Source organism: Lepidochelys olivacea (assembly GCF_965140295.1).
Source record: "Lepidochelys olivacea isolate rLepOli2 genome assembly, chromosome: 7".
Lineage (NCBI taxonomy): Eukaryota > Metazoa > Chordata > Testudines > Cheloniidae > Lepidochelys > Lepidochelys olivacea.
Window position 1 is genome coordinate 77,427,303 of NC_140417.1, and position 144,179 is coordinate 77,571,481.

The window sequence follows — 144,179 nt, forward strand, 5'->3', positions numbered from 1 at the left end:
AAAGAGAGCTATGAGAGATTGAAGTAGTGTGGAGTTGTCATTTGTATTCAGAGCTGTTGCATGGCAGGAGTGTGAGCTGTTTGAACTGCATATCTGGCATTGTCATTTCAACTGGCAGGGCACTCAGAACCTGGGCATGGGGCTTTTTATTGTTCAAAATAATTTCACCTGTATCACGTAGGACGATGGCCACATGGTCTTTCTACAAAAGCGACTGAAATGCTACACTATATAAAGGAAAAAGCAAATTTTCTATCAGAAACCAAACTAACCTCTTTCCCTGAATCTCAGGGAAAGATTGAAATTTGTCAGTGAGATTTTCTACACAGCTTTACAGTCCTTGGGTTTACTGACAATCCTCTTCCATCTTCTGATGTTCACATTTTCTTCTTAGCCTCCTGCAGTGTGGATCCAAAGTCTTTGAGATTTCTTCCAGAATGTAAGGTATTATGGAAGGAGTAGTAAGTAGTGAGTGGACTGAAGTGCAGGTATTAATATGCCAGAGCCTCCACCACTGCGGTTTCCAGTGCAAAGCAATCTGTGACACGAGCTATGTGATCTTAGCAGAAGGCAAAGGCACATACAGTGAATTATATCACGACAGAGCCTGACTGTTGCTGGTACAACACTGTCTCTCATCCTGGACTCCGTACACAGACTAAACTTCTGTTAACAGATTTGCATCAGATTGTGATATGTTAATGTTGTTCCTGGCCAAAAGGATTGGGCATGATCAATTTCAATGGGAATTGTGTCTGTATGAGGACTGGGCCCATTAAAACAAAAAATTACCAAATCATTTTTAGTAAGTGAAAAAAGTTAAGAGCCATGAGGGATACTGAGCCATTGTTAATGTGATTACATAGGACATATGCATTGCAACCCACAGGAAATAAACATTGACCATTCGCTTATGAAGTTGAAATATGGGCAGACAGCATAGGTCTGAGGCTTGCTCTTTCATCTGAAAGCAAGGCAGCAACTTCCTCAGGAGCCCACGGTTTCTAAGGCATCCTGAGAGGACCTGAAGTATTCGTCATCATAGAGTGTAGGCAATAAAGCAGACATAATTCAGTATGTTATATCGCTACTTAATGCTATGAGCTGGAAGGAGGAAGAGCTGATTTACAGGCCAAGATTTTGCAAGCTCTCTCAGTCTAACTCCACAACTCTCGAACAATGAGAAACGCTCATTTTACAAACAGGATGCGTTGTTTCTAATTTAGGAAAGCGTTGTTTCTAATTCAGACGGAAACACAAAACCTTAACACTTTGGTAACTTGTTTGAACAGTATGGTAAACATCGCTGTGCCTCCCCACCCCCTTTTATTCTGCAGGCACCTCCCCTTCCCCCTGCACATTAAGTTTTTGATCAGCCATGCTACTTAAATCAAGCAATAAGACTGGGAGCCCAGATTACTCTCCCCTCCGATGTAACCTTTATAGTAAATCTACATATTTAATATGCTGTCAGCTGCCTTTATTAACATGGGGCCTGATCCAATTCCCATTAAAGTCAATGGGGCTCTGAATTTAATGGACATGGAGGATTAGGCCCACAAGGAACAAAGGAAATAAAGTAGACTTGTAGCTGTGGCACTGTAGTCTAGTTCTTCCTCACAAAGGGCCTACTGCTCACATTGAAGCTGTGGCAAAACTCCTATTGACCACAGTGGGAGCAGGACTAGCTCCAAAGTGCTGATTTCTAAGTCACAATGAGTTTTCTCAAAATTATTTCTATATTTTACAACACTAATAGGTAACCCCCCTTCTGTTTTACGGTGAGTCACATCCAGATTATTTACCAGGAATCTAAATGGCCGTGAATTATTAAAAACAATCAGCAACAACAGGAGCACACTTCAGTGGTTTTGTCTACACATTACTATTTTAGCATAATCAGAGTGGCATTGTTTCTGTTGCTACATTATTCTTCTCTTACTGAATATATTACCTAAATTCTAATAGCAAATTCAAGGGAAAAAATTCTTGCTTCATAAATCAAATTATTATGATATGTAGTATTCATAAATTAGCACTTTCGCTAAGAACACTGAGTGCTGAAAGTGCTTATTTTCAATGCCCTTGGTATTGTCTAATAGCTTTAAACAAAATATGAACAAGGCACCCTTCACGCATCATCTTGCAAGTTCTCTAAAAAAAACAACTTTTTAGCTTTGTCAATTTAACTGCATAGATCTATCAAGAGGAATTGTTGCTACCAGTTCACTAACTTGTAATTAGAGGTTTTGCTTGTTGAAGAATATCTGCTAGTGGAAACTAACTAAAGAAAAGTAGTCAATTTAGCAAGCTCATAGTATACATAATAAAACAAAACACCAACCAACCAAAATCCCTATAAGAACTGCTGGTGACTCTTCCTGTTTTTTGTCACGTAGAGTTTCTTTCTCATCACACAGGTGACAGCCTGGTGATTAAGAATTAGGAACAGTGTGAAAAAGTGACAGGAAAGTTTGGTTTGTAGCTTTACATTAAATGACAAGCACCTACCATATTCTTTTTTCCAATCAATAAATACAAATGCAAGTGGCTCTCCTATAACATTCTGAACTGTAAGTTTTGATATGCCATGTGATCACAAATTCAATACACTGTTTTGTTAAACATATTTTACTACTATTGAGTGTTGACAAACACCATAAAAAGTGAAGCGCTTTATACAATATTTAGAAAGCTGATTCAAAGAACTAGGAGACATTTTATAGCTAAACAGTTTTATTGACTTTTTTTTCCAAAATAAAAAACACAAATAACCACCAAGATTAAAGGCCATAGATGGCATTAACCAAATGAACCAGCCACTTGGTTATAGTAGCTGACAACTAATACAACTGGATATTATTGCATATACCCCCAGGTTCATTTATCTATCCATTACAGTTTGGCAAAATTACAATCATACAGAAGCTTTGGTTATGTAAAACCTAGTAGCAATAGTTATTAAACATGATCTGTTAACATTTTATGACTGAACAGATGTTAATTCCATCCTAGTCTTGATATTTATTCCCTCATTTTTTCATCCCTCCACAATTCACAATACTACTGGCCAGGAATTAATGCGGATACACTCGCAGCCATCCTTTCTCTATAGCCCTTCTTTATCACTGTACAGTGATAAATCTTGTAGGTGATGGAGTCTGTCACCTGTTTTCTTTACAGGAGTCTCTTCAGCACCCATGCTAAGCAGCTTCCACCACCCTAGGGTGGCATCTCCCAAGAACAAGCTCTGACTTGAAGCTGAGTATTTGGAAGTGTGTATGGCTTTCAGTCTGAAACCTTTCCTGACTCGCAGCACTGGGGTTTGAACTTACTGCCTTGTCTATGAATACAGGAAAAATAAAAATCAAAAGCTTTTCACATTAGTATGCTGAGCTGCCTGCAGAAAACAGCATTAACAAAACTGATAACATAATACTACCTCAATTACAGAACGGTGCCTGAGACACTTCATAGGCCTGCATATGCTCTATAGTATAATTTTAGAAGTGTTTTAGTTTGGTCTTTTTAAAGCACACCCAGCCTTATATTTTTCTAGTGCAACACTGCAAGTTCAGAGTGACAGTTATTAGAAAATCATAAACCCAAAGGAAATTTCAAAACACTGGAGGTTTTTTCCCCTCCTATCATTTAAACAATGCTGGGATTTTTATTCACTGAGATTCCAGCTTTGTGCTTTCTTGGATATCTGCTTCCAGAAGGAATGTATAATCTAATTTAAAATATCATTCTTCATTTGCAAGCTGCTACATCAACAATAGAGGAATGTATCTATTTGTTTCAGCAGCATTTCATTTGCATAACTCCTGTAGAAGCAAAAAGGAGTTTTGAAAGAGGACTGACTGCAGAATTAGGCCCTCAAAGAGTAACCAACTATAATACAGTAATTCCAATACTACCAGCATATCTGCTTTTTGAATTCAGATCCATACTGAGTTTGCCCTGGATAAAGATATAAATTAATAAGCCCTTCTGATGATTTTAAAATTATCCTCTTCAATCTAGACCTTTAAAACCTCTGAATACTTAGAATCACTAGATTTCACATGGCCCATATAACCAAAATTATATGCACTCACATGGCAAATATTAGAAATACATGTTCCTGCAGTTGAACAGGTAATTATACTGCCTATTATTCAGCTGAACAAAGATTAAATGCTCTATAACTTGCAGTTATTTGATCTTATTATAACCCTTTACTTTAGAAAGAAGGAATAGCCATCTATATATGTTATGAGTGCATGGAATGTAGGGACAAAAACTGGTTTCCTAGTAGAAGCTTTTTTTTAACTAAGATGATAATTTGCATGGGGTAGTTTTAAACCAGTCACTTAAGACAGAAGGTTATCTATTAAGAGGGGGTGTTAGTTTATATTTCACTTTACACACATAAGAAAAATAGTTAAAATCTAATTACAAAGCTGCTATGTGGTTATTTTGTGGTTTGTAAAATAAAGTTATACCCAGAATTTTTATTTAAACAAAATACACAAGACAGTATAAAAATATTTCCCAATTTGGAGTTTGAAACATTAATGCTGGATTTGTTTTTGTATAAAAAGAAATGTAATAATGGTAGATGCTGATTTTGCTTACTAAGCAAAAATATACATATCAGGAACTATTCCAGGCTCACTATAGCTGAGCTTGTGCTTTTGACCCTAACAATGATAAATGCAAAACATGGAATAAAATCAGTGTCAGGAACCTGAACTACATCTTATTTCTGACAATAAGACTAATTTTAAAGCAGTGTTATAATTACACCGTTGAAGTGTTTACATGTATTTGCTTCGCTCAGGCAACTAGAGCGGAGGAATTCCAGAAGCACCACTTCCGTTTTGAATGATGTTTATTCAGTGCAATATCTTCCTTTTCTCTTTCCTTTTTAGCACGCTGGTAGTGATCTTCTTCCTTTAAGTACCATACAGGAGGCCAGCGATGTCTCTCAAAATATTCTTGATTATCTGATTAAAAAAAGAGAAGTAATAAGATACTTAGATACTAAAACTGCAACACAAATAAAGTAGGGCATGTAAGACATGTATTTACCCTGGTAAACTCACTATCCTTTCTGTGCCTCAGTTTAACCACCAACAAAATGGACAGAAGGATACTCACCTGTCTCAATGCAATAATGTTATGAATTAACTAAATGTTTGTAAAGTGCCTAGAGGCTCAAATGAAAGCAACTTAAGCAAAGCACACTGTTTACTGTTCTATGACAAAATAATGTAAAATACAGTCAGACACCGAATATATTTTTCGAGGTGAAGCACAGGGAGTCATTCACGCCATTCTTAGTTCAGTTGATAGGAGTTATATGTGTAACTCTTGGTCCGTGAGGCAGAGGAAGAATTCTAACTCTTTGGTTACCTGATCAGAAGAACTCAGGATGGAGAGAACACAGGGTTTCCATCATAGTTTAGTTGAGCTAATTCACTTGTTCATGTTCCAAGGACAGAAAGAAAAAGGTCAAGAAAAGATGGGGGGAAAGTTGAAGATGGTCTTACCTGAAGACTTAGCTTTTATTTCTTTGCGGAATTTGGAGCAAACACTGTTGTAGTTGGTGCAGATGTAGTGCAAGCACCACGCTGCCAGCTGATTAGCATTGTGAAACTACAAGCAAAGACAGTCAGTTTACATTTCCTGATACTACTGGTCATCTTGCACAAAAGCTACAAGTTAAGGCAAGCGTGATCCCTAAATGAATCTATCCTGTCATGCTTTCAGCATTGGGGATTATTGCATAACACTCAGCAGAGACTGAGCAGCTGCTCAGAGGATGCTTCTAGTGGCACCATGTGGATTTAGAGTTACTGTTCCTTTTACACAAAAATCCACTGGCACTCTCAGTGGCCAAAATGGGATTGTCAGTGGGAGTAGCTGAGTTAGGGTTCTTACTCTTTCTGCAATGTGCTGAGCACCTCCTGAGAGGTGTGAACAACTCCAACTTTATTTCACTTCAATGGGAGTTTAAGGCCCTTACCATCTGGCAGGAGGGGAGAGATAGCTCAGTGGTTTGAGCATTGGCCTGCGAAACCCAGGGTTTGAGTTCAATCCTTGAGGGGGCCATTTAGGGATCTGGGGCAAAAATTGGGAATTGGTCCTGCTTTGACCAGGGGGTTGGACTAGATGACCTCCTGAGGTCTCTTCCAACCCTGATATTCTATGATTCATAGGATTGGGTTCTAACTGTGATCCTATGCACTTAAATCTAGGTTTGCAGCTGCCATCAAGTTATTACAAATCTTACCCTGTAGTAACTCACTCCCCAGAGAAGTGTTCTCAATGAAAGAGCTTAAGGCACTGTTGAAAGCATAGTACAAAACTTGGGACAGGCAGTCTGCTCAGAGGAAAGTATAGCTATTATGTGAGTCAGATTGGTAAAGTATGTGCATCTATTTGGCATTCTGATTGTTTAAAACCTTAATAGGACACAGATCAAATCATAACAGGATTTGAACTTAGACTTCTATACCCAACCACCACCCCAACAACCCCCACAGTTTAGCAGAACTAGCATTCTTTTATCGGAAGAGATTCAGAACTGGGTTAGTAAGGGTGTTATGGGTCCCGACAGAGCTGAAAGCAGATGATGGGAAGCTTGCAGTGGACAGTAGGCGCTACATGCCAGTCATGAAAGCAAGGGTCTAACAGCACAGGCAGAAGCCAGATCTAGTCATTAGGGTGTTTTGAAGAATCATTTGTGGACTGTAATATTTTTTCTAACTTTGCCTAGGTGATGTTACAAGGCCTGTGATATACAGGAGGTCAGCCTAGATGATCTGATGGTCCCTTCTGGCCTTAAACTCTAACTCAATTTCTCATATAACAAGCAAAATATCTTGTACTACCGCATCCCTAAAGAAACCATATTGCAAATTCCTTTAGGGAAAACTCAATCACATATTTAAAAACAAAGAGTCAACTTTGGACTCTGTCTCTCAGGGTCTCTGGAGCTCAGACAGAAAAGTGATGTGCATGAAAGTAAGGTAGCACGATAGGCAATTCACTCAGTCACAAAGGAATGGCTGGGTGTTGCAGAGATGTCCCCCTTGAGGGTGGCCAATTAGGCCAGGCCTACACTGCACTTTTGTCGTTAAAACTTTTGTCATTCAGAGGTTTGTTTTTTTTTTTCACACCCCTGCACGACAAAAGTTTTGATGACGAAAAACATGGGTGTAGACAGTGCTTTGTCGGCTCCCACTGACAAAGCTGCCACTCCTTGTTGGAGGTGGTTTTATTTTGTCACCGGGAGAGCTTTCTCCAGCTGACAAAGAGCAGCTACACTGCGCACGTTACAATGGCATGACTGCAGCGGCACAGCCATACTGCTGTAAGGTGCGCAGTGTAGACATAGCCTAACTCTGCCCTCCCAATGCTGGACAGGTACTACTTCGTCCCTAGCAACCTAATGGAGAAAGATTTAAGGGGCACATGGGCATACAATGGTGACACCCACGGAGAATGCCCGAGTGTGAGAAAGCTAAAGAACTTTACTTCATGGCGTTAGACACAAGGCCGGAGGCGCTAGGCTCTGCCACCTTACAGAAGCTTCCCCACAAGTAAAAACTGAAATATGTATTTGATAGACACAAAACTAAGCCTCAATATAGAGAGCCTGATTTCTCAACTGATGTGGAGAAGATAAATCTGTTCTGCAAAGGACATTAAACATTTTAAAAGATAGTGTTATTATCACAGCAATTAAGTTTTAAAAATTAAGATGCAGAAGTCTTAGTACAGTATGATAACTGTGGTCCCTCAATTCTTTGCAATGGAAACAAGGGGTCCTTTGTTTGAAAGGCTTTATTTATGCAGGTATAATGCTCAACACCATCATTTTTCAGAGTACTGCAGGTGGGCAGAATGCCTTTAAAAAGGTTAAAAATCAGTCACTACTAACCTGGGCCAATTCCAAATAGGAGAGTACTTCACCATCTATGCCAATGCCATTCCCTGAGGCTTTAGTCAGCTCCTGCACAGCATGCTGCTCTGTTAAAGTAGAAAACTAATAACCGACACTGTAAAAATACATATTTCAGGGTAACATTTATAAATGCAGTTCATTTAGGGAATCAAGAACCAAAGAATTTATGTGTTAGCATGAAAGATAAATACAGCAACTACTGCACCAGCAGCAGATCCATTCAGACTTCTGATCAGAGTCAGAGCTGGCGTATGCAAGTGCAGCTTCATTGTGGTCTCTTGAGTTGCCCTCATACATCTAGGAGCAGATCCCCAGCCAAGAGCGCTAGGACAGTTTACACTAGCTGAGGATCTGCCCCCTATGTGTGTCCCTTTGTACACACAGATCTTGCATGTGCTTATGTTTATGCAATAATCACTCCTGATTCCCTAGTAGTTACAACCCTTGGATTCCCTACAATGGATACCTCTGAGTAAGTGTTGTTCCCAACCTGCCCTAGAACAGAGTCCAGGTACTACACAGAATCAAAACATTGCCACCATCCCCATTGTTATGGTTTGGCTCTATTAATGAAGAAATGCATGACGACAGCAAAGTTCACTTTGAGTCTTCTCAGGAGTGGCTGCTCCTATGGTTCCCCCCTTAGGGATGCTCCTCCTCCAGAATACACCCTCTCTCCTCAGAGAGCCACCTCTGGTTTCTTGTATCTAGGTGAGATAAGCCACCTGCCTCCGTAAGTCAGCAGAACTCACTTAGCCCTTTCCTAGAAGGATCAACATCGATAACAGGATGGAGTGTGCGACTGGCCCCTCTAAGATATATCGGGGTCCAGTGCACCATTAATGAGAGGTGTCTAGGCCTTATAAAAGGGTGTGGGTACAGCTGCAGGTGGTTCTTTGCAGATGCCTGCAGACACTTCAGGGAGTAAGAAGGCTCCTTCTGGCCCTGAATTAGCAGGGGAAAGGGCTGTGGAAAATGCCAAACTCCAGGCAAGAGGTGCTGGGAGAGCAGGAAGACAGACCCTAAGGAGAAGGGGGTATGCCCAGCATGGGAGTGGGTTGAAAGAAAGGAACTTTAAGGAGAGGACTGACCCGGGGGCGAGGGGGGAGAGGACTGGGCGCTCTGTGATGAAACTGTGTTGATGACTTTGTAAGTTTGAATTCTGTTTTGAAAGACTTTGTGCAGAACTTAATAAATGAGACCCCAGAAGGGGGAGTGGTTTGAATATCTCAACAGCTTCTAAAAGGAGCCTGAGTGAACAGGGAACTGAGACAGGCCTCAGCAGAGCCACACTTGGCCAGAAGACAGTGCAACAGAGCAGACATTCCTTTTGACAGAATGTTAGAGACAACCAAAGGTGGCCTAATTCAACTCCATTATGTGCAATCAAAGCAACGGGACAAAAAGCAGCCTTTGAGTTCACAATAAATATTTCACTAAATGAGACAGAATAAGATGTTCTTACCATTAAAAGCACATTTGTTCCACAAATGCTGAGAAGGATATCTGTATAAGGCCCCACAAAAACTTTGGTTGGAGCAGGGCCTAAGTTAGTTCTGTAATGCTGTCAACAATCGAATGTCTTGTTGCACAACTTAAAGCTACCTGAGGGCTTGGGTAAATGACACTCATGGAAATGACTAAAATTTATCTTGTGAATTTGTTCAACTTGGTCGTCCCATCTCTCAGAATCTCCACCCTACAGTATTTTGGTACGATACTAGGGAACAGAAAAAAACCCACTATCTAGAAGTTTGGTGCATGTGGATTTAGTATTAAAGTATCCCATGCTGCTGTTCTGGTCTAACTTAAAGATGGAAAAGTTGATTTTCTTGAAATCAACATCCCCCACATCTATAGCAGAATAACTAATGGACTCTAGTTTGGGCAATAAAAATAGGTTTGAACAGCACTTCTACAAAGAGTTTGAATCAGATCAATTTTAAACTGGCTCAGTTATTATGCTCTCTAGATGGATTTTATCATGGAAAGCCTAGTTCATTATAATTGAAAGCTTAGTGTCCCTACTGTTTTGCTGTAAGTTAAGAATAATCAAATGGACATTATGAATTGCGACATTATATTAATGCTGAAGAGAAGGTTTTCACTTCCTATTTCTAAAGTATGGAACATTTTAAAAGGACTGCATTAATTTAGCACAAGTCCTAGAGAGTGGAAAGAAAAAGGCAAGTACATTTTTTAAAAGTGAAAATACCACATTGTAATACAATTTGTCTTTATATAAAGGAATGGCATTTCTTTCCCTCAGCATTCACGGCAAAAAAATGGTATATGTTCAAAAAAAATCACTAAGAAGCAATACAGCAGTCCATGAAAGCATTGCACCTGTAAAGAGTCAGAATCCTTACCTGCCAGTGCAACCAAGTGTGGGAGGCAAAATCTGTTTGCCAGTGCAATTAATTCAAGCATGTCCAACTCCTGACTTGATGATAATTGCTTGGTATACAAATAATCCAGAACTGCCTGCATAGAAATCTTGTTTATGTTGGGAAGAACAACCTGAAAAAAGGTATTTTAAAAAATGTGCTCTAGTGAAAGATATGTAGTCAAGCACTTAACGCAGGCCATATGCTTCCTCTCCCACCTTGCTATCCTTTCCCCTTCTGTCATGTTTTAGCAATATAGTAAAATATTAAAGAGAGACTCCACATTAAATCTAAAAAGCTGAAGAGCTACCAACAAATCTGTCAGATTCTAGTTATGTATGTACATGAACTCAGCCAGTTTAAAATGTATGCAGCTCTACCTAAATTAATGTAAGTGCAATATAAATTGAACCAGCAGATGATCTGGGCCACACTTTTAAAAAGTGGGACTGTTTGATGTCAGAGCAGTTACCAGTGAAGATCAATGGCTGGTATGGTAATATTTCATGGCTATCAATAAAGCAACCACTTTTTCCTTTATAAACAGTGCAGCTGGCACTGCTGTTTTGAATACTGTTTGGAATATTAGAATTGTTTCTTACTTGTATAGACTCAAGTGTTCAGGGGCAGTCAGTGGGTTATGGCCAAGTAAGTCCCAGAGCTGCATCCCCATAGTCAATTGTGAAAACACATACACCTTGAATAATGAAGCCTAACTCTCCTTTCAATAGCAATCAGATAATAGCAATAAAAAAAGAAATGCCAATGCTTTGGGCAGAGATATTTTGGAGAACATGCAGTAAGTCAACTAACAGGTAGAAAAAATCAGTAATACAAAAAATAGTTACAAACAGGCATTAATGTACTTCAGTCTGATTGATCAGAAGTGATCCTGGCTTATGGTTATATTTGTATAATCAACAGTGGTTAAAGCTTTCTATTTTCCTATCCAAAGTCACATACGCCAAGGCACTCCATAAAAGACTCAAATATTGGTTAGCCTAGAGGATGGAGAAAAATACACAGAAGCCTTATGAGTAGGTTGTTCCTTTATGGCTTTGTACCACTTGTCAGTATTAGCTAATTGGTGCTCCTAATATAAATACTATTGAGCTAAAAACAATTCAGAAAATATTCTTCCACTGCTAATTATTTTTCAGTAGCTAGCAGTACTTCTTTTTCTACAGGGATTGCTTTCGATAGCTCTAATTTGCATCTCCATTGCTCTTAACACTTTCAGTTAATTAATAATGAATGAAAGCAGAGAACAGCAAGGGTGTGGCTGATGCAATACTGATGAATGTAGCCATAGCAGGTATCAAAAAGGAAGAAAGCCCAACTCCTCCCCCAATTAACATAAACATAGGCTGGAATTTTTAAGGGGTTTAAGTGATTTGGGTGCCCAATTCCCTATCAAGTCAATGGGAGTTGTGTGCCTAATTCCCTTACTTTCCTTTAAAAATCCCAGCAGTACACTTAAACAGGCATTGAGAAATGTGTTTACTATTCCAACCTTTGTTAGTGATGGCATCCAAACCTTCTCACATAAAAGGGACTAAGATAAATTATAGAATAGGGCAAAGATTTTCACAAAATGACTAGTGATTTTGGGCACCTCAATTTTTAAGAGCTCCACTTGCAACACTTTAAGGGATCTGGTTTTCAGAAGGTGAGTGATGGGCATTTTCTGAAATTCAGGTACCTTCAAGGGTGTCTTAAGTTAGGCAACCAAAATGACACACACACAGAATCACTAGTTACCTGGAAAACATTAGTCCATGATTTTTTGTTTTTAAAGTAGCAAAACAAAATTAATTTCCCTTGTTTTGCTGTAGGTGAAGAAGAAAATACTCCTTTTCTATTTACTGGAGTAGATTATTTTGTGTACTTATGGCACCTTAGAGACTAACAATTTATTTGAGCATAAGCTTTCGTGAGCTATAGCTCACTTCATTGGATGCATCGTGAGCTGTAGCTCACGAAAGCTTATGCTCAAATAAATTTGTTAGTCTCTAAGGTGCCACAAGTACTCCTTTTCTTTTTGTGAATACAGACTAACACGGCTGCTACTCTTACAATAGTGACAAACTTAATATGTCTGACCCTGCAGCCACTGGATCCAAAATTCACTGAAGTCAGCTTCAGCCTTTCAATAATTTCAATAGGGTTTGGATCAGACCCTTTATCATGTGTCATTTGACGAAGCATCTGCAACATTGGATCTACAGTAGTCACTTGTCAGTCCAAATGCAAGTTACACTAAGAAGAGTTGGTTTTGTAACATAGATGATTTTTTTGTTAACTTGCATATTGACCATTTAGTGCTTATGTTATAAAAATGTGTTCTACCTACAGAATTCAGACAAATTTCATTGAGAAGCAAATCATTATGTTTCTGTAAACTAGACTGAGGTCATATGCTATATACACACATTCCAATTTATACTTTTAAAGCTCTCAGATCCAAGTACTGTATTTCACAAACTCCAGAAAACTAATGTTTAGTACATTTAAAATATTAAATTGCAAAAGATGAGCTAAGACTATTACATTTATCATTAGAAATAGGCTTGTGTAAAATGAATATATATTCTTATTGCTATGTATTGCTTACTACAATTGAGGTATGTATTTTTAATGACCAACTTGCTGAGTGTGCCTCTGGGGAGGGAACTGTGCTTACTGCTATATTAAAAGTAATGAGAACAATTTAAATAGGACACAGTCTTCTAGAATATTAAATACAAAAAAGTACAGTTATAACAACACTAAGGGGCATATTTTCCCCTTGACATTAATGCAAGTCTCATTAATATTAAAGATGACAACAACATGACAAAAATCAGAAAATCCATAAATTTGAAAAAAGAACTCTGCAAAGACTGATCCAAACAATCAGCTTAATGCACACACATCCCTTCCCACGTTACTGGACTGCCTAAAAGAGGCCTTTGCCATGATCTACTCCACTGTTGTGAAAGTTTACACAGCATCTCATACATGCCCTACACAAGAGAACAAGGAGACTGCGTCAGTATTAAGTCCCTAGTTTTTGTTGATGTACTGTATGCCAGGTCCATTCTATTAGTTTAACACATTGGGTTGCATATATAGTCTTGTGACACTGACAAACTAGCCGAACTGTGTATGACCCATAACAACTTAACAGGCAGTATTACAATTGTAATCAAGACAATTTACTTGAATGTGACAGATGCTAAGAGTATTTCTCTGTGTTTACAAATATCCTGTTAGAAGTTTAACAACGTAACCAAATTAGCTTGTAGATACTAATTCACTTTACTGTCTTAATTGCCTTATGTTACGTATGCAAATGGTTCAGTTAACCTTAATATCAAAAATGTGAGATATTGCAGGAAAACTAATAATATCATCTACATTATCTTCAGCTTAACTATCTACATTATAATGGAGGACCTGCTAATTGCCTTATGTGAATAAATGTACTAGTTTAGCTGTGTATGCATAGGAAATAGAAGGTTAGCTTCAAAGCAAAGGTGATCTGCATTGCCTATTCCTCCTTGGGGAAAGGCACTACTATTAGGAATGTAATTAACTGGTAAGCATTGGGCTTACTAGTTAACCTGCCTTAACTGTTAACCCCCGGGCTGGCCGGCTATGCTGGCCCCAGCTGGATCGGCCCCAGCCCTGGCCCTTTAATAGGTTAACCGTTTAAATGAAATATTTTTAATCGTTTAAATGGTTAACTTTTTAAATGATATTTACATCCCTACCTGCTATGACAATTTCTGTGAGGAGCCTTGTCAGTCTGCTAGAGAGCTATAAAAGAGAAGCCTCAGGCCAGATCCTGTCATCTCAAGTCTGCTGAACTTTGAACAGGGAAAGTTTATGCCTTGAGACTGAGATCTTCCAAATAGTTATTTGGAATATTCTGGGAAATACATGGAAAGGCTTTACATCTAAGCTGCCTTTGGATTCTGACTTGTTGGGATGATTCCAGAGAGACTTTTATAAGCCAGCAGTTTATTCTATCATTGCTATGATCCTGACTATGAACACCGACAATCACTTGTATGTATATGATCCTTTAACCATTCAATAACTCTCTTCTTTTCTTTCTTTTTTATATTATTAAACCTTTAGTTTTTAGTTACTTAAGGATTGGCATCAGCGTGATTATTGGGTAGGATCTAAGACTCTCATTAACCTGTGGATAAGTGCCCGGTCCTTTGGGTTTGGTGAGCTTCACATATGGTGAATCAGGTTTTCAGTAACCTCTCACTGTATTAGACTCGGCTGTCTAGGTGGGAGCCAAGGGCTGGAATGCCTAAAGGGGACTGTGCTTGGTTCCTTGTTAACCAGTGTGGGATTGCAGAAGCTCCTTTGTTACTGGCTTGGTGAATCTTATTATAGAAGAAACCACCAGTTTGGGGGAATTGTCTGCCCTATTTCTTGCAGTCTGCTCTGACTGTGGCATTCTCAGTGTGGCCCATCCAGGCACCCGGCCATAAGTCTATTGCCTTTTTTTAAACCGAACCCCATAAACCCTCTCAAAAGGGCTAGCAGAATGATTTAATTTGTAATGGCCCTGATTATGCAAATATATATTTACCCAACTTTTTGAAACACTTTTAAAGAAACCCACAACACTGACTACTTGGGAGCTGTTATGCCGTCATATAAACACTTACACAGTTTGGAGAAAAATATTCCTCCTGAAAAGCAGTTATGTGGGCCCAGGAGCTGTTCCTTAATTGGCAATGAAACACTTTTTGAAGGGAGGCACTAAAGGAAAGATGGAGCAAACCCATTTAAAACAGGGCAACCAGATAGAACTTTTGCTTGGGGTGGGAGGGGAGGGAGATAAAGGCTTATATTTAAGTTGTTTCCCTCTCTTATAAGTTGACCTACATTTATTTCCCCCTCTCTTTTTAAAAATACTAGAAGTGATTAGATCATGGAAAAATAACTTAAAAATTTAATTTTGAACTCAAAGTTGTTCTCAGGTAACTGGATATAAGTCAAGAAGCCTCAAGACAGTTTTTTACATGCCTAACTTTTAAAAAAAAAGTTTTATTAAAAGTAGAGATCCATAAAACATTTTGCAGTTGCTGACACAGCAAGCAGTGGTGGCAACGTAACAGTACTGCTGAGGACAAGCTATTGTTCAACGTATTCTAACTTAATGTCCCAATAAATAAAGGACACTTCTGGTCTAAACATAAACACACAAAAGACTGCTAAGTCTTGAATAAATAATTGTTTCAGGAAATACCACAATGATTAAAATAGCAACCCCTAAAACATACATGAAATACAATGATCAGAGTGGACAAATACCTCACTGTTTGAGCTTTCAACAAATGATCCTCCAAACATCGCAGACATCCATTCACAGCTACATATCAGCAGTGGCTTGTGGGCATTTATGCTTCCATCATCCACCTTAAATGTCACATCTGCCATGGAATCAAGAAACAATCATAACTACAACAGTCAGTGCTTGAAGTGGAACCTATTACTAGGTCAAGACATAGAAAGGAGCACATACTTGTTAGTAAGGAATTGCTTCCTTTATGTTTCTCAGATTTTATAGAGGTAAGTGAAGAGCAATTATGAAATCTCATAGGAGACGATGGGAGCTCAGCACTTTTGAGAATCTGGCCCCTTATTTAGCAGTCTAAATGTGGATTTTAGGAGCCTAACTTTAGGTTCCCATTGTCGAAAATGTTGGCTTTCAGTTTATAGTAAACTTTGGGCCCATTGCCCCTCTCACACTGACTTAAGTCAGGAATAACTATTGAAGTGGGTGGAGTTACACTGGTATAAGTGAGAGGAGAATTGTGGCCTTTTCTATGAGAGTTTATTTACTCACCAGAAAATGTCCCTTTGCAAAGACACTCTTTTATCCGGTTAGCTTTCCTGACATGAAAGGCTTTAGTAATCTCTTGATTCATGAAGGCTTCTTTATTCATAATATTTTCCACCATCATCCGCAAGTCAAATACCTCCAAGATTTCAGCAATCTGTGCTAATCTTGTCAAATCTTTTTCATTTTCATCCAGTTGCCCAGCATATAGAAATTGTAAAACAGTTTTAAAAGGCCCAGGCTGAACAGAGGAATCCATTTTGACCACAGTTACAGAACATTTCCGATTAGATACAGGGTTGATTTGTATTTCCTTATGCATACTAACAAACCCTTTGCCCAAGGAGGACAAAGCTCCCCTTGTAGAACTAGTTTCTTCAGTTTCAAGTTCTAGCATCTTTAAAGTCCCATCAGTTTCTAGTGTTGGAAGTTTGGCATCAGAGGTTTTTAAATTTGCTTCATCACTGTCACCATCTGTTTCAAGTTGACTTGATCTAGACAGGAAGTCCCTACTGGTCTTTTCTGTACTACACTGTATTTCACTGAAGTCTGGAGATTCTTCACATTCCATTAAAAAAAGGTCATAAAACTTTGAAGAGGAGGTAGCTAGGTAAATCTTGTGAGCAAAAATGTGATTCTGCTCCTGAAGAACAAACATAACATCTGCACACAATGGATTGTCTAACAAATATTCAGCCTCATTCATACTGGTTACAGGACACTCTGGAATTTTAATAACTGGAGGAGGTGCCTTTGGAGGTAGGAATGGAGCCTGAAGTAAAGGTTTTTGGACCTTCTTTAAATGTGACTTCCAGAACTGCAGGTGTCTCCTGGATATTAGTGCAGCCCTGATCGCATTATCAAAAACATCCTTAATTCCAAACTGGTCAAATACACTAGTTTCATAATATGGTAACCCAAGTTCCTTGGCAACCTCTCTGCCTCTTTCTGGTGGTAAAATATCTCCCCTTTTTATAGGCCTAGGATTAAAATAAAATACAATTCAAACAAACAACAAAAACAAAAAATCACACACAAAGCAGGGCTGTCATTAACCACAGTCCAGAAAATCTAGAGCACAAAGAAGAACATGTATTATCCATATTATTCAGTTCATAAAAATAAAAATGGTAGCTGGCATGGCTCATGGAGACCCCTAAAAATCTGCAACCATTGTACTATACACTTCAAAAATATTACCTAATAGATGGGCTGGTAATAATGTTTATATTTGGTAGATACTTTGTAATATAACCCTATTACTTAAATATAGGTAGGCAATATTTCACAATGTGAAGCAAACCTTCAAATCCCATTTACATTTATCTGAATTATGAACTGTTTAAAAATCACTGTTCCCCTTCTGTCACTTATGCTTCACAAAAAAACCTGGCAGCCTGCTAAAATAATAGCTGAACATGGACATTCTGAGGAGCCAGGCGCATGACATTGCCAAAAACAGCAGCATCAGCATATACATTGACTGCCTGAGAACTGGCCGCACAGCTACAGGAAAGAAAGGGAGGGAAAAAGAGAAGAAAGCTGGGCTTGGGTCCACTCCACCTGGCCGCATCCCCTTTCCCCAGACTCAGCATACAATACTAGCAGGTTACTCCCATTCCCGTGGGGCACATGGGGCAGGAGTGAACTGGACCACTCAAATGACCCCAGGGCTCATTCCCGCTCTGGTTTAAGAGCCTTCTCCTGTTGCCAGCTAATGTAGTTAGCCCCATAAGTCACGCAGTAAAAGTCTGTGCTACAGGTTCAGGGTTCAAATCCTGTTGATGATGCAATGGTGACGGAGGGCTGTTATACTTTAAAAAAAAATTCTTTAAAAAAATCAGATTATTAGGAAATAATATTACAGATGTGAAGAGGCTATTGTTTAGATTGGACAGTCAAGCATTTGAAAGTTAGGGAGTGACGGGATTTACAGGTGCTCATGAAACCTTAATTCAGACCCCCATGCATTATGGCAGGTTTCAGAGTAACAGCCGTGTTAGTCTGTATTCACAAAAAGAAAAGGAGTACTTGTGGCACCTTAGAGACTAACCAATTTATTTGAGCATAAGCTTTCGTGAGCTACAGCTCACTTCATCTGATGCATCCGTGCTTGACTTCGCAACATAAATAACTTTCTTTTAATGTGTTTTTTCCCCATGTAAAATATATACCCACTTTGCTCTGTGCTGTGCTCTAGGGTTACATTTCCAAAAACCAAACTAACCCCCAAATGCCAAAGTGACAATTGGCAGGAATAATACATTATGGCATGATGCATATGTGTTTTGCCACTGGAATCAATGTCAAATCTCTGCTGCTCACTATTTAAATATTACTGTAATGCCCAGATGGCTCAACCAATATCAGGCTCTATTGTACTAGGCACTTTAGAAAATGCATTGTCAAACAGCATTTCACTTATTAAGAGCTTACAGTATGAACAGATAAGAGAACAGACAGGATGTGAAACAGTGTTATTTATCTTCATTTTATAAGATGGAAAACTAAGGCAAACAGACCATACTGGGTGATAATATAATTTCTTTTCAGAAAAATAGTATATTTGATTAAAACCCAGAACCTTTTAAAATGTGAATTTTTTAAAAACTTTACCTTGCTAAAGGCCGTCTGGCTCGATTAACAGCTTCAAGATCAGCGTAACGAAGATCCAGCTGGCAGCCAACCAAAATAACAGGTGTGCGAGGACAAAAGTGCTTGATTTCTTGATACCACATTGTTTTCACATGATTCAAGGAATTAGGATTAGCAATTGAAAAACACAGAACAACTACATCAGACCTAAAATGAAATCAAGAAGGAAAAAAAAAAAATATATATATATATATACACACACACACACGTAATCAAAATCAATCTTTCCATTGTAGCTTCATGATTTTCATTAATACTAACTGACACTGCTCAACCACACTTTCAAAAACACACTAAATCCCTGATATTAGGATACATCTTATTCATAAGATTGATAAAAGTTACACAGTCCATCACAACAGCATGTGAACACAAAATATCAGACACAGAAAGCTTCTTAATTCCAGATTCAATGTAAGTTATGTGCATGTACAAGCAGAGTGTTCGTCTATTCTGCAGAAGTTTACAGTAGCTAGAGTTTGCTATTCTCTATTCTGACTCTGCGGGATTGTCATCACCTGCAAAAACATTTCTGGTCACTGACACCAAAATTTCATATTATCAAGTCACTGTCACCCTAAGGGCATCCCAATGCCAGTTGGCACACTGTGGTCTTGATATATACTCAAAAGCTGGCATGCAGTATATCACTAGAAAACTAATAATTCACTGATCATTAATCTTCTTGCATGATGTATGTATGGTAAACCCACAAAACGGCTTCACAGAGATGTAATGGAAATATGCTCTTAACATGTATTTGGCAACAAGTGCCTAAGCCACGCCTGTTCCAGATAAAGGAATATTGCTCTACCTGCCTGAAGGTGTCTCCAATGTAAATTAAGCAAGGTGTGACCAAGGACAAAGAAAAGCACATTTACCCGCAAGGTAAGCAAAGCCCACAGGAGAGCAAGTGGGGAAATATGACCACTTAATCTTGATTGGGTGGTGGAGACTTCATCCTCAGGAAGCCTTCCTGACTCTTGAAGCAGGATCAGCAAACTTTGGCAGATATAAGCAGAGAGAAGAAAAAGCCATTTTGGCATCCTTCACCTAAAGAGATGAAGGAACCAAGCACTTTGAGCTTTGTGCAGGGTCCAGGCCAGAAAGTCTGGTCAGCCATGTTGGAAAAGAGACTTGGTGAAAAACACTTTGAACAACAGACTGTAATCTGTTAAGTCATGCTGTGAGAGCATGCTGTTGGTGTTAGGCACTCGATACCATTCAGCTCTGTATTTTTGGGGAACCAGGGCGCAGTATCTAGCCTGTCTGACTCATGAAAGATACCCACCCCACACACACACCAATCTCTGCTTGAACCAAAACTGATCAGAGAAAAGGCTTGCAGAGAGCAGTGAAGGGCGTTGGGAGACACACCTAGACCCCTTCTGACAAGGGTGACAAGATTAAGACATCTCCATTAGCATACAGAATGAAGAACAGAGACAACTCCCCTAGCCTCATCTCCATGAAAGATGGGACAGGGATTAGCATAAAGAATGAAGAACAGAGAACCGCACTGAACTCTGGGACCAGAAAAGCAGGGACGCACTGCATCATGGGAATCTCTGCTCCAGATGTTAATGAATGTATGCCTGCACACACCCAGCTCAGCAATTATCAGACCAATTCTAGTAATAAATTCTTGATAGATATCCAAAATACTGAAGGAGCCTAATTGAATTGTGAGCTCCCTGGAAGAAAACACCACCCATAGCCAAGAGTGATCAGCTCCTATTGTCTAGCCTAAAGAAAACCCTTAAGCCATCAGTTTACCCATAAACAAATCTAGTGTTCTCCCTTGAAGCACTGTATTTTCTCTACAAAAACCCCTACCTATGCCCAAGTAAGTGTTCTGATGCATAGACTCAAACTCTGCATCAGTGCCACTGGGACTCCATCTCCTGACTGATCGTGTTGGGGTCTCTGCCTGTCTCTTGCACTCAGGACCCAGAGCTACCACCATCACCTGGGAATCCCGACCAGTTCATGCTTCAGGGTGCGGTGAGATCCTTTTTTCCCCCCCTCTCTCTGTTTTCCTTTCTACCTCAGGTATTAACTTTTAAAAATGTATGTTATGTTGGTTTAGGCTCTCCTTGTGTAGTTATCACTATTATTCAATAAATAACTTTTATGGTTAAGCTGGTTGCTTCTTTCTCTCTCTCTGAACTTTACTCTTTTGTGTTTTTAGCTTCCACCATTTACTCTGCAGCAACACTTTTTTTACCTAAGCTAAAGATCCCTATAGTGCCCAAAAATACTGTGGGGTTTGCTCATCAAGTGGGTTACTACCAGTACAATTGTGACGTGAAAGCGGGATAGGGACGTGTTAAACCTGTGGCACATCGGGGGGTGGGCAGGGAGGAGGGGGGGCAGCTGACAGTGCTGCTCAGCCCAGCCTACTGAGACCAGGGGCACACAAGGGTGACAGCTTGAAGGTTCGGCTTAACCCAGCCCATTGAGTACAGAGACATATGAGGGGATCAGCTTGAGGGTGCTGATTGACCCGGTCCACTCAGATTTGCTCTGTTAGTGTGTGTGTGGGTGTGTGTGCGCGCGTGCACACACGCTCATCGAGTTCTAGGGCTGGAGGAACCCAGTCCCTAGGTCCTTCAGGATAGCCCCATTGGGAGGGGACTTGCGGAAGGAAGGAATAGAGCTCCATATGAACACACAAGTGACATAAGCAGTACATTAATAGAATTACAGAACCCCCTCTCCCCCACAGAAGAGTAACCCTAATAAACGAGCATACCCCAAAGTAACGGGCATATTTGGTAACACTCTGAAACAAGGCTGCACAGCATAGAGATGTCAGGGGTACAGGGCACAGCCCCTTACTGGTCTGGGTTGAACCCCAAAGCATCACCTAGCAGTTGAGTAAAAATGTGAAAGGCTTCAGGATAGCCAAATGAACACACAGGTCACATTTCTGAAACTGTAATGAAGAAATACAACTACCACACACCTCTATACAATGATAAAATATTTGTTGTGTGGAGTGACTGCAAGGCAGTACCTCCAAGATCTTAATTAAAGTCTTCAAAATTGTAATTGATGAAGAATTTCCAGTATTGACCATTTCTTTAATATGGACTAAACACCTCTCACCCCCCAAACGATATAATGGAACAGGTAAATAAAAAACCAAAACAAAAACAACAGTGTTGGAAAACAATTAACAACTAAAATGAGATCTGATAAAATTCATTGACATTTGTAGCTATGAGGAAAAATACTTTATCATAAGACATTAAATTAGGCTTGAATAAAGTGGGAGTGGATGGGTCATTACACAAACTAAACCTATTCCCCCCCCCCGTTACTCTCACCTTCCTGTCAACCACTGGAAATGGGACATCCTGATCATCATTGCAAAAGTTTTTTTTTCCTCCTGCTGATTATACCCCACCTTAATTGATCACACATTACAGTGTGTAATGGGTGGGAAACACCCATTTTTTCATGTTCTGTGTGTGTATATCTATCTATCTACCTACTGTATTTTCCACAGCATGCATCCGATGAAGTGGGTTTTAGCCCACGAAAGCTTATGCTCAAATAAATTTGTTAGTCTCTTAAGGTGCCACAAGTACTCCTCATTCTTTTATCGTAAGAGATTGTCAGTGTGCGTGTATGGGTCCATGAGCATGCAATTGTAAGGATCAAGATAATTTTTTGTAGCAAACAATTATCTATACAACTGTTTTGTTTCATGTACCACTCTTCTGCCAAAAACTAGGGGACCAACTCAGGAAAACATGTAAAGCACAATTTTAAGTATGCACTTAAGTATTTTCCTGAATTGGGCCTAAATCATTGTTCTGTTATTTGAGAGAGTGCTATTAGAAACTGGCTCCCAGCTCTTGGTCCCTCAGCTGATAAATGCTTGAAGCATCATGAATGTAATATAAGTTGCATACCCCTCTTAGGGAAAGTAAAGTGCTGAATAATAGCTTTAAGAAGAATTGAGAGAAAGGGGACTCATTTTTTTAAAAACAAAGAGTTATCCCTAAAGAGTCATCAACAGAATAGTAGCAGCTAAACTCAGCAATAAGCTTCTCGTCTCATTTCTATTAAACTTTAATTTAGCACAAATTTATTGTGTATGCAGTTTGTGTAATGAATAGATAAAGCAAGACCTGTGAATCTCAACAGTGGCCTTTTAAATCATTAATGAAACTGTTCAGTACTGCTGCTTTCTTCATTTCATTGAGGACACATATCTAGCAAGACTTACAGTTTCTAAAAATAGCCACATGCAATGCAGATACTGCTGAGAGCTTACATTTAAAACAACAGAAGTGCTCTTGCTCTGAATTTATACCTTATATAAACTACAGCATATCCATAATATCTAGAGGAAAGGCATTCTACATTTTTTAAAAAAAGTTATCAGTTAAACAAAGAGGGGTAGGTGGCATATACTCTACCTTTCCATATACTTTTGGGCGCTTGCTCCAAATTCAGATGGTCTCACGTGCAATAAGTTTGACAGAGCCAACCTAGTCCCTAGTGGGCATTTGTCCAGGTCTCAAAACCATCATACAGTTTGGCAGTTGACAATGAAAATAGTAAGGTGAAGTGATGGGGGCTGAGGAACATTGACAAAGTGAGAGAAAGGGGGAAAACTGTGTAGTGCATACTCATGAAATGCCTGGCTTCAATCTCTGCTATGACTGTTTAAATTCAAATTCATTACTGTTGCCAGACAGAAAAGTGTATCTTACTGTATGAATATCTGACAGCTGAATCATGCTAACTGTAACTAAACATCTAACAGATTTTATAGTGAAACAGGACAGAACGTAAAGTCAGTCTCGGCTTGATTATCAGAGGTTACTAGAGCTGTTGATTAATCGCAGTTAACTCATGCGATTAACTAAAAAAAAATTAATCGCAATTAATCACAGTTTTAATCTCACTGTTAAACAATAGAATACCAATTGAAATGTATTAATATTTTTGCACGTTTTTCTACATTTTCAAATACATTGATTTCACTTACAACACAGTATACAAAGTTGACAGTGGTCACTTTATATTATTGTTTTTGATTACAAATATTTGCACTGTAAAAATGATAAACAAAAATAGTATTTTTTAAATTCACCTCATACAAGTACTGTAGTGCATCTCTTTATTGTGTAAGTGCTCCTTACAAATGTAGATTTTTTTTGTTACATAACTGCACTCAAAACAATGTAAACATTTAGGAGCCTACAGGTCCACTCAGTCCTACTTGTCTGTCTGAGTGACTGGCTGACCAAGAAGTTCATTTACATTTACGGGAGATTATGCTGCCTGCTTCTTATTTACAATGTCACCTAAAAGTGAGAAGAGACGTTCGCATGGTATTTTTGTAGCCAGCATTGCAATGCATTTATGTGCCAGTTACGTTAAACATTTGTATGCCCCTTCATGCTTCGGCCACCACTCCAGAGGATATGCTTCCATGCTTCCATATCCAGAGGATATGCTTCCATGCTTCCATATCCAGAGGATATGCTTCCAGGATGTAGACCTGAGGTTGAAAAGGATTCTAAAGGGAGCAGGAAAGAATCCCCTAATTATCCTTCATGTGGGAACAAATGATACGGCTAGATTCTCGCTGGAAAGTATTAAGGGAGACTATGCTAGGCTGGGGAAGACGCTTAAGGATATCGAGGCTCAGGTGATCTTTAGTGGGATTCTGCCTGTTCCTAGAGAAGGGCAACAAAGGTGTGACAAGATTATGACTATCAACAGATGGCTTAGGCAGTGGTGCTATGAGGAGGGCTTTGGGATGTATGGCCACTGGGAGGCATTCATGGACAGAGGACAGTTCTCTCGGGACGGACTTCATCTCAGTAGGGAAGGAAATAGACTTCTAGGATGGAGGCTGGCAAAACTGATTAAGAGAGCTTTAAACTAGGAATCTGGGGGAGATGGTTGGGAGCTGTCCAGGTAATCTCCACGCCAGATTCTAGCATTGAGAGGAAAGAAAACGAAGTAAGAGAGGACACAGCCATGGGTAGGAGGACGGGCAGTGTAGATACCAGTCTAATAGGTTATACTGGCTGTAGAATGACCGTGCCTAATAGGGTACAGAATGTGAGCGAGGCCAAACAGCAAAAATTAAGATGTTTGTACACTAATGCAAGGAGCCTAGGTAACAAAATGGAGGAACTAGAGCTACTGGTGCAGGAAGTGAAACCAGATATTATAGGGATAACGGAAACATGATGGAATAGTAGTCATGACTGGACTACAGGTATTGAGGGGTATGTGCTGTTTAGGAAAGACCGAAGTAAAGGTAAAGGTCGTGGAGTAGCATTGTATATCAATGATGAGGTACAATGTAAAGAAATAAGAAGCAATGAAATGGACATGACTAAGTCCGTCTGGGCAAAAATTACACTGGGGAAGAAAACTATTAGAGCCTCCCCTGGGATAGTGCTTGGAGTGTGCTATAGACCACCAGGATCTAATTTGGATATGGATAGAGCCCTTTTCAATATTTTTAATAAAGTAAATACTAATGGAAACTGTTTGATCATGGGAGACTTTAACTTCCCAGATATAGACTGGAGGACAAGTGCGATTCCTAGATGCGATAGCTGATGGATTCCTTCAGCAAGTAGTTGCTGAACCGACTAGAGGGGATGCCATTTTAGATTTGTTTTTGGTGAATAGTGAGGACCTCATAGAAGAAATGGTTGTAGGGGATAGTCTTGGCTCAAGTGATCATGAATTAATTCAGTTCAAACTGAACGGAAGGATGAACAAAAATAAATCTGCAACTAGGGTTTTTGATTTCAAAAGGGCTGACTTTCAAAAATTAAGGAAATTAGTTAGGGAAGTGGATTGGATTGAAGAATTTATAGATCTAAAGGTAGGAGGAGGCCTGGGATTATTTTAAATCAAAGTTGCAGAAGCTATCGGAAGCCTGCATCCCAAGAAAGGGGAAAAAATTCATAGGCAGGAGTTGTAGACCAAGCTGGATGAGCAAGCATCTCAGAGAGGTGATTAAGAAAAAGCAGAAAGCATACAGGGAGTGGAAACAGGGAGAGATCAGCAAGGAAAGCTACCTTGTTGAGGTCAGAACATTTAGGGATAAAGTGAGACAGGCTAAAAGTCAAGTAGAGCTGGACCTTGCAAAGGGAATTAAAACCAATAGTAAAATGTTCTATAGTCATATAAATAAGAAGAAAACAAAGAAAGAAGAAGTGGGACCGCTAAACACGGAGGATGGAGTGGAGATCAAGGATAATCTAGGCATGGCCCAATATCTAAACAAATGCTTTGCCTCAGTCTTTAATAAGACTCAAGAGGATCTTAGGGATAATGGTAGCATGACGAATGAGGATATGGAAGTAGACATTACCATATTCGAGGTAGAAGCGAAACTCAAACAGCTTAATGGGACTAAATCGGGGAGCCCAGATAATCCTCATCCAAGAATATTAAAGGAACTGGCACATGAAATTGCAAGCCCATTAGCAAGAATTTTTAATTAATCTGTAAACTCAGGGGATTGTACCGTATGATTGGAGAATTGCTAACATAGTTCCTATTTTTAAGAAAGGGAAAAAAAGTGATCTGGGTAATTATAGGCCTGTTAGTTTGACATCTGTAGTATGCAAGGTCTTGGAAAAAATTTTGAAGGAGAAGGTAGTTCATGACATTGAAGTCAATAGTAAATGGACAAAATACAACATGGTTTTACAAAAGGTAGATCGTGCCAAACCAACCTGATCTCCTTCTTTGAGAAAGTAACAGATTTTTTAGACAAAGGAAACACAGTGGATCTAATTTACCTAGATTTTAGTAAGGCATTTGATACTGTGCCACATGGGGAATTATTAAGCAAATTGGATAAGATGGGGATCAATAGGAAAATTGAAAGGTGGATAAGGAATTGGTTAAAGGGGAGACTACAACGGGTCCTACTGAAAGGTGAACTGTCAGGCTGGAGGGAGGTTACCAGTGGAGTTCCTCAAGGATCAGTTTTGGGACCAATCTCATTTAATCTTTTTATAACTGACCTTGGCACAAAAAGTGGGAGTGTGCTAATAAAGTTTGCGGATGATACAAAGCTGGGAGGTATTGCCAATTTAGAGAAGGACAGGGATATTCTACAGGAGGATCTGGATGACCTTGTAAACTGGAGTAACAGTAATAGGATAAAATTGAATAGTGAGAAGTGTAAGATCATGCATTTAGGGATTAATAACAAGAATTTTAGTTATAAGCTAGGGACGCATCAATTAGAAGTAACGGAGGAGGAAAAGGACCTTGGACTATTGGTTGATCATAGGATGACTATGAGCTGCCAATGTGATATGGCCATGAAAAAAGTTAATGCGGTCTTGGGATGCATCAGGAGAGGTATTTCCAGTAGGGATAAGGAGGTTTTAGTACCATTATACAAGGCACTGGTGAGACCTCACCTGAAATACTGTGTGCAGTTCTGGTCTCCCATATTTAAGAAGGATGAATTCAAACTGGAACAGGTACAGAGAAGGGCTACTAGGATGATCCGAGGAATGGAAAACTTGTCTTATGAAGGGAGACTCAAGGAGCTTGGCTTGTTTAGCCTAACCCAAAAGAAAGTTGAGGGGAGATATGACTGCTCTCTATAAATATATCAGAGGGATAAATACCAGAGAGGGAGAGGAACTTTTTAAGCTCAGTACCAATGTGGACACAAGAACAAATGGATATAAACTGGCCACCAGGAAATTTAGACTAGAAATTAGACTAAGGTTTCTAACCATCAGAGGAGTGAAGTTTTGGAATAGCCTTCCAAGGGAAGCAGTGGGAGCAAAAGATCTATCTGGTTTTAAGATTAAACTCGATAAGTTTATGGAGGAGATGGTATGATGGAATAAGATGGTTTTGGTAATTAAATATTCATGGTAAAATAGGCCCAATGGCCTGTGATGGGATATTAGATGGGGTGGGATCCGAGTTACCCAGGAAAGAATTTTCTGTAGTATCTGGCTGATGAATTTTGCCCATCTGCTCAGGGTTTAGCTGATCACCATATTTGGGGTCGGAAAGGAATTTTCCTCCAGGGCACATTGGAAGAGGCCCTGGAGGTTTTTCACTTTCCTCTGTAGCATGGGGCACGAGTCACTTGCTGGAGGATTCTCTGCTCCTTGAAGTCTTTAAACTATGATTTGAGGACTTCAATAGCACAGATATAGGTGTGAGGTTTTTTGCAGGAGTGGTGGGTGAAATTCTGTGGCCTGTGTTGTGCAGGAGGTCAGACTAGATGATCATAATGGTCCCTTCTGACCTAAATATCTACGAATCTATGATTATGCTCGTTAAAAAAAAAAAGCATTAATTAAATATATGACTGAACTCCTTGAGGGAGAACTGTAGGTCTCCTACTCTGTTTTACTCACATTCTGCCATATGTTTCATGTTACAGCAGTCTTGGATGATGACCCAGCACGCTGTTCGTTTTAAAAATACTTTCACTGCAGATTTGAAAAAAACCAAAGAAGGTACCAATGTGAGATTTCTAAAGATAGCTACAGCACTTGACCCAAGGTTTAAGAATCTGAAGTGCAGTCCAAAATCTGAGAGGGAAGGAAGTGTGGAGCATGCTTTCAGAAGTCTTAAAAGAGCATTACTCCAATACAGAAACTACAGAACTCCAGCCACCAAAAAAGAAAATCAACCTTCTGCTAGTGTCATCTGACTCAGATAATGAAAATGAACATGCATCGGTCTGCATTGCTTTGGATTGCTACTGAGCAGAACCCATCATCAGCATCATTTAATCCCCTGGAATTGGTTGAAACATGAAGGGACATATGAATCTTTAGCACATCTGGCACGTAAGTATCTTGCAATGCCAGCTACAACAGTGCTATGTGAACACCTGTTCTCACTTTCAGGTGATATTGTAAACAAGAAGCTGGCAGCATGATCTCCTGCAAATGTAGACAAACTTGTTTGTCTGAGTGATTGGCTGACCAAGAAGTAGGACTGAGTGGACTTGTAGGCGCTAAATGTTTACATTGTTTTGTTTTTGAGTGTAGTTATTTTTTGTACATAAGTCTATATTTGTAAGTTTAACTTTCATGATAAAGAGCTTGCACTACAGTACTTTTATTTGGTGAATTGAAAAATAATTCTTTTGTTTCTTTTTTATAGTACAAATATTGTAATAAAAAAATAACAATATCAAGTGAGCACTGTACACTTAGTATTCTGTGCTGTAGTTGAAATCAATATATTTGAAAATGTAGAAAACATACAAAAATATTTAAATAAATGGTATTCTATTATTAATTGTTCTATTAATCTTTTTAATCGCATGATTAATCTTTTTTAATCACTTGACAGCCCCAGAGGTTACCATTTAAAACTTAATATATAGCTGGATGAACCACCCAAGTAGTACAAGCATAATGTTGAGGTGTGGGGGAAGTTGGTTCCTTCAACTATATCAGTATGATACTATGTTTGTTGGGAATTATGGGATCTAACATTTTCTGTTGTATTTCTAGTGGAGTGCAAAAAAAGCATGAAGGAAAATACATATGTTACAGATTTATTCTTTATATTGCCTTACGGGCTAGTGTCACCAAGATTGGATCTCTGTTGTGCTTGGTGCTGTGCAAACACATAGTAAAAAACAGTCCTCGTTATAAAGAGCTTAAAAGCTAAACAGAGAAGATAGATAAAGGACAGGAACAGAAACAGAGGCACAAGAGAGTTGCTCATGCCACACAACAGGCCAGTGGTGGTAGAGCTGGGAATAGGACTCGGGTCTGCTGGTTCCCAAGCAGACAGACAAATCTTGCTTACCATACTCATATGCAAGCAGCTTCACGGAAGTCAGTTAGACTGGGAGGATTTCGACCACCAAAATAGATTTGTTGGGGTAAAATGCAGGGAAGAGGAATTGTCAACATAAGCAGAACATTGTTTGGGCACTTATTTTAAATGGGCAACTCTTCTTTTAACATAGGGGCTACACAAATTTACTCATTTATTTATACACTGAAGTGCAACACACAGCGTAATTTTTGTTAATTAAAAGGGAAACTGGTTGAAAGCCATGCATTAACATTCCCAAACATTAAAATCCTTACCAAAGTTATTAAAACCACCTCAGACAATTAAAATGGAAAAAAAACATTTCCAAAGAGAAGTTAGATTTTATGTGGTTTGTTTACTTTGGCATCACTCTCAGCTTGGACAAAGAAAAAGGACTAGTCAGTTCCACTTTTATTTACAATCAAGTTTTATTCTACTTTCTATTGATGCAGCAGTGTGTGGATTTTAAACATTGTAGGTAAAATTTTATTTAAGACAAATAAGAGGGAAAATCTTTCAACTTTAATTTAAGAATTATCAATAGAAGCATTTCTATTTCCTTTAGCATTAAGGGCTAGTTTAGAACTTCTATTATGGAGCATTCTTCAAAGTGCATCATAAAATTTAGCTGGGTAACAAGTAACCAGATTTTTGTCAACTACTAATGATGATGTATAATTAGACTTATTACATATACTGAGATTCAGTGGCAAAGACCACTGATACAAAGTTAAGTGATGTCATTGACTCAAATATGAAATCCTTATTTTCTGGTGCTGTGGATATATCAAAAGTAAGAGATAAATTATTAATAAAAACCAAAACTATATTAAATATGGATCTGAAATCCTCATCTGCCTTATGGTTTGGAATGTCTCAACCACATTAAATATTAGCCTAAACCATCCACACTGGCTATGGGTAGCACTAATAATTGCAAAATAACTGACATACTATGGTTGAAGGAAGGGTTTTGTACCTCCAAAAGAGGCAAAACAACTTAGTTCCCCCCCCCCCCCCCACTCAGGCTGTTGAACAGGAGAGAATGGAACATAAATCTGAAAAAATTGATAGATCGAAATTATGAACATTTCTTTTAGATGGAGATCCAGCTACCATGTCACCTCCTCACTGGATGACTGCAAGGCATGCTACATGAGGCAACACATTAAAATTCTCTCTTCCTCTGCAGTCCCCTCAGTCTGAAATATCCCAATTTGTTGTTCATCAGGGCATGTTGAAAGGCCCATCTCTTTCCCCTGACTTGGGGGGTGGGGGAGAAGAGGGACATGCTAAAAACTATCTGTGGATTAGACAGGCTGCTGTTTAGGTTTGATTTCATTGTGTTACTTTGTTTTTTAAGTGTGGGCTGCTGCTTTATTTTTTAAAGTTACTGTACTTTTAATTGTGTCAGAGGCAATTAGAGCTCTGGATAGGAGCTTTTCAAATACTGACTATGAAATGAGAGAAATCATTTTTAAGAGCAAAATGGGCATGTCTTAGCCTGTCTTTCTGACCCTAACCACAATCATGGACACACAAGATGTTGCCATGGACAAAGAATATACTTACTGAACTTTTAAAATACAAAATCCACTAATTTACATGGTTATTATATCAGTGTGTTTAGTGACAAAAGCACAGTATTATTTCTGGAGAACAATTTGCTCTTTCTAGAATGCAAAGAAGTTTTTCCTTCGACAATCGAACAGGTCCCGCAGCTATAAAATACTGTTATGGCGCCAGATGGTGCTGTTACACAGTCTTACCAAGTTGTTCCCAGCATGCAAGCCATGTTCAATCTTAGGGTAGATCTACAGTTCAAGCTGGGAGTGTGATTCCCAGTTCAGGGAGATGTACTCGTGCTAGCCCTCATTCGGCTAGTGCGATAAAAATAGAGTGTGGCCGCAGCCGTGTGAGGGCTAGCTGCCTCAAGTATGCACCTAGAGTCTCAGTTTGGCACACACTCAGGGCCTCAGCCCCTCCCGTTGTCTGTGCTGACACTTCTACGCTGCATTTTTCGCTTGCTACTGCTTCAAGTGAAGGCCTACCCTTAAAAGAAATGCTGTACTGTTATTCTGTGATGTGTATTATTTCAGGGGGAGGTACTGCAAATAGGAGAGCATCCTCTTTGTATTAATCTAACTAGAGTCCATCCCTGAGACAGAGTTGCCTCTGTAAAACTGAGCATTATTTTTGGGACTCAGATTTTTTAAAGAGACATTTGCTTGCATGCCATTTGTGACCACCTTTGTTCATGAACTGGCATAACAACTTGTACTAAAAATATACCCGGACTCCCCATCACTGATTTCTCTTCCAAAGGGAAACCAACTGCAAGGCCCAGACATCTGCTAGTGACACAGAAGCAACACTATCGCCATTTGAGGCAGAATTTCAAGAAAACAGAGACATTCAATAATTTGTCATTAGACACGGTCATAAATATAAAGGGAAGGGTAAACACCTTTAAAATCTCTGCTAGCCAGAGGAAAAATCCTTTCACCTGTAAAGGGTTAAGAAGATAGGATAACCTCACTGGCACCTGACCAAAATGACCCATGAGGAGACAAGATACTTTCAAAGCTGGATGGGGGGGAGAAACAAAGGTTCTTGGTCTCTGTGTTGCTTTTGCCAGGAACAGAAAAGGAATGGAGTCTCAGAACTTAGTAAGTAATCCAGTTAGATATGCGTTCGATTCCGTTTTGTTTAAATGGCTGAGAAAATAAGCTGTGCTGAATGGAATGTATATTCCTGTTTTTGTGTCTTTTTGTAACTTAAGGTTTTGCCTAGAGGGATTCTCTATGTTTTGAATCTGGTTAGCCTGTAAGGTATTTACCATCCTGATTTTACAGAGGTGATTCTTTTACTTTTTCTTCAATTAAAGTCCTTCTTTTAAGAACCTGATTGTTTTTTCATTGTTCTTAAGATCCAAGGGTTTGGATCTGTGTTCACCTATGCAAATTGGTGAAGATTTTTATCAAGCCTTCCCCAGGAAAGGGGGTATAGGGTTTGGGAGGATTTTGGGGGGGGAAAGACGTTTCCAAGCAGGCTCTTTCCCTGTTATATATTTGTTAGACGCTTGGTGGTGGCAGCAATAAAGTCCAAGGGCAAAAGGTAAAATAGTTTGTACCTTGGGGAAGTTTTAACCTAAGCTGGTAAAAATAAGCTTAGGGGGTTTTTCATGCAGGTCCCCACATCTGTACCCTAGAGTTCAGAGTGGGGAAGAGACATTGACAGACACACTGCATGGAGACTTTGTGAAAGGGCTAAAACTGTACATGACTCTCAACTGCAAGGTCCTGGTCCCGTAGGTCAGACATTTCCTAATGTTTGTAGATGCTTTGATTTGGGTCGATTTCTACCTAAAAGACTGGCTGAATTTGGAAATATACCTGTTGTAGAAATTAAAAGAAAAACATGTTTAAGTATTTCTGCTTCATCACTTCAGCATTTAATTTATGGTCTCAAGACATTTTGGGGGGAATAAATGAAAGTGGTACATGCAAGACTTTGTTCACCTTGACAAAGCCGTGGCTGGGATGATTTAGTTGGGGATTGGTCCTGCTTTGAGCAGGGGGTTGGACTAGATGACCTCCTGAGGTCTCTTCCAACCCTCATCTTCTATGATTCTAGGTGATTTAGCCCCAAGCAAGGGGGCCTTGTATTGCTCTCTAGAGTCACCTGCCAACCAACCAAAAAGAAATATTGATGGGTTTGGAAGGGAGTCCTTTCAAGCAGAAGGCAGAGCTGTGATGCAGGAAAGGGGCAGAGAACTTGCAAGGCAGTAAAACGAGGAGGATCTGCCTGAGAAAAAGCCCTGCCTCTGTGGTACTCACTGATCTGGAAATCAATGCTGACACCACACTGGTGAAAAAAAAGAGAAAAAGTCTAGCACTACTGTCCTATTATCTTCTTTCCTTTTAGAAGGACAAGCCAAAAATGCCAATTGTTTTTAGATGGCTTATAAAGAGATCCAAAAGCCAAATCTGACAGAATAATTTTATGGGTAGCTGAACTAAATCAGAAACATTTCAGTTTAACACAAAAAGTTATTGTACAAATTTACCCACAGCAAATGTTTTTTAGAATACATTTGACAAAAAGTTCAGGTAATTTCCCGTCCTTTTATTTTTTTTAAATTTAATTATTTATTTAAATTTCCCTACTTCTGAGCTTTCCCTGCAAGCAGAAACAGAAATGCCAGATTTCAGCGAAGGAGGATGTTTTGTGAAACAGAGAATTCTGAGTAATTTCAAACAAACATTCACATTCCTTAGAATTTATCTGAACTACTGAACCCTTTGAAGTCCATTAATCACCAATAGTTTTCCTTCCATTCCCTGGATCATTTTAGTGCCATATATAGAAATATCCCCACAAATGTCCCCCTCAGTTTTACCACATCCTTTGAAACCTGCATGTCAGCTGCAATTCTTCTGGCTGAAGTGGGACTGGAGGAGAATTATCCAAATAACACTTAACCATCTGAAAGGGTCTCGTTTTAATTCAAATTAAGTCTTTCCCTCAGCCTGGATTTAGCACACTAGCTGTACAAGACTCCCAAGCCTTGACAGTTCATGCACTGACAGACTGAATCCAAGAATTAAACCCAAGATCTCCTTTGTGGCAGCATAAAACATACTGCTATCAACTCAACTATGTAAAAGAAATTTTTATTCAGTTATAAAGGTATCTTTCATGCATGCATTTCAAAGAGCTGGAAAAAAACCCCTACAGATAGATATAAGCAAGACAGAGTTTTAAGTGGACTCAGAGTTTAGTAAATGCAATAGCAGCCTTCATATGAGATGGAAAGGAATTATAAGTGACAAGTAAGCATAACAAAATGACCCAAAGATGAAGGACCTGTCTGCACACGGACAACAGATGGAAGGCCTGATTAACTAAAATACAAGGAGTGCCCTGACGTGAAGAACTAAAGGTTTCCAAGTAAGGTAGGGCAAGACAATGCAGTGTCTTACAGGTGAGTGGGAGAATCAATTAATTCTATACTTTACTGATAGCAGTGAAGCTTCTTAAGTACAGGTGTTATGTGCGAAACTGTCAAAATACCCTGAAATATATTCACATTTTGTAGTGAGTAGCATGCAGACCTATTTCTAAAAATTCTGTAACTTCAGGTTTTCATAGAATCATAGAATATCAGGGTTGGAAGGGACCCCAGAAGGTCATCTAGTCCAACCCCCTGCTCGAAGCAGGACCAATTCCCAGTTAAATCATCCCAGCCAGGGCTTTGTCAAGCCTGACCTTAAAAACCTCTAAGGAAGGAGATTCTACCACCTCCCTAGGTAACGCATTCCAGTGTTTCACCACCCTCTTAGTGAAAAAGTTTTTCCTAATATCCAATCTAAACCTCCCCCACTGCAACTTGAGACCATTACTCCTCGTTCTGTCATCTGCTACCATTGAGAACAGTCTAGAGCCATCCTCTTTGGAACCCCCTTTCAGGTAGTTGAAAGCAGCTATCAAATCCCCCCTCATTCTTCTCTTCTGCAGGCTAAACAATCCCAGCTCCCTCAGCCTCTCCTCATAACTCATGTGTTCCAGTCCCCTAATCATTTTTGTTGCCCTTCGCTGGACTCTCTCCAATTTATCCACATCCTTCTTGACGTGTGGGGCCCAAAACTGGACACAGTACTCCAGATGAGGCCTCACCAATGTCGAATAGAGGGGAACGATCACGTCCCTCGATCTGCTCACTAAGCCCCTATTTATACATCCCAAAATGCCATTGGCCTTCTTGGCAACAAGGGCACACTGCTGACTCATATCCAGCTTCTCGTCCACTGTCACCCCTAGGTCCTTTTCCGCAGAACTGCTGCCTAGCCATTCGGTCCCTAGTCTGTAGCTGTGCATTGGGTTCTTCCGTCCTAAGTGCAGGACCCTGCACTTAACCTTATTGAACCTCATCAGATTTCTTTTGGCCCAATCCTCCAATTTGTCTAGGTCCTTCTGTATCCTATCCCTCCCATTTTGTACAACACACCACCACCAAAAGAGTATCAACTATCTTTTAAAAATTATAATGATCACATATTTCAAGACTATGTTTAAAAAGTGGAAAGAGCTTTATTGCTCATTCATTACCAACTATGAACACCACTTCATAAAATTACATGTTTTAAGCCTTTTCTATGTTTCTTCTGATGTACTCACGGTACATATAGAGAGAACCAAAGAGGACGGCTGTATCATAAAAATGACAAAAATATCTCATTTCCCACTGCAAAAGCCTGGAAATCTATTCTCCCTGCAGTTCAAATAACCAACCAGATACAGCACTAATGGCAACTGGAAAGTTGTCTGGAACAAAATATCAAGGCAAAGCTATTTCTTAAAGTTTAAATAGACTGCTTACATAGTCATGGTATATGGTTAATTTTACTTCTGACTCTAAGAATTAGGTTTACTCATTAATACATCTTAGTCATTTACATAAGGATGAGATCATTTTAGCACCGAACACAGAGCATAGAAATGAACCAATTCACCTGGAAACTGCTTTAACTTTTCTCTCGGGCTGAATTCTACAGCCCTGAATTGAGTAAAACTTCCACTGAAGTCAGTGGGCATTTTGCACAATTCAGTTCCACAGAACTGGGCTCAATCTATCTTTCTTTTTAAGGAACACAGAGCTTGTGTGGTCCGTTCCTAATTTAGGAACAGAGATGCTGTGCTACATATAATTCCATATAGTAGGAGTGCTTTGACACTAAAGAATATTTACAGGATCTGTACACCATGCAGAAAGAAAGATTGGGCCTTCTGTTTCAACACAGAATGAAAAGGTGAGGAACCAAGAACAAATGGCAACCAGGAAGACAGTGGTTTCAACTCTTGATGCAACAGACCATCTGAACAACTTACAACAAACTCCAAAACTCAGGATGTGTTGGGAAGAGTCTGGTAAATACTCAGATAATGTTTGTTTAAAGGTGTATTGTAATGGGGTGGCTTGTTCACTTTAAACAGGAGTGGGGCATAAAGCCTTGGACTGGCCAGCCCTGTTTCATGACACATCCCCTTTAAGGAAACAAGTGTTCAAGAGAGCAACCGACAACCTTGGAAATGGGACCAGGTATTGGTCTGGGAGCTACTTCCTGAGCATGATAAAAAACAGCAGTTGGGGAACTCCCAAAAGGAGAGAGAGCAGACAGCCTGGAGAATGAGCACTTTTAGACTAATTTTGTTACATTTGCAAGCAGTTGATTCATGGATAGGAACAATATTTCAAAAGTCTCTCTCTAGATTTAATAGACTTTAATCAAATGCACAGGAGGAAGAGTAACAGAAAGACTCAGCAATAAATACACCAAAAAACCCAAGTCCACAAGCAGTGATCCACAGTAAACAAAATATTCATTTTTCAAGAGATGAAGAAGAGATTAAATGTCAAATCATTTGAAGCAACAGTATTAAGAAAGGGAAAAGAACATTTTAAGATAGGGTCTGCAATGATGAGGAAAGTCAGGGAAGCAAAGAGAAACGGGAGTTCCAAAGATGTGGGAGTACAACAGAGTAAAGCATGATCTTTGTAAATGGCAACAGAATAATGAATTACACAGCTAGCCACAGTAGGAAGATTGCGAGAAGACAAAGAGGCCAGGATGTTGGAGATTAAAGGGAATAATGACTGGCTTCGGCACAATCACTGAGTGTAAGAGTGTGATTTTTACACAGGGATAGGAAGCCATTAAAAATGAAATTGGGGAAGACTTGAAAGCAAAGCAAAGCAAAATTAGATGAATTTAGTGGTAAGAAACCCTCATGTGACTGCATCACAGAACTTTATCTTTCTTCAATAATGAAAAATCTTATTGTCTGGGCTATTGCAAACAATAGCTTTCTGAATTATTTATGACAGCTGAAGCCATGAAATTTCAAATGGTGCACTGGTATCAAATAGCAATGGACTTGTGCACTCAGTCTGAGGTAGATAGTTGTGTCCATATATATTTCTACTACCCTATACACCTCTGAAGAAATCTAGACCCAGAATCTTGGAGTCTTAGATGTCTAGTGGGTTCAACAGATCCTAATATTGCATCTTATCAATTCAGAGCTACTTATGGTGGCCAAAGTTATCTCTGATGTCCCTTCTCCGGTTTAGCATATTCAAAAGATATTTTTATCTCTGCTATAAATGAAGGCTTTTAGAATAAACCACTTTTATAAGAGCAAGAATGGAAGAGATGTACTAGCATAAACAAAGAAGGGCGTGTATGTGTGTGTGTATTTTATGTATATAAACATTTTCATTGCAGTCAAAGAAGCTCTGCACTATTGCAACAGAGCCTCTCTATTCTAGCTATGTTATACAGGTCTCAAGATAAGCCACATCATACACTACTGACATTCATTTGGCACCAGGTCTTTTAAAAGGAGAAAGAATTGCTGATCTCTAATAGGAATTCCATAACAGATTTTCATAAAAATTCACTACTTACAGTAAGATAAGACACAGGTGTAATGTGGGGAGGACAAATAACTGGACTTCACCAATTTGAATGGTCTAGGTATTCAAACATTTCAGTGGACAGGTTGAGACCCTCCAATTCTAATACATGTGATGACAGAAAAGACTTTAATGAGTGTGTGCTTGTATGTACACACACAATATGAGACACAAAGACATAAACGAAAAATAAAATTTGATTTCAGAAGCTCATTTGAATGTCATCGCCACTAAACTTGATCTGTCTACTATGCAATCTTCCTTGGGTCCAAACTGAGCCCAATTAAAATAGTACAAAAAAGGATGACTGTCTCAAATGTTAAACACTTCTCTGTAGGTCTCCTCCAAGACTACCTGATGAAGAACTTGAATGGCCTATAAAACACAGCCCTCTATATTTGGGTATTTTTAGTTTTTAAAATAGATTAGAGTAGAAGGGGAAGTTCACCAATTTTGTTGGCTGTCATCACATCTTAACATGATACAGTGATGCTGCGCAACATCATTTGTGGTGACGAGACATAGCAAGAGGAAAAGAATGGGAACAAAAGATTAAATAGATCTGAAAGTAGTTTCTGTCCCCAGTAGCTGGCCCACTGCCAGACAAGCAAAAGAGTATCTGCTTGTGTGAAGCATTTACTGCTTTGAAGACGATCCCCAATTCCTCTAAAAAGACATATGGTATATATACCTGTATGTAGTGTACTTGTAGCCATGTTGGTCCCAGGATATTAGAGAGACAAGGTGTGTGAGGTAATATCTTTTATTGGACCAAATTCTGTTGGTGAAAGAGACAAGCTTTAATAGCTCTGTGTGGCTTGAAACCTTCTCTCTCTCACCAACAGAAGTTGGTCCAATAAACGATATTACCTCACACACCTCGTCTCTCACATTTATACTTGATCAGTATACTGACGCAGAAATAAATATAGCTGGTCTGAGGTGCAGGAAGAGGCCTTAGCTCAGAGCATCTGAGAAACTCTGATAAAACTTCTCAGACTGCAGGCTGTTGCAAGACATTTTAAAACATACAGTAGAGTTTTAAGCAAAGTATAGATTTGTGGATCTGTCTTTCTTCCCCCTGAAAGGTGAAAGGGAGCTGGTGGCAGGGTTTCCCTCTTCCACCTTCCTCTGTGGGGGATAAGGAGCCAGAAGGAAGGATGTGAGACAGAGCTTCCTTCAGAGGAGGTGGAAGATGTGAACTCCCAGCTGGTCATTCACTCTTCTCAGGTGCTGCTACTGCTCTATTTACAGCTGGGAAGGCAGAGGGCCCCAGAAGCAACTCAGCCAGTCACCAGGTCTTGCTCACCTCACCAGCCAAGGTGGAGGGGATGTTGTAAGAGAGTAGTATGTATTAAAACAAGGAAATCGAGAGGATGTTGAGCCCTCCATCTCCTTGAAGCAGAGACAATGGAGCTGCTCTCCCTCTGACTTTAAGCATGGGTAGGATATAATAGAGGGCAGTGATCAAACTAAAACACACTGAACCAAGATTCTGTGAAGGTGTTGGAGTGTTTATGGCAGTAACCTTTGCTCATTGCATGGGAGTGAAAAATTGTGGATTTGATAGCAACCACCACCACTTCCTTTATTTAAAGTCCCTCAGAACTAAAGAGATTGTTGGTGATGAATTCATCTGCCAAGGAATACAGACTTACAATGCCAATGAGATATGTTTCTATGGATTCAATTATGTTGAACTTAGTGGTAAAGGGAATCTTAAGCACCTAAGAGTTGAGTGAATGTGCTCCTATGACTGATTACATTCCAGACTTGGAAGACAGATGAAATCAGGTCACAGAGGAGGCAATATTGTCAACATATGTTTAAAAAGGTCCTGTCAGCAGCCTTGTAGTGGCCCATCCACATGTTCATAAATAAGTGATGTGGGAAAAGATGATTTCCCACCATATGGTTTGAACAGATTTTGTTTGGTCTAGAACTTATACTTAAGTTTCATTAAATAAATTATCATGATTGAACTAGTTTACAGACCACATACTCATATGAAAGTAAATATCTGATTGAAATGGAATTAACTCCTTGCAGATGTGCATGTGCACACATGCTTTAGTGTTGTCTACATCAAATAACTGCAGGAAATTAACTGAATTTTAGTCAAATATGTTTCCCCCCCCCAAAAAAAAATCTGGCAAACCAATTCTTTTTCCATTTTCACTTCCAGCACTCTTTTTCAAAACTAGACTCGATAAGAGGCTATAGAGTTATGAATGATGCCAAATTAAAAACAGTGTACATTACTTTATTGTTATGCCTACATAAAATGAGTTAGGTATGTTTTAGGGACATTTGTACGTGGTTGCAGCTTGAGCTTTATCCATTTCTCCCATCCAGGCTGCAATCTTAGGTGACAGTACAGTACTGAGACAGAATCGTTGTTGGATGAAAAAGTGACACAGATCTGGATATCAAAGTTTCTATGTTTATACCAAAGGAGTACTTGTGGCACCTTAGAGACTAACCAATTTATTTGAGCATGAGCTTTCGTGAGCTACAGCTCACTTCATCGGATGCATACCGTGGAAACTGCAGCAGACTTTATATACACACAGAGATCATTAAACAATACCTCCTCCCACCCCACATATCTATTCAGGGGACACCATCACAGGGCCTAATAACATCAGCCACACTATCAGAGGCTCGTTCACCTGCACATCCACCAATGTGATATATGCCATCATGTGCCAGCAATGCCCCTCTGCCATTTACATTGGTCAAACTGGACAGTCTCTACGTAAAAGTATAAATGGACACAAATCAGATGTCAAGAATTATAACATTCATAAACCAGTCGGAGAACACTTCAATCTCTCTAGTCACGCAATCACAGACATGAAGGTCGCTATCTTAAAACAAAAAAACTTCAAATCCAGACTACAGCGAGAAACTGCTGAATTGGAATTCATTTGCAAATTGGATACTATTAATTTAGGCTTAAATAGAGACTGGGAGCAGCTAAGTCATTATGCAAGGTAGCCTATTTCCTCTTGTTTTTTCCTAACACCCCCACCCCCCGGCGTTCTGGTTAAACTTGGATTTAAACTTGGAGAGTGGTCAGTTTGGATGAGCTATTGCCAGCAGGAGAGTGAGTCTGTGTGTGTGTGTCCCCGGGAAAAGTGGGGGTGGGTGAGAAAGCCTGGATTTGTGCTGGACATGGCCCACCTTGATTACCATGCACATTGTAGGGAGAGTGGTCACTTTGGATGAGCTGTTACCAGCAGGAGAGTGAGTTTGTGTGTGTATGGGGGTGGGGGGGTGAGAGAACCTGGATTTGTGCTGGAAATGGCCTACCTTGATTATCATGCACATTGTGTAGAGAGCTGTCACTTTGGATGAGCTATTACCAGCAGGATAGTGAGTTTGTGTGTGGGGGGGTGGAGGGTGAGAAAACCTGGATTTGTGCTGGAAATGGCCCAACTTGATGATCACTTTAGATAAGCTATTACCAGCAGGACAGTGGGGTGGGAGGAGGTATTGTTTCATGATCTCTGTGTGTATATAAAGTCTGCTGCAGTTTCCACAGTATGCATCCGATGAAGTGAGCTGTAGCTCACGAAAGCTCATGCTCAAATAAATTGGTTAGTCTCTAAGGTGCCACAAGTACTCCTTTTCTTTTTGCGAATACAGACTAACACGGCTGTTACTCTGAAACCTATGTTTATACCATACCTGGTGTGGTCTGCTTATACCTCAGACCATACCATCTTACCATTTCTTCATCAGATTTTGCATAAAATTGAATCCTTCAGGACAATAGGAATTAATGAGTATCCATCACCACAAACTGGAACCTACTTGAAATGAAAGAACAGAAGCACCCCAGAGAAAACCCACCTATCCAGAGTTAAGAAATAAAGAACATTTTTAGAAATCTTTCCAACCAAGTTTTGTTCTCAGTCTTTTTTTCTTAATATTTCTGTCAGTTTCCCTTTCCCCCTCCCAATGTCCTGTATGATTTTGATCTGTAATTAAACAACATGCAGTAAAATACAGGCTAGGATTGATACTCTGCCCCCTAACCCCTCATCTTTAAAAAAAAAAAAAAAGGGATTAACTGTTCCATCTTTTTACTCATCTCAATGAAAAATGAAACAGCAGGAAGAAATTCTCCCCAAGATAAATCCTATCACTTGTTCATCATGTCACCTACAGCATAACCTATTTATATATAATTCTGCAAAATTAATGGAGCAGTCTTCCCCAAAGAGAGGCAGATACACTGAGAACTTGATAGCGCTTGTTATGCCACAGTTAGGACAATTAAAGGTCTCGGCTGATAGATTCAGACCTCTCCATGCACCACGAGCATAACAGAATCTACTTTGCATAAAACAACAACAATTTTGAAGGGTATTTGAAGGGACATCTCATTAAACAATCTTCCAGGCAGAGAAGACTGGACACCTTTAGGTTTAGTATTAAGTGTTCTCGAACTAGCCAGCTTTTCACTGTTCTGCAAGGTTTGACTTAATTATGAGAACACACTTCAAAGTACAGAATATAATTTGAAAACAAATTCTGTAAATGAATATAAGCAATAAACTCATCTGCAATTTATAAAGGCTCCTAGTTGTAAAAAATATTAAAAGAAACATACTAAATATGTTAACACTGTATTAAATCATTTTAGAACAGAATAGAAATGAACAGGGTAAGCAGAGCCTGCTATTATAAAATTTGACCAGTGAAATTCCATTAATAAAATGGATCCCAAATGGTTTTCTTAAGATACACCAGTTTGCTATTACACACAAATGCATTAAGAGACTTGGCAGAAGGAACGCTACTGCCAGCATGATAGGTTTCTAAGGCCTTGTCTACACTACGAAAAGTCGATATAAGCTACACAATTTGAGTTACGTGAATAGCGTAACTCAAGTCAACGTAGTTTAGATCTACTTACTGCGGGGTCCACACTACGCGATATCAACAGGAGATGCTCTCCCGTCTATTCCTGTTACTCTTCTTGATCCGGTGGAGTACAGGAGTCGATGGGAGAGGGATCTGCGGTTGATTTAGTAGGTCTTCACTAGACCCGATAAATTGACTGCCAATGTATCGATTGCCATGCATCGATCCCCTGTTAAATGTAGACAAGCCCTAAAACAGTTTCTTTCGGAGCTAAACTCTTTTCAGCAAACCTTGTTCCCATGTGTCTCACACGACGGGCCCAATCCTGCAAACATATGTGAGAGTCATTTTACTCATGTAACTAGCCCCACTGAACTCAAGGTACTCAAGTCCCTTTGTGCGTGAAAGATTAGAAGTTAAGTATGAAGAAGTTAAGATTAGAAGTGGTTTTCCCCATTCACTCAGTAAACGTTGGATCACAGTTCAGAAGATGCCTGATTTTGTTCTGCTAGTCTCTAGTAATTTGTTCAGTGACAAAGTGTCTGCTACAGAATATCACGTCGGTACTTCAGGGAGGAAGAGGAAACGCGAGGTACAACCATATTTACAAAGTCAGGCTTCATAAAGTTCTAAATATTAAAATAAAAATTGTTTATACCTGAAACCTTCATAAACACTTGAATGAGTTTGGAAAGTAAGGTCAATTTTATCTTAAATCAATAACTTATTGTTAAAATGGGCACCTTATATAATCAAGACATGCTATACTTTAGGTTCTGATTCAGCAGAGCACTTAAACACATGTTTAAGTACTTTGTTGAAATGGGAACTTAACTGTCTTTCAAAAATCACACTGCTGGCCAAAGGACAACGTCTCTGCAATAGAAAGCACTTTTTACTTCACAGCTCTTGATAAAACATTCCTTTAAGATGACACTGGATATAAAGAAGGATTTACATACATAAAACTATAAACTTGCATATGGAGCTTTACAATGTGAAAATTTCAAGGGATGTTACCATTACTCAGCTGATTCAGCTGATAGACAATCTTGTTATGAAGAGAGAGAGACAAACACACACACACACCAGAGTAGGCTAACTCCCTTGAAAGTTACTCATTTTATCTAACACTGATTCACACAACTCTGGCTTCTCTATACTTCAGGTGCATTGAAAACGGAGCCACAAAGAAAGAACTATTTACAGACATGAAGTGCAAAACTGGTGCAGATACTATACATATAACATTTTTAACTGGAGAAAAGAGGTCTTTTGAAAAATATCAGCTGAAATAAGATAGGAGCAGATGTGACAGGGAAAAGAAAAAGGAAGTTTCAGAAGGAAAAGAAATACTGACAGTTCGTGCAAAAAATAAGGCCTTGTATGTGTCTCAATCACAAAAAAAAAGTTTATGACATCCATTTTTAGTTTTATATGCCTTTTATATGCCTATTTCAGGTAGCTGATTCACATTATAATATACTGAATTTCCTGCTACTCAGCAGCGCTTCTGCTTGCATTGATCAAGGGCCAGATTCAACTCCCTCTGAATTAAATGGAAAGACTGTCAGAGACATTAGAATTAGGCCACATTTTGCACTTTGATAAAACCCTACTGATAAATTCTCAACATTTACAAGATTATTGTGTCAATGAGAACTCTGTGTAGACTTTGGTGTTCATGTAAGAGAACACTTCCCTTTTATTTTAATTAAGAAAACAGCAAAAAAAAAAAAAAAGACTCCTATCTTTTAGCGATTTGGGATTTAAATCCGGTCCTAAGAGAATGACCCACCCAACTCGGCAGATCAGTTGTTTATATATATATTTTGCAACACAAGAGATTATGTTTTCCCAACAAACCTGTTTGTTAGCTCAGTAATAAGTGAATTGATTATACTTCATGATGCTTACTTAAGCAAGGAAAACTGGTGTTCATTTTCATAAAATCACAGCCTCATTTTTGTGAACACAATAGTCTGAAACATTACAGTATTTGTTAATATTTTTGTTAACAGGCCTTAACATTTTTCTTAAGTAAATGCAGAAGAGTAAAACTGTACTGCCTTTTAAATATGCGTATCTGTTTAATCCTTACAGTTATCGTCCTTGTAATAGGCAGAAATAGGAATACCCATGATGGTTATAAGGCCTCATGTTTCAAAATTCAGAGCTGCAAATTTCTCTCTACTAAATATTACTGCACCTATTATTTAAAAGTTAGACTTGGCTCATTTTACCTTCCATAAGCAAATCGTCTGTCTTTGTGATGGTCACCAAAAGTATCCCAGAGTCTGAGAGAAACACTCACTTCATCAACAACATCCCGGGAGCGTTCAAGGACCTAAAATAGAATAGACATTATATTTTCCTCCCTCAATTAAAAAACTCACTACAGGTAAAATTGCTACTCTCCTTGTAAAAAAGATATGATGCATGCTACACCAAACTAGCACAGTGTTAAACTTTATAATATGTAAGCACAATATGAGTATTTTAAATATGTTCTTGTCACAAAAAAATTCGGAATGTAATTGTGGGCTTAGAGAAAAAGTGGATGCCTTGCATGTTAGATGGTATCTTCAAATACTTTTTATTTTTGAGTTGCCCATTACCATATCTTGACCATTAAAGAGCTGATCAATAACAATCAAACTTATTGTGTGCACTACACATTTAATAAACTGGAAAATCCTTACCTCTTGGCAGACACGGTACTGATCAATTGCCCAGACGGTTGGTACGTGAGTTGCCAGGAGCTGATACTGTGTCAAAGTGGTATTGCATGCCCTTGCGCAAATTAAGCGAGTCTTCCCCACTGCATTATCGCCAACTACCACACATTTTATGGTTTCAACGTTGGGTCTTTCGTAGTCCATGTCAGTGTCCATTTATCAAGAACTGCAACACAATAGTTACATTTGTTTTCTAATATAACAGAAGTTGTGTTATTTACAATAAGATCCTTCCACTTGCTAAAGACAAGAATGAAGTCTTAAGACAAAGCTTATGCAAGTTGTACTAAAGTTGATGAACAGTTCCTTCATATAGGACACACAGTTACTGAAACATTTTTTACCTTGAATGGCTTATTCCAGTTAGCATGTTATTATCTCCTTGGTTTTCTGTAAACACAGACCTGCTTGCTCAAGATAAATCTTGGTGAAGCTAGGTCTGCTAGCACAAACTTACATCTCACTAACTACTTTTTATGTTGAGAAGCGGAGGAGACTAGACTTCAGTGGGTTTGACCTTAGGAATTATGGCATAAACCTTTTTTTGTACTACAAGTTTTGCCTTGCATTCTGTCCTTTCAAGTTTTGGATTATGAGAGTCAACCTAAAAAGACAAGTTCTAACTATATTCTGAAGTACGTAAAGCACGATGAAAACTGAATCACCCAGATATATACACAATATAAATTACAACTAAAAATGTACAAATATCTTACTTGTGAGATGACAGAAGAGCTCTGACTTTCTGCACCCCATAATTTATATTGATCCAATTCAACTCAGTGATTACTGTATCCTGCATATGTCATATATCCTCTCTCTGTTTTTATAAGATATATTTCTACAGTCAAAAATTTTTCTTTTATGAAAGTAAACAATTACAAAAAACATTTTAGAATGTTTACAAACCAGATTAAAGTCTATATTAAAATCAAGCAGTCTAACTAGAACTTGTACATCTCATTAGAAAAATCTGTTTGTAAGATACTGGAATTGTTTTGCTAAAAAGCAGAAATATATTATTTGTTTTTTAAAAACACTGTCCTTGTGGAAAGTTGAAAATGGACAGATTTCCTTAATAAACATTTGTGTGTGTGTTAAATTAGTGAGTGGGTGGGAATATTGCCGGGACGGTGAGGGGGAGTGCGGGTTGGGGGGGGGGATCAGAAGGGGAGATGCTATTTTTTAAAATGAAGTCCAATATGTCCCTTGAAAAATCTGCCATTTTTCCCTCTGAGAGATATAAATGAAGGATCATCGTTCAGAGTACCTGATTTTGCTCTCCTAATCTCTAGTAATCTGTTTACTGACACAGTGTCTGCTGCTGAATATCAATAAGGAAGGAGAATAAGAGAAAATACAAGGCACAACCATATTTAGTAGGGGTTGCCGAACAGATTTAAACAAACAAACAAACGAGGAACCTACATGCAGATTTCATTAATTGCCAAAATACAGGTAATCTTTTATTGAGAGAATATTTTTTCCTCACAAGAAAGCATTTAAAATTAAGGAACAGATATAATTAAGATAGTGAATGATTCTACTTTACATGTTCTTTTTTCTAAACCACAGTTCATTCAGCCAACATTAAATCATAATGCCAATTAAAAAAATAAATGCTATTTTGCTGTTCTTTCTTTGCAGTCTCAAATCCATTATTTTCTATGACACTTAAGAATAAGTACAACTTTTCAGTAACTATTGGACTGTGACTAATTTTAACTGTGCTTTTTCATTACTTCAGCTGATATGACCTACAGCAACAAAAGTCAGTGTTGGGACTAAATATTACCCAACCAATTAAGATACTGGATGTGCACTGTGGAGGCAGAATTTAAATAATGGTTACATTTTTTACCATATTTGTGTGTGGGGGGGCGAGGGAAATAAAGGGATCTTCTGAAGCACAGACATTTATTACCAGACTAGAGTGAGGCTGTGTCACTCTTCTGTCACATTGATCTATTGATGTAGCTATTACACTTTGGAAGACATTTCGTATAGGGTAACTTGTCAAAATATTTTGATATTGCACCAGCATATAGATGGTTTTCTCACAGTGAGGACACAATTTAGGCCCTCATCTCACACCTGAATGTGCACAGGCAGAGGCGGATTAATCTTTCGTGGGTCCCTGGGCCAGAGCAAGTGGGGACCTGTCCACACCCCTTCCGCCTGCAGCCCCCCTCCTCCCCCACCCCCCCAGCCCAGCCACTCCTGCCGGGGAACTGGGGCTTGCCCTGCCACACCTTTTCAGTGCTCCTGCCAGGGAGCTTCCTCCGCCCGCCCAGTACTCCTGCTGGGGAGTGGGGTCAGGGCATGGGGGCTTCCCCTGCTTCCCGGCAGGAGCACCGGGTGGGCAGAGCGGGTCAGGGCATATGGGTGCCCATTTTTCCTGGGACCCCCAATTGGCTGGGGACCCTGGGCACAGGTGCCGTAGGCCCAGTGACTAACCTGCCACTGGCTGAGGGTTCTATATGGGGACAGGAATCTGTCTGAAAAGACAGTTGCAAGATTGGGGCCTTTGAGTCCAATAAGTTATTTGGGGCAGGGAACATGCTTTCATAGGTGTTTCTGCAGCACCTAGCACAATGGGGTGTCTTGGCACAACTTTAACAACAGGTCTCCAGGGAATGAAAGAAAATGACACAGCATATGCACAGTTTGTACATTAGAGAAAATTAAGCCATCAGAGTAAGTCCTAACAAGCGTGATCTGAATTCGAACCTACATTCCACCTCCATAAGTAGTAGGAAAGCAGCCATCTTAGGGAGAGTGACAGGGACTTTTGGCTAACTGGCCAATTGTGCCCAAGTTAACACTACAAGCCATACTATCCGTCTGTTGCCCCACACACTTGAAAGAGTGCTTGCCTATTGGCTGCTTGGCCATTGAGCAAATCCCATACAAGACTCTGATCCTTTGCGTGAAGCCTTGAACCAAAGGGGCTCCACCAGTTGCTAGGCTCTGCTTAAATGGATCTAAATGTAGGATCAAGGCCACAGTAAATAGCACTGGGAACAACGGGTCATTCAGTTCCTCAGCTGCCTCACTCTCCAGCTGTAGGGCTTATCTGCAAAGGAACCAATGGTTACCACCTTATCTACCCAAAATTACAGACAATAAGCCATTTTTTCTTGGAATTATGTGTCCCAGCCTGAAAGACAGACCCAGGGCACTGATGAGTTTAGAAAAAGCAAGCTAAAAAAAGTACAGTATACGATTTACTTGGAAACATTTAAAAATACCTTTTCTTGCAGGTCTCAGTATAAGCAGTAACTCCTGACATCACAAGAAGTATTAAATTACTTCATATTTTATTCATGCATGGATGAGGCGTCACAGATGAAATGTAGAAATGTCTAAAGTGCTGGAAAGGAAACTGAAGAAGAACAGCTAGCCAGTGTGTTTTGTTGGTTAAAACTACAAACAGGGGTCTGTGATAAAACAATGTTTCTCATACTGAAAATTTTATCTCAAATGCTGTTATTTGGATCACTTTTACTATAACATAATTTATTAAAAATGTAAATGACTGGTTTGGTGAGAATAAGCTAGAGCCTGTCACAAAATAGATGTTAAGTAAAAAAAGAGCCTATGATGTTAAAAAAAACAAAACAAAATAATTACAAGGTAGGTTTAAAATGAATAGGCAAGTCTAGATAAAAAATAATAAACCTACAAAGCAAAAGAGAAATCTGAGAATCCTAAAAAGGAATATATGGGAAGAACATCAATTAAATGAAAAAGTTCTTTTTATTTTTTGATATTTTTACTAACTTAATTAAAGCAAAGGTATCAGAGATTGGTCCCAGAAAACCTGAATTCTATGTAGTAGATCAACAGTAGTCTAGTGAAGACATTTTTAACTTGACTCAATACTGTACAAAACTGAGATTAAAATAAATCAGAAAAAATTTGCAGCTCTTTTAAATTCACTCCAGACTTCACTCAAGATGTATGAAGAAATGCAGACCATCTATAATGGCTATTCTCTAGATTTTAAAAAGGAATTTTTAAAAGGTTCCTAATTATTGGAAAGTTTTCAACAACCAGAAGTCTGAACAAACACTTAGAAACCTCCAATAAAAATAGGCTCCAGTGTTCAATTATACCATCCACAGTTACCAAAAGGTGTGGATTCACTACTTATAAATGCAACCCAAAGAATTTAAGGCACAGCTTTGACTAAAGCCAGGAGTATGTACAAGACATGAGATTTTGAAATTGTATTGTCACGGCTACACTCTGTTTCAGGTAAGGTTTTCACCAGTTTAAACTTCAGATACAATTGTTACAGTGTAATAAATTATGTAACTATTGATATTCCTGTCAAGGTTCCTTCCCCACTCTGAACTCTAGAGTACAGATGTGGGGATCTTCATGAAAGACCCCCTAAGCTTATTCTTACCAGCATAGGTTAAAACATTCCCAAGGTACAAACTTTGCCTTGTCCTTGAACCGTATGCTGCCACCACCAAGCATTTTAAGCAAAGAACAGGGAAAGAGCCCACTTAGAGACGTCTTCCCATAAATATCCCCCCAAACCCTACACCCCCTTTCCTGGGGAAGGCTTGATAAGAACCCTCACCAATTTGTACAGGTGAACACAGACCCAAACCCTTGGATCTTAAGAACAATGAAAAATCAATCAGGTTCTTAAAAGGAGAATTTTAATTAAAGAAAAGGTAAAAGAATCACCTCTGTAAAATCAGGATGGCAAATACCTTGCAGGGTAATCAGATTCAAAACACAGAGATTCCTCTAGGCAAAATCTTAAATTACAAAAAGACACAAAAACAGAAATATACATTCCATCCAGCACAGCTTATTTTACCAGCCATTAAACAAAACGAAATCTAACGCATTTCTAGCTAGATTACTTACTAATCTAACAGAAGTTCTGAGGCTGCCTTCCTGATCTCTTCCTGGCAAAAGCATCACACAGACAGAAAAGCCCTTTGTTCCCGCCCCCCTCCCCCAGATTTGAAAGTATCTTGCCCTCTCATTGGTCATTTGGGTCAGGTGCCAGCGAGGTTACCATAGCTTCGTAACCCTTTACAGGTGAAAGGGTTTTGCCTCTGGCCAGGAGGGATTTTATAGCACTGTATACAGAAAGGTGGTTACCCTTCTCTTTATATTTATGAAAATGCCAAACAAAAAGAAAACAGGAAAGTGTCTAGATTTGAGTGTAGAAAGGTTGGTAATATCTGGGAATATAAACTGGAGTTAGGATAACTAGTTATGGCTGACTTAGAACAACGCTTCCTTAGCTCTCGTCACTTAACACCCCTACTCTACTTGTGCTACATTGATGACATCTTCATCATCTGGACCCACGGAAAAGAAGCCCTTGAAGAATTCCACCATGATTTCAACAATTTCCATCCCACCATCAACCTCAGCCTGGACCAATCCACACAAGCGGTCCATTTGCTGGACACTACTGTGCTAATAAACGATGGTCACATAAACACCACCCTATACCGGAAACCTACTGACCACTATACTTACCTACATGCCTCCAGCTTCCATCCAGGACACACCACACAATCCATTGTCCACAGCCAAGCTCTAAGATACAACCGCATTTGCTCCAATCCCTCAGACAGAGACAAACACCTACAAGATCTCTATCAAGCATTCTTAAAACTACAGTACCCACCGCTGAAGTGAAAAAACAGACTGACAGAGCCAGAAGGGTACCCAGAAGTCATCTACTACAGGACAGGCCCAACAAAAAAAATAACAGAACACCACTAGCTGTCACCTTCAGCCCCCAACTAAAACCTCTCCAGTGCAACATCAAGGATCTACAACCTATCCTGAAGGATGATCCCTCACTCTCACAGATCTTGGGAGACAGACCAGTCCTCGCTTACAGACAGCCACCCAACCTGAAGCGAATACTCACCAGCAACCACACAACAAAAACACTAACCCAGGAACCTATCCTTGCAACAAAGCCTGATGCCAACTCTGTCCACATATTTATTCAAGTGACACCATCATAGGATCTAATCACATTAGCCACGCCATCAGGGTCTTGTTCACCTCACATCTACCAATGTGATATATGCCATCATGTGCCAGCAATGCCCCTCTGCCATGTACATTGGCCAAACCGGACAGTCTCTACGCAAAAGAATAAATGGACACAAATCTGACATCAGGAATCATAACATTCAAAAACCGGTAGGAGAACACTTCAACCTCTCTGGCCACTCAGTAACAGACTTAAAGGTGGCAATTTTGCAACAGAAAAGCTTCAAAAACAGACTCCAATGAGAAACTGCTGAGCTTGAATTAATATGCAAACTAGACACCACTGACTTGGGTTTGAATAGAGACTGGGAGTGGCTGGGTCGTTACACTTATTGAATCTATTTCCTTAAGTTAAGTATCCTCACACATTCTTGTCAACTGTCTAAATGGGCCATCTTGATTATCACTACAAAAGCTTTTTTCTCCTGCTGATAATAGCTCATCTTAACTAATTAGCTTCTCAGAGTTTTTATGGTAACTTCCAACTGTGTGTGTGTGTGTTCCATTCTATGCATCCGATGAAGTGGGCTGTAGCCCATGAAAGCTTATGCTCTAATAAATTTGTTAGTCTCTAAGGTGCCACAAGTACTCCTGTTCTTTTTAGTTAGGGCTAGATGAGAAAGCAAATGACATGGCAGAAAGTGGCATGCAAAAAAATTCCAGGACCAAGAAATAAACTATGCTTCAATGCTATCTAGAAAGAAAATAGGGTTGAACAAAACAAAAACCCCCAAAGTTGTTGAAATGTGCCCAGTGGCAATGACAAAGGACAGAGATCACTTGACAGAAAAACTAGCATAAAGTGTAACTGTGATCAAACAAGTAGCATTTAAAAATTTATCAGAAGTAAGATACAGTGTCAGACTGGATAAAGATAGCTCTTTGCAAAGGACACAATTTAGAATTCATCTGGCTAGTACATTTCTGAGGACAATGAAGCAGACTGATATCAATGATGAAAATATTGGGAAGGATCTTAGACACCACTTCGGATGTTTATATTTTCAAATCACCATCTGGGATTATTGGAAAATTAAGAGGAAACAGGAGAGGAGAGAGCGCCAAGTTCCTAGATAAATCTATTTGACTTGAAGTATGGTATGTAAAGCAGGTAGTGTCCAATAAAGTGTAAGGTTATAACTCCAGTTCATGGGCTGCACTAATGCTTATGGCTACCTGTTTCTTTCTCCTCTTCTATCTCCATTTGCTGATGGGGTTTTTCTTACTTTTTCTCATTGTTGAATGAGTATCCTTTATTATCATGGAAACCAGAGCTGTTGCTACAACATGCAGATTCTTCCAACCAACTGGCCTTAATAATAATAATAATAATAATACAAGTTTACATTTCTAAAGCACTTTTATCCAAAAGCCTGTTAAAGAAACATTATCTTAAAATCTAGTCAAGAAAAAAGAAAACTTAAGCAGTTCCAGTTCCTACCCATGAACCCGCCTGCCAACAGCTGTGATTTTACAAGTGAAATTTCTTCTTTTAAAAAGTTATTCTCTCTCTCCTGTCACTGGGTAAAGGACCCACACAAACAATAGAGGAGATGTACTACGGCCATGATCCTGCAAGAAGATCCCGGCAGGTGTGCTGCTATCCCCATGTGATGCACTACATGGGCACAGGAATTTGCCTCCATAGATCTCACTGCAGGATCAGGGATTGATTGGCTAACTTCATGGGAAGAAATGCACGTTGTACACAATCTATAGAGCTAGTTATTTTTTTCCATTTGAAAACTTTTTCCTAAAACACAAGAATGGCCTTTATTTAAAGTGAATATTTTTGTGGAAAATTTTCATTTCTTTCCAAATTTTCTCTTTTTAAAAAAATACATATTTTCAGTTTTCAGAAACCAAAAACAACCATTTTTTTCATTTCTTCTGAAACTTTTCACAGAAAATATTTACCATTTTCCAACCAGAAATAATAACTAGTTTCCCTATCAAGTACACAAAATAGATGAACGAAAGAAAGGGGGGAAAAAATCTCTAAGCAATTTAATTTATAGTCATCTTAAACCATACGTGAATCAACAGGACAAAAAAAATCAGATTGCAGTGGTTTTAACACTGATAGCATATCTTTAACTATGGGGAGGAAGTGTGGCCTAGAGGATAGGCACTGGACAGGGACTCAGGAGACCTGGTGCTGTGTCTGCTTTGCTGAATGACCTCGCAAAGCCACTTCCCCCTCTGTTCCTCAGTTTCCCCCATCTGTAAAATGGAGGTAATGATACTGATCTCCTTTGTAAAATGTTTTGAGATCTGTGACCAGTTTATGATGATTATAAAGCATAAGTTAACCAATAAAGAACATACCCCAATTTTTCTTACAGCAGTAGCCAAATATGAACCCCCCCGCACCAGCATAGAATACTCACCAACAGTCTAGAGTAGCGGTTCTCAACCTTTTCCTTTCTGAGCCCCTCCCTGCCCAACATACTATAAAGACTCCATGGCCCATCTGTGCCCCAACTGTTTTTCTGCATGTAAAAGCCAGGACCGACATTAGGGGGTAGCAAGAAGGGCAATTGCCCGTGGCCCCACGTTACTGGGGGGACCCTACAAAGCTAAGTTGCTCAGGCTTTAGCTTGAGTTTTCTGCCCTGGGCCCCAGCAAGTCTAACTCTGGCCCTGCTTGAAATCTGCTTGTGGCCCCCGAATTGAGAACCCCGGTCTCAAGCATCAACTCAGTGATTTATGTCGGATCCTGGCAACACTTACTAGTAGGGTTCGTACTTATTACTGTGAGGAGTTCAGTTGACTTCACCAGGCTGCTTCATGGCATAGTAATTACTAGGCTTAGTACTACGGACTTGCAGGATTGAGTCCTTGAGCTGAAGATTGCGAGTGAGGATTTGAAAGCCTCAGATGCTCATCAAAGAAGGCCCTGCCTTCCTCTCTCCCAAAGGTGAACTGTCAATAGTTCCAACCCTGTCTGACTCAACTTACAATTTTGGACACGGGGGACAGGGATACGCTTGAGCAAACAGATCCTCCATTACTGAGACTAGTGCTGGCATTTTCATAGAAATCTAATGGAGAGCAACACCGGAATGTATGCAATTCAATGGGAGATGGGTGCTTCACTTCCTCAGATGCCTTTGAAAATCCTAGCATAAGAAACAAACAAACAAAAAAAAGAAACCACCACAAAACCTATTGATGAGACCTTGAAAAGCACTCACTGAGAAACAGATACCTGGAAATATGTGAAGTGGCTTTATTTGTGGTTTCTCCCCCAGCAAGGCTGTACTATCTATTTTAAGGGTGTACTTTTCTTACTATGAGTCCTTTACAGAAGCAATATATAACTTGGTACCACAAATGGTGATTAGGAAGTGCAGCAGAGTGTATATATTAGGGTGACCAGACAGCAAATGTGAAAAACCGGGACAAAGTGTGGGGGGTAATAAGAGCCTATATAAGAAAAAGACCCAAAAATCGGGACTGTCCCTATAAAATCGGGACATCTGGTTACCCTAATATATGCATACCAAAGTGCAAACACAGAAGCTGGAGATTTAGAATCAATGCAAAAGCGTTAAATTCTACGGGAACTGAAGTCATTGCATTAGATTGAAAACTGTTAGGGTATCAGAAGACTGGCAAAAGCCTAAGCAGATATGCAATAGAGCCAGGGAAGCAAAGGAGTTGTTTTCACTTTGAAATATAAAACAAACCCTTTTTTGTTTTAGAAACTAAATGGATTTATAAGCATATGTGAAAGGAGAAAAAGAAACTTATAGATATGGTACATCTGTTTAAAAGGCAGAAATCACAGGCATCTTCGATTCAAGGGGAGGAGCGGGAAGGAAGGGGCCATAAAACCAATTGCAATCTGAGAAACCTGATACAATTCAGTTAATGATTTCAGAACTACAAATACATTGGTGAAAGAAACCACAGCAGGGTATCAAGTACCTGACAGACGGCAGCAGCTGGTGAAAGACTGTCACAAAACCTTTTCATGAGGTGTAACCTAGAAGAGGAAAATTATCAAATGGCAGAGGGCAAAAGGGGAAGTAATAACAAATTTACTTTGTTAGCATCAATGAATCAGCCAGTACCAAACACAGGCAACAAGGGATAGGTGTAATGAGGGTTAAATCACATGACAAGATAAGGCAAACAGTAATTTTGGGGCAGATCCTCAGTTGGTATAAATTGGAATAGCTCCACTGGCTTCAATGGAGTTATACCAATTTACACCAAAGTAGGATCTGATTCATTTTGTACTGAGAAAAGGAGTACTTGTGGCACGTTAGAGACTAACACATTTATTAGAGCATAAGCTTTCGTGAGCTACAGCTCACTTCATCGGATGCAAGTCAGCTGTAGCTCACAAAAGCTTATGCTCTAATAAACATGTTAGTCTCTAAGGTGCCACAAGTACTCCTTTTCTTTTTACGGATACAGTCTAACACAGCTGCTACTCTGAAACCTGTCATTTTGTACTGAAGAAGAGACCAGTTAGAAGATATTAAATTAGGCTGTTGGGAAGATATGTTAGATTAATAATGGAATGTTTTATCTTATATCAACCCCTTCTAATTGGCCCCTGTTAATACAACAGAGGATAGCAGTAGCCAAAGCATGGAGTTTCTGAAGATCCTCAGCAGATTTTGAGCAAAATTCTGTTCTCAAATGCTAATTCACCCTTGTTGCTGAGCTCTAAGTGACATTTCTCATATTTTTCCTTTTGTTTTATAAGTAATGTTTTGGAAAAACCTTAGCTACTGTTTTATTCACTCCTGTTTTTAAGTGTATAAGAGAAATATAAATAATGAGCAATGCACCTAAATGATGGCAGGAATAACCCAATAGACCTGCGTAGTCATTGGAATATTTAGCACTTGGAGGGGTTTGTGATGGCTGACTTTAGGTCAATCATATTACCAGGCTCAGGGCTACGTTGTGCACTTACACCCTGTGCAAACCCAGCAACGAAAGTCAGTGGACAATTTTGCTTGTAATGTCTAGTACAGTAACTCCTCGCTTAACACTGTAGTTATGTCCCTGAAAAATGCGACTTTAAGCAAAACGATGTTAAGCGAATCCAACTTCCCCATAAGAATGAATGTAAACTGGAGGGGGAGGGGGGAAAGGTTCCAAGGAAATTTTTTTTACCAGATATATATATACACACACACACACACACACACACACACACAGAGTATAAAGTTTTAAACAAACGATTTAATACTGTACACAGCGATGATGATTGTGAAGCTTGGTTGAGGTGGTGAAGTCAGAGGGTGGGATATTTCTTAGGGGATGTCTTATTGCTAAATGATGAACTAGCAATTGGCTGAGTCCTCAAGGGTTAACTCGTTGTTAATGTAGCCTCACACTCTACAAGGCAGCACGAATAGAGGGAGGGAAGACAGCATGGCAGACAGACAGCATGGCAGGTGTCCCATCTACCACCCCCTGCTCCCCGCCCCGACTGCCCCCTGCCATCCCACCCAACTCCCCCCGCCCATTCCTGACTGTCCACCCAGAACCCCTACTCCATCCAACCCCCCCTTCTCCCTGTCCCCTGATCACCCCTGGAACCCCTGCCCGACTGTCCCCCGCCGCCCCATCCAACCCCCCCTCTTCCTGACCCGACCCCAGCCCCCATTCAACCCCCCTGTTCCCCGCCCTCTGATCGCTGAGCTGAGGCTGCGTAGGATGGGGAAACAGTGAGGGAGGGACTGGGGGCTAGCCTCCCAGGCCAGGAGCTCAGGGGCCGAGCAGGTGGGCCAGATGTGGCCCGTGGGCCGTAGTTTACCCACCTCTGTACTATTGCAGTGGATCTCAACCTTTCTAGACTACTGTACCCCTTTCAGGAGTCTGATTTGACTTGCTTAATCCCAAGTTTCATCTCACTTAAAAACTACTTGCTTACAAAATCAGACAAATATACAAAAGTGCCACAGCACACTATTACTGAAAAATTTATTTTCTAATTTTTACCATACAATTCAAAAATAAATCAATTAAAATATAGTACTTAAAGCAGTATAAACAAGTCATTGTCTGTATGCAATTTTAGTTTGTACTGACTCTGCTAGTGATTTTTATGTAGCCTGTTGTAAAACTTGGCAAATATCTAGATGAGTTGATCTACCCCCTGGAAGACTTCTGTGTACCCCCGGGGCATGTAGTGTACCCATGGTTGAGAACCATTGTACTATAGCAAAGTTTGGGGTATTAACATGGCAGGAGTTTTACAAAACTCACTGAGGTGGGGCTAATTTCTCTTGAGATATCTATTTCTTTTTATATTAGTACTTTGCTGTATCTCTACAGGACCCTGTGACAATTTGGGGAATCTACCTCTGTACAATTTATGAATTCCAGTTTGATATCATGCATATATATTTCCTTAACTACAAACTCAATTTTGAATGAGGAGCTTATCTGCTTGTCTTTTTACCTCCATGTTTGACTGAAACTACAAGGGATAGTAAAAAACAATGAGGAGTCCTTGTGGCACCTTAGAGACTAACAAATTTATTTGGGCATAAGCTTTCGTGGGCTAAAACCCACTTCATAAGATGCATGGAGTGAAAACTACAGTAAGCAGTATATACAGGAACTCCTCACTTAACGATGTAGTTATGTTCCTGAAAAATGTGACTTTAAGCGAAACAAACAATGTTAAGCAAATCCAATTTCCCCATAAGAATTAAAGTAAGTACAGGGGGGTCAGGTTCCAGGCAAACTTTTTTCACCAGACAAAAAACTATATATATATCTCAAACACACACACACACACACACACACACAGTATAAGTTTTAAACAAACAATTTAATACTGTACACAGCAATGATGATTGTGAAGCTCGGTTGAGGTGGTGAAGTTAGAGGGTGGGATATTTCCCAGGGGATGCCTTACTGCTAAATGATGAACTAGCATTCGTCTGAGCCCTCAAAGGTTAACACATTGTTGTTAATGTAGCCTCACACTCTACAAGGCAGCACAAATGGAGGGAGGGGAGACAGCATGGCAGACAGAGATACACACCCTGTGTGTGGGAGAGAGAGCGAGAGAGGTGCATTGCGCCTTTAAAAAAAAAATCAGGAAGTTGAGACAGCAGCTGCGGCCAGCAGCATCTCTCCATCCTGAGCCCTGTCCTTTCCCCACCCTGCTCTAGGAAGGGGTAAGCGGGGGGCAGGAATGGGGGAGGGGGACACCCTGACATTAGCCCCCTTCTTCCCCCCTCCCTGCACAGCAAGCAGGAGGCTCCCGGGAGCAGCTCTAAGACAGAGGGCAGGAGCAGCCCATGGCAGTGGGGAGAGGGGCAGTTGAACTGCCAGCAACTGGTAGCCTGCTGGGCGGCTGCTGTACAGGGAACTTAGGGGAGTGGGGAGCTGCTGGTCCACCCTGGTTCCAAGCCCCCACCAGCTCGCTGCAACGGGCTGCTCTTCCTGCAAGCAGTGGACAAAGCAGGTGGCTGCCAAACAACGTTATAAGGGAGCATTGCAGAACTTTAAATGAGCATGTTTCCTAATTGATAAGCAACTTAACAAAGAAACAAAGTCAACCGGGATGACTTTAAGTGAGGAGTTACTGTATATACAGTACATGAAAAGATGGGACTTGCCCTACCAACTGGTGGGTCAGTGCTAACGAGGCCAATTCAATTGAGGTGGAAGTGGCCTATTCTCAACAGCTGACAAGAAGGTGCTAGTATTAGCAGAGGGAAAATTACTTTTCGTAGTGACCCATCCACTCCCAGTCTTTATTAAAGGCCTAATTTGATGGTGTCCAGTTTGCAAATTAATTCCAGTTCTGGAGTTTCTCATTGAAGTCTGTTTTTGAAGTTTTTTTTGTTGAAGAGCTGCCACTTTTAAGTCTGTTATTGAGTGTCCAGGGAGATTGAAGTGCTCTCCTACTGGTTTTTGAACGTTACAATTATTGATGTCCGATTTGTGTCCATTTATTCTTGTGTAGAGACTGTCCAGTTTAGCCAATGTACATGACAGAGGGGCATTGCTGGCACATGATGGCATATATCACATTGGTAGATATGCAGGTGAACGAGCTCCGATGGTGTGGCTGATGTGGTTAGGTCCTATGATGGTGTCCCTTGAATAAATATGTGGACAAAGGTGGTAATGGGGTTTGTTGTAGGGATTGGTTCTTGGGTTAGTGTTTTTGTTGTGTGGTGTGTGGTTGCTGGTGAGTATTTGCTTCAGGTTGGGGGGCTGTCTGTAAGCGAGGACTAGCCTGTCTCCCAAGGTCTGTGAGAGTGAGGGATCGTCCTTCAGGATAGATTGTAGATCCTTGATGATGCGCCAGAGAGGTTTAGTTGGGGGCTCTAGGTGATGGCTAGTGGCGTTCTGTTACTTTCTTTGTTGGGCCTGTCCTGTAGTAGGTACCCTTCTGGTTCTGTCCATCTGTTTCTTCATTTCACCAGGCAGGTATTGTAGTTTTTAAAACGCTTGATAGAGATCTTGCAGGTGTTTGTCTCTGTCTGAGGGACTGGAGGAAATGTGGTTGTATATTAGAGCTTGGCTGTAGACAATGGATCATGTGGTGTGGTCTGGATGAAAGCTGGAGGCATGGAGGTAAGTATAGTGGTCAGTAGGTTTCAGGTCCAGAAAGTGGATCTCTTATGTGGACTGATCCAGGCTGAGGTTGATGGTGGGGTGGAAATTGTTGAAATCCTGGTGGAATTCCTCAAGGACCTCCTTCCCATGGGTAGAGATTTTGAAGATTTCATCAGTGTAGCGCAAGTAGAGTAGGGGGGCTAGGGGATGAAAGCTGAGGAAGCATTGTTCTAAGTCAGCCATAAAAATGTTGGCATACCACAAGGACTCCTGGTTGTTTTTGCTGATACAGACTAACATGGCTACCACTCTGAAACCTACAAGGGATAATGACACTGTGCTAAAAATGGAGGGCTGTTAAACCTTCATGGTCCTCTATTCACACAGAGCACCTTTGGACAAAGAGTTGGCTACTACTCAGAAGAAACAGTTAGCCAGGTGAGCTGGTACCTAAGCAACAGATCACTTCTGGAAGACTCTGATCACGAGGAGGTGATTATATGACAAAGTGGAGCAGAGGCCCTTGCCTCACTCCACACAAAATGGCTGGAGGAGAAACGCTGTCCACCCGATAACCTTTAATTCTGTGGTTAGAGCTCTTACACCGGATGTGGGAAACCCAGGTTCAATTCCCCCCTCTCTGCCAGATATGGAGAAGGGATATGAACAGGGGTCTCCCACCTCTCAGGAGAGTGATCTAACCACTGAGCCACGGGATATTCTGATGTGGTGCTCCCTCAATCTCTCCAGCTGAAATTGTTGCACTCCGTATAAAGAAAGAGTGACTGGAGCAGGGGGACTAGATCCTGGGTCTCCCCCTCTCTGGTATGTGCACCGGACTATAAATCATTTCCATTCTGGGATCCAAACACAGTACCCTGAAGCAGCAAAAGGAACTTTACCAGAGCTAGTAGAGGGCCCCAAGTTGATTTTCCCCCCAAAAATATTTACTATCATTGGGAACTCCGCTATATGAATTCACTCAGTTCACCAAATAATCATTTTAAAAAAGTTAATAGGCCCATTTCTGCATCCCTAGCATGAGTGTAATTCCTGATGAGGTAACTGGCAATTTGCATGTACAATGACTGCAGAACCAGGCATACAGGAAGTGCAGAAAATATAAAGCAGAAATTAACCAATTCTCTTTCCATGGGTAATACTGTATGTCCACCAGCATCCCTTCCCCCCCCCCCCGCAATGTAACTCACATTTAATATGCTCTGTTCTACTAATCTTTATACTGAAAATAGTCCATGCTCATTTTCCAGACCTCACACTATTTGGCAGGATTCTCCCCAAAAGCCTTTTTCCTAGAAAGAGTTCTGAACCTGATAAATATCTGAGAGCTTGCTGAACAAAGTAATTTCCACCTCAGGCTGAATGGTTGGCTTTGATTCAGCTGAATGTCCAGGAATTGTACACAAGCTGAGGATGAACAGAGCCATTGAGAAGACTTTGGGGTCACTTTGTAGTTCTCTCTGTAACCATATGTAGAACTTCAAGGATATTGTTGTTTAATAAGCAGTTGTGTAAGGCCAGCTCCAAAGACACAGCTGGTGTTTTGACCAGTGAAAGTCAAGTCTGAACTCTCAGCGTGTCTACCCTGCACCAGTTCAATAACTGGACATTTCTTTAGTCTGGATGTTTGCTGCCAGGCTAGGGAGACAAACTGCCATAATGTTAACCTAATAATCAGTTTATAGCGGTACCTTTCCCCAGACCAGGCTCTGCCAGATCAGACACCAAATAATCTGTGCCGTGCAAGCCCCTCATGGCAGCCTCCAGCTGTTGTCACAGCAACCCACAACAGACTCCGCAGACACAGCAGGACAAAACCACCCTTCAGCCCCTAGGCTGCTTAGCAAGCTACAGTTCATGTGCCAAGTGCAAGCAGGTGTTGCCCGCACTGCACCCCTCTGCCTATGCTTGGCACGTTCACTGGCGGGAAAACGAGCCCCGCCGAGCCCTTCCTGCTCAACAGCAGGACCCTCTGCTATGGGGCAGCGCCTCCACTTCAAGCTGCCCGGAGGCCGTGCACCTGCGGGGGGCTCCCTCCCGGCGCCGGCCTGCCCCCGCCCCAGCCGGCTGTCGTGGGCAGGCTCAGGGGGCGACGAAGAGCGAGCCAGCCCTGCAGCCGAGGCTCCGTTACGCCGAGCCAGCCAGGGCTGTGCCCGCACACGCCGGGGTGGGCGGCCGGGGAGGCTCCGCGTGCCGAGAAGTTTAGGGCAACCGCGCACGGGGCGACTCGGCACCTACCCGGGAGGGGCCGCGCTGCCTCGCCGCCCGCAGGCTGGGCAGGGGGGACGGACGGACCCAGCGGCGGCTGTTCCTCAGGCGGGGCGCGCCGGGCGAGGGGCCACCGCGGCGTTGCAAGGAGGCAGCATGGCGCTGTCGCGCCCCTTTGTACCGCTGCTGCTGTCCGGCCAGGGCGCGCGCCGCTTCCCGCCCCGCTCCTCCCTCCCCAGCCCGCCCCACGAGGAGGCTGAGGCAGGAGCGAAGCTCCTCGCTCCGCGGCGGGAGCCGCTGCCACTCTCCGCCTGGTGACGTCTGTCCCCTCCGTGCTATTTATAGCGGAGCATTGGATTTCATTCATGAAAACAGGGCCGGGTGTCTGTGTGTAAGGGAGGAGGGAGGCTGGAGGCGTTCCAGAGACCACTGGCCACCACCGTGCACAGCAGCCCCTCAACTCCCGGGCGCCTGCAGCCACACCACCGAGCAACAGTCCGCACCCCGAAGGGCACCGTGCAAAGAACGGGGGCACCCCCAGGCTCGCCTGGGTGCTGCAAGCACGGATCATTGTGCAGCCGCATCTCGCAACCAGCGCGCGCACAACTGCACAGCCCGTTCCAGCTTAGTGAGCCCGCAACACCGCTGATTGTGCGGGCTCTAGTCTGCGTAACACCGCCCCTGTGAGCGCTGCACGCGCCCCTCCTTCTTAAATACAAGGAGGTGATCTTGTTTATAGTTTTATGCCCCGGTTCCTGACTAACCAGGGGAGGTCGCGCTATGTCCTTTCCCCACACGTGAGTTGAAAAGGTCAAGTATTGTCAGGCACAAACACGTAAGTAAAAAAAGAGTACAAGTCCCCGTGCTCTTTGGACCGGCCCTAGCTCTCACCCGATCATTTCATAGCAGTACTCACCCTGTCTTAGTATTTGAATTTACCAGTATCGGGTGCGATGTTTTGGCCACATCTCTCCCCTTTAATTTTTATTAACACGTCACTTCTGCATTAAAAGTCTACAGTAAATTGTTCGCACTGTTAGTCGCAGCATATTAGAGAGCCAAGGTAGAGGAGATGAAAAACAAAAGCTTTTGAACTACACCAAGCTCGCTGTAGCTTAAAGTTTGTCTTTCACTAGACAGAGGTTGGTCCAAAGAAAGATAATACCTCACCCACTTTGTCTCTATAGTAAAGTGGTTAGTTTAAATTTGAGGCTTTCTATCCAAATGAATAATATAAATGTAGGGCTGGAAGTGACCTCTTAAGGTCATCTAGTCCATTTCCAGTCCAGAAGGAGGACCAAATACACCTCTAAATGAGGCAATTTAATGAACTCAGGAAGAACCTGTTAATGGGAAATGATTGCTGTTACAAAACTAAGAGGCACCATGCTAATATGTGGCCCTCACACCTAATGGCTAATCATTTGCTCTCCACAAGCATGCAGCTAACACTTTCCCCTAGAGTAACAGGCATATGCACAACTATTGTGGCTAAATAACACTTTCTCTATGTTGATGCAAATTTTACTAGAGGGAAGGAAACAATCTATTACAGCAAATTGGAGATTAATAGAAATGGAGTGCCCTCTAATAATGATACAATCAGTTTTAGAGAACAGCTTCTAAACTCCTTTTACAAAGACTCTTCACCTTAATAGATTAACAATACCTGCATTTGGCTTTAGTCAACTACATTTTTCAAATGCTCAGAAGCCAAACTCACATTAACCAGGTCAGGCTATAATGCTTTTGGACAGAGCACAGTTATGTCAAGCAGCTTTATAGTCTGCAATTCCATACCACAGGAGGCTGTAGTCCTAACCTAGAATGAAATGTTACAAATATTAATTATGTATTTACTGAAGGCTTGTCTACACATGGAGTTATTTAGGAATCACCACTGTGATTTCATTTCACACACTAAAACTTTCAAGTGTAGACAAGCCCCAACTCAGTAACTGACACAAATAGTAAAGAAAGATCCTTATGAATTAAAAAGAGGTCTAAATCCTACGTACGATCTTGCAAATCTGAACAAATATAATGGACTTGCAGTCAACTCCAAATGGTAAATCATGAGTCATAATAAAAAAAAAATCAAGAAATTGGTTTAAAAATGAGATTTAAATTAAATTTTTGCCTTTGAGTAATAGGGTTTACATTAAAAGAAAAGGAGTACTTGTGGCACCTTAGAGACTAACCAACTTATTTGAGCATAAGCTTTCGTGAACTACAGCTCACTTCATCGGATGCAGGGTTTACATTTGCAACCTTTTCTCTGCAAATGTAAGGGCTAGACAGTTACTGGTTTGAAATAAAATCTGAAGTTATCACATAGTCATACTATTCTGGGAGCTGGGACTTGAAGAAAAAACACTGAGGCCCCAATCCATGAAGGGACTTTGGTGTTGCAGTGCTGAGCATTGCAGCACTTAATTTTTAGGTGCCTAGAAAAATCACAGGAAAAACACTGCAATCCATAAAGTCTGGGTATAGGAGCTGAGGTGCCTAACTATGAATGGGGAAGAAATACATGCCTTGGACTGCAATCTACAAAGCCAGCATATGAGGTGGGGAACCACCTAACCTAGCCTATAGCAGATGCCATCCAGGCGGGAGTGTGCTAAACTCCAACCCTCTCATGGAAATAGGTGCCTACCTTTGCTTGTGATCCACAAATTTGGGGAAGATTGGCATTCAACCACCTAAGTTGTGTGTAGGGGCCAAAATGAAGAGCTCCCCTTATAACCTTTAGCCTACTGGGTAGGGTTCTCACCCAGGATGCGAGACACCCACTCTTCAAATCCCACCTCCTTCTGAAGAAGAGAAGGGATCTGAACAGGGCTCTGCCACCTCTCAGGTGAATGCCCTAATCACTAGGCTACACAGTCATAGTAACTCTTTCACTGTCCCAATTATTTAATTATTCAATTATTGAAGTATTAAAGTGAAACAACTTCAATAGGAGAGATTGAGGGGAGCCTACCTCAGAATGTTCCAAAGCCTAGGAGCACTCACCTGAGAGGTGGCAGAGCCCTGTTCAAATCCCTTCTCCCCCTCAGGAAAACAGTGGGGGGAATCTGTTCTACATCTTAGATGTCTATTCACAAATACGAGGGGTATGGGGAATGAACAGGAAGTCTTAGTACATGAGCAAAATTACTTAATTGGCATCACAGAGACTTGGTGTGATAAATCTCATGACCAGAATATTGGTATAAGTGGGGTACAGCTTGTTCAGGAAGGACAGACAGAAAAAAAGGGAGGAGCATTTTATATTAAGAATGTCTACACTTGTTCTGAGGTCCAGAGGAAGTGAGAGACAAACACGTTGAAAATCTCTGGGTGAAAATTAAAAAAAAACCCCACCAAAACTACCAGTAATGTCATGGTAAGGGGGTCTAATATGGGAGGAGGTAGTCGATGAGGCATTTCTAGAACAAATAGAAATATCCAAAACACAAGACCTGGTAGTAATGATAGGGACTTTAACTCCCAGACACTTTTGGAAAAGTAACATGGCAAAACACAAAATGTCTAACAAGTTCCTGGAATGTGGTAGGGACAACTTCTTGTTTGAGAAGACAAAGCAAGTAACCAGGGGAACAGCCATTTTAGACTTGATTCTGACTAACAGAGAGGAATTGGTTGTGAATCTAAAAGTGGAAGAGAATGTGGATGGAAGTGATCACAAAATGATAGATTTCATGATTCTAAGGAAAGGAAGGAGTGAGACTTGCAGAATAAGGACAATGGACTTCAAAAAAAGCAGACTAAAACTTAGAACTGGTAGGTACAGTCCCACGGGAAGAAATGAGAATATCACTTGTGAAATTCACTGCTGTTCAGTATTGTAAGAGTTGAAATTCCTGTGAATATAAGGAGCATCTGCAGTGAAGTTAACAAAGATAAAAATGACAATGTGCTTCTGTGCATAAACATCAGAACTGGGAATTTTCCCTTTTGTTACCATGTGGTAGGATCAGCCAGTGCATTATATGGGGTTTTAATCTCCCTTTGATAAATCTGGAATAAAGCCAGTGTGGTAGGCATGATACTGGATTAGGTGGACCATTGGTCTGATCAATCTTACCTTATGGGTGACCCCCATTTACGCTCTAACACCTATTCCCCACAGTCAGGGCTAGTTCTCGGGTTGGGCACACAGGGCAGTAGCCCTGGATATCAGTTTCCAGGAGATGCAATAGCAGGGTGGTGTACTGTTTTGTTTTTTTTCCTCTTCATTGTGATTGCCCAAATGTTTCTGCTCTTTAAGTGCCCTCCCTCCTCCTCCTTTTTTTTAAGCTAGGGTGTGGGGAGGTGCTGAAAACCTTTTCCACCCTGGCTGGTGAAACTGCTTGGGCTGCTCCTGCCCACAGTCTTGAGCAAAAAGTGATTGAGATAGAAAGGAACAGCGGACAAAAGAAAACCCTGGCTATTGGTTAAAACACTCCGAGGTTATCACCGCTGGAATCAATGTGAGCCTTGGTCCTGTCAGCAGGTTAGATATCAGGATGTAGGTCTGCAGTGCTCAGTGGTGGTGTCCTAATGGCTGAACTGTGACTGAAGCACCTACCCATTCTAACGGAGATTAATTTTGGAGCCGTTTGTAAGCTTGTTATGATGCCCTCCTAGAGGCATAAGGGGAAATAAAAACCATTTATAAGGCACTAGAGCAGAGCCAGCTTTGACTGAATGTAACCATATGAGGAATTGGTAGGGGTACTGTTTTGCTTTCTTGGAAAAGGATAAGGAATTTGTGAACCGCAAGCTCCCCCACTTCCCCGTTCCTGCTACATCAAACTTTTATTGCAGCAAAGGGGACCAAATATGTAAGTACTTCTGTGGCTGTGAAGTAGCTGCACATTTCTCTGTAATGCTGTGGTTTTTTGTATTATCATCTGAAGTGACTATTACCATTCAATACTGCATAAAAACATTATTCCATCACAACTGGATAACTGCTTATCATACATGTCAATGGACGGCCTCTACAACTGAGCAAAAAATATAATTCCAGGACAGCAGGAGTCCCTAATGAAGTCACTACAAGTTTAGTCTTTCAGTGAATCCTAATGTACAGTATTTACATTGAACACTCAGACTTTCATATGACAGCACTGTTTTATCATGACCTGAGCAGCATACTTTTTGAGAAGGTAGAATGAGACTCAAATATTATACTGAATAGTTTCTAGGCCCTGAGCCAACAAAGCATATAAATAACTTTAAGAGCACAAGTAGTCTCATTGAGTTCACATGCTTAAACACACGTGCTTAAGTGCTTTGCTAGATTGCAGGTCTAGATATTAGTGGTAGATGGTTTATTAGGTTTTTTTGGGGGGTGGGGGCAGAGATTCCATTAGTACATATAGTCCCAAAAGCCTAGGTATTGGACTGAGCTTCATATTTAACTCCAGAGCCTGATTCTACCAAATTTTTATAGACTTCCAAAACAGTACTCATTGTACATTGCCACAAGTGTGAAAGTGCCATAATTCCTTCAGTATGCACTTGTAACAGGCTGTTAAAAAGTCAAATGATCTGTCCAGGCACCATTATCTTACTAGAATAAATACTGATTTTCAGAGAATCGAAGGTTTGAATGCACGCCCACAGAGAATTCCAATTGTCTGCAAAGGATTTTTTGGTATACAGTTCCCATTCAAACAACTTTTTAAAAATATCATCCTATGTGGAAAGCTCTGTAAATATTTCCCAATATCTCTTTTGTGACTTTGGTGCTAAATGTAGACTCTTTGAGACCATGGAGTTCTTTGGGCAATTAAAAATCCCAAGAATTTCAGGTACACCTGAGTTATGCATGGCTCGTAGAGTGAAGGGGGAAGGTGGTTTTCCATAACCTTTTTGCCCCTCCCAGATCTGGGGGGCCAGTTTAGCCCAAGGCTGCTCTAATTTGCATTGGCTGGAAGGGCCCATCCTACCAACCCAAAATCACTGGAACACAGTGCACTCTGGCCATGCCCTCTCCTCTACTGCTCAGGCTTTCTTCACACTCTTGACATGCCTTCCATGCTGAGGGGCAGGGCTAGAAGCAGGTGACATAGAACTAGCCATGCAGGCGTAATGCCACCCAGAGATAAAAGCAGGTGGTTGATAAGAGGGGACCACAAGGATTTAGCCCACCAGCTTTGTCAGCGGCAAAACTCTTCAAGGAAACAAATATCCTCATTCTCTGTCTGGCAACAGTGAGACTGGTTTATGCTGCCAAACTCCAAGGCACTGGTGCTCCTTCATGAATCATAAGGGACTCCACCGATGCTAATTATTATTCATGCTACAGAGCATCTTACCAACCAGAAAGTCTGTAGTGCTAACTTGATGCCACTAGGAAATCAGGATCTCCTCATCTTTATCACACATCTGGCTGGCATTTATCACTGATTCCTCCTATTTGGTTAACAGAAAACATCCATCTGCTTTGGCCCTAGCCCCCTCCACTAACCCTACCTCCAGTTCTGGACACCTCAGAGGGCCTGAGATTACAACTTCAAAGTGAAGGATGGGTTGGGGTCCCTCTTTTCCCAGTACCAGGAGGCCATGGGGAAGAGATCTTCCTGTAAAAGCCCTGAAAAAGTCAGTCTAAATTACAAGAGTTCTACAAGCCATGCTAACTTTGTGTGCATGGAAACAGTAAGTTAAAATAAATTTACCTGCAAGTTCTGTCTAGTATAGATAAAAGTCAAGATTCTGTGCTCCGCCTCAGTCTCATAATGATCGAATGTACCTACTGGGTTAACTGAAACCCACTCTCAGTGAAGATGATGGAATGAGATGCCTGTGAACATATTAGAATGATATGCAGCTACATATATCTTTAGGTTGTGATACTTAAGGACTTCATCATCATACTGTATATATGATCACATAGCTTCAGCCAACTGCCAGTTTGTCAATTAAATAATCAGGCTGTTAAATATTTTAAATGAGCTGCGTAATTTTACTTACTTTTTTTTTGCAATTTGGCATTGAGGCTTTAACTATGTGGGTAGATCAAAATCATTATTAACTACATCTCTTCTTCCTGTGTTCAGGTAGTAGGTTGATATATTCTCCATTAGACTTTACCCATTAAAAAAATTATAAAGAGAATGAAAGCCCTAGATTTTGTTTAAATGTGTTTAATATATGTGTTTACATACATCCTTCAAGACTTTTCCTACCAATACACCTTTTGTATCAATTGGTTTGTATTCAGAACTCTGCCTTTCCTACAGCAAATGCTTACACATTCACAGTTAGCCTTCTTTGCAAAACAGTTCTATATTGCATGCAGTCTGAATTTTCTCCTTTATTGGAGTCATAAGGACAGAGCTCAGCATCTGATCTAAGGACACTGTTTTTGTTCAGTGACATCAATAGCTATTCTAAACTGATTACAAAACGAAGTAACCTGGTTAGATACAGTTGTATCCATTGTCCGAGTATAACATGAAATTCTCCTTCAATTATCAGAGACATCAAAATGTGTGATACATACAATGTCTTTTCCATTTATGCCAAGCTGCATAAATGGAAAAGACATTCTGAAAGAATAGTACATTTTGCAATTTATGGATTAGCAATTACCATATTATTTTTAGGAATTACTCAGTAAATTCTAAATAGAGTCCAAGATTGTGATGACTTGATTTAGAATTCAATAGTTCCTCAGACTCGTACTGGAACTGTAGTATCAATGACACAAAGTGCCACTGTTTTCCTCTGAAGAGACTTTCATATTCCTTTCCACTGGTTTTCCATTCCAATCACCACATTATCTTGATAAGGGAGACTACTGGAGCTATAGTTTATACTTAGAATGTGCATGCTGCAGTTTTGAACCTGTAGCAAAGGGCTGTGCTTTAATAAAGCCTTAAATGTTAGTCTATTCACCTCTAGCATGCCAGCTTTGAATTTTTTCTTATTTAATCAACAGCTTTTAAAGGTGGGGCACTACATCCTCATTCCGCTTACTCACATCTTTTATGCCATTAGAACTTCTCCTGCCATCTACTCTTCTACATTCCAGTTCTTAAGTACCCCCTACTGTTTTATTTCTAAATAAAGACTGGGATTCAAAGTAAGCCTGAGACTGTATTATGAGTAGGGCTTGCCAGGCAAGGGCTAAGTAGTTAGCCCTGGAAAGTCCACCCCATACAGAGCTGGCAGATTTAACCACTTATCCAGGGCCCAAATGTCCAGTCTGTACATTGGGGCATTCTTACTTGCCCCAGTCCCATTTATTTCTGAGGGGGTTGCACAACCTGCTGCCAAGAAGGAAGTGGAGTAGTTTAAAGTGGTCCGAGTATAAACTAGGAAGAACAGAATGAATTAAGCAAAAGACATTTTTGGCTGAATATCAGGAACAGCAAGAGGAACAGCTGAATGCATTATGTAATAGTCTCCCAAGAGAAGCAATGGAAGAGCCATTGCTCATCTCATTTAAAAACTAGACTGGATAAAGCACTGGAGAGAATACACTGTATGACCAAGTCTTGCATTAGTATTGGGTGTTTTGGGTAACAGGCAGTGGTGAGCTGGAGCCGGTTCGCACGACAGCTGTTAAATTTTGAAACAGTTTTAGAACCGGTTAACCCGCTTCCCTGCAGGGGGCGCTGAGGCCTTCATGGGCTCCTGCTGGGAAGTGATGCAATTTCTCCTCCGGCCTCTGGGGGTGCTGCGCTGCGGGAGCCATGTGGGTCCTGGGCACGAGCCCTGTTGCTGCTCCCCTGGCCCTGGGGCTCCCGCTGCTGCCTGGTGGGTCCCCGGCTGCTCTGCTGGGCCTGGACTGCGTCCTGCTGCCTGGGCTGCTCTGAGCCGCTCTGCCCGTGAGCGCCCACCACCCTGCCCTCAGCCAGCCCGTGTCTCCAGCCACCCCCTGCCCTGCCTGCAGCCAGCCCCTGCCGCACCCCTGGTACCCCCTGCCCACACCAGCCCGTCTCCAGCCACCCCTGCACCCCTTGCCTGCGGCCAGCCCCTGCCGCACCCCCTGCCCTGCCTCCAGCCACCCCCTGCCTGCAGCCAGCCCCCCGCCTCCAGCCAGCCCTGTGCCCCCTGCCTGCAGCCAGCCCCTGTCACTCCCCCTGCCCTGCCTGCAAAAAGACCCCAAAAGGGACCTATAAAATCGGGACATCTGGTCACCCTAGCACCCTCCCGGGGACCCACACATGTGAAATGGAGCTCATTTCTAGTTCAGGCCCATCTTTTTAAACAAGAACTTTAGGCAGGGTTAACATACATCCGTATTTTCCCGGACAGGACAGGCTTTTTGGTTCTTAAATCACTGTCCGGGAGGAATTTTTAAATTTTAAAAATTCCTCCCGGGGAAAATACAGACGTATGTAACCCTGTTGGTACAAAAAATACATACTGGGGCACATCCCTTAAATTGGAACTTTTATAGGGAACCAGTTGTTAAGATTTTGGCAGCTCATCACTGGTAACAGGTGAGCATTGTCTTTAATTTCTATTATTTTAAGTGATTAAGATGGAGACCATGCTGTACTAAATCAATTGTACATCTGCGATATATCATAATAAAATACTATTTATCTTACACTGCACTATTACTTGATAATTCAAATATCTGCAGTTTTTAAACTGCAAAACACACTTGTATATTTTGTAATTATTAAACAAAATCTCTAGTATCACAGTTAAAAATTTCTGTGTTCATGCCATGGCCATTTAGTACGTAAAGCATGACACTGGATGATTGCAAACATCATTAGTTGATGGATCACGTTAGTTCAAGTTCTGAGTAACAAGTATCAGGTTAGTTTGAGTGTTTTCCACTCAAACATTTGTCATTTTGCCATTTGCCTGGGAGCAAGGTTGAAAGTGGTTCCACCAAAGCATAGGGAGGCCATTCTAAATTTTCCAAGGGATGTCTATTGTATTTGTTTTCAACAGTTTCAGCGACTTTTCATTGTGTGAGAATGTCAGATTGTGTTAATATTTTTATTACTGTATTGTGAAATAAAAAACTGCTGGAATACTGTATGCCTTGTTACATTAACTAAAAATAAGTCTAATAATATGCTTAACACAATAAATGAAGTTTGCCAGCATGAGAAGAATTAAATTAAATTCACAGAACTTTTTTCTTTTACCCAGTCTGTCTTTCAGCACTGTTCTTGTCCAGGGAATGATGTTTACAGCACTGAAGCATTATAATAATTCTCTATTACCATTTCACAGGAAAACATACACTTCTAATGGCTACATACATGTGAAATTATGATCCCAGTGACAATTTCTTACTCAGGCAGGATTTCCACTGACTTTGTATCTAAACTGTTATCCATTCATCTATCCCATATGTAGTGCTGGTAAGAAATAGCATTTATCATATACTTTACCATCTACCCTAAACTTTGTTCACTCATCCATCTCTGTCAGGATCTCTTCTAAACATTCCACACTTCGAAGCAATTTCTAATAGGTGTCTTCTTAAAGAAAAGAACAACAAAGAACAATCTCTTAGAGAAGCACTTCCTTCTCCTTTGACATCCTTTATGTGGGCTGTCCCCACATAATTACACTAGCCAGGGGTGCTGGTAGGTCAAAATTCAACTCCATACCAGTGGCAAGTTTAAAGGGCTGATATCTTGGTATCACTTTGGGCTGGAATTGGGAGTTTTTATATTACTGGAGAGGAGGAGCTTCCCAGTGGGCAACACTGTCCTTCTTCTAGCTCTTGATTCAAGATATTGTACTTTAAAACAACAATATTATGACTGGAAAAGCTCTTTCAGATAATTTTTTAGAGATAAGAAAATGAGTGAATTTTAAGTCTTCTTCAGACCTGCATACATGAATGCCTCATACTAAGAGAGCCTAGCCTTACAGGTGGATGGATATGAAATACTGTCAATACAACATTTAAAAACTGAAATATTTCTTGAAAAGTGTTCCTAGTAAACTGTGTGTGCATGTATGCACACATGGATCTAGATAGTAATCTCTCTATACATTCCATATACATGTAGAAATCTCTACATGTACATCCTGCCCAGGACTTGCTAGTATTCAGGTGCTGTATACAGATCACTAGCACAAATCTCCCATATAACTCTTTATATGAAAGGGAGGGAGGTGGGAGTGAATGGTCTGTGAAAACTAATTTTGTGGGCTCTGTAACATTGTTTAAGAGTAAGATGTGGGGAAATATTAACTTAAAATCAAGGATGCCATCTTTTATGGCAAACATAATGTATTGTTATGCTGGAAAATGTTCATGGATGCCATCAAGTGGGTTGTTGATCTATAGGCTTGCTGAAAGCGGATGGGTAGTCTCGCTACCCTTCTTTTCAATCTAAATGGACAAAGCAATTAAGCCCATTAATGGGGAGAGATAGTAGGAGACAACTGAAGCTACTGCCCAAGGCAACTGACTGCAAGACAAAGCTTTAGCAGGGCTAAACTGTGTGGTTTAAGGTGTTTCCCTGGGACTGGTTGCAAATGCAGGGACTAAGGGTATGTCTACACTTGTAGAGTTTTTGCGCTGTGATAGGGAACTGCTGAAAGTAAAGCGCTGGTTTGTGTACTCACTCAATTCCTCAGGCGTCAGAGAGTGTTTACACTACTAGCACTTCCATCGCCGACGAGAACAGCGCTGTAGGGCAGCTATCCCACAGCGCAGCTCTCCCGATAGGTCTTGTGGGAAGGGGGGGCAGGGTGAGCAGAAGACATTCTGGATCCCTGCTAAGTGCACTGTGCTGCCCTGCTTCATGTCCCAGCAGCCCCATTACTTCTTTGTTTCTTTCATGGTATTTTTTTAAAAAAAAAAAACAACCCTGCTGTCTGGCTGCTCTCTCTGCCACATCCACAAACAAAGGGAAAGGGAGCGTCAAACTTCCTGGGGTTTACAGGGGGAGGGGCAGACGTCCGTTTATCTTGCATCAGAGCAGCCAAGATGCTGGCCAGAGTGGTCACTTTTGGAACTGTGGGATATCCTTCAGAGGCCAAAAGGAATTTACACTGGTAGAACGTGTCTTCACTTTCACAAGAGTGCAAAAAGAACAGCAATAAGAGCTGTATGCCTCTCGTGAAGGTGGTTTTCTTTTTGTGGTGAAACTTCTGAATTTCACTGCAAAAAGTCGTTAACAATTATAGACGCTCCCGCGATTTTAGTGCAAAAAAAAAAAAAAAGGGGGGGGGGCTTTTTGCGCTTTAAATGGTAAGTGTAAACATAGCCTAAGATTGCTTGGCAAGCTGTATGTGTGTGAGAGGAAAAAGACAGCAAGAGAAACCAATCATGAGCTCCTTGTGGCACAGGACTCACTGGAAAGGCAGACTTGGAAGTTGTGAATAAAAACAGTTGCACCTAAGAAATGCCTAACTTGTACCAATTTCTTCTCCTCATGGAAGCAAGGCTCCAAATAGTAGCTTACCACTCAGGCCAAAGGGACAACAGTATGAAAGAAAAACTGCTCAAGCCAATTGGTCAGGTCAGACAAGTTTTAGATGTCTAGATCTGATTTTAATTTAAGGCAGCTGGTTATAGTGTATTGTCAAGGCAGCTATTCTACAACTACTGTATATACATCTAAATCAGGGTCTTAAAATACAGACTTAGTCCTCAGCTTATGAGGTAGGGATCTGACATACAGCCAACGTGGTGGAAGTGCTGTGTACCTGTAATAAAACTGGGAGCTGTGGAGATGGTTGGGGAGCTCATGCAAGTGACTTACCTTATTCTGAGCCATTCTTGCACCTGTGGCATGAGCTATAGAGGTTATTACATTCTTGGGGCTGCAGTAATACCCATGGAACTGCTGCAGGAAGAGAGGAGGAGACTAGGGTGGGTTTCTAAGTTCCGTGCACAGAGAATGTACCTTATGCGCACATGGTCTTCCTCCCCTTCTGATAACTATGGGTGGGTAATAATTACTGGAAAGGGTACGGTTTCTCTCCCACATTGATGCTGCCATTTTGTAGCCATCAGCCAAGTGCATTTCTCTTCCACTGTGCACATATATGTAGTCTCCCAGCTTACTGAGAGCTGGCTGGAGACCCCACTGCTCTGTAGTGCTGCCTTCATCATCATCTCAAAAGTGGGGGAAATGCAGATTAGGCAAGTGACTGAGTTTGAGAAGTACACTGCTACTTTGTGCATGTGGATGGCTGGGGTGTGGGGGCAGGGCTGGGAAAGGAAAGTTATCCGTAATTGGGTAGCTCCATCCTTAGCTCCACATTATTTAAGGCATGAAGCGTTACTGCAGCAACTATAGTCTGCTATTTAATTGTGTACTTAGGGACCTTTAACCAAATCACAATAAGTGCTCTAGCACCATTTCTCCTTTACTAATCAGTCCTTGGAAGTCCCACTGACACATTACTGTGCATTATGCTAGTTATTTACTCCTAAAGTTACAGAATTTATAAAAATAAGCCCATTACAGTAGTCTCCAAGTTCAGTATAAAAAAACCCCCAAAAGTAAACCAAAAATAAGTTAGCTACATTGAAAATATTTTTAAAAAAATACTCTTAATAGCACCATCTGCCCCACACCCGCGGGCAAAAATGCCAGAGAACAGGTATGTTTTATAATGTGTTTTAAAAAAAAATCTCAAGAATGTTACTAGGTGCTTTTCTTTACAAAAAAGATGTATTTGGACAAAAAATGCAAACAAACAGTTAATAGTAGTAATTGCCTGCAAAATTTTACTAAGCTATATTTGAGTCACAAGAGCAAACCAAACACTCTCCTTCCTCTCCACCCCCCGGCCCCCCACTGCTCTCTGACTTAAAATACTTGAAATGAATTTATTTTTCACATTAGGTTTCTAGCTGCAATTCATGTCTGTGGCTGAAACACTATTGTACTGTTATTGTAAGAGAAATTTTGATAGTCCTTTATAGTGTTGCTAGTGGAAACCACTATTGTAAACACACAAAGAAAGGGGGATTAAAGGAGTCAAATTCATCCCTGGTGTATTTCCAGTGGAGACAGTGTTGTTGCCCCACAGATAAATTTGGTCCAGTGTCACTTTCCAAAGAGGACTGAAAAGGATTTATTGAAATGTTTCCATGGATTCCTCTTTATTTAGGGCCAAATTCTGCATAAAAATGTGTGTGCATGTGACACAGCCAGGAAGACGGATCTCCGATCGAAGACCCAAGCCTGGGGTGTGTCACTATTGCGAGGAACTTGTGAAATCACAAGAACTGCAACAAGCGGCAGTATGAGAGGGCCACAGGACTGCAGCAAAGTGTGAGCTATCTTCCTTTCAGACTGAAGAGAAATTGAAGGAAGCAATCAAGCATGCATGTGTGGCTGTAAGTCTTGAGTTGGACTTTTCAGGAGGTGCCATCCAGGTGAAAGCTATGAGCATCTGATTCTGGGCTCTTTTGGAGGTATGCCCGGCCTCTGGAATAAATGGTTAAGTCTGGGACCAAGAAGAAATGAGTCCTGTGTCATGCCAGCCCAGCAATGTAAACCAAGGCTTTCAGAGATCTCCATTAACTGTGTGCTCCTCTTATTGTGAGTACCAAACTTGAGATTGCTAGTGTCTCATTTTTACAAGTGTTGAGTACTAACAATTCCAGTTAAAAATCAATGAGAGCTCTGGATATACTGTATCTTGGGGGGAAGGGAGGGGATATCAGTTGCTGGGTGTCTTGAGTTAGGCTTCCAGTTATTCAGATACTCAGAGTTAGTGGGACACTTAAAACTTGTAACCTTAGTCTCTCAGTGCCTCAATTCCACATGTTTCAGAGTGGTAGCCATGTTAGTCTATATCAGCAAAAACAACGAAGAGTCCTTTGGGGTTAGTCTTGTTCCCCTACCTATCAGTGGTGTTGTGAAGGTAAAATTCAGTCTTGTTTGTGAGCTCAGATACTACAAGCATCATAGAAAAACCCATGAAGAAGTTAATTCTGTATTCAGTGCAGGGTTTGGATAGCCTGCAGTAAGGAAGGCCTGGGGCTATCCATCCAATGATGGGCATAAAGAAAAATACTGAACAACTTCACAAGCTGTCCTGTACACATAAGGAAGCAAAGGTCCCATATAACATAGAATGTGATCATGTAATTAAAGACTACATCATAATGCATGCCTACAAAGGGCCAGAAATAAGGTTGCACAAAAAACCATTGTTCTGATATTTCCTGACTTGAATTTGTATTTCTAACGTTCTGTACAAAATGTAATATTTGAGATATGCTCTACAAACAGTAAAATCCAAAGATATGAATGAGCAAATGGACTATTTCTGCTCTCTGAGAGACAAGCAGTTCATGAGAACATACTGCTTAAATATTCTTCTGCATTTTGTGCAGCTAACCAAGGAGTCCTTTCAAGACAGAAAATGAGGATGGAGTGGATGAGGATGGAGCCATGAGTATGTATCCAGTAAGGTCCCTTGAGCCGCAGAAGAATTTTATTGGAAGGAAGAAATTACTACAAATTAAGTCTCCCTTGCAGCACTATAATAACTAACCTGGTATTATTAGTTGAACCATTTGCCTTAATTTACCTTGATAACTAATTCCATAACATTGAGAAGGCTCTTATGATATTTTAATAATAATTCATACTATCATGTTATACATCTATAAAAATACATATTGTTTGCAGGAACTTCAAAACATACAGTAAGACTATTACACATTTATATTTTCTAACTATAAAAATGTCACCACGGATGTGCTGGGAGGGGCTCTCCGGGGCTTTAAGGTTAGATTTTAGCTACTGATTTGAGAGTTGAGCCAATGCATATTGATGACAATGAAAAGAATTCCATTTACTTTAGTAGGCCCTGAATCAGGCCCTGAATGCTGGATTTCCCGGCTTCTGGTAGCGTGCACCTTGAGGGTGGCCAGGCGTCTGGTTTTCAATCAGAATGTCTAGTTGAAAAGGGGACCTGACAGTGTTCAGTCAGATCTACTGGTCAGACACCCACAGTCCGATTACTGCTGGTGGGGAGGCACTGGGTCATCACTGGCCCCAGCTCCTACTCAGACGGGGCTCTCTACCTGCCTCCTACCTGCGTCGGGTGGTTGCAGCTCCTAGCCCTGGCAAAGCAGGCAAGTCCCTTCTGACCTGGAAGGGGGGGTAGAGGAGTAGATGGGGGAGGAGCCTTGGGGGAAGAGGTGGGGAAGGGGTGGGGCCTGAGAGGGGAAAGGCAGGGTAGGAGAGGTTCTGGCACTCCTGCTGGAGTGTCCAGTTTTTAAATATTACCAGGTTGGCAACCCTATATTGCTTCATCATTTCTGCCAGAGACCATTTATTCCTAGGGCTCATAAAAATACTGAAAAGCAGTTTTTTTTGCCTTGGGAACACATCAAGTGTTATGTGTGTCTGTGTAAAATGCCATGAAGGTAATAACCCGCAGACACATTCCTGTGCTGGATGCCCTGTGGAGGTTTTTCCACTTACAAAAAAAGTGATATAAATACATAACAAAGTTAATTTTCTTGGTTCTATTGCACAGAATTCTTTTACAGTCTTTTATGAATTCCAATATTTTCCCTCCTGATATGTTTTAGTAATGTATGTTCTATTCATATCTGTTGTGCTCAAATATACAATAGAATATGATTTAAATCTCTTTATTACTATATATTTGTTTATTCTTTCTGAACATATAACAAATTGAGAGGACTGAGGGACTGAAAATGATCTCGTTTTTTAAGTTTTGGGAACAGAAGAGGGTGGTTTTGGTTGACTAGCTCACAGACTGTATAAACACAGAGTGAACAATGTGCCAACTACTGGCTCAGTACGCAAATGATCCCTATTCAGGAATGTATCTTGTGCAGAAGAGCATTAATCTGCTTCTGTGTGTGGATTTAGATACCACGCTTGTCCTGACCCTGGGGCCCTCCCCATCACATGCCTCTGCAGATTTTTGCAAGGAAGCAAGTATTTCAGTGGACAACCCCACCCTGCACTACTTTCAAAAATGGGACTTAGGACCTTTTGAAAATTTTACCCTAGGTCAAAAGCCACTCAATTTGGGAAGCTGTTTATTGTGCTAACTTCACAATAATGCAGAACTCTTACTTATTTTTTTGTTCATTTAATGAAGAATTTAGAATGATACCAGTTTCTGATTTTTTGTTTTTTTAAACTGAAAGCATGATTGATTCTGGGGTTGTTTTTTTTTTTTCAGTTAAACTTTTCAGTATAAGCAGCTTTCCAACATAGGATCTATCTGTGTTTAAGACATCTGAACAAGGATTTGCTGGACCTAAATCTAATTGTAACAGACAGTGATAAATGAAATGAGAAGTTACTTTTTTCTAGTAACAAGTCTATACTCACCTCACCAGAAGAGAAAAAAGTGTTCATATCCATTGTTAAGAGCTTGGTCAAAAGACAACTTTTCCTGTGTTTCTTTACTGTAGTTCCCCTAGGAAAAAAACAAATGCCATAACTTTTACCATGATCACACTAAAATAATAATATTCATATACTATACCAATAACCTTTCTTATGGTTAATTTTATCTTAGAAAAATGTCTGGTCACTCCTCTAGGTGAATAAACAGTCTTTCAAACACATTCAGTATTACAGGTTGACCCAATGTTAATGTTAAAGCACTTTAACCACTCACTCCACCTGCTCTGAATAAACCAGGGGTAAACAGATGGGCTTTGGAATGTGACCTGAGGGTTTACACACTCAAGCTCTGTTGAAACAAATTTGTTTTCTTTGGGAACTAAGTAATGAAGTGAGCATCTAGACTCTGGAGTATATGTTTCTCTGGATTTGCCTCTGGAATATTTATTGATATTAAAGCACTAAGAAGAGGCTAGACAATGTAAATTAGTGACATTACATTGCATTTCTAAATCAAATCAAAAGAAAGGTATATGTACTCCATCTTAGCATTTTCTATGGAATCCATCACTGTAGCATCAAAGTGCTACATAGGTAATTAGATCTTTATAGGCCAATCTGTAGTGGACTTCATGGAGTTTTCTGTGCTTTATCCACATCTTTGTAAGGTGCATATATATTTAACTCAAAGAGGAGGTCTGGTATCATGCCCCAAAGGTAGCAAGGCACCATATTAGTCTCGTCTTCTCTGAAATTTGGCTCTGAGGAGGTAGGCTGCTGACTGTTCACAAGCTCTTAGAGCATCTGTGTTTCCTCCACCCTTAGCCCTAGTTGCAGTGAATCACAGAAATGTAACCGAGAGGCAATAAACATATGGATTACTGTCGCCAGAACCTCATCCAGGAAGAAGAATTGAAATCTGTTAGACTAAATATAGAAGACATTTTTCACTCCAATGCTACCCAGTTATGAAGGTTCAATGGGTCAGCCAGAGGCTTCGTACCAGTTTGATAAATGGAGGTAAAGGGCAGACCTCTTTAATGGAAGGAGAGGACAGAGGCCTGCTTAATACTTCTAATCATTTCAACTATCTAATCTGCAACATTTCAATCTAGGTGAAGTTTGAGTCAGCTGTTTCTGATCCAAACGCTCATCTTCTGTAGGCAATGTCACATGCTTGTGATGGCATTGGTTGTGTCCATGGAAAGTTAGATATATAGCTGGATGTCCCTGGTGTATTATTGGCAGTGGAGCTAGTGGCATCCCACCACTCCTCCAAATAATCTCATGTATACCAACTGTGCAGCGTACTGCAACCTCTCCTTCTCATGCCTCCTTGACTTTAACTTTCAATCCTGCCATCTCTCCAAAGCTCTACTCAAAATTTGCTCTCACATGCTTCTGTGAGGTGCATATCTGGCCCCTCTTAAACCCTCCACTGATACCTATTGTCTACAGATCAAGTTCCTCCATGTCTTACTCCTGAGGGAATTCTGCGCCAAAAATTAAAAATTATGTGCACAATATTTAAAAATTCTACAAAATTCTGCAAATTTTGTCAATAAATAAATGTGGCTCCAGCATGGCAGTGGGGAGCACAGACCATTGGCTGCACTGAGGTAGGAGATCACCCTGAAGCCCCCACCTCCCCCAGTATAGGGATTCGGCAGTGAGGCTGCACCTGACCCTGACACAGTGCAAGGGCTGGGCCTGCCCCAGAAACACCCTGAGACCCTGCCCCTCTGCACCAGGTGTGGATGGACAGGCTCAGCCCAGCAGGATCCAAGTGTGGAGGGATCCAGGTGTGGGATGAGAGGTTTCAGTGTGGTGCAATCTGGGGGCAGGCAGTTCAGTGGGAAATCTGGATGCATAGAGGCTCATTGAGGGGTTCTGGGTGCAGGGGCAATGGGACTCTGTTGGGGATCCAGGTGAAGTTGGTTGGGGCTCAGTAGGCGGGTTTCGGTGTGGAGAGACGGGGCTCGGCAGGGAGTTCTGGGTGTGAGGGGCTCAGTGGGGGGGGTACGGGTGCTGAGGGGAGTAGAGCTTGATGGGGTGGGGGTTCAGGTGCAGCTGGTTGGGGATTAGTGGGGTGAGGGTCTGGGGGGCTCATTGGAGGGGTCCAGATGTACGGGGGTAGGGCTTGTCAGGGTGAGGGTTTGATGGACCTGCTTAATGGAGGACCCCTGCTGCTGCTAAGGGGATGCTGCATGCTGGGCTCCCATTTCTCCTGTGAGTCCCCATCCCCTTTTTCTTTTCCATCCCACCCCCACATGCCTCTCCCCCTGCCCTATTCCACCTCCTCTTCCCCCCACCCCTCACCCACTCTTCTCTCGTTTCCCCACCCCACCTTAGCCAGCCCCACCACGGGCACTCACTGTTGCACAGAATAGAAAACAGGAAGGCTTCCAGCACACAGAAGGGGAACACGACTGGTACTAGGACCCAGGAGGCGGTGTTCAGCTACAGAGTCAGGGGAGCAGAGACACAGAGCCTCCATCAGTGGGGCAGCTCTCCACTTGCAGAACAAGAGGGGGCAGTGGCATGTAACCCCATGTGCCCCCCATGCTTTGCCTCTGTTTGGAGCAGGGCAAAAAAACTGCACCCATGGTTCCCCCCAGCTTCTCTTTGCTTCCCTGCCGTTTTCTGCAAGGAAACATAGGAAATCTGCAGGGGGTGGGGGTGTTTTCTGTGGGTATGCAGTCCTGCAGAATCCCCCCTGGAGTAATATCTTAGCTCTCTTCTACTCTTCTGCACTCATCTCCTTTTGCTCCCTCTACCACCCAGGACACTCCTCTGACATGCTTTTTATATCCTTCCCCCACCGCTGCCTTCTTTCAGGTGGCTCCATTTGCCCAGAACCCCCATACTCTGGCAGCTACACTTCACCCTAGGTTTCTTTAAGTTCCTTCTCCAAACATGCTTCCCTTATTTAAAAACCAACCAAAGACAAACAACAAAAACAAGGCACAAAACACTTGTGCATGCATCAGTACCTCAGCAACTGAATTATCAGACAGTTGTCACACGTAGTCAACTGCCCTTTTGTAAATGCATCTTTAAGCTATGAATATTTTTCCCCTTAATATAGATGTCAGACTTGCAGGTCTAATTTTCAGTCTCATAGAGCTTCCCTTTTAAGAAGGGATTGTTATTGATTCATCTCAATCCTGAATGCATATCACCTGTAGACTAACCCAGTGTGTCATCTGCTTTTATCTTATCCAAATACGTGCTTATCACTGTTTCAACAATCTTTTCTCCAATTTGACCTCATTAGCACCCATAAACACATCCTTCATAGAAGCATTATCAAGGTTCTACGGACCCAAATAGAACTGCAAAGTCCACCCTCTTAAAACAATTAGCTAATTCATAATTTCTTTTTCAGGAAATCAATAATTATTTACACTGTTGCCCTCTGATTTTTCTCATTCACAACTCTACGCATAAATACTCTTGTCTTAATATTATACCTCATGCTGCTTCCAAGATCCACAGATATTCCCTTCCTGTATGGAAACAGTGGCTCTGCCCCTCTGTGGTAGCAATACCTGTGGACCCCGTGGAGGGTTCTCTGCAGTCTGGGAATCAGCATGAGGAAAGGAGGTAGGCTGGACAATGGAGTGGGTAGGCAGGCATGGAATTTACACTCCCCTTCCCCCTTGCTCTGTAGAGCTCAGGATGGGAAATAATTCAGCTAGGGATGTGTTAAGTGGCCCACTTGTCCCTAGGGAATCTTCTTTTAATTGGGGAATCTCGTGCCAGCTAGGTTGAGGCAGCCACTGCCAAGGCAAATAGGACCAGAACTGATGCAGAGGATCTCTGTACAGAATGCCTGGCCTCTGTAAGATTCCTCAGTCAATGTGTAATCTAGGAGACCTGCTGGGTTTGTGGGCAGGCCCCCAGCCTCTTATGCAGTGGGCAATCTATTCCCTTGATGGAAGAATAGTAAACTTCACAAGGAAAGCCTCAATGTGATTTTTCTCCTCTAATTTTCCTCCCCCTGCCGGATGCGGTGACAGGGTCTATTTTTCCTCCACAAAATACCATTTACATTTCCCATGTTCTTCCTCTTAGCAAACTAAAAATTCTGCAGAATTTTACTCTATGACTCCATAGGATCTGCTTTTTACTCCAAATTTAAAAAAAAAAAAAAAAACCACAAACACACAATGTGGATAGGTGACAAGTTAAAGTTTTCTGGAACATTACACATGCGCTCTGTGCCATCTCTCATACCTCTTCAATAAGCTTTAGTCAATTTTCATCTATAGCAACCCTTACTTATAAACAATTATCAATTTTGCTTAATACTTTTATTTTTATCAAATTTTGCCTTTAAAGTTAATTTAACCTAAAATTCCTCCAATGATGGAAATGTGGAACCTTATTAAAAAGTGATCACTATCTCCCAAGCGATCCTTAATAAAGACCTCACTTATTAAATTCTTCATACTGGACAATAGCTTGTCGTCCTCTAATTGTGTATACTGAATGAAAAAGTGATCCTTCACTAAAGTCAATGAAGCCCCTTCCTCTGGCACTTCCTTTAAAAAAATACAAAATTTATGCTTTAATATTCCAGACCTGTGGTAAATTAAAATCTGTGATTATCACTGTAGTGCTTAATCTAATGGTTACCTACTGCATCTCTCCCCTAAAATTTCAAAGAATAGTTCGTTATCCTGATCCAGAAGGGGATAACTACTTCCTGCAAAAAATACTTGGCTCCTTGCCACTCAGCATTTCAATTTTAACAATTTGTGCCCATAACTGAAGATCCCTTTTCAAATAAAATGTAAAAAGAATCCCCAAATCCACATATTTGATTACATGTAATGTAGAGGTTCCTAATACCCACTAACAAGGTCCTACAACAATCCTTTGCAACTCCCCTGCAACCAGTTACTTGGAAACAGGAAGGTGTTGGGATTTCTACCAATTGCTGTTCCTGCACAGTGACTCAGTCTTTCATATCCACATCTGGCTATTTAGCATTTTATAAATTTGAAGCTCCACCCCCCCTCAGCTCCTGTAAGAAGGTGCTTTGCCTCTTTATTCTGCTACCTACTGACAGCTGCAAAAGGAGAGAATATACACTACATTTCTCCTTCCTCATAGCTTCCTAAGAATAGGAGAGGGAGAAGAGAAGGTCTCGGTCTCTCTCTCTCAAGAGCAGAGTAGTAGAGAGAGAGAGATCCTCCTTAGTCAATAACTCTGCAGCTCATAACTTTCCTAAGAATCAGCAGCATTAAACAGATATGATTCACGATAGTTTCTTTGCCAACAGGATTCAGAACAGCAATGGTCAAACTGACCAAAGTCTTGTAGATTTCACGCTGCAGTTTCCTGAAAAGCTGTGAGCTGCAACTGCTGATTTGGAGCAGTCTGTTTGCAAACTCAGGAAGACAGCAGTGCGCCAGTTTGAATTTGAGAGATTATTGTCACAACTGTAAGTGGTAGAGGGTGGGGGTGTGTGTGTGTGTGTATGTATAAAATGAAAACTCAGATTCTGTAGCAGTTGATGGTACAGATCCTTTCACTCACCAGGACAAGGCTTCTCCTCATCCAGAGCAAATGAACTTTCTACTCTATACTCATAGGCGTAACCCTGGATCTCCACTAACTCATCCATGCATTCTATTTGGGGGCAGCACAAAGATCTCTTGTGCACTTGCTCTGTCAACTACTCACCTTTCCCCCAGATTCTCTGAGTGGTATTATTGAAAGTTTTGAGCCAGCCCTCTACACCCATGGGATCTTTCATTCATATAGTGCAGTGATCCACCAACAGTTTTAGGCTTTGAACATTTTTTTTTCTAAACATCAGAAACAGACCTTTGTTTATGCAATGAATGCTATTCCAGTAGTGTGTAAACTCGCATTATCTTTGTGCATGCTAAGTTAAAACAATTTACTGAGTTTCACACAAAGTGCATTTTGTAAGTGTCTGAGGACCAACAGGAGTGCTTAGTTTCCATTATGAGGTCTCTTGACTAATATGGTGAAACAAAATAGGAAGAGGTTTAAGTTTTGATAATAGAGTTTGCAAGACATTTGTACTAGCTAAAAAAAATAGAATATGGAAGTGCCCCCCACAAACCATTCCCTTTTCCTAATCAAGTCATATGTCAGGGTAATTAATAATTTTTAATATATACAATTTAAACAATGTTTAACTGGAATAACTAAAACTACTTAAGACAAATTCAAATGTGCAGTTTTATAGTAGAATAATTATTAGTGCAATTTTATAGTGGAATTACAGTTCTGCCACATTGTTTGATTTGTTGGCTTTACCGCTGAAAGGAACCTTGACAATTAAGTCACAACCTCATAGTAAAAGGCATACTTTGTTCTTTGAGCAAGATGTATATTTACACTAAATTCCTAGAATGTTTATTGATTTTCTCAGCTGACTTACCAAAGTTTGCCAACTTCTCAATAATGTGAATACAGTTTTGTCCAGAACCAGAAGTTAAACTGTGACATAGTCTCCCCAGTGCACAGGGATACTTTTTCACTAAACACCATGTTTCACTACAAATTCAATATACATTACTTCAGTAGAGTTAATTTAGCTTAAGCCAGTTTTAGAATAGTAAACTGGAAAACAAACTGTAAAAGGTTAATTCAAAAAATTTAAGTTACCATTTTTTCGTTTTTCATATTTCACACTGGTGTCTGCTTATGCCTGCTATTGATACTTTCAAAACGTGTTTTTTAGAGTCATGCTTTAACTTTTCCTGTTTAAAAAACAACAACAGCCTGTTCTGAAGCCACTGACTTCTAGAGACTGCAGAAAGCATTAAGGAAGAGTAGAAAACAGTGGGAAAGTGGAACTAAATAAATACATTTCTTTTTCGGAGACAGGTCACCTACTGTATACTAGATACATACTAAATAAATGGAAAATATTCCTGAAGTCTGTTTTATATTTTCTCTTTGCCCATTTAAGACAAGAAGTTATTTCCTAGATTCCTAGCTATTACCTACCACAGCTGGTTACATCCATTCTTACTAGTGGTCTTCAATACATTTTTGAACCGTTTTTAAGATACACTACCTATTGCAGATGAATATAGGGCACAATGGAGCAAATCAGATTTTTTGAGACAAAAATAAAGAAGGGCTCAAGGGACTTTGTGCAAGTACGAAAACACCCAGCCAGCCTGGGCTCCCAGAGATCAGTATCTTTCTGAGCTGTGCGGAGGGAAAGCTCAAGAGGTCACTTATCCCAGGGTTCCCGTTGCCCAGGGACGGGGATCAGCGGGAAGTCTCTCCATAGGTGCATATCACATCCCCCTGAACTCCAGAAATACACGGGAATCTGCTACCCAGCGCCGGGCTCGCTCGCTCGCTCCCTGCCGCCCTTCGCCTGCTTGGCTTAGCTCCGCACCCGAGCCCCAGTCCCAAGCAGGCAGCTGAAGCCCGGCCAGGCAGGCTGCCGCAGCCCACGTCTCACCTTGCTAGGAGGCGTCAGGATGCAGCCCGCAGGCGGGGAGGGCAGCGGCCAGTCACGGGGCGGCGGGAGCTTGTCAGCCGCTTTTGTAAGCTGCGGGCGCAGCAGCACCTCCCAGTGCCGGAGAGTTCGCCGCCGCCGCCGCCGCGCGCCCGGTGCGGCCCAGCCAGCCAGCCAGCCCCGGGGGCGGGCTGCGAGGAGCCGTCACGTGCCCCGGCGGCCACCTGGTCCCGGGGCTGCGCTTGGCAGAACAGCAGCAGCTGCTGAGCTTGCTCCTGAGCTGAGGACGGTTCTTGAGTTCTCCCTGTCCCCCTACTCCGGCATTCAGTCCCCCATCGCTCTGCAGGGCTGGGGGGGCCTCTGGTCAGACCTCCCCCATTAGCCACGCCGCCCTGCTGAGAGGAAGGAAAAGGCTGGGGCCCGGGGCAACTCCTTCCCCTGGGGGCATGAGAGAGGGGCCAGTGTCTAGACAAAACCGCCTCATTGTCTATCTGCACCAGAAGCGACTTGCAGTAGCACTGACAAGGTTAATTGTCATCGCTAATTAATACTTGGCTGGAGAGTGTCCTGGAGGTGCCAGGTACCAAAGAGCGTCACACCCCGTCTGGCGGCTGGTTGTCATGAATTTAACATGGATCTTAATTTTAAAGGCCAGAAAAATCATATGCTGCTTCTTTAAATAGGCTGCTTGTAACTAATTCAAGAACAGTCACTAGGGTAATTGTTTCAGGGGATTTGCTCAGCCTCAGCTAATCCATTTATTCCTGACGGAAAAGCCAAAGGAAACTTCTCCCCACTTTCTTCCCCAAAATATCTCCTCCCCTCCCATGTTCAGTAACTTCCAGTGCAGGCAGCAGCTCCAAGGGTTTAAAAATCAGGATTCAGACTGCTCCCAAAGCGATGAGTGAGTTGGAATGAAGAGATTTAGAAGAATAATTCTTCTACTTTTTTTGTTTTTGTTTGTGGTCCTTTGAGATTCACATTACCAAACTTTTCATTGCAACTATTTGGGCTAACAAATTTATTTGAGCACAAGCTTTCGTGAGCTACAGCGCACTTCATCGGATGCATGTAGTGGAAAATACAATGGGGAGATTAATATACATAGAGAACATGAAACAATGGGTGTTACCATACACACTGTAAGAAGAGTGATCAGGTAAGGTGAGCTATTACCAGCAAAAAAGGGGGGCGGGGGGGAACCTTTTGTAATGATAGTGAAGGTGGGCCATTTCCAGCAGTTGACAAGAACATCTGAGGAACAGTGTGTGGGGGGGAGGGGAGAATAAACATGGGGTAATACTTTTACTTTGTGTAATGACACATCCACTCCCAGTGTTTATTCAAGGCTAAGTTAATTGTATCCAGTTTGCAAATTAATTCCAATTCAGCAGTCTCTCGTTGGAGTCTGTTTCTGAAGTATTTTTGTTGAAGAATTGCCACTTCTAGGTCTGTAATCAAACGACCAAAGAGCTTGAAGTGTTCTCCGACTGGTTTTTGAATGTTATAATTCTTGATGTCTGATTTGTGTCCATTTATTCCTTTACGTAGAGACTGTCCAGTCTGGCCAATGTACATGACAGAGGGGCATTGCTGGCACATGGTGGCATACATCACATTGGTAGATGTGCAGGTGAACGAGTCTCTGATAGTGTGGCTGATGTGATTAGGCCCTATGATGTCCCCTGAATAGATATGTGGACATAGTTGGCAACGGGCTTTGTTGCAAGGATAGGTTCCTGGGTTTGTGTTTTTGTTGTGTGGTTGCTGGTGAGTATTTGCTTCAGGTCTGTAAGCAAGGACTGGCCTGTCTCCCAAGATCTGTGAGAGTGATGGGTCGTCCTTCAGGATAGGTTGTCGATCCTTGATGATGCGTTGGAGAGGTTTTAGTTGGGGGCTGAAGGTGATGGCTAGTGGCGTTCTGTTGTTTTCTTTATTGGGCCTGTCCTGTAGTAGGTAACTTCTGGGTACTCTTCTGGCTCTGTCAATCTGTTTCTTCACTTCAGCAGGTGGGTATTGTAGTTGTAAGAATGCTTGATAGAGATCTTGTAAGTGTTTGTCTCTGTCTACTACTCTGAAACCTATTTGGGCTAGAAACTTAATTTTTTAAAAATGAAAGCTGAGCTCACAGTCACATAATTCCCGGAACTGGGGTTTTAAGAAGAGCAAACTTGAAGAAGCTCGTAAGAAAAGTGAAATCTGCAAATTTTTGCCAGATAGTGCGCTAGGGCAATGAAAGTTCCTCTCCTCCTCTTTAAGGTTCCCTCCAAAGGACACTTGCACCTGACAGAGCCCAATGCGCCACACAGAGGTCCTTACTACGGGATCTGATTGCAGGTTCAGGGCCTATATTTTTCTGTGTTTAATAATATTATCTGCTAAATACATTACATCATGCTCTTCATCTCAGTCTGTAGCTTTAAGGAGATTTTGCATGACTTCCCCTTTCTGAAGGCCTGAAGAACAGCTCTGGAGCTTGAAGGCTTCCACCTTCCTCCAACGGAAGTTGGTCCAAGAAAAGATATTACTTCACCTACCTTGTCTGTCCTTTTCACTAATGAATCACAATACTAAAGCCATTTACACTTTTCTTGATGATATCTTACAGCTGCTTATCTATAATATGTTAAACCCTCTCTTAAAGAGGCCATCTGTGTGCAGGTATAAGCACTCTGGCAACTACACAAATTAAGAGCATGGAAAGTGTGGGCTGTACAGCATGTTATCTGCTGAAATGAAGGGGTGTGATGAGTGGAATGGTGACCTTGACTGCTCTGTGGGAGACCTGGCTTTGATTTCTGGTCTGTTTCTTGTTTGTCAGCTCTGCAGGAGCTTTGAGGACTGTGGAGCTAGTACACTAACCCCCTCATGGAGGGTGGTTGTGCTTCACCTCACTCAACGGTGACAGTTCAAGCTGAATGAGGACTGGCGCTTCCAGGCTCAGTCAGGAATCTTCCCCATTGCTTCTAGGCAGGAAAGATGATGTTGTGATGTAGGGCCAGAGAATGGAAGCCATAGCAATCTGTAACAGGGATGATTTAAAGTTAATGCAGACTTGACCTAATGCTGATTTCCAGCTTGCACCCCAAAAAGGGAGAACTTTTCCTTTACAGCATTGCTAACCACAAATGTTTAAAAATCATGAGTCAGGACCCTCCAAATTCATGAGATTAAAATAATGATACATTTGGGGTTCTTTGGATATGCTCTGTATTTTTTGAATGTTTAGCATTGGACATAATCATAGGACTTCAGGAACAGGTCTTCAAGAAAAACCTCCAAACAGCATGAGACTCTCAGTAAAATCAGGGTAGCAACATAGTTACATGTTGAGACTTTGGATAAATCCTGAAAAAACAATGACCTTTATCTGATCTGCTATTCCCAGAAAAAGACAGGCCTTTTTTGTTGGATGGTTGGTTATACCCTGTGAATGGGAGATTTGTCGTGTTTGGGTGTAGGTTACTTAGGGGTCAGTCCTGAGACCGGTTTTGTTCCACATCTTTATCAATGATCTGAATGATGGGATTAATTGCACCCTCAGCAAGTTCCCAGATGACACTAAGATGGGGGCAGAGATAGATATGCTGGAGGGAAGGGATAGGGTCCAGAGTGATCTAGACAAATTGGAGGATCGGGCCAAAAGAAATCTGATGAGGTTCAACAAGGAGAAGTGGAGAGTCCTGCACTTAGGCAGGAAGAATCCCATGCACTGCTACAGACTGGGGACCGACTGGCTAAGCAGCAGTTCTGCAGAAGAGGACCTAGGGGTTACAGTGGATGAGAAGCTGGATATGAGTCAGCAATGTGCCCTCGTTGGCAAGAAGGCCAACGGCATATTGAGCTGTATTAGTAGGAGCATTGCCAGCAGATCGAGGGAAGTGATTATTCCCTTCTATTCGGCACCGGTGAGGCCAAACCTGGAGTATTGTGTCCAGTTTTGGTTCCCCCACTACAGGAGGGATGTGAACAAATTGGAGAGAGTCCAGTGGAGGGTAATGAAAATGATTGGGGGCTGGGGCATATGATTGATGAGGAGAGGCTGAAGGAACTGGGGTTATTTAGTCTGCAGAAGAGAAGAGTGAGAGGGGATTTGATAGCAGCCTTCAACTACCTCAAGGAGGGTTCCAAAGAGGATGGGGCTAGTCTGTTCTCAGTGGTGGCAGATGACAGAACAAGAAGCAATGGTCTCAAGTTGCAGTGGGGAAGGTATAGGTTGGATATTAGAAAACACTATTTCACTAGGAGGGTGGTAAAGCACTGGAATGGGTTACCTAGGGAGGTGGTGGAATCGCTATACATAGAGAAAAGGAGTACTTCCGGGACTCCTGGAAATGTGCTAGAAATGGCCCACCTTGATTATCACTTCAAAAGGTTTTCTCTCCCCCCACCCCACTCTCCTGCTGGTAATAGCTCATCTTAAGTGATCGCTCTCCTCACAATGTATATTTTTTCATGGTCTGTGTGTATATAAAATCTCCTCACTGTACTTTCCACTTTATGCATCCGATGAAGTGAGCTGTAGCTCACGAAAGCTTATGCTCAAATAAATTGGTTAGTCCCTAAGGTGCCACAAGTACTCCTTTTCTTTTTGCGAATACAGACTAACACAGCTGCTACTCTGAAATCCATCCATAGAGGTTTTTAAGGCCCGGCTTGACAAAGCCTTAGCTGGGATGATTTAGTTGGTGTTGGTCCTGCTTTGAGCAGGGGATTGGACTAGATGACCTCCAAAGGTCTCTTCCAACCCTAATATTCTATGATTCTGCCTTTGAGGTGGGGAGCTCCCACTGTGACCCATACACTTCCAGCATTGTGCCATTCCAATTAACACAAATAAACAGTGTCCAAATTCCCCTACCTTGTGCTGTAAATGTGTTGCTAATTATCATTAGTGAGGCAATTCTAGACAGACAGCTGAGTTCACAGGGTTATCTTTCGTGTCTGTTTAGAAGGTATACTAAAACCTTTCATTGGTCTAATGTTTTCAGGTTTGCTAAGTTAAACCTGTGTGAGATAAAAATCAACCCACTAAGCAGGTCATGTGCTGTACTTTAAACCAGCAGCTTTATGAACATTTAATGACTTATTTTTCATTTAATTCCTTTAGCACTTTAAAATGAATTTAGTGCATGTGAAAGGTGCTTGACTGACACCTAGAAATTGAACTCCTGTCTTTACACACATAAGATACAATTCTAGCAGTGCAAACTTCTCCTTGCTACCCTATCAGTATACCTCCTCCCTGGAAGAAGCATGGCCAGCTAGAAGGCCATCCAGTCTCCATGCCCATTTGGCTCTTTGCTGAGATTATCATTCGTTCCAGCACAGCAAGAGTGGTAGTTTTTTGGGATGTGAGTACTAGTATATTTGAATCTGGACTGACATCACCAACCTATTTCACACCTGCCACAAACACAGCTGGGCCAGACTGGATGTAATGAATTATTCAACAATAGTGAGACCTATCTGAGCTCAACAAAAAGTTTGTTGTTTCACAGTAGTGGCAGTCTAGGAGCAGAACCATCCACTCAACATTAGAATACTTTGGGTCAGTCTGGTAAGATTGGAAATTGCCTTGAGAAGAATAGGCCCCATAGGTTTCACTATAACTATCAATCTCTGTTTTCTAGAGAACTATATTTTTAGGGTAGATCAGGAGTTTATGAATAATAGAAACAGTAATGTACGTTGTCTTTACACACACCCACCCATCATCTCTTATTTTTTTCAAGTTAATATAATGTGCTTTCTTTCAGACATCTTTTTTGAATGTTAGGCTGGTTGTATTCTTGCTTTATGAACAACCTTCAGGTTTTTCTGTTGATAAATCAACAAAGATTAAAGTTTACTAAGTTTCATTCTTGCTGGCAATCTGAAAAACCCTAGAGAAAGAGGACTAGTTGTACTTAAAATATATATATGTGCACCCCATATTGCTACTAGAGTCCATGTTGCTACTGGAAGTGTCAAGGTTCCTTCCCCACTCTGAACTCTAGGGTACAGATGTGGGGACCTGCATGAAAACCTCCTAAGCTTACTTTTACCAGCTTAGGTTAAAACTTCCCCAAGGTACAAACTATTTTACCCTTTGCCCTTGGACTTCCACTGCCACCACCAAACGTTTATCTGGATTTATTTTATTTAGGAAAGTATTGTTTGGAAATGTCTTTCCCCCCCAAAATCCTCCCAACCCTTGTACCCCACTTCCTGGAGAAGGTTTTGGTAAAAATCCTCACCAATTTGCATCGGTGACCACAGACCCAAACCCTTGGATCTTAGAACAATGAAAAAGCATTCAGTTTTCTTACAAGAAGACTTTTAATAGAAGTAAAAAAGAATCACCTCTGTAAAATCAGGATGGTAAATACCTTACAGGGTAATTAGATTCAAAACATAGAGAATCCCTCTAGGCAAAACCTTAAGTTACAAAAAGATACAGATAGGAATATCCGTTCTTTTCAGCACAGCTTAATTTCTCAGCCATTTAAAGAAATAATCATCTAACGCATATCTAGCTAGATTACTTACTAAGTTCTAAAACTCCATTCCTGTTCTGTCCCCGGCAAAAGCATCACACAGACCAACCCTTTGTTTTTCCCTCTCCCAGCTTTTGAAAGTATCTTGTCTCCTCATTGGTCATTTTGGTCAGGTACCAGCTAGGTTATCCTAGCTTCTTAACCTTTTACAGGTGAGAGGATTTTTCCTCTGGCCAGGAGGGATTTTAAAGGGGTTTACCCTTCCCTTTATATTTATGACAGGAAGCAATAAGGGAAGTGAAAACAGTAAGTAAAGTAAGTTTTAAGCATTGAAAGCTTTACTTTTCTGACAAGTAACAGGAAAAGCCTTTTGTAAATGATCAGAAATTAGTGTTGCTTTTTTAGTGGTGTTGGTATTATTCAACAAACATGTTGTTTTTCCACTGACTGTTGAAATAGAAGACTTTTGATACATGAGAAACTTACGTTGGACCCCTCAGAGAAATTCAACTTTAAATCAGACAAAGAAATTACTTTGTGAATTTCGTTTTTTAATTTTATTTTCAAAAATTCTTCCGCTTCAGCCCTTAAACCTCAGTTAAATAACTGTATGGAAAGTTGGGACTCTTACATAAAAATTGTTTTTCCAATTTTAATTTATTTTATTTACTGATTTCCAAACCATTTAAAACAATTCTAAGAAGCAAACTTTTTTTGCCTAAGGTTATTAGATATTGAAGATGTAAATGAAAAACGTTGATCAAAGAAGTACATAGATTTCTTTTACTATGAGTCAGTGTGATAACTTACAAAACAAGCAGGGAACAGCTGAATATAATTGGGGTAAGTCCTAGTTGCTCAGCATTTTGTTACTCATAATGATTGTCTAATGGCTGTGTAATTATTTTTGTTCTCTCTGTTATACTGTGATCTGGTGTGACAGAGTGGCACCAGTCATGATGTCAAGATTGTGCTTATGTTATTTTACCCCTGTTCATAGGAGATTCTATGGTGACAAAATATTTATGGTCATGAGGCTTTTCATTGTTATACTATTGTAAATGAGGTGCATTTATGTTATAGTTGCCGCATTAGTTCAGGATGACTCAGGTCTTCCATTATAAATCTCAGTTGTTAAAGGTTAATAGATAGAGAGAGGATTTGGCTCTGTACAATAGCCTAGTAAGCACTGTTCTGTGGGCACGGGGTGTATGTCAGATTCATCCTCTTCCTCCACTCAGAAACTACAAATAAACAGTAGAGCCAAAGTGCTCAAAAGCACTTATGTCCTAAGTCATTTTTGAAAAGGGGACTTCAGGTGCATCAGCAGATGGTCTTGCCAGGAGTGCTCTTCTGCTGACAGCTGCTCTAGTTCTTCTGTGATCCACCTCTTCCCGTGACTCAGCCCTCCAGCCAGGTCAGGATTTAAGTTAACCTCTTGTGGGATATGAAAGACCAAAAATAAAAGAACATTATTATTTCAAAACCAGTGTTATCTAAAGAGGGTTCAGCAGGAGTCCATCCTTCTATCTGGGGCTTTTTTTCACACAGCCAGTGTTCCTGGGCTTGGTTGTCTCAGACTCCCATCCACTGGGACGCTCATCAAAGCTCTAGCCTCTTGGCTGAAACCAGATTCCCCCATCAAGAGAGAAGCAGAGCTGTGCTTCCCTTTCTGGTTAACCATAAACTGAGTCACGTCTCCTCCTTTTAACTCTTCTCTCCTATCTGCTACAAGTGTAGCTGGCCAAGGCCAATTAGGTCCACATATCCTCATTAACCCCTCCCTTGCCTGTGTGGGGCCTGTACGACCCATCATGAAGTGCTGTTTGAAATTTTACTCTCTCTGACCGCTACTGCAGTCTCATTGTTGCAACAGCCACTGTGGTTGCTGTGTCCTCCCCACTTAGAGCTAGGACTTAGATTGTGACCCAAACCTGTTAGGTGGGACTGTGACAATCTTATGTGGGTAAATAAACTTGCTCAGACATAGGAATACAGAGAAAAATGATTTAATTGACTAATTACTGTACAGTGTATGGTTTAGGCAGGCCAGAGGTTTCATGTAACTTGTGCAAATGTGTAATCTTCAGTGATACACACTACACATAATCCAGAAGGGATTCCATTCCTGATTTAGGACATAACTAACAGTTAACTGAATTCACCAGAACTGCCAATGACAGTTGGTATAATTCAAAAATGGCAAGATTGTAATTACAGTAGAACTTCAGAGTTACAAACTGGCCAGTCAACCACACATCTCATTTGGAACTGGAAATACACAATCAGGCAGCAGCGGGGGAGCCAAATACAGTACAGTACTGCATTAAATGTAAACTACTAAAAAAAAAAAAAGAGGGAAAGTAGCATTTTTCTTCTGCATAGAAACATTTCAAAGCTATATTAAGTCAATGTTCAGTTGTAAACTTTTGAAAAAACAACCATAACATTTTGTTCAGAGTTCCAGACATTTCAGAGTTCCGAACAACCTCCATTTCGGAGGTGTTCATAACTCTGAGCTTCTACTGTACAGCAGAGTGCATGAGATTTAATAGTTTTAGTGGATAAACTTGTATGGCATGCACTATGGACAGAGAACTACTTATTCCACACCATTCAAAGTTGTGTCCTTAAACATGTAGTTCTTTTTACATGTAGTTATAACTAGACTGGACAAACTAATTAAGAATATGGTGCAGAGTATTCTCTGCATTGACAGGGGATAAAGAAGATGACCTGTAGTCTTTTTCTTCTCTAACTTCTATGGCTGTATGACATGCAGTCAGTTAATATGTTATGCAACAGTTAAATAGACTTTTCTAAGGATCCAAAAATTAGCATCAGGCAAGGACTTATTAAATGATTTCGTTACAAAACTAAATCCAGTCACACACAAGTAAAACACAATCTTCCACTGTCTGCCAGAAGGTGCTGGCTTCACACTATTTCTCAGTGTCAATAAGAGAATTAGACCTGTGCAAACATAGATCCACTCCGATAGTAGCACTCCAAAGCATCCCAAGAGCACTGGAGAAAGTTCCAAACAGCCCCAGCTATTTGAGTTAAACATTTTTAAATCAGCAGGTCTGGATAACTTACATCCAAGAGTTTTAAAAGAGCTGGACCACTGTGATGTAGATATTCCGTAAGTCTTGGAACATTGGGGAAGTTCCGGAAGACTGGAAGAAAACCACTGTTCTGCCAATATTTAAAAAAGGGTAAATGGAATGACCCTGGTAATTATAGGCCTGTCAGTCTGACACTGATCATGGGCAATATAATGGAGCATCTGATACAGGACTCAATTAATAAAAAATTAAAGGAGGGTAATATAATTAATGCCAATCAATATGGGTTAATGGAAAATAGATCCTATCAAACTACATTCATTTTTTTTGTGAGATTACAAATTTGGTTGATAAAGGTAATAGTGTTGATGTAATCTGCTTAAACTTCTGTAAGGTGGTTGACTTGGTACCACGTAACATGTTGTTTAAAAACTAGAATGATATAAAATTAACTTGGCACACATTAAATGGATTAAAGTTTGGCTAAAGAATGGGTCTCAAAATGGTAAACACGGAATTGTCATTGAGCAAGTGTGTTTCCAGTGGGGTCCCACGTGGATCAGTTCTAGGCCCTATGCTATTTAGCATTTTTATCAACAACCTATAAGAAAACATAAAATCACCACTGATGAAGTTTGCAGATGACACAAAAACTGGAGGGAGTGATAAATAATGAAGAGGACAGGTCACTCATACAGAGCATTCTGGATCACTTCGTAAGCTGAGTGCAACCAAACAATATGCATCTGAATATGGTTAAGTGTAATGAATGCATTTAGAAAAAAAAGTATAGACCATAGTTAGAGGATGTGGGGGACTCTATCCTGGGAAGCAGTGACTCTGAAAAAGATTTGGGGGTCGTGGTTGTTAATCAGCTGAACTTGAGCTCCTAGTGTTAGGCTGTGCACAAAAGGGCTAATGTGATTCTTGGATGCTATACAAGGGATTCTTGAGTAGGAATAGAGAAGTTATTTTACCTTTGCATTTGGCACTGGTATGATCCCTGCTGAAATACTATGTTCAGGTCTGGTGTCCACAATTCAAGAAGGATGTTGATAAATTGGAGAGGGTCCAGATAGGAGCAATGAGAATGATTAAAGGATTAGAAAACGTGCCTTATAATGATAGACTCAAAGAGTTCAGAACAAAGAGAAGATAAAGGGGTGACTTGATTACAATCTCTAAGTACCTACATTGGGGACAAATAGCTGATGTGCTCTTCAAAGCAGAGAAAGGTATAACATGATCCAGCTGGAAGCTGAAGCTAGACAAATTCAGACTGGAAATAAGATGTAAGTTTTTAACAGCGAGTAATTAACCACTGAAATAATTTACCAAGGATCATGGTGGATTCTCCATCACTGACCATTTTAAAATCAAGAATGAATGCTTTCCTAAAAAAAAAAAAATGCTCTAGGGATTATTGTGGAAGTTCTATGTGACCTGTGTTATACCGGAGGTAGACTAGATGATCACAATGATCCCTTCTGGCTTTGAATTTATAGGTGGGTTTCCAACACAAAGAGTTGGAAACTCTGTAAGCATCTCCTTTTTGGGTTTCTTCACAATCCTTCTATAAAGGGGTAGAGTTAGACCCTTCTGTGGAATTAGTAAAAGTGTAGGCCCCCAAACCTGTGGATATTGGGACACACATGGCAATCAGAAGCATCAATGTTGAGGCCAAGAGCTTGGAATTCCAACTGTCCCATGGCAAAACTGGTTTCCTTTGGAGCTGCATTGTCAGGTTATTTCCAGTCATGGCTGCAGTAAAATCTGCCATCTTTGTGGCAATGGGGATCGATCTTTGTGAGGGATATTCCTGCCATTTTGACTAGCATGTACTCCATGGTGGATTTCAGCTAGGAAATGAATCCAGATTAAAATTAGCTACCACAAAATGCCAATGACTTGCAAAAGAGGGAAAACTACCTGTGGCCACATGCCCTGCCTGTCCCCAAACAGGTCTCCCAGGAGGAGCTTTCACAAGAGTCAGGGTGGAGAATGCAGTATAGGCACTGATGGCGCCCCAATGCTGATTTGGGGATTCTTCAAGCAGATTTTGCTACTCTCTGCTCTGAGTATCAGAGGGTAGGATGTAAGAACTGAGTTACCAAGAGATCAAGGGACCTTCCTAAGGTCACATAAAAAGTCTGTAGCAGAATAGGGAATTGAACGTGGGTTTCCTATGTACCAGGCTAGCCCCCTAACCAGGGAACCATCATTCCTCTCATTGTTTCCACCTTTTCTATGCTACCAGCTGGTCGGTCAAATGCTGCCTGAATGAGGTCTTGTCTGCACAGGGACTTTGCTCCTATTACAACCACTGATGCCCAGACAGTGGTGTAACTGCACTGCAGCAAACCTGTAGCGTAGGTAGACAAAGCTGCTGTTTGCACTGATAGAGTTTACCCCTCCTTGAACCAGCATGAAATGCACAGTGTAGAGTGCAGCTTACAGTTGTTTGCTCTGCTTATACTGGGAAATCCCCAGGCTAACTAGCTAGCCAAGGCCTGTGATGCAGTCCGTTATATACAGCTTGGGCCTTGTTCTCCATATTCTTGTGTAAACGGACCTCTCAGAGTAAGGTTATTGTGTTATAATTTGATATACATCTGTGACGGGATCCCCAGGGTACAACCTGGAACCGGGGTACTGCTGTGTCCCCTTAGGTCTCCAGCCTGGGCTGTCTCTCACAATGCTTTGTTAGTGACAGGTAGCAAACCCCTCCAGGCGCTGTTATCACTTAGCACAACAGCATGTGGAGCCCCACACTGAGCTATATTGCATGAATGCTCCCTGAGTCACTCACAAATCACACAGAGAAAGGCACCAGCATATCTCCCAAGCTTCCAGCCTTGCTCTCCAGAACTGTACCGTCTTGTCCTGGTCAGAAGCTTGACCAGTGTCTTAGATATTATCCAGTCCACCCCACCCTCAATGTGGAGAGGACACATACTAGCCTTCGTAAACTGAGCTGAGATTTCCCAAGCACTTAACCAAAACACACTGTTTTAGATAAAATATAAAACAGATTTATTAACTAAAGAAAGATTGATTTTAAGTGATAAGTGGTAGGCATAAAAGGTCAGAGATAGTTACCAAAGAAAATGAAAGAAAGCAGTCTAAATTTTAAACCTATTTAGACTAAACAATATTTGGATCAAGCAGTTTTTCTCACCCCACTGGATGTTGCAGATGATTTACAATCCTTAATACACAGGCTTACTCTTTAAACCTGGGACCAGTCTCCTCAGTTCAAGTCTTTGTCTTCCCAGTATTTTTGTTGCTTCCGTTGTGTGATGCTTCTCTTACAGAATTGAAAATTCCTTGTTTACAAGTCCCCTGCTGATTAATAGTCATGTAACACCCACCTGGGAGTGGATCACCTCCTTTGTTGTCACTGGAGAACTGGCAGTGGATGACCCTCAAACTTACAACATATTTCAGTAACATACAGCAAAATCTCATAACTTTATACACACTTATGATATACATATTTTGACAGAACAATGGGTTTCAGCAGATCATGACATTCCATATGATATTTTACGTGGCATGCTTTGTATGAAATATAATTATATGACGGGGTGAATATGGGAATGCCAGGGTACTACTCTGAAGTACAGAGTATCAGAACATCCAGGGGGCACCCCCTTCCAAAACCATTGGCCAAGATTTAGTAGTGGTTTGTCAGTGGTAGTATACTTTACCCAGCAGGAGAGAGCTGGTGTGGAGGTGGGATTGTTACACCCTGATAAAAGGTTATTTAATGGTAGCCAAGGTAATACAACTGGTTGTCAAAAAACAAAACAAAACATAAGAGAGATTTTATTTAATCTGGAATAAACAGAACTGGATTCCACTTACTCACAACAACATTAAATAGATGAATATACAGTATATAATAAAAAAAACCTCATAATAGTTCAAACACTCTCTTTCTCTCTAACTTACTACTAAATGTACCCAACTAAATATAACCCCCTGTCATAAATATAAAGGGAAGGGTAAATACCTTTAAAATCCCTCCTGGCCAGAGGAAAAACCCTTTCACCTGTAAAGGGTTAAGAAGCTAGGATAACCTGTATGGGGTTAAGAAGCTAGAATAACCTCGCTGGCACCTGACCAAAATGACAAATGAGACGACAAGATACTTGCAAAGCTGGAGGGGGGAGAAACAAAGGTTCACTCTGTCTGTGTGATGCTTTTGCCAGGAACAGAAAAGGAATGGAGTCTTAGAACTTAGTAAGTAATCTAGCCAGATATGCGTTAGATTCTGTTTTGTTTAAATGACTGATAAAATATGCTGTGCTGAATGGAATGTATATTCCTGTTTTTGTGTCTTTTTGTAACTTAAGGTTTTGCCTAGGGGGATTCTCTATGTTTTGAATCTGATTACCCTGTAAGGTATTTACCATCCTGACTTTTCAGAGGTGATTCTTTTACTTTTTCTTCAATTAAAATTCCTCTTTTAAGAACTTGATTGCTTTTTCATTGTTGTTAAGATCCAAGGGTTTGGGTCTGTGTTCACCTATGCTAATTGGTGAAGATTTTTATCAAGCCTTCCTCAGGAAAGGGGGTGTAGGGTTTGGGGAGGATTTTGGGGGAAAAGACATTTCCAAGCGGGCTCTTTCCCTGTTATATATTTGTTAGAAGCTTGGTGGTGGCAGCAATAAAGTCCCAGGGCAAAAGGTAAAATAGTTTGTACCTTGGGGAAGTTTTAACCTAAGCTGGTAAAAATAAGCTTAGGGGGTTTTTCATGCAGGTCCCCACATCTGTACCCTAGAGTTCAGAGTGGGGAAGAAACCTTGACACCCCCTAAATAAAGAAATATATTTATCTCTATATACGTAGGCCATCTTAAAGTTTGTTGGGGGTTTTTTTTAGTTCAAGGTTCTCCCTTCCCCAAATCTCTCACTGGGTGCTGTCTAACGCCCAAATCAGTCTTTAAGCCTCAAATGCCTCTTATGACTTGCTGAAGAGATGGACTCGACTCCAGTGGTGCCTGCTTACAGGGGTATACATGAGACCCAGACCCCCTGGATCAGAAGGACCTTTGATTCTCTTGTTCTGGGTCTCTGGGACCCCACAAATCAATGATAGGAGAAAACTAGAACTGATGACCAGGAACAAGCCATCAAACATGGACTAACTTGATCAGACAGCTTTAAACCAAAGGGACCCTCTTTTACACATCTGTCTGTCCTGCTCAGTCTATCCACTTACTCTTGGTTTCTCTCAGTCTTGGTTTCCCTTCATCCCTTTCTGGCTGCCCTCTCCCCTGGTCCTGTTTTCTCTTCATCCCTCTCTCAGGCTCTGGACCTCCTTCCTCTGTTCCTCAACCCTTCCCCTTTTATGCCCCCTTTGCACAGGTATAAATGGCACCAGGTACAAGCCAGTGGAGAATCAGGCCCCTTATGTTTTCCACAGATCCAAGTTATAAAAAGTTTAAAAAGGGTTTAATTGAACTAGTTGCTCAGTTACCTCATGAACTCACCACTCCTTCCAATGTAATGTTCCAGGACAAACACATTCTTTTATTTTCCTTCAATTGCAGGTAAAGTACATTGAAAATCTCACTGATTGTTTTATGAATCTTCACTCTTTACCTTGAAATGCAGGATAAATGTATCTTCCTAAATCCATAGATGTGTTAAAGTATTGCTGCTAGAGCACAGTTCCTCAATTCACTGTGCTCGGGCAGCAACACTTTAACAAGGGCTTTAATGTAGTTTAGGTTCGGTGATCTTGTATAAGCCTCACCTCTTTGCTTTCTTTAAATGCTGCTCACTACAAACCTACTCTTTAATGTATTTCAGAGCTGTGGTATATCCAGACACTCAGCCCATTCATGGCATAGAACAAACAGTTAAGGATATTGAACACTACTTTGTACCTTACCTGGCAAGCAGAGCCCACAATACCTTAGGCAGTTGGCCAAAATAAGCCAGTCTGTATAATTATAGGAGAAACCATTTTTTACTATCTTAGAACATGTAACAACACACTTAACCAACAGATTGGAAAGAGCAGTGTCTGTCTTTCTCAATAGTGGGATATGTTATTCAAACTGCATGTTGGTTGCCAAGTCTATGTACGTACCTTCCCAGACTTGATAACAGGCTAGTTTCCCGACAGGAAAAGCACTATAAATAGTATTCCTTGATGCTATGTAATCTTCTTACTGGCTGTTTTCACTTGTTCATTCACTTGTCTCCCATTTGTTTGGTGAGATAAAATTAGAAATACAGGGAAACCTATTAAAATATTTTAATGAGGAAAGATATAAACACAAGTCCCTGCATGGGGCGGCAGGCTGGGGCTACTCAGAAGCCAAAGCTAGTGCAAAATGCAGCTGATACCCTTTGAGCAGTGTGGCACACAGGAAACAGATAACCCCACTGGATTTCATTAAATGTACAGGTGGAATTGCAGGTGTTGGTCCAACTCATGAAGCTCTACATGATTTGAGATGCACTTATTTCAGAAGCCATCTCTCCTTGTGCAGTCAGATTAGGATCAGCGGATAAACTGGAGTTGCCTCACTATAAACAATATAGAGAGCTGCTAGTGTGCCAGTCTCAGGGTGAGTTGGTACAACTTGGATCTGGAATTTGATTCCTTGTGCCCCGTCCCCTTTGTTCTGAGTAGGGCTTGAAGTTGATAAACATCTAGGCACCCACACACATGTAGGTGGGTGTGACTATGTGGTGGAGCAGGAGACCGAAGGAGGATGTAGTAAGGGTCTTTGGGTACTGGGTGGTTGTGGTGGGTCCCTTTTTCTATATCTTATAGGTCAGATTATTAATTGAAGGATGAAATTTGATGATTCAAGGTACTGTAGTAGGGAAATGTTTACATTATCTACTTGTGTATTAAAATAAAAAGCACCTAGAGACCTACAGATGCAGACAAATCTGAATAAATAACAAACATATGAAGAAAAGGAAAATGAAGTTTGACTTTTAAATTTACAGATTTATGTTTAATGGAAAAAATATCAAAGGGCTAGATTCACAAGGGGAATTTACGTGTCTGAGCTCAACATTTAGGTGCCACTGGCATTCACAGCTCATTGCTCAGCTGCTGTCTTGCCTTGGCAGTACCTGAAGTCCCGTAGGAGCCTGAAGCCCCTGATACTAAAGTCCCCATACCACCTAAATATCTGCTTGTGGGTATATTCAAGCCACCTAAATCCTGATGCCACAAAGCAGTTTAGGACCTATGCCATGGTGGGACTCACAAGCTAGGCATTTCCTAACTTGTTTGTGGGGCCTATTCTGGTAGGTGTGCTCTGAGCATGTCTATCCCACACAAAAGGCAGCCAGAGGTGGTACCCCACTTATACTTCATAGCCCAATGGTTAGGGCATTCACTTAAGCTATAAAACAGCCAGGTTAAAGCCCCCACTTTGCCTGATTTGGAACAGAGACTTGAACTTAGGTCTCCTACCTGCCAGGTGAGTGCCCTTGCCACAGGGTTATGGGATATGCTGGGGTGGAGCTCTCACAGTCTCTCCTGTTGAAGCTGTTCTACTTTGTATAAACAGAGACAGTGACTCTATAGACTAGTGGCTAGCACATTCACCCGAGAGACCAGGATTCCAGTTCCTGCTTCAATGAGCATTGCAACACCTAAGTCCCCAATGTGAATTTAACATAAAACAGAAAATAAAAAAAGGCACTTACACTTATGTGAGAGGCTTGCATGTTGTGATATCTGTAGAATGCCCACTTCTGAACTCCCTGTCTGGCTACTGAAGACAGCATAAGGAGTAGTTGTTGATTTAAAAAAAAATAGTATATGAAGTTGTTTCTGTTATAGATAACTGTTTCTTCTAGTTGGGGACATCTCTCTTCTTCATAGTCCAGTGGGTTACACTTTCAGAATCCAGTCCTATGCCTGCTGAAGTCAAGGGAAGTTTTGCCATCAACTTCCCAATGAAGAATCCATTAGTCTTTCTAAATGTCTGTCAAGCAGTTACTGTTCCTTTAGAACTTTCAGGTAGCACAAGAGATTTGGAAGTTAAGGGAGTGTAAATTACTTGGAATTTTTTTTAAAAAAATTTCACATTTAGATGAAAGTATTTTGAAATACACCTGGAAAATTCAGATCCTCAAATACTAGGAGAGACTGTTGAGGGAGGACGGGTGTATTGTGTGTCTCATATCGCCACTAGGCAGTACTGCCGACCTCGGACTATGTTGCCAAGTAGCAAGAGTCAAGGGCCGCCTTGAATAGCTGCTACAGTTCAGGTCAGTGTTGCTCAATGGCAAGAGTCAAAGGCTGCCTTGCCTAGTGGCTATAGTCTGAAGGGTGGGGGATAGGGAACTCCAGCCCATCCTGCTTCACTGGAAGCTGGGTCCTTCAAAACAATAGTTCATACATGTGACTTAGGAACTGGCATCCTTATTCCAGTTCCCTGGGTCATTTCTTACCCTTGCTTCTTTTCCTCTGTCAGCATCACCAAGGGGATCCCTCTTGGTGTCCTCTGAGGTCAGTCTCTGGAGCATCTTTCCCTGCCAGTGACAACTCATCACCCTCAGTCCCCATGGTTGAAGGGTCTGCAGCAGCTTGACTATGAGGCCCAGTCCCAGGAGCTTCTCTGCAGGAAGCCACTGTACCCAACTGCTCTCCATCCTCCCAGATTGAGCTGAGCTGCCCCCTTTTGAATGCTCCCTCCTCTGGGAGCATACCCAGCAGAGAGGAGGGGGCATGGCTTCCTGTTTCCAGAGCAGCTCCTTAACCCTCTCCTCACCAGTGTAGGGTTGGTATACCCCATCACAAAGGCATAAACGTGAGTGGCACAGGTAATGCTTTATCTACTTGGATTCTACACTGGATAAAATATACCAAATGCCCAAAAGGTTACACTTCATATGAAGGTTCATTTTTATAAACAGTTTATAAAGGGTTCATACATGTTTTAAGAAATGGTTAACCAATAGTTAGGGTCCAACAGAATAATAGGCTCCTTACAGTCAACTATCTGCAACTGATGTGGTTGTAACCATCCATAACTCTGAACTTAGGTCTGTAACATGCTTTAAATATCTGTTAATCATTCACTAACCCTTCATAAACTACGTAACAAGGTAGCCTTTATGTATTAAGTGTTTGCTTTAAAATGTTTCAGAAATTTAGTGGCAGGTTGGCTGGAACATTTTTTGTCACTTTAATCATAGTTTATAGCAAAGAGTAACTTTTCTAATTTCTCCTGATGCACTGCTAACAGTGTAATGCTTCATGCCCTGATCTATGAGTCTCAAAATACAAATTATGTAATTTGACAGACATATACAGTTTAGAAATATGCTGTAATGTCTCAATAACCTGAGATTTGAAAACAAGGCATTTTGATAGAAGACAGAGAGGAAAAAAATCCTCTTGAAAAAGCCTCTGAAATATTTCAATATTCTGAAAATGTGGAATAATATTTACAAACTGATTCATTATTATTTGTATAGTGGGATTTACTTGTCAGTGGTAAGTGAATGTAATTCCCCTTCCCCCCCACCCCTCTCCTATATACAAAGGATCAAGAGGAAATTGAAGGATTTGAAATCTGACCTTAAACTCTGAAAACACAAAGTAAGCTGAAAGAACAGCCCCACTATCTTAGCCAGTTTAGAACAAGATTATGAGAGAACGAGTAGTATTTATGGCACCTTAGAGACTAACAAATTTATTTGAGCATAAGCTTTCGTGGGCTAAAACCCACTTCATCAGGTGATGCAGTGGAAAATACAGGAAGAAGATAGATAGATATACACACAGAGAACATGAAAAAAATGGGTGTTGCCATACGCACTATAACGAGAGTGATCAATTAAGGTGAGCTATTACCAGCAGGAGAAAAGAACCTTTTGCAGTGGTAATCAGGATGGCCCATTTCCAACAGTTGACAAGAAGGTGTGAGTAACAGTGTGTGTGTGTGTGTGTGTATGGGGGGGGAATAAGCATGGGGAAATAGTTTTACTTTGTGTAATGACCCATCTACTCCCAGTCTTTATTCAAGCCTAATTTAATGGTGTCCAGTTCGCAAATGAATTCCACACAGATTATGAGAGAGTCCATCATAACCATCCTATTCAGCATGAGTTTTTCCGAAGCTTCCAGAAAAAAGTTATCATCATGCCAAGAGAGAGAATGTTGGAGGTTGTATGTGTGAGTTCAAGTCAACAGGAGGACACCATTCTTCAGTGATCGACGGCTTGCAAATACACAGTAGCATCATTGTTAACCGACCCCACAGATCATCAAGATTATACAATATCAAAAGGAATTTGAACTTACAACTTTAAGTTCTAAAATACAAATCTTCTAGCCAGTAAGTAGAAGGTACAGCTTATATAAGTTGGGCCAACTATTCCTACTCAAGGTAATAGACAATTATTCCTAGTAACAAGCTAGGTGCCCATTGAAAGGCCCAGGGTCCACCCCTGCAAGCACTCAGTACATGAAACTCCAATGTCAATACCTCAGGGTATAGAGAGAAGAGTTCTCCCCTCCAAAAAAACCCACAACAGCATCAACTCCCTTCCCCCCCACATCTATTTTGGCATTTTTCAAGATGACACATGCACATTCTGCCGTGTCACTCATGTTGTTATATACTGTGGTTCATGAGCCTAGGAAACATAAGATGCTTTTCCCAAATCCATAGTTTATTTTTTGGGAACAAAAACTATTAGTATTTCTATTGTCCTGTGGCAGAAATATGAGAGAATTTCTCATATTCTATGAGAAATAAACCTAAAGTTCTTCTGATGTGCCTGCCTTTCTGCAGTGTTTGGCAAAGTGATTGCAAAAGTGTGAATAATCTGGGTCATTAGAAAGAGTATAAAGCAAGTTGTGTGTGGTAGGACACTATAATGAAGGCTAATAACGTATATGTATTCAGCCAAAGAAGTTTAATTTTTAAAGCAGTATTTCTCCACTTCAAAGCACTCTCTGAAAATTATTCACTGTTAATTGATTCTGCTGGGAATTAAAAGCAGACATCAGTCTGCCAAAAGAGTAAGCAACACTAGTACTGCATATTCCTATCTACTTTTTAACTGAAGAATGAGCCAGTGAAATTAAAAATGTCTAAACCTGTGACACAAAGTACTCAAAAGATGAGACATTTTGAAGTATGTCTGTTTGGCAAGGATCCTTTATATAGTCTTAGGGTGTGTTCCCAGTCTTTCCATTGGCTTCAATGGGCATTGGACCAGCCCCTTAGAGAGCAGTGCTATCCTTTTGGCAGCCAGAAAACTACAAAACAAAGAAGGAAGTTAGCACTCTGCTGGGTCTTAGTGCAATTTGTCTGACTCCTAAACTACATGAAGAGGAATTAACAGAGCAGGGACCACCTGTTTGTTTTACCATTGACTTAATTGGAGCCTCAGAGTGAAGCTAATGCTGAGTACTTTTGAATTCCCATTTTACAGGCCTTTGGTCATGTTGTAGAGCACTTACGGTAATAGCCTGAACCTTCAAAAGTGATTCACTGGGACTACTCCCAGGAGTACAGCCTTGCCATTGTGAATAAATGCAACCTGTTTTGGCTCTAAGAATTCACCTCAAAAGATTTATAAATGAGACATTCCAAAGTGGTGAGGTAATATCAAGTCCTTGGGGGTTGAAGGGAAAATAAGTTGTCTTCATAAACAAGGACTTTGCTGTTTAACATGTGGCAGTGGGTGTATTTAGTGAACTTTTCAGCTCAGCACATTTTAAACTCAGTATTTACTTTGCTTGTTGGTTGTTTACTTTATTTCTTAACTAACTAAAAATCACTAGATCACTGTTTGAAAGAAGATCATTTGTTTCACAGTGTGTAGGTGCATAAATACAAATGAGAGGGTTAAACATTTTTACTGGATTTGAGGTAAATCTACAATTATACAATCAATCCCAAGGAGATGTATGCTGTATGCAGAATGAAGGGGGACAGGGGAGGTGAGAAGGGTGGAAAGGGGCAAAGTGAAAAGGAGAAGGCATGGCTTCTGAAGTGTTCAGTGAATTTAATCTTATATTAGAAAATGTACAAGAAAGAGAAACATTTTAAGCTTGGCAGCAGCCAGTCCCCCAGCATAAATTAGAGCAGCCTGAGGAATCATCTAAGCAACCAGTAAGGCATTGAAGCACAGGAAAGTCCCCCTTTCTCATCTGTCACACGTCTGTGCTGACCACAAGAAGGTGGGTGGTGTAAGAGCCATTACATTGCCTTTACGCTATCCGATGATGCCCCTCTACTGGGGTGATTATACTATAGCTAGACATGCTGGCTTTATGGCCACTTTTCCTGGGCAGCACAGAGCAAAACAGCCCTAACACAAAACTATGGCTTTTTATGTGATATGAAACCCTGAAATGTGTTGGCCTTTTGTTTTTGTCATTTGAGGCCTGTTGGGGTTAATGTTTCCAAGATTTGCTCCTTGGGGAATAAACAAGGTCAGACATAACTAAGGTTTGGAAAGTCCAAAGGTGCTGCAAAGGCAATTTTGACAATCCTTGCTATTTAGAGCTCTAAGTCCATTGGGCTCATCCCACTGTCAGTATGGATATCATGGCACAATAACCAGCAGAAATTAATTTCCCCATTAAACTAGCTGACAGCCAAGGAATCCTATGTGCCTATCTTCTGTTCTAATTTCAGTCAATGAAACACTCTCAGGATGGGTTATACGGACATCAGTCCTCTTCCACTGATTTTGCCAAAAGGTGGGGGCCTGCCCCCAGGATTTGAAATAAATTTCCTTTCTGTTGGGAATGATTGTCCTGAAATGTTCTTGAGGAAAGCCTCTTCCAAACTAGGAGTTCCTAAAATCAACTCAGATTTGGGTGTTGGCCATCCTGCACAATTTTTTCGTGTGGTACTGTAGCTCTGGTTTTCTGAAAGTGATAGATAGAAGTCTGATCCCTGCACATGCCTTCTACCCTTAATATCCTAGCAGGGAACAATATTTTCTCTGATGTTGGGACAGAGTCCTCTTTACAACTTTACACAATTAAGACACTCAGCTGAATGCTTAATTCTATTTCCGAAAACATAGGGATGTAGAAGTTCTTGCATGTTCAACTTTCTTCACCTGGGAGGGGAATGTCTTGTCTGGTAGACCTACGGGCAGGGACTATAGGTCTTTTAATTAATGATAAGGAATCTGTCACCACAGTGTCTAGGTACTAAGGCTTTATTTGGGGAGACTGGTTAGCAGGAAGGGCTTCCCTTTAGGAAGGATGGCCTGGGAAAATAGAGTTGATTGGATACTCATGTCTAATATGCTTCTGCAAGATTTTCTTGCCTTCAGACCTTGTACCAATGAAAGAAATCCTCCTGGGAAAAGAGGAGGAAGTCAGGGGAGTCTTTGGGCATGCTGTACTCTTTGTCCTGTCTCCATGTGCCTCTGCTGGGGTTCAAAGTTGGTGATCCAAAGGCACTGATGCAATATTGTGGAGTATAACTCATCCATGAGTAATTCCATAGCTGACTCATGACAATGAGTCGAATGTAAAGTCCCCAAAGTTCCTCCATGGTTCCTCCACCATGCCAGCAAAAGCATCTCTAGGTTGAGCTGGCCGTTGATGTTGCTATGGGGCCATGTTTAGGAGGAGGTGCTCCTCCAGCCAGCTGGATGTTCACACATGAAACTACTCCCCTCCCCAAACCGTGGTTGGTTATTGGGAGACCCCTTGTAAGAAGAGGGGATGCAAACATTTTGGGAACAGAATCTCTGTCTCTGATATAATGTCATCTTAAAAGTGAAGGTGAAAAATAAGATGGCACTATTGGTAAATGGATACATAGCTGCAGCTGAGAGCATAGCAATCTGTGTGCCTATGCTATTGTAAAGCAGAGCCAATGACTGCTTACTGACAGAACTACATGGCTCCAAGGTCATGTAATTTGAAAGGCCTGGACCATGTAAATAAAAACTTACCTTATAAACAAATTAACAATGGTTTGCATCCACCATTCCACCTCCCCCTTCCTGCCCTACGTGATTCCAATAAACCACACACAGACTGCCTTGTAGATAAAGCTGTAGCCTTTAAATGCCAAGTAAAAATCTGAAGGCCTTTAAATACATTCATTATCTGGCTATACATAATAATTGGGTTCAGCTTGTGTCATAAATATAAAGGGAAGGGTAAACCCCTTTGAAATCCCTCCTGGCCAGGGGAAAGCTCCTCTCACCTGTAAAGGGTTAAGAAGCTAAAGGTAACCTCGCTGGCACCTGACCAAAATGACCAATGAGGAGCCAAGATACTTTCAAAAGCTGGGAGGAGGGAGAGAAACAAAGGGTCTGTGTCTGTCTGTATGCTGGTCTTGGCCAGGGACAGAACAGGAATGGAGTCTTAGAACTTTTAGTAAGTAATCTAGCTAGGTATGTGTTAGATTATGATTTCTTTAAATGGCTGAGAAAAGAATTGTGCTGAATAGAATAACTATTTCTGTCTGTGTATCTTTTTTGTAACTTAAGGTTTTGCCTAGAGGGGTTCTCTATGTTTTTGAATCTAATTACCCTGTAAGATATCTACCATCCTGATTTTACAGGGGGGATTTCTTTATTTCTATTTACTTCTATTTTTTATTAAAAGTCTTCTTGTAAAACACTGAATGCTTTTTCATTGTTTTCAGATCCAAGGGTTTGGGTCTGTGGTCACCTATGCAAATTGGTGAGGCTTTTTACCAAACCTTGTCCAGGAAGTGGGGTGCAAGGTTTTGGGAAGTATTTTGGGGGGAAGGACGCGTCCCAACAGCTCTTCCCCAGTAACCAGTATTAGTTTGGTGGTGGTAGCGGCCAGTCCAAGGATAACGGGGGTAATATTTTGTGCCTTGGGGAAGTTTTGACCTAAACTGGTAAAGATAAGCTTAGGAGGTTTTTCATGCAGGTCCCCACATCTGTACCCTAGAGTTCAGAGTGGGGGAGGAACCGTGACATGGTGGCAGCGGTGGGATTAACCTGAAATCATTTTGAGATCCAGTTGAGATTTTTTGAACTAGAAATACAGATTTTAAAAAGGAATTTTTAGGAAGTCCAGAAAGCGCTTTGAAATTGAAAGCAGCTTGGTTTCTCTCTGCTTTGTGGCCAAGCAGAGACAAAAGGGGATTATCTTGTGAATTGCAGGTTTTCTTTGCCTGGAGGCAGGGTACTTAACTCCTGCAGGATAATTCAGTCTTCCAACCCAGAGGTTTTTTTTTTCTTTTCTTCCTAAAAGTAAATAGGGGGTGTGTGCTCTACCCATTTGCCTGGAGACAAAAGTGGCAGGGTTTTTTTTAGGATTTTGATTTTTTTTTGTTTTACAAGGAGCACAGGTTTGAAAAGAATTTTTTTTTCTTTGGGCTGGGTAAGCAGGTTTCCAAGTAGTTGGAGGTTTTTTGCTTTAATTTGGGCCCAGAGCAGAGACAAGGGAATTGTCTTTTTCTGTAGGCTGACAATCACTATCAGAGAATAGGTATTCTATTCCAGCACAGCAAAATTTTACAGCCAAGTTTTGTTTGTTTATTTCTAAACCTCGGGTGTAAAGTTAGTTAAAAACAGAGAGGTTAGAATGGCCAAATCCTCGGCTCGACTACAGCTGGAATTAGCCAAATTTCAGGCTGAGGAAAAACAAAGGGAACATGAAAGACAGATAGAACTCATGCGGCTGGAGAAGGAGGTACAGGAGGCTGCCCACAAGAGGGAAATGGAGGCAAGGAAGCATGTGGAGGAGATGGAGAGGATAAAGGCCCAGCAGAATATACCAACAAACCCTAGCAATCCTTCTCCAGGTACCACTTCCCATCCCAGAAAGTTCCCCACCTACAAGGCAGGTGATGATACTGAGGCCTTCTTAGAAAACTTCGAAAGGGCCTGCCTTGGGTACAACATCTCTACTGACCAATACATGGTAGAGCTGAGGCCGCAGCTCAGTGGACCCTTAGCTGAGGTGGCAGCTGAAATGCCTAAAGAACATATGAACAAGTATGAACTGTTTAAATCCAAGGCGAGAGTCAGAATGGGGATAACACCCGAGCAGTCTCGTCGGAGGTTCCGAGCCCTAAGGTGGAAACCAGACATGTCATTTACCCGACATGCCTACCACATTGTGAAACATTGGGATGCCTGGATATCAGGAGCAAGTGTTGAATCTCCAGTAAATTTGCCCTTCCTAATGCAAATGGAACAATTCTTAGAGGGTGTTCCTGAGGAAATAGAAAGATACATCCTAGATGGGAAAGCCAAAACTGTAATCGAGGCAGGAGAGATTGGAGCCAGATGGGTGGAGGTGGCAGAGAAGAAGAAAACTGGTCGCAGTTGGAGCGGAGACCAGAAGGGACCACCCCAGACCACACCCTATTACCGGGGGCCGCCCAAAGCCCCACCTACCTCCCAAAGAACCCTCCAGACCCCTTATCGTCCCACCACCCCGTTCTCCAGCAACCCACCTCGCCCCGGTGACCCGTCAGCTGGACGATGTTTTAAATGTAACGAGCTGGGGCATGTAAAGGCCAACTGCCCCAAGAACCCCAACAGATTACAGTTCATTGCACCGGAATCACACCAGAGGTCCACAGGCCCAGATACCTTCCAGATACCCTTGGAGCGGAGGGAAACTGTGAGTGTGGGCGGGAAGAAGGTCACCGCGTGGAGGGACACCGGAGCACAAGTGTCGGCTATCCATGCTTCCTTAGTGGACCCCAATTTAATCAACCCAGAGATCCAAGTGACGATTCAACCCTTCAAGTCCAACTCTTTCAATTTGCCTACAGCCAAGTTGCCTGTCCAGTACAAGGGCTGGTCAGGAATGTGGACTTTTGCAGTCTATGATGATTATCCCATCCCCATGCTGTTGGGGGAAGACTTGGCCAATCACGTGAAGCAGGCCAAGAGGGTGGGAACGGTCACCCGCAGCCAGGCTAAACAAGCCGTGAGGCCTAGCTCTGTTCCGGAAACTTCTATCAGGGCCCGGTCAGAGGTGATGGACCCGGACCCCAGGCCAATGTCTGCAACAGCAGTAGTGGATCCAGTCCCAGAGACCCAGACGGAACCAGTCCCAGAACCGGAACCAGCCAAACAACCAACACCAGACCCCGTGCCAGCACTGAATCCAGTACTTGCAACCTCAACACCAGAGGGCCCCACCGAACCTGAACTGGCAGCAGCCGATAACCCTACACAAAAGGCTCAGCCGGAGCCTGAATCCCAACATAGTGCACCAGCGGAGAGCGGTTCACAGTCAACAGAAACAGCTCCATCCCCTATATCGCTTCCAGAGGGACCAAGCCTATGTCCCCAATCCAATGAGGAACTGATGTCTCCAGCATCAAGGGAACAGTTCCAGACCGAACAGGAAGCAGATGAAAGCCTCCAGAGAGCGTGGACGGCGGCACGGAGCAACCCACCGCCTCTCAGCTCTTCTAATCGATCCAGAGAATTAAAGGTTTGTCAGTTTACAGCCCAGGGAGGAGACGACGCTGAGTGGCCTGAAGGTGTCTATTACGAAGGGAAATGTGCTGGTGGTGTGGAAGAGGTGAACCTCTCCATGACCCTTGGGCGTATGCAGCGACAGCAGATCCAGGAGCTGTGCACTAGCTACGCGCCAACGTTCTCAGCCACCCCAGGACTGACTGAACGGGCATACCACTCCATTGACACAGGTAATGCTCACCCAATTAGGGTCCACCCTTACCGAGTGTCTCCTCAAGCTAAAACTGCTATAGAACGGGAGATCCAGGATATGTTACAGATGGGTGTAATCCGCCCCTCTGAAAGTGCATGGGCATCTCCAGTGGTTCTAGTTCCCAAACCAGATGGGGAAATACGTTTTTGCGTGGACTACCGTAAGCTAAATGCTGTAACTCGCCCAGACAACTATCCAATGCCACGCACTGATGAACTATTAGAGAAACTGGGACGGGCCCAGTTCATCTCTACCTTGGACTTAACCAAGGGGTACTGGCAGGTACCGCTAGATGAATCTGCCAAGGAAAGGTCAGCCTTCATCACACATCTCGGGCTGTATGAATTTAATGTACTCCCTTTCGGGCTGCAAAATGCACCCGCCACTTTCCAAAGACTTGTAGATGGTCTCCTAGTGGGATTAGGAGAATATGCAGTCGCCTACCTTGACGATGTGGCCATATTTTCGGATTCCTGGGCAGACCACCTGGAACATCTACAAAAAGTCCTTGAGCGCATAAGGGAGGCAGGACTAACCGTTAAGGCTAAGAAGTGTCAAATAGGCCTAAACAGAGTGACTTACCTTGGACACCAGGTGGGTCAAGGAACTATCAGCCCCCTACAGGCCAAAGTGGATGCTATCCAAAAGTGGCCTGTCCCAAAGTCAAAGAAACAGGTTCAATCCTTCTTAGGCTTGGCCGGTTATTACAGACGATTTGTACCGCACTACAGCCAAATCGCTGCCCCACTGACAGACCTAACCAAAAAGAAACAGCCAAATGCTGTTCAGTGGACCGGAAAGTGTCAGAAGGCCTTTAACAAGCTTAAAGCGACACTCATGTCTGACCCTGTACTAAGGGCCCCAGACTTTGACAAACCGTTCCTAGTAACCACAGATGCATCCGAGCGTGGTGTGGGAGCAGTTTTAATGCAGAAAGGACCTGATCAAGAATTCCACCCTGTAGTGTTTCTCAGCAAAAAACTGTCTGAGAGGGAAAGCAACTGGTCAGTCACTGAAAAAGAATGTTATGCCATTGTCTACGCTCTGGAAAAGCTACGCCCATATGTTTGGGGACGGCGTTTCCACCTGCAAACCGACCATGCTGCACTAAAGTGGCTTCACACCGTCAAAGAAACTAACAAAAAACTTCTTCGGTGGAGTTTAGCTCTCCAAGATTTTGATTTCGACATCCAACACATCTCAGGAGCTTCTAACAAAGTGGCTGATACACTCTCCCGTGAAAGTTTCCCAGAATCAACTGGTTAAAATCGTCCTTGAGATGTGGAAAATATTGTTAGTCTTTATGTACTTGGTAGTATATTTAGAGATGCATGTGTCTTATTAACTCTGTTTTCCTAGAGCTCCAGGAAGAAATCCCAGCCAGTGTTTCACCCTAGCTGAGATTTGGGGGGCGTGTCATAAATATAAAGGGAAGGGTAAACCCCTTTGAAATCCCTCCTGGCCAGGGGAAAGCTTCTCTCACCTGTAAAGGGTTAAGAAGCTAAAGGTAACCTCGCTGGCACCTGACCAAAATGACCAATGAGGAGCCAAGATACTTTCAAAAGCTGGGAGGAGGGAGAGAAACAAAGGGTCTGTGTCTGTCTGTATGCTGGTCTTGGCCAGGGACAGAACAGGAATGGAGTCTTAGAACTTTTAGTAAGTAATCTAGCTAGGTATGTGTTAGATTATGATTTCTTTAAATGGCTGAGAAAAGAATTGTGCTGAATAGAATAACTATTTCTGTCTGTGTATCTTTTTTGTAACTTAAGGTTTTGCCTAGAGGGGTTCTCTATGTTTTTGAATCTAATTACCCTGTAAGATATCTACCATCCTGATTTTACAGGGGGGATTTCTTTATTTCTATTTACTTCTATTTTTTATTAAAAGTCTTCTTGTAAAACACTGAATGCTTTTTCATTGTTTTCAGATCCAAGGGTTTGGGTCTGTGGTCACCTATGCAAATTGGTGAGGCTTTTTACCAAACCTTGTCCAGGAAGTGGGGTGCAAGGTTTTGGGAAGTATTTTGGGGGGAAGGACGCGTCCCAACAGCTCTTCCCCAGTAACCAGTATTAGTTTGGTGGTGGTAGCGGCCAGTCCAAGGATAACGGGGGTAATATTTTGTACCTTGGGGAAGTTTTGACCTAAGCTGGTAAAGATAAGCTTAGGAGGTTTTTCATGCAGGTCCCCACATCTGTACCCTAGAGTTCAGAGTGGGGGAGGAACCGTGACAGCTTGTCAGAAGGCAGCCTTAGCCTAAGTAGGAGAGAAACATACCCAGCTGAGAATTACATCCAGAAACAGAAAGATATTTGTTGTTCTATTCCCTTACAAGAAAGGTGCTCTGTGTTCAGCCTGCATAATGAGGAAGGCCTTTTCCTCTGGGTATAGGATCTCTGTGCCAGTAATGAAGAACCCTCATGTTGAACATAAGCCAGGACTGAATAGCCCCCAATTCCAATACAGCTGCCTCTTCCCAATGATTCAGTGAAAAGCAGATGTACTTCAGATACTGGCAGGCTCCTCAAATGCCTAATGTGAAAAGAATGAGAACAATTTAGCCCATTTTAAACAAACACCACTTTCAGTCTATAGCACTTTCTTCAAGGACAGTTGGCCAAGATTTACAAAAGTGGTGAGTAATTTTGGGTGCCCTAAAACTAGCCCAAGTTTTGGAAAGTGCTGAGCATCCACCCTATGAAAATCAGGTCCCTTTAAGGTCCCTTAACTTAGGCATCCAAAAATGGAGGCACCCCAAATCACTAGTCACTCTTCAAAAGGTTGTTACAAGGCGGAGGGTGAAAAATTGTTCTTGTTTACCTCTGAGGATAGGACAAGAAGCAATGGGCTTAGATTACAGCAAGGGAGGTTTAGGTTGGACATTAGGAAAAAATTCCTAAGTGTCAGGGTAGTTAAGCACTGGAACAAATTGTCTAGGAAGGTTGTGGAATCTCATCATTGGAGGTTTTTAAGAGCAGGTTAGACAAACGTCCTGTCAGGGATGGTCTAGTTATTACTTAGTCCTGCCTTGAATGCAGGGGAATGGATTAGATGATCTATTGAGGTTCCTTCCAGTCCTACACTTCTGACTCTATGAAAATCTCGGCTATTGTTTTTATGTTAACTTATAGCTCTGAGAGTGGCTGTTTGGGAAATGTATTTACCATGGAGAGATGATGAATCCCCAGTTAATATTTTGGACTTTCTATTTAAATGCTGTCAGGCAGGGATATCAATATCATTACATCCTGTGACATATCCAAAACTGGAGCCCACATAGGTCAGCTCAATGCAGTGCTCATGGATCCAGTATGAACATTATGGGCTTACTCTTGCAATCACTAAATTCAATGGCAAAATGCACACCACTTCAGAGGGTGCAGTATCATGCCCTGCTCCGAGAAGAAGAGGAAAAGGAAAATCAGAGAGAAGCCTTTGTAACAAAGATGAATTTACAATCCAAAGCCTTTTGTTCCTTCCCCAAATGACACTTTATGAAACTCTGTAAATTCATTATTCCATATTTGTAGTAGTTTGTACGTTATGGTCTTGTGTAAAATTAATGATACATGGAATGAGGCAATAATAGAATCATTATCATAAAGGAAGCTCTTTTCAGTGATGGGTCAGAGGGCATATTCAGTTCTGATGAGAATACAGTATCTAAACTGAACCTTATTTAATTCTAGTAGATTATTTAGATAAAACTATTTACATACCATATGTGGGATGGGGATATCTATTTGATCAATTGCATTTATTAGGCATCTTTAGCTGCCTTACATGCCCCTGCCTTAACTTAGAAGATCTCTGCTGATCACTTAACAATCTCAACCCCTTGAGCAACTCCACAGACATCATTTTTAAAATTCCATCCTCCCAAAAAATGTTTCTTCTCCCCCCACCATGTGGAATTTCTTCTCCCAAATTAGTCAATTCTCAATTACTCACTTGAATCCCAAATTGATTCTGAATTAGCAAAATTCACGTCTGTTCCAGTGTCACATAAGGACTGATCCGGTGTGACCCATCAGGACTAAGAGCAGGAGTATTAAACCAAAAAGGCAAGACTCCCAACTTTTGAAAGTCCAGAAATGCTGGATCTTTTATCCACCGCATTATTGTGCATGGGAACTGCTATTGTAGGTAATGTTTAGAGGTTACTAAAATGTAATAATTATAATTCTCCTTTCCTGCAAGGCCTTGTGGTATGACTCATGCTATTATGGCTTGATGGGCAGAGGGATACTAAGGTAGTACCAGTACAATGTCATAAAACTCTTTCAAACATTTTAAAAATAGTTTGCCTACATAATGTGGGTGATATGCAGAATGAATAATGGCATGGGGGGATAGGTTTTTTTGCCCTGGTCTACACTAGGACTTTAAGTCGAACTTAGCAGCATTAAATCGATGTAAACTTGCACCCGTCCACACGATGAAGCCCTTTATTTCGACTTAAAGGGCTCTTAAAATCGATTTCCATACTCCACCCCTGACAAGTGGATTAGCGCTTAAATCGGCCTTGCCGGCTCGAATTTGGGGTACTGTGGACACAATTCGACGGTATTGGCCTCCGGGAGCTATCCCAGAGTGCTCCATTGTGACCGCTCTGGACAGCACTCTCAACTCAGATGCACTGGCCAGGTAGACAGGAAAAGAACCGTGAACTTTTGAATCTCATTTCCTGTTTGGCCAGCGTGGCAAGCTGCAGGTGACCATGCAGAGCTCATCAGCAGAGGTGACCATGATGGAGTCCCAGAATCGCAAAAGAGCTCCAGCATGGACTGAACGGGAGGTATGGAATCTGATCGCTGTACGGGGAGAGGAATCCGTGCTATCAGAACTCCGTTCCAGTTTTCGAAATGCCAAAACCTTTGTCAAAATCTCCCAGGGCATGAAGGACAGAGGCCATAACAGGGACCCGAAGCAGTGCCGCGTGAAACTTAAGGAGCTGAGGCAAGCCTACCAGAAAACCAGAGAGGCGAACGGCCGCTCCGGGTCAGAGCCCCAAACATGCCGTTTCTATGATGAGCTGCATGCCATTTTAGGGGGTTCAGCCACCACTACCCCAGCTGTGTTGTTTGACTCCTTCAATGGAGATGGAGGCAACACGGAAGCAGGTTTTGGGGACGAAGAAGATGATAGCTCATAGCAAGCAAGCGGAGAAACCGGTTTTCCCGACAGCCAGGAACTATTTCTCACCCTGGACCTGGAGCCAGTACCCCCTGAACCCACCCAAGGCTGCCTCCTGGACCCAGCAGGTGGAGAATGGACCTCTGGTGAGTGTACCTTTTAAAATACTATACATGGTTTAAAAGCAAGCATGTGAAAGCATTACTTTGCCCTGGCATTCGCGACTCTCCTGGATGTACTCCCAAAGCCTTTGCAAAAGGTTTCTGGGGAGGGCAGCCTTATTCCGTCCTTCATGGTAGGACACTTTACCACTCCAGGCCAGTAACACGTACTCAGGAATCATTGTACAACAAAGCATTGCAGTGTATGTTTGCTGGCGTTCAAACAACATCCGTTCTTTATCTCGCTGTGTTATCCTCAGGAGAGTGAGATATAATTCATGGTCACCTGGTTGAAATAGAGTGCTTTTCTTCAGGGGACACTCAGAGGAGCCCGTTCCTGCTGGGCTGTTTGCCTGTGGCTAAACAGAAATGTTCCCCGCTGTTAGCCACGGGGAGGGTTGAGGGGGTAGCCACGCGGTGGGGGGAGGCAAAATGCGACCTTGTAACGAAAGCACATGTGCTATGTATGTAATGTTAACAGCAAGGTTTACCCTGAAAGAGTGTAGCCACTGTTTTATAAAATGTGTCTTTTTAAATACCGCTGTCCCTTTTTTTTTCTCCACCAGCTGCATGTGTTTCAATGATCACAGGATCTTCTCCTTCCCAGAGGCTAGTGAAGATTAGAAAGAAAAAAACATGCACTCGAGATGAAATGTTCTCCGAGCTCAGGCTGTCCTCCCACACTGACAGAGCACAGACGAATGCATGGAGGCAAATAATGTCAGAGTGCAGGAAAGCACAAAATGACCGGGAGGAGAGGTGGCGAGCTGAAGAGAGTAAATGGCGGGCTGAAGAGAGTAAGTGGCGGGCTGAAGACAGGGCTGAAGCTCAAATGTGGCGGCAGCGTGATGAGAGGAGGCAGGATTCAATGCTGAGGCTGCTGGAGAACCAAACCAGTATGCTCCAGTGTATGGTTGAGCTGCAGCAAAGGCAGCTGGAGCACAGACTGCCACTACAGCCCCTGTGTAACCAACCGCCCTGCTCCCCAAGTTCCATAGCCTCCACACCCAGATGCCCAAGAACGCTGTGGGGGGGCCACTGGCCAACCAGCCACTCCGCCACAGAGGATTGCCCCCCAAAAAAGAAGGCTGTCATTCAATAAATTTTAAAGTTGTAAACTTTTAAAGTGCTGTGTGGCATTTTCCTTCCGTCCTCCACTACTCCTCCTGGGCTACCTTGGTAGTCATCCCCCTGTTTGTGTGATGAATGAATAAAGAATGCATGAATGTGAAGCAACAATGACTTTATTGCCTCTGCAAGCAGTGATCGAAGGGAGGAGGGGAGGGTGGTTAGCTTACAGGGAAGTAGAGTGAACCAAGGGGCGGGGGGTTTCATCAAGGAGAAACAAACAGAATTTTCACACCATAGCCTGGCCAGTCATGAAACTGGTTTTCAAAGCTTCTCTGATGCGTACCGCGCCCTCCTGTGCTCTTCTAACCGCCCTGGTGTCTGGCTGCGCGTAACCAGCAGCCAGGCGATTTGCCTCAATCTCCCACCCCACCATAAACGTCTCCCCCTTACTCTCACAGATATTGTGGAGCACACAGCAAGCAGTAATAACAGTGGGAATATTGGTTTCGCTGAGGTCTAAGCGAGTCAGTAAACTGCGCCAGCGCGCCTTTAAACGTCCAAATGCACATTCTACCACCATTCTGCACTTGCTCAGCCTGTAGTTGAACAGCTCCTGACTACTGTCCAGGCTGCCTGTGTACGGCTTCATGAGCCATGGCATTAAGGGGTAGGCTGGATTCCCAAGGATACATATAGGCATTTCAACATCCCCAACAGTTATTTTCTGGTCTGGGAATAAAGTCCCTTCCTGCAGCTTTTGAAACAGACCAGAGTTCTTGAAGATGCGAGCGTCATGTACCTTTCCCGGCCATCCCATGTTGATGCTGGTGAAACGTCCCTTGTGATCCACCAGAGCTTGCAGCACTATTGAAAAGTACCCCTTGCGGTTTATGTACTCGGCGGCTTGATGCTCCGGTGCCAAGATATGGATATGGGTTCCATCTATGGCCCCACCACAGTTAGGGAATCCCATTGCAGCAAAGCCATCCACTATGACCTGCACATTTCCCAAGGTCACTACCCTTGATATCAGCAGATCTTTGATTGCGTGGGCTACTTGCATCACAGCAGCCCCAACAGTAGATTTGCCCACTCCAAATTGATTCCCAACTGACCAGTAGCTGTCTGGTGTTGCAAGCTTCCACAGGGCTATCGCCACTCGCTTCTCAACTGTGAGGGCTGCTCTCATCTTGGTATTCATGCACTTCAGGGCAGGGGAAAGCAAGTCACAAAGTTCCATGAAAGTGCCCTTACGCATGTGAAAGTTTTGCAGCCACTGGGAATCGTCTCAGACCTGCAACACTATGCGGTCCCACCAGTCTGTGCTTGTTTCCCAAGCCCAGAATCGGCATTCCACAGCATAAACCTGCCCCATTAGCACCATGATGCATGCATTGGCAGGGCCCATGCTTTCAGAGAAATCTGTGTCCATGTCCTGATCACTCACATGACCACGCTGACGTCGCCTCCTCGCCCGGTATCGCTTTGCGAGGTTCTGGTGCTGCATATACTGCTGGATAATGCGTGTGGTGTTTAATGTGCTCCTAATTGCCAAAGTGAGCTGAGCGGCCTCCATGCTTGCCTTGGTATGGCGTCCACACAGAAAAAAGGCGCGGAACGATTGTCTGCCGTTGCTCTGACGGAGGGAGGGGCGACTGACGACACGGCTTACAGGGTTGGCTTCAGGGAGCTAAAATCAACAAAGGGGGTGGCTTTACATCAAGGAGTATTTCAGGCAGGACTTCACGGAGGGATCCAATAAGAAATGGTGCACCTAAGTTATTGTTCTTATTGGAACAAGGAGGTTAGTCTGGCCTATGATTGATACATGGCTTTACCTCGCTGCACCTTCTCTGTGAGTGACTGCAGTGTGACGTAGAGGAATGAGTCCCCTAGACGGGGGAGGAGGCAAATGAGTACAAAACAAATCTGGTCTATTTCTTGTTTTGATCCACTCCATCTATCTTTTACATCTTTGGCTGGCAGCAGACGATGCAGAAGGACTGCATGCCATCCACATCTCACGGCTGCTCAGCAGAAGATGGTGCAGTAGGACTGCTAGCCATCCTCATCTCTTGCCTGCCCGGCAGAAGATGATGCAATAGGACTGCTAGCAATCCGTATCGCCTGCCTGCTCACCATAGGACGGTTCAATAGGACTGACTGCAGGACTAAAGGGAATGACCTGGTCAAGTCACTCCAAATTTAGTCCTTGCGCCCATGTCTGCCCAGGCGCTCGTGGTCGACGTGGCCAGGAGCACCTCGGACATGACGATGACGGCTACCAGTCGTACTGTACCGTCTGCTACCACAAGGCAATGGGTTGCTGCTACTGTGTAGCAATGCAGTACCACGTCTGCCAGCACCCAGGAGACATACAGTAACGGTTACCTGAGCAGGCTCCATGCTTGCCGTGGTATGGCGTCTGCACAGGTAACTCAGGAAAAAAGGCGCGAAACGATTGTCTGCCCTTGCTTTCACGGAGGGAGGGAGGGAAGGGGGGCCTGACGATTTGTACCCAGAACCACCTGCGACAATGTTTTAGCCCCATCAGGCATTGGGATCTCAACCCAGAATTCCAATGGGCAGTGGAGACTGCGGGAACTGTGGATAGCTACCCACAGTGCAACGCTCCAGAAGTCGACTCTAGCCTCGGTACTGTGGAAGCACTCCGCCGAGTTAATGCACTTAGAGCATTTTCTGTGGGGACACACACACTCGAATATATAAAACCGATTTCTAAAAAAACGACTTCTATAAATTCGACCTTATTCCGTAGTGTAGACATACCCTTTGACACTTGTCTGGGATCACCTGCTTTATGCACTTATGGTATTGCTATATACGCAGATTTGTGTGTGTGTGCACAGACACAAGGCACAATCACAAAGACATGAAGCCTGTGGGAGAAATCATACATATCTAGACGGTCATGGGTCAATAAAAAGGGAGTAAAAGAGTGAGAGATTCTATCAGTTCATAATCAGGATTCTATGCTAATATGCATTCATGTGTGCATGTGGTATGTAACTATGGATAGCCACTTCAGCCAACATGCTCCATTTAAAAGTAGTTAAGTTTAAAAAAATGGTGCTCATGCTGTGTACCAATTGCTTCCTGGGGAAAACATCAGCCTTGTGCTGGTGTTCAGATGCAGATTTATATCACTACAGCCTTGCCGTGCAATCAAGCAGTAAAAAATAACTCCTGACACTCTCATCTAGTTGATAAAGCCATTGTAGTGCAAACAACAAAGGAGAACTGGTCTCTTGTCAACATTCACAAATGTCTCCTGAGTCCCCAAAAGACAAGATCCACAGCTCCAGCTGAGCAGTGCTTGGCCCAGCTGAGAGGTATGGGGTGGTGGAAAGATGTGCTGTGTGGTTGCAGTCCTGGAGTTGTTCGAGCTCAGGTTGCTCTCTGGAGTAAATGATATCAGCTTTATTTTATGAATGCTGCCCATGGCCTCGAGACCATAGCAGCAGGCAGGGCATGTCCTCTTTACCTACCTATGCCCCATGCACTATAGCAGTGCCAGTGAGGGAGTGGCATAGGAGACACTGTGGCAGCTGAGGATTTTGGGCACAGAGGGGAAAGTAGCCAAATTAAGCAAGCTTAAAGCTGCTTTGTGCCCCTGTGGTACAAAGCAGCCCCAGCATACCAGATGATCGTTGACCCAGGGTATTCCATTACATAGACTCTGTCTACTATTCCTTGGTTTAGCAAGCAAGAATCACTGATGCCAAAGAGTCAATGGAATTGGATATAGCGGAGGTGAAATAATAATATTTGACTTAAAAACTTGAAATGTAGTGCTAAGTAATGAGAAATACTTGATGCCATTCTGCCTAACTCTGTTTCCAATAATAAGTTTGAAATAAAGATAATATTTGGTCTTCACATTTTAAATGGAAAGATCTTATTTAAGTGCTCTAATATGAAGTAAAGTACATAGAGTGATTTATTACATTCAAAGCATGCTATGTATGCAGAGTGGTGAACAATAAGGCGGCTCTGCTAGACAAATAACACATTCCCTGTCCTAACAGGCTTAGAAATAGAATTCTGGAACAGTCCAAAACAAATAGCAGAAAACAATCCACAAATGGATCAGTGAGAGGACACCGTTGCTGGGAGGGCATAGTTCAACAGGTGAGCTTAAAGGGTTTGTTTTTTTCAAACAAGGTGCCCAAGGGAGCTTTGCACATGTGTAGGGCCCTACCAAATTCATGGTCCATTTTGGTCAATTTCATGGACTTAGGATTTTAAAAATAGTAAATTTCATGATTTCAGCTATTTAAATCTGAAATTTCACAGTGTTGTAATTGTAGGGGTCCTGACCCAAAAAGGAGTTGTGGGGGGGAGGGGTCACAAAGTTATTGTGGTGGGGGTTGCAGTACTACTACCCTTACTTCTGCGCAGCTGCTGGCGGCGGTGCTGCCTTCAGAGCTGGGCAGCTGGAGAGCGGCGGCTGCTGGCCAGGAGTCCAGCTCTGAAGGCAGAGCCGCCGCCAGCAGCAGCATAGAAGTAAGGACGGCCTGGTATGGTATAGCCACCCTTACTTCTGTGCAGCTGTCTGCAGAGCTGGGCCCTTAGTCAGCAGCTGCCACTCTCTGGTCGCCCAGCTCGGAAGTCAGCAGGGCAGAAGTAAGGGTGGCATGAGATGGTATTGCCACCATTACTTCTGCGCTGCTGCTGGCGGGATGCTGCTTTCAGAGCTGGGCGCCCGGCCAGCAGTCACCGCTTTCCAGTTGCTGAGCTCTAAAGGCAGCGCAGAAATAAGGGTGGCAATACTGTTGACCCCTCCCTAAAACCTTCTGACCCCCCTGCAACTCCCTTGTGGGCAGGCCCCCCAATTTGAGAAACACTGATCTCCCTCATGAAATCTGTATAGTATAGGGTAAAAGAACCTAAAAGACCAGATTTCACAGTGGGAGACCAGATTTCATGGTCTGTGATGTGTTTTTCATGGCCAAGAATTTGGTAGGGCCCTACACATGTGTTAGTTGATGTTCATATTTATTGTCATGTTGAATTATACATTCACTGATTTGTTGCTAATACCTCCGTGATTTCTCTCTCATTGGCCCTTATGCACAGTTCATGCTCATGGGGCCCCTACCCTCCCTACTTTTAAATTGATCTTAAAGTAATTTTCAGCTGTGTCGTGCATAGTGTATCTCATTCTCTTTCCCCGACCCATTTCTCTGCCTGTTTATTTCTCCATCCTTAGACTGTAACATCCTCAGCGCAGGGACCATCCATTTCTGTACATCTTGAGTGCACTTAGCACATTATAGGTGCTGCTAAAAACAAGTATGAATAGAAACCTCAATCCTTCGAATAGTTGAGTAACCTTATGCACACAAGTATTCCAATTGGGAGGTGGGTAATAAGGATTCCCTGCAGCCTAATAGGGTTACTGTGAAAAGTTACTCATGTGTCTGTTTGTATGATCAGACTCACAAACCCCACTCCCAGCTTTGCCAAAAAGTTCAGTAGTCCTACTGTAAAGGGTTAAGACTGGGTATTATTTTCTGCAACACTCACTGAAACACTTTGGAAGAGGTTTGTCAGAAAGGCTTGTACTGTGTCACAGGTATGTACAAAATGTTATACGTCTACAAGTTTCAGATGATTAAATTTAACAAATGGAAAGTTGGAAAATGAAGATTAACATCTAGTTATTCACAATTGTTCATTGTTGTCAGAACTGCATCCATATATGGCTTGCAGGTTCTCTAATTCTTGTGGCCCTATTCATGAATTACTTATGACTCAGACTGCAGCAATTACCATGTACAGTAAATTATGTAAGAAGATTGCACAATATGCCTCTCTTATGATGTAACTTACATTAAACTGTTAATCATGAACCTTTGCCTCCTCCTCATGTAATAGGATACAGAGCTGAAATGCAGCCAGGGGAAGTATAAGTTGAAAAATCTGGTGAATCTGCTCAGCTTTCATTGACTTTAATGAAAGTCACAGGGTCAAAGTCCACATAGAAACTGAGCATTAGAGCCTGTAAAAGTGTTGTTTTAAAAATAAAGGTTTTGTTTGTGTGAGTGCATGTGGGGCATACACAGGATTTTAAGAAACTAGTTTATTTTACGGGGGGTGGTGGGATGTTTTTGTTCTCTGTTGAATGGTAAAACAGTCCAAACCAAAGTGAAATAAGGCTGGGGGATGGTGGTCTATTGTATTACTCTGACTGAGAGTTTGTTTGCCAAGTCAATTTTAAGAGCAGTTTGTGAATGCCTCACAAAGTGATCAAAACAGAAATGGTAAGAGGCTGTTAATCTTCCACATTTGTTGCAACAGATTACATTTTACAAAATTCCTCCTCCCCTTTCGTGAGTCTCAACTTTCATGTATCTTCCCTACTATGACAGTCAAGTGCTATAATAAACTTTTAAGTTGATATTGCTTATACTGTGTAAATAACTGAGTCTGACCATTTCCTATGGTGTAAGGAAGCGATCTTAAACTCCTACGCAACACTCAATGCTCCATTTCACTGCACCGGCTATGCTTCCCATCATGCTACTGTTCTGCCTTTACCTTCTGCTCTTTAAGTATTTAGGCTTGTCAAATAAGTTTGACCATTTCATTTTAAGAGTCCTGTTTATTATGCCATATTTTTTCTGCTCTGTTTTAATCATGTGTATTTTTGTTCTACAGCAGGTATACTGTGTTGTGTTTTATAAAAACAGACAAACCAAACTGTGTACTACTGTAAATTAATACTGTATATATTACTAGTATTGGAATGTGTGAACCACAAGAGTTTCAAAGGGTTGTTTTAAACTAGTCCCCAAAGAGTTTACCTGCCAATCTGAACTTTATTTGAACAGTATCCCAAGCTTTCGGCAGTGTCCCTTTTCCCTAACTACTTTGTCTACATCTTATTGCTCTCCTTTCCTCTTCCCAACCCAATTCCCTTCCTTTCTCTGAGGATCAGCTGCTTATCCAAACTATATTGAATCTGACTCATAGATTCGGCTTCAGTTTACTTTAAGATTTATTAATGAGTTTCTGGGCAGTTCTTTCTGAACTTATTCACTGCTAAGTATCTTAATACCAAACACTTAAAAATGTTCTGGCTCATTCCAAACCCCATCAGGGCCATTCCTTATGTCAGCCAAAGAGAATCACTAAAGAATGATGCAACGCACACCCTTCTGCTCCAGAGTGTCTGTGCATGGTCCCAACGCCCCCCAGCCTAGGACTAAACAGTATGAGACTACATGCAGACCTAAGTACTGATACTAAGCCAGGGGCAAGCTAGCAGCTCATGCTTTTAAGGAAAAAGAAAAGGAGTACTAGTGGCACCTTAGAGACTAACCAATTTATTTGAGCATAAGCTTTTGTGAGCTAGAGCTCACTTCATCGGATGCATTCAGTGGAAAATACAGTGAGGAGATTTATATACACACAGTACATGAAAAAATGGGTGTTATCATACACATTGTAAGGAGAGTGATCACTTAAGATGAGCTATTACTAGCAGGAGAGCGGGGGGAGAGGGAGGAAGAAAACCTTTTGTAGTGATAATCAAGGTGGGCCATTGCCAGCAGTTAACAGGAATGTCTGAGGAGCAGTGCGGGGTGGGAAATAAACATGGGGAAATAGTTTTACTTTGCGTAATGACACATCCACTCCCAGTCTCTATTCAAGCCTAAGTTAACTGTATCCAGTTTGCAATTTAATTCCAATTCAGCAGTCTCTCGTTGGAGTCTGTTTTTGAAGTCTTTTTGTTGTAATCGTGCGACCTTTAGGTCTGTAATCGAGTGACCAGAGAGATTGAAGTGTTCTCCGACTGATTTATGAATGTTATAATTCTTGACATCTGATTTGTGTCTATTTATTCTTTTATGTAGAGACTGTCCAGTTTGACCAATGTACATGGCAGAGGGGCATTGCTGGCACATGATGGCATATATCACATTGGTAGATGTGCAGGTGAACGAGCCTCTGATAGTGTGGCTCTATGATGGTGTCCCCTGAATAGATGTGTGGACACAGTTGGCAATGGGCTTTGTTGCAATGATAGGTTCCTGGGTTAGCGGTTCTGTTGTGTGGTGTGTGGTTGCTGGTGAGTATTTGCTTCAGGTTGGGGGGCTGTCTGTAAGCAAGGACTGGCCTGTCTCCCAAGATTTGTGAGAGTGATGGGTCGTCCTTCAGGATAGGTTGTAGATCCTTGATGATGCGTTGGAGAGGCTTTAGTTGGGGGCTGAAGGTGATGGCTAGTGGCCTTCTGTTATTATCTTTGTTGGGCCTGTCCTGTAGTAGGTGACTTCTGGGTACTCTTCTGGCTCTGTCAATTTGTTTCTTCACTTCAGCAGGTGGATATTGTAGTTGTAAGAACGCTTGATAGAGATCTTATAGGTGTTTGTCTCTGTCTGAGGGACTGGAGCAAATGCGGTTGTATCATAGAGCTTGGCTGTAGACGATGGATCATGTGGTGTGGTCTGGGTGAAAGCTTTCCATCGTCTACAGCCAAGCTCTACGATACAACTGCATTTGCTCACCATTAAAAATACTTTTATTAAAGATAGAGGAAAGAAGGGAAAACAGTTAAAGCATTTGAAGTGTAAAGTGTTAAGTAAAGCTTTCATTTTAACAACAGCCTAGTTCCCTTTCCCTGTAAAGGGAGAGAGTTTTTAGAAAGAAAAAGCCCTTGTTTGAGAGTCTGTTAGATGGCAATCACTGTCCTTTTAGGGAATTGAGAAAAAGTTAGTTGAGTGGGGCTGGAATTGTTGTCGTTAAAGTCCAATCCTATTTCATCCTAGGTGATGTTTGGGATTCAACTGGAGCCAGTAGAGGTAGCGATGTCATCTGGGTCCCTCTCTTTGGTCTGGTCTGGTCAGGACATCTTTTCATGATCAGGAGATGGTGGGGGTAGTGGCCATAATAGTGAAGCCTTCTTCAGTAGCCAATTTTTCTCCCCAAAGTTTCTCCTGAAGGACCCACAAGGGGAGTGGTGGTTGGAAGAGCTCATCTCCTCTTTATTTTGTTCCCCAATTAGGCCTAGTTTTTGACACCCCAGTTTTGGTTCACTGACTTCTGGTTCCACACTTTTCTTGTTTACCAAGCATGATCTTAATTTAGTCCTTGAGTTATATCAGGAAGCCTTTTTGTTGAACTAATTCAGTCTGTCTTGCTTTTGCACCTTTTCCCATCAACATTTATTATAGATTATTGTGACATCTTATGAATTTACACATACTTTTCACAGTTGAGCTCACAAGTAGGGTACATTTGTAGGCCCAATTATCACAATGCAGCCTGTCCGCTTACTCCCTGCGGGGAGTATCTGGCAGTGCGCAGCCCCTGAATTTCCCCCCAGCACCTGGGGTTAAGATCCAGGTAGTCCTAATACTGCCATGCAAATGGTGGGGAGGAAAGGACAGGACAGTACTTAGTTTCCATTACTTCCCTCTGTGTTGATCTGAAGGCTACTCACAATCTAGCCCTAATAAAAAGTGACCAGAATAAAGTTTATTATTACTAGTATGACAGCACATTATTTTTCTTTGTACCAGCATATGAATGGTGTAACCATCAAACCCTAGGGCAGAGCATCTCTTATATGCTACTGAAAAAATATCAAGTTATTGAGAGAACAATAAGCAGAATACCTGAAACAAAAATATTTTTTTCTGCAATTTGTGTGTCCCTTGGCATGAGTATAAGTCGCTGACCTATTGTTTCCAATAAACCTGCTTGCTGGTTGCCTCTCCTGTGTCTCCATCCCTCTTGCCTCAGCATGCCCCTTGCCATGATTTATAGAATCACAATCCATCTTAAACAGGAGGCATTTGTTAAACAAACAAACAAAAAAAATGCATCGATGCAATAAGGTTCTACACAGCTTGAATTCCTGCTTTGTTCCCTGCTTGTTTACCAGGAATCACACCCTGCCTGGAGTTCCAAATCCCAGACAGCTAGTGGCTGAGTAATATGCTGCAAGTAAACACTGCACCCTGTGCAATTACAGAGTTGCTGTAGGTTTCACTACCCGAATTGGGAACATAGGAAAAGCGGTTCTGGATTAGACCAATGGTCCACCTATTCTTATTTACCATGGACAGCCCCTGATGTTTCAGAAGAAGGTGCAAGATATTTCATGATGAACAATTACGCCATTAAGGGAGGTTTCTTATTAAACCCTGTTAGTGGTTGGAAAGTGAAGGAGTACAATTTATTTATTTACTAAGCACTGACTGTGCTAGGTGCTGTACAAAATAGGCAAAAATGCACACCTTGTCCCTGGGAGTTTTTATTGTATTCGACACAGATTCTCTATCCCAAACTGTTCCATTACACTTACATGAGACGCAGACTGCAGGACAAAATTTCATGCAACCAGTGATTTTTCCTAAAATGCGTATTCATTATTTGGTGGGTTATTATTAAAAAGCTTCAGGGAATTAGTGTTTTAAATATCAATTAAAATAGGAGCAGCATTAAGTTACATGGAGTTTTCAGTCAAAAATTAACCATGTTCAATAAGGAAACATGCTACCCTCTCAGTTCTGTCTGCTTCAGCTTACCACAGTCCCTAGATATTAAGCACATGCCTGAACGTTGATTGTCTATGTAGACAGAAGAACTACTGCTGCTGACTCAGAGATGGATGAACTGGGGGAGCGTGCTGGAGCATTCTGCACTTTCCAGCCATATTTGGCAAGTATTTGTGCACTTCTGCTGCCTCTGTGCAATGCTAAGGTGGCTCCTTTGTGATGATGTTGTTGGACTACTCTTGGTGGATTATACACAGGTGTTGCTGACAGTTGGACTAGTTATTTAATGTTAGATACAAGCCACTTAAAATTCAGCAAGTATGTTTAAAATATTGTGAGGGGTACAACTGTCCATGTGTTATTTAGTGCCAGTAATTACCATAAATTAATGTGATGGTGTGACGAGGGCCCCTGTTTGGTGAGCCAGGCTGCCTCTGTTGGCCCAGTGCAGGGTTGGTACACCCCATCACCCAGTCGTTGGGATTCCCTGTTAGATCAGGTAATTGCAGTAAGGTGGGCTCCGGACCCTTGGCGGGGCCAAGCAAACAAACAGTCAGTAGCCCCATAGTCTCTGGGCTGGGACCGACAAGAACAGTTGGAGTTCTGTACCTCTGGGTTGGATGGAACAATGGTCAGCCTGTAGCCCCAGTGCGGGGCTGGGCAAACAAATAGTCTGTGGCCCCCAAGCCTCCTGGCTGGGGGCAGGCAGTAAAAACTGGGGTTCTGGTCATCTGGGTGGGACAGAATAACAATCAGTCTGTAGCCTCCTGGCATAGCAGGGCAAAAAATTAGTCTATAGCCCCCGAACCTCCTGGCTGAGGTAGGCAGTAGCAGTTGGTTGAATCAGCCCCTTGGGCAGAACAGAACAGCAATCCATCTGTAGTCCCTGGGTGGGGCACAACAAACAGTTTCTGGTCCCTGAGCCTCCAAGGGGGAGCAAGAGCAAACAGCAGTCACCCTTAATGGTCCGTGGGGCGTGATAGGGGAACCCAGCCCCTCCCTCTCCACAAGGTTCTGACCCAGGGCCCTATGAAGCTGGGAACTTCCCCATTAAGAGTTTAGGCATCAGCTTCTACTACATCCCCTGGGTCACTTCCTACCACAAATTGAGTCCCAGGCATCTCCTCAGCTGGCGATGGCTTGACGTCCCTGTCCGTCTCCGCAGTTGGTGAGTCTCCTGCAGTGTAGTCTGGGTCCGCAGGCTCTGTCACCTGGAGCATCGCCAGCACCCCTGGAGGAACCTGCAGTACATGTCCTTCCTCCTCTGCAGCCACCCTCAACTGAATGGAGCTGTCTCCTTTTATCTGGCTCTTCCACTTGGAGCATGCACAGCAGAGGAAAGGGGACATGGCCTCCTGGTCCCACAGTGATTGATCTGTCCCTATTGGCCCCGAGTGGGGTTGGTACAGCCTGTCACACACCCTCCCCATCAAGCCAGGACTGGATGATGGTCACCCCTCATCCCTCTCCCCTCCTACCCAGGAAAAGAAGTCCGCATTTGTGTGGGCTCGGCCCGAGCGGTGAAGTACCTCAAATTCGTAGGGCTTGTGGGTAAGGTACTATCTCACAATCCTGGCATTAGTGTCCTTCATGGAATGAAGCTATCGAAGGGGCGCATGATTTGTGATAAGCTGGAATTGATTCCCCTGCAGATAGTACTGTAGGGCTTCAAAGGCCCACTTCACAGCCAGTGCCTCTTTTTCTATTGTTGAATACCTTGTCTCGCAAGGGAATAACTTTCTACTCAGATAGAGCACTGGGTGCTCCTCCCCCTCATGCTCTTGTGATAGGACCGCTCCAAGGCCTATCTCTGAAGCGTCAGAGTATAAACCTTTTTGAAAAATTCGGGTGAAAAAGGTCTGACTCCTGACATAACCACTCCTTCAAGGCCTGGAAAGCATATTCACAGTCCTTGGACCACTGCACTCTCTTGGGTTGGGAGTTTTTCATCAGGTCTGTTAGAGGTGTTGCTAAAGTGACAAACTCTGGAACAAAGCGTCTGTAGTAACTGGCCAAACCCAGAAACTGTCTCACCTGCCTCTTGGTCGTGGGGTTGGACAGTCTCTCAGGGCTTGGAGCTTATCCACAAGTGGGCGCAGCTGCCCCCACCCCACCGTGTATCCCAGATATGTTACCTCATTTTGCCTTAGGTGACACTTGGATGGTTTTGTTTTGTTAAGAACATGTGAGTGGTGATACTGGGCCAGACCAGTGATCCAAATAGCTCAGTATCCTGTCTTCCAACAATGGCCTGTGCCAGATGCTTCAGAGGAAGTGAACAGGACAGGGCAATGATTAAGTGATCTAATCAATGAAACAGAATGGATTCATTTTGTCTGGAAACAGCAGTTGGGCGAGGGGGATCTTCACTTACATTGAATCACTTCACTGATGGGATGACCACCTGTACAAGGGTTTCCAAAGTCAACGTGGTTTCTCAGCAACCTTCTTTCTCCCCCTAGAACAAAGTACCAGAGTCATGATTCAAACTGGTCTGGTCCAACTTCATCTTCGGAGACAGAATGAGCATTTAGAGGCAAATCTAAATTGGTGTAATATTTCTTATGTCCCTCAGAGCACACAGGTTATGCCAGTTGAAGCCTGGATTGGTTCGGTTCTTCAGCTAGGGTTCACACACACTCCCTGATGTAACTCACACCCTGTATGTACCATTTCTGAATTTGGCCCTGCAAGTCTAAGAGGCCCAGCTACTCCAGTGCATTAAATCTGCTTTGTGACATTCACCTGGTGCAAAGCAGACTTAAAATTAGCCAAGTCAGCCCGTGAGGATTCTCTTAATGGAAGTGGGGGTTCATGGGTGGTGTAGAGTCACTGTGCGGCTCCTTTGCCACCCTTCGATATCTGCTGGCATGTGGGGAGAGTAGGAAGAGTCATGCCTGGGGCATCCCGACGCTCTGATGATCCCCAGCTGCTGGAATAGTTGCTAAGGGCTGCTGCTGCAAATTAGCAATGCCCTAAGTATGTTCTAATGTATGTTGAAGACATGGCCAGGGGTTGGATGTCCTTGGAATTTGGGATGAGGAGGGTGCAAAGGTGGTTTATAGCTTCTGAGCTGTGCACAGCTAGTTAAATTAAAATAAATACTTTCATTTAAAATAAATGCTATTTGGGTGGGAGTAACTGTGAGCTTTGGAAAGTGGCTTAATCATCTTCTTTCCTCTTCCCTGATTTCTAAACAATCGTTTGTGGTTCATATCTGTTTTATTTACTGTCTGTTGGATTTCCTGCTATCTTGTCAATTACTAGAAAAAAACAAATATCTTGTAACAGGCACATGGTTTTTCAAATAGAGTTATAATTCCAAGGCCTTCAAATATCTGTGTTGTAATGAATAGAAGCAGACATTCTAGAACCATTTTGCAGGGCAGAAGTGATTGCTACATGGCTCATACTAGTCATACAATACAGTGTAATTCTCTCTTCTGTTCTCTTACTATTAAATGCATGTTTAGTAATGAGCACAAACCATGAATAAAAAGTTCTCAGCTGTTCCAAAAAAATATACTGAATGAGGCAAATTAAAATCTAAGCATCCCTTCCATATGACATAAACTAGTCTTAGAAATCTGACTTTTTAACCTTTTTTGAGTTTAGGCGAAGACGTAATTTCAACAAGGTACACTGCTGAAGTACAATATGTAAGCTCTGTTGCTCCGTGTGTCTGCTGAAACTAAATCTCTGCATTCATGACTGGTACATTCATTAATTTTTCAAAAAGGGAATCTAATGTCTTACTATTAGAGGCCAGAGGGGATTCAGGATGCTGAAGGTTCAAACAATGGATGGATGTTATGATTTTGTAGAATCCCACTTTAAGAAAATAGTTTTGGAAGGAATTTCAAGTAAAGAGGTAAGTGTGTCTTATTAAATATTAATCTTGTGTAAAGTTAACTGATTAAGAATAATTATAAACATTTTCTCCTCTGTGGTAGAAAGCAGGGCCTCATGAAGGCAGCTGGGTCTTAGGGAATGTGGAGCTGTTTGATACTGCCTTTAGTGACAATGAAGCAGCTCCAGGTCACACAATCAAGTTCGTTCCAACCCACAGAGTTCTTCACAACCTGAACACGAACCTCATTTCACTGCCAAGAAACCAAATACAGTCCTTTGCATTCAAATATTTACTGTTTGCTCTGTTTCAGAGGTTCCCAAACTGTGGGTTGGGACCCCAAAGTGGGACATGACCCCATTTTAATGGGGTCACCAGGATTGGTGTTAGACTTGCTGGGGCCCGGGGCCAAAGCCAAAGCCCAAGCCCTTGAGCCCTGGGCAGCAGGGCTCAGGCTACAGGCCCCTGCCAGGGGCTGAAACCCTTGGGCTTTGCCCTGCCCCCCATGGGGTGACAGAGCTCAGGCAGCATCAGGCTTTGGTCTCCCCTCCTGGGGGTGTAGTAATTTTTGTTGTCAGAAGCGGGTCATGGTGCAATGAAGTTTGAAAACCACTGAGTGGTTAAAGTAGAATGAAACAGGAAGGGGCACTGCCAATAGCCGGAGAGGGGAGTTTTTGGGGGTACTGCTCCCTCAAGCCAGGGACCCCCTAGAGTTCAGAGTGGGGAAGGAACCTTGACATGGTGGCAGAGCGGTGGGATTAACTTGAAATCATTTTGAGATCAATTTGAGATTTTTTTGAACCAGAAGCACAGATTTTTTAAAAGGAAATATTTTTTTTCCTTTGGGCTGCTGGAAAGCAGGTTTTAAGCTGAAAGCAGTTAAAGGTTTTTTTGTCTCTGCTTGGGGGCCAGAGCAGAGACAAAAGGGAATTGTCTTTTGTGAGCTGGAGTTTTCTCTACCTAAAGGCAGGGTAGTTAACCTCCTGCAGGGAATTTCACAAGTCTTCACAGACCTGAAGTTGTTTTTTACCTAAGAGCAACTAGAGAGGTTTTCTGGCTATTTGCCTAGAGACAAAGGTGTTATGTTTTTTTTTCTTTTTAAGGATTTTTCTGCAGGCTGACAACCACTATCAGAGAACATGGGTATCCGGTTACAGCACAACCTATTTTTGTTTAGATAAGCCAAGTTTTGTTTGTTTGTTTGTTTTTAGTTCTAACTCTCGGGTGTAAAGTTAGTTAAAAACAGAGAGGCAAACATGACAGAAACCAAGGAAACAGCCAAAGAGGCTGCCCACAGGAGAGCTATGGAGGCAAAGGAAAAAGAAATGGAGGCAAAGGAAAAAACACAAGGTTCCTTCCCCACTCTGAACTCTAGGGTACAGATGTGGGGACCTGCATGAAAAACCCCCTAAGCTTATTTTTACCAGCTTAGGTTAAAACTTCCCCAAGGTACAAACTATTTTACCTTTTGCCCCTGGACTTTACTGTTGCTACCACCAAGCATTTAACAAATATGTAACAGGGAAAGAGCCTGCTTGGAAACGTCTTTCCCCCCAAAATCCTCCTAAACCCTACACCCCCTTTCCTGGGGAAGGCTTGATAAAAATCCTCACCCATTTGCATCGGTGAACACAGACCCAAACCCTTGGATCTTAAGAACAATGAAAAAGCAATCGGGTTCTTAAAAGAAGAATTTTAATTGAAGAAAAAGTAAAAGAATCACCTCTGAAAAATCAGGATGGTAAATACCTTACAGGGTAATCAGATTCAAAACATAGAGAATCCCTCTAGGCAAAACCTTAAGTTACAAAAAGACACAAAAAGGTGATATGGAGGGGGGGTGTACAGCTATTGTGACCTGCACTGGATGTGCCATGTTTGTCTTTCTTCCACAGGACAGAAGCGACTTTGTCTGTACAAAGTGCAAGCTAGTATCCATATTGGAAGAAAAGATTGAAGGTCCGGAGCAACAGATATCGACCCTGCGTTGCATACGAGAATCTGAGGATTTCCTGGACAAAAGTCAGGATATGCTTCTACGAGCACAAAGCTCGAAAGATTTAGAGCAGGTTGCATAGCGGAGCCAAGAGGCCAGTGAAGAAGCTTGGCAACATGTGACCTCCAGAAGAAGAAGGGGGAATGTCCGGGTATCAGCAACGCAGACACAGGTAAGTAACCGTTTTCATGTTCTCTCCACAGGTACCATTGCGGAGAGTGGACCACATGATACGTCTGGGGGGGAGAAAGCAGAAGGAGACTCCCCTGGTTGGAAGGCATGAGATGCGCTGTCCTGAGGTTGGTGGTTCCAGGACCACCGCTCCCAAGAGAAGGAGGCGGGTGGTGGTGGTCAGGGACTCTCGTCAGGGGGACTGAGTCATCTATCTGCCGCCCTGACCGGGAAAACAGCAGAGTCTGCTGCTTGCCAGGGGCTAAGATTCGCGATGTGACTGGAGAGACTGCCAAGACTCATCAAGCCCTCAGATCGCTACCCCTTCCTGCTTCTCCACGTGGGCACCAATGATACTGCCAAGAATGACCTTGAGCGGATCACTGCAGACTACGTGGCTCTGGGAAGAAGGATAAAGGAGTTTGAGGCACAAGTGGTGTTCTCGTCCATCCTCCCCGTGGAAGGAAAAGGCCGGGGTAGGGACCGTCGAATCATGGAAGTCAATGAATGGCTATGCAGGTGTTGTTGGAGAGAAGGCTTTGGATTCTTTGACCATGGGATGGTGTTCCATGAAGGAGGAGTGCTGGGCAGAGACGGGCTCCACCTAACGAAGAGAGGGAAGAGCATCTTTGCAAGCAGGCTGGCTAACCTAGTGAGGAGGGCTTTAAACTAGGTTCACCGGGGGAAGGAGACCAAAGCCCTGAGGTAAGTGGGCAAGCAGGATACCGGGAGGAAGCACAGGCAGGAACGTCTGTGAGGGGAGGGCTCCTACCTCATACTGAGAATGCGGGGCGATCAGCAGGTTATCTCAAGTGCCTATATACAAATGCACAATGCCTTGGAAACAAGCAGGAAGAACTGGAGGTCCTGGTGAAGGCAAGGAATTATGACGTGATTGGAATAACAAAGACTTGGTGGGATAACTCACATGACTGGAGTACTATCAAGGATGGTTATAAACTGTTCAGGAAGGACGGGCAGGGCAGAAAAGGTGGGGGAGTAGCACTGTATGTAAGGGAGCAGTATGACTGCTCAGAGCTCCGGTACAAAACTGCAGAAAAACCTGAGTGTCTCTGGATTAAGTTTAGAAGTGTGAGCAACAAGAATGATGTAGTGGTGGGAGTCTGCTATAGACCATCGGACCAGGGAGATGAGGTGGATGAGGCTTTCTTCCGACAACTCGCAGAAGCTACTAGATCGCATGCCCTGGTTCTCATGGGTGACTTTAATCATCCTGATATCTTCTGGGAGAGCAATACAGCGGTGCACAGACAATCCAGGAAGTTTTTGGAAAATGTAGGGGACAATTTCCTGGTGCAAGTGCTGGAGGAGCCAACTATGGGGAGAGCTTTTCTTGACCTGCTGCTCACAAACCAGGAAGAATTAGTAGGGGAAGCAAAAGTGGATAGGAATCTGGGAGGCAGTGACCATGAGTTGGTCCAGTTCAGGATCCTGACACAGGGAAGAAAGGTAAACAGCAGAATACGGACCCTGGACTTCAGGAAAGAAGACTTCGACTCCCTCAGGGAACTAATGGGTAGGATCCCCTGGGGGAATAACATGAGGGGGAAAGGAGTCCAGGAGAGCTGGCTGTATTTCAAAGAATCCCTACTGAGGTTACAGGGACAAACCATCCCGATGTGTCGAAAGAATAGTAAATATAGCAGGCGACCAGCTTGGCTTAACAGTGACATCCTTGTGGATCTTAAACATAAAAAAGAAGCTTACAAGAAGTGGAAGATTGGACAAATGACCAGGAAGAGTATAAAAATGTTGCTCGGGCATGTAGGAATGAAATCAGGAGGGCCAAATCGCACCTGGAGCTGCAGCTAGCAAGAGATGTTAAAAGTAACAAGAAGGGTTTCTTCAGGTATGTTGGCAACAAGAAGAAAGCCAAGGAAAGTGTGGGCCCCTTACTGAATGAGGGAGGCAACCTAGTGACAGAGGATGTGGAAAAAGCTAATGTACTCAATGCTTTTTTTGCTTCTGTCTTCACGAACAAGGTCAGCTCCCAGACTGCTGTGCTGGGCAACACAGCATGGGGAGTAGGTGGCCAGCCCTCTGTGGAGAAAGAAGTGGTTAGGGACTATTTAGAAAAGCTAGACGTGCACAAGTCCATGGGGCCAGATGCGTTGCATCCGAGAGTGCTAAAGGAGTTGGCGGCTGTGATTTCAGAGCCATTGGCCATTATCTTTGAAAACTCATGGCAATCGGGGGAAGTCCCGGATGACTGGAAAAAGGCTAATGTAGTGCCCATCTTTAAAAAAGGGAAGAAGGAGGATCCTGGGAACTACAGGCTAGTCAGCCTCACCTCAGTCCCCGGAAAAATCATGGAGCGGGTCCTCAAGGAATCAATCCTGAAGCACTTACACGAGAGGAAAGTGATCAGGAACAGTCAGCATGGATTCACCAAGGGCAAGTCATGCCTGACTAATCTAATTGCCTTCTATGATGAGGTAACTGGCTCTGTGGATGAGGTGAAAGCGGTGGACGTGTTGTTCCTGGACTTTAGCAAAGCTTTTGACACAGTCTCCCACAGTATTCTTGTCAGCAAGTTAAAGAAGTATGGGCTGGATGAATGCACTATAAGGTGGGTAGAAAGTTGGCTAGATTGTCGGGCTCAACGGGTAGTGATCAATGGTTCCATATCTAGATGGCAGCCGGTATCAAGTGAAGTGCCCCAAGGGTTGGTCCTGGGGCCGGTTTTGTTCAATATCTTCATGAATGATCTGGAGGATGGTGTGGATTGCACTCACAGCAAATTTGCGGATGATACTAAACTAGGAGGAGTGGTAGATACGGTGGCAGGTAGGGATAGGATACAGAGGGACCTAGACAAATTGGAGGATTGGACCAAAAGAAATCTGATGAGGTTCAACAAGGATAAGTGCAGGGTCCTGCACTTAGGATGGAAGAATCCAATGCACCACTACAGACTAGGGACCGAATGGCTAGGCAGCAGTTCTGCGGAAAAAGACCTAGGGGTAACAGTGGACGAGAAGCTGGATATGAGTCAACAGTGTGCCCTTGTTGCCAAGAAGGCCAATGGCATTTTGGGATGTATAAGTAGGGGCATAGCCAGCAGATCGAGGGACGTGATCATTCCCCTCTATTCGACATTGGTGAGGCCTCATCTGGAGTACTGTGTCCAGTTTTGGGCCCCACACTACAAGAAGGATGTGGAAAAATTGGAGAGAGTCCAGCAAAGGGCAACAAAAATGATTAGGGGTCTAGAACACATGACTTATGAGGAGAGGCTGAGGGAACTGGGATTGTTTAGTCTGCAGAAGAGAAGAATGAGGGGGGATTTGATAGCTGCTTTCAACTACCTGAGAGGTGGTTCCAAAGAGGATGGTTCTAGACTATTCTCAGTGGTAGAAGATGACAGGACAAGGAGTAATGGTCTCAAGTTGCAGTGAGGGAGGTTTAGGTTGGATATTAGGAAAAACTTTTTCATTAGGAGGGCGGTGAAGCACTGGAATGCGTTACCTAGGGAGGTGGTAGAATCTCCTTCCTTAGAAGTTTTTAAGGTCAGGCTTGACAAAGCCCTGGCTGGGATTATTTAATTGGGGATTGGTCCTGCTTTGAGCAGGGGGTTGGACTAGATGACCTCCTGAGGTCCCTTCCAATCCTGATATTCTATGATTCTAAGATTCTGTGACACAAAAACCAGGAATATACATTCCATTCAGCACAACTTATTTTATCAGCCCTTTAAAGAAAACAGAATCTAACGCATATCTAACTAGATTGCTTATTAGCCCTTTACAGGAGTTCTGACCTGCATTCCTACTCTGGTCCTGACAAAAGCAACACACAGACAGAGAGAACCTTTGTTTCTCCCCTCCCCCCAGCTTTGAAAGTATCTTGTCTCCTCATTGGTCATTTTGGTCAGGTGCCAGCGAGGTTATCTTTAGCTTCTTAACCCTTTACAGGTGAAAGGGTTTTTCCTCTGGCCAGGAGGGATTTAAAGGTGTTTACCCTTCCCTTTATATTTATGACACCTGTTTACACAATTTTTAGTGGAAATCTGAAAAACCCTACAAACATTGGTTAATTATCTCTGAAAACAAAGCAGTTCAGTAATTACATGATAAGTATAAAATGGGACAATTTAAATTAAGTTCAAATAGTCATTTTTAGATGCACTTTAGGAAGCACTGGAGATTGAGCTGAATAAATCATCATATAAATTAAAGGTAGAAATGAAAATCGGAACTCTAACACATTATTTCCCCAGTGCATTAAAAAGTGATTAAGGAGTAATGGAAAAGCTTTTGATTTTAGTAGCTTCTAGTGCATTTCAACACTGCTTAATCAGTTACTGAGGCAGATGAACTATGTTACTCAGTGTTGCCCAGAAGATCGCCCTCAGTTTTAAAATGTGACTCAGAAGTTCTGAGATGGAAAATTACTGTCTGTCATCTGTCTACAAGAATGCGGAACTATTCAGGATGAAATAAGCCAGGCAAGAGATGACTGCAAAAGATTAGAACACAATGTATAACCTTTAGGACAATTTCTCTCTCTCCAATAGAAATCAAAATAATAATCAAACTATTTAATTGACTTTTAAAAGCAACAAGGCTGGTAGCAATATATTTTGGTGTGGTTCCCTGTTGGAATTCGAGGTCTGGTTGAGCTGTGCTCTGCACAAGTCCCAAGATGGTATATGTATCCATTATAATCCCCACAGACTGTCACAAAGCACAGAATGCACACATGTCCCATACAAGGCAGTGACCACTCATCCCATGGTGCCAAACCAAGCCCGTGTTCATTTCAGAAAGTTTAATACTAAGAGTATGTCTACACTGAACAGCTAACCCAGGTGGTTGGCACCCAGGTTTGAGCACTCTGGTTAGTTTAACTAGAGTACAAGCCTTCCCACAGCAAAGCCTACCCACTTTTGAGTGTCCTCACTGTTTCTGCACTTGGCCATCTGTGTCTGGGGACCCATTCTATGATTCTGTGCTGACACACTATAGGAGTCTTTCCTGGTCAATTCTGTTAACTGTGGGAGAACTTGCCCCTCAGAGGAAATTGTGGAAAGGGAACTGGAGAACTATCAGCGCTCAAATGATCTTGCCTGCATCATCTCTGCAAATGCGTGTTTTCCAGTCCAACCTAAAATACAGTTGTGCAAGCAAGCACAGGTTCAAAGCAAAAGTAAGCACATTCTTGAGTGTGGAGAGAAGGGGGATTTGGGCAAAAAGGACCATGGACCAACGTGTAGATGTACCCTGAAAGAACAAAGAAAAACAAAGTCCACAGCGCTTCCCTTTCACACGAATATTCATACACTTTCCCTCTTTCATACAAATATTCATCTGTGGGGTGCAGTTTTATATTACCTCTGATTGCCCTTTTAAATATTTACAGCTCAAAATGAAAACTTATTGAGAGAGTACCACATTTTTATTGCAATCTGGCATTTATTAATAAAATCCCAAAGTATGTCTATACACAGTCACTATAATAAGCAGTCAAAATAAATAATCTAATGGCTGACTTGTGGAAAAGAACAAATAGATCCCCAGTGGTCTTACAGCAATGTAGTCTGGAAAACTAAGGCTATTAAAAACATAAAATATTTAAGAATCTTATTACTCTCATCAATTAAAATTTTCTCTATTATTGTTACAGACTCGATTGATTCTGGTTTTAGTTTGCAATATTTCTGGGGCAATTTATCAGTTAGAAGCAAACATATATATTTCTTGACTGGATTTAAAATCCACTTTAGAGTCAGATTTTTAAATTTCAACAGGCAGCTGAGACACCAGCTGTGGGGATTAGTTCTGTCTCAAAGGGCCTTATCCTGCCCCAGTGAAGTCAATGAGAGTGTGACTTGTCATGGCTGAATTCAGTGCAAAGAGCCCTCACAAAGCTCTTTGCACCACTTATGCCCTAAAGACAGAGTTTAATCAGAGTTTAGGTGGTGCAGAAGGTCTTGTGTGAGCTCTGTACACCAGGGTAATTTTCACTCTGTTAGTCACTTTGCACGTTGGTATTTTAAATATATGCAGGTTTCAGAGTAACAGCCATGTTAGTCTATATTCGCAAAAAGAAAAGGAGTACTTGTGGCACCTTAGAGACTAACCAATTTATTTGAGCATGAGCTTTCATGAGCTACGGATGAAGTGAGCTGTAGCTCACGAAAGCTCATGCTCAAATAAATTGGTTAGTCTCTAAGGTGCCACAAGTACTCCTTTTCTTTTTCAATATGTGCAGTAACTTGGTTACTTATTTAATAATTATTAGGGCTGTCTATTAATTGCAGTTAACTTACGCGATTAACAAAACAAAAAATGGCAATTTAAAAAAATTTATCTCGATTAATTGCACTGTTAAACAATAGAATACCAATTGAAATGTATTAAATATTGTGGGTTGTTTTTCTACATTTTCGAATATATTGATTTCTATTACAACACAGAATACAATATGTACAGTGCTCACTTTGTATTATTATTTTTATTACAAATATTTGCACTGTAGAAATGATAACAAAAGAAATAGTATTTTTTAATTCACCTCATACAAGTACTGTAGTGCAATCTCTTTATTGTGAAAGTGTAACTTACTAATGTAGATTTTTTTTGTTACATAAACTCAAAAATAAAACCATGTAAAACTTTAGAGCCTACAAGTCCACTCAGTCCTACTTCTTGTTCAGCCAATCACTAAGACAAACAAGTTTGTTTACATTTAT

The 144,179-nt window shown here is 41.9% G+C and overlaps 1 protein-coding gene across 6 annotated transcripts; it reads right to left on the minus strand.

Moving 5' to 3' along the window:
- Window positions 1-2,730: 2,730 nt before the first annotated feature.
- Window positions 2,731-87,527, minus strand: RHOBTB1 (Rho related BTB domain containing 1). 6 transcript variants are annotated; one of them, XM_084633938.1, is made up of 12 exons: window positions 87,355-87,527; window positions 79,872-79,959; window positions 45,728-45,929; window positions 45,269-45,372; window positions 18,812-18,997; window positions 16,202-17,175; window positions 15,667-15,785; window positions 10,327-10,477; window positions 7,934-8,022; window positions 5,538-5,643; window positions 4,807-4,991; window positions 2,731-3,343 (listed from the first exon to the last, which is right to left on the minus strand). In XM_084633938.1, exons 3-11 carry the CDS (start codon window positions 45,917-45,919, stop codon window positions 4,822-4,824), a joined length of 2,091 nt encoding a protein of 696 aa, XP_084490064.1. In that variant the 5' UTR covers window positions 45,920-45,929; window positions 79,872-79,959; window positions 87,355-87,527; the 3' UTR covers window positions 2,731-3,343; window positions 4,807-4,821. The 6 variants fall into 6 exon arrangements, with proteins under 6 accessions (XP_084490064.1, XP_084490061.1, XP_084490060.1 ...); XM_084633935.1 differs by adding an exon at window positions 55,744-55,801 and having other exon boundaries at window positions 2,731-4,991; XM_084633934.1 differs by having other exon boundaries at window positions 2,731-4,991.
- Between the last annotated feature and the right edge of the window lie 56,652 nt (window positions 87,528-144,179).

Bases quoted from the DNA above. Each gene is read 5' to 3' on its own strand.
- RHOBTB1 (XM_084633938.1), bottom strand. From the start codon at position 45,919: ATGGACACTGACATGGACTACGAAAGACCCAACGTTGAAACCATAAAA. The intron at 45,373-45,727 runs GTAAGGATTTTC...ATTCTATTTTAG, and splicing joins AGTACCGTGTCTGCCAAGAG to GTCCTTGAACGCTCCCGGGA. The intron at 5,644-7,933 runs GTTAGTAGTGAC...CTTTGCTTGTAG, and splicing joins CCTATTTGGAATTGGCCCAG to TTTCACAATGCTAATCAGCT.